At 37.3% G+C, this 144,179-nt stretch overlaps 1 pseudogene; it reads left to right on the forward strand.

Annotated features, from left to right (window-relative positions):
* Positions 1-90,963: 90,963 nt before the first annotated feature.
* On the forward strand, positions 90,964-91,670 carry LOC131596971 (thaumatin-like protein 1b; annotated as a pseudogene).
* Positions 91,671-144,179: the final 52,509 nt, after the last annotated feature.

A 144,179-nucleotide genomic window follows, 5' to 3' on the forward strand; every position in this document is an offset into this window, starting at 1 on the left:
TTTTGTAATTTTGGATATTTGAATCCTTTTGTATGCTTTCCCATTATTAATGAAGAATATTGTTATGTTTTATGTTGTTTTTTCTAATGTTTACAATCAATGTCTTAAAGTTCCTTGAAAACCAATAATAATAAAAATCATTTGCATTGCATTTCATGCATCATTTTGCATTTTGGTCTTGCTTCCGAGAGTATTCCCGAGGTCTTATTCAGTGTTCTTCATACAGAATTGAATCAAGCTGTCTCACCGGTATAATACTCGAGCTAACTGCAAGAGGAAGATGGAAGGTCTTGAACAAGAGAATCGTGAGCTACGCGAAGAGGTTGTTACTTTGAGATCTGGTGTGGATCGTCTCACTGCTCTAGTTGAGACGTTGATGGCTGCTCAAAATCAGAATCAGAATCAAGTCCCTCCTCCCAATGCCCAAGCTCAGGGTCAGACCACTGTGATTTCCGAAATTGCTGCTACAATCATTCCTGCTGTTCCTATTGGTGCTACTCAGCAACATATGCCTAATGGATATCCCTGGGGCATGCCTGAAGGTTATTTGTCTGTTCCTGAGATGACTCGTCCGTTGACTCCTGTTATGGTCAACACGTCCCCTGTTGTTCATACTGGTCCTTTTGTTCCAGAGCCCATTTATGATGCTGCTCCAAGTGAAATTCATGACAGAATGGATGGTTTCCAAGATCAGTTTGAAGAACTGCAGAAAGAGATGAAAGCTCTCCGTGGGAAAGAACTGTTTGGAAAGAATGTGCATGATCTCTGCCTTGTTCCCAATGTGAAAGTACCTACTAAGTTCAAATTGCCTGAATTTGAGAAGTATAAAGGAAACTCCTGCCCTCAGGCACATCTGGTGATGTATGTAAGGAAGATGTCCACTCACACTGATGATCAACGTCTGTTGATTCACTATTTCCAAGACAGTTTGACTGGAGCTGCTTCTAAGTGGTATATGGGCCTTGATAGCACCCATATTCGCACTTTCAATGACTTAGCCGAAGCGTTTGTGAAACAATACAAGTATAATATGGACATGGCTCCTGATAGAGATCAATTGCGAGCTATGATGCAGAAAGAAAAGGAATCCTTCAAGGAATATGCTCAGAGATGGCGTGAGGTTGCCGCCCAAGTGATTCCTCCGATGGAAGAGAAAGAGATGACTAAGATTTTTCTGAAGACTCTTGGTCCATTTTACTATGAAAAGATGATTGCAAGTGCTCCTGTAGACTTCACTGAAATGGTGGGTATGGGTGTCAGATTGGAAGAAGCTGTGCGAGAAGGACGTCTGGTTCGGAATGACAATTCGTCTGGTGGTGCGAAGAAGTATGGTTCTTCATTCCAGAAGAAGAAAGAATCAGATGCTAATACTGTTTCTCATGGGAGGAATAATCGATTCAGAAATCAATCTCAGCAAGTGGCGTCAGTTACTCCTGTTGTGAATTCAGTGCCTGTAGCTCCTGCTAGTCAACAACCAGCAAGGCGGAATCTGTATCCTCATGTTAATATTGATCCTATCCCTATGACGTACACAGAGCTGTATCCTGCTTTAATTCATAAGAAGCTGGTTCAACCAAGGTCACCGCCTCCCGTTCCAGAGAAACTCCCTTGGTGGTACAAAGCTGATGCCACTTGTGCTTTTCATCATAATGCTCCTGGGCATGATTTGGAAAACTGTTGGTCCTTAAAGAATGAAGTTCAGAGATTGGTCCATTCTGGAATGCTTTCTTTCCGTGATATTGGCCCAAATGTGCAAAACAATCCGTTGCCAACTCATGAAGCGTCTGCTGTGAACATGGTGTATAAATGTCCTGGGAAGACTCCTCCAGAGGTGAACGCCATTGTTGAAGATGAATCAGAGCCAGAAGTGCCAAACTTTGTGACCCATGGAAAGATGATTAAGAATTGGATCACCATTGACATTCCTGAGTGTACTCATGCTTCAAAGTAATTTGCTTTTATGTTTTTCAAAATCCTTTCATTCTGCCCAAGATGAAAGTGAAGTTGTTGGGGCTTTTTTCTGCTTGTTTTAAACATTAAAATCATCAATAAAAGTCATTTTGATTCTGCATATACATGCTTTTTATCTTTTTGCTTTTTCTGGAAAGTGGTAATACAAAAAACCCTAAAAAATGTTTTCATAATCTGCACGATTACATGTTTGCATATATCTTTACTTTCCCTGAAATAATAATTACTTGTGCAGATTAATCAATAAAACCGTTGAAAGTAATGACCCTGCACCCTCTCCTAACTTCGAGTGTCCTGTGTATGAGGCGGAAGAAGAGATGATGAATGTATTCCTGATGAGATTTCCCGACTGCTTGAGCACGAGGAAGACACCATTCAGCCATATAAAGAGCCGTTAGAAGTCATCAACTTGGGTTCTGAAGAAGATAAAAAGGAAGTCAAGATTGGGGCACTGCTTGGTCAAGATGTTAAGAAGAGGATGGTAGAGCTTCTTAAAGAGTATGTTGACATTTTTGCGTGGTCCTACCAAGATATGCCTGGGTTGGACACAGATATTGTGGAGCATCGTTTACCGTTGAAACCTGAATGTCCTCCTGTCAAGCAAAAGGCTGAGAAGAAGTCATCCTGATATGGCGGAAAAGATTAAGAATGAGGTCTTGAAGCAGATAGATGCAGGTTTCCTTGTCACTTCTGTATATCCTCAATGGATTGCCAATATAGTGCCTGTTCCGAAGAAAGACGGAAAAGTTCGCATGTGTGTTGATTATAGAGATTTGAATAAAGCCAGTCCGAAAGATGATTTTCCTCTACCTCACATTGATATGTTGGTAGAGAGCACGGCAAAGTTTGAGGTTTTCTCCTTCATGGATGGTTTTTCAGGATACAACCAGATTAAGATGGCACCTGAAGACATGGAAAAGACAACATTTATTACACCATGGGGGACATTCTGTTACAAAGTGATGCCTTTTGGGTTGAAGAATGCTGGTGCGACGTATCAGAGGGCCATGACCACTCTTTTCCATGATATGATGCACAAAGAAATTGAGGTCTATGTGGATGACATGATTGCCAAATCCCAGTCAGAGGAGGGGCACATGGAGGATCTGTTAAAGTTGTTTCAGCGTTTAAGAAAGTATCGTCTCCGCTTAAATCCAAACAAATGCACTTTTGGTGTCCGTTCCGGAAAATTATTAAGTTTCATTGTCAGTCAGAGAGGAATTGAAGTAGATCCTGATAAAGTCAAAGCAATTCAGGAAATGCCAGCACCAAAGACTGAGAAACAAGTGAGAGGTTTCCTCGGACGTTTGAATTATATCTCCAGGTTCATTTCCAATATGACTGCTACCTGTGAGCCAATCTTCAAGTTGTTAAAGAAAAATCAGGGATGTGTGTGGAATGAGGATTGTCAGAAAGCTTTTGACAACATCAAAGAATATATGCTTGAACCTCCCATTTTGCTCCCTCCAGTCGAGGGAAGGCCTTTGATTATGTACCTCACAATACTTGAAAGTTCAATGGGATGCGTGTTGGGTCAGCATGACGAGTCTGGTCGAAAAGAGTATGCAATATACTACCTTAGCAAAAAGTTTACCGAGTGCGAAACAAGATACTCGTTGCTTGAGAAAACTTGTTGTGCTTTGGTGTGGGCTGCTCGCCGACTAAGACAGTATATGTTGAACCACACCACCCTATTAATTTCCAAAATGGATCCAATCAAGTATGTATTTGAAAAACCTGCATTAACTGGAAGGATTGCTCGCTGGCAAATGTTGTTATCAGAATATGATATTGAATACCGAGCTCAGAAAGCTGTGAAAGGAAGTGTGTTGGCAGAGTATCTCGCTCACCAACCAATTGATGATCATCAATCTATTAGAATGGACTTCCCAAATGAAGATATAATGTATTTGAGATCTCAAGATTGGGATGGACCATTGCCAGAAGAAGGACCAGATCCTGAATCCAAGTGGGGTTTAATTTTTGATGGAGCTTCTAATGTTCATGGCCATGGAATCGGCGCCATTATTGTCACTCCGCATGGGTCACATGTACCTTTCACTACAAGGATATGTTTTGATTGTACGAATAATATTGCTGAGTATGAAGCTTGCATCATGGGACTTGAAGAGGCCATTAATCTGAGAATTAAGATTCTTGATGTTTATGGAGATTCTGCGCTTTTGATTAATCAGATTAAAGGAGAATGGGAAACTCGTCATCCTGGCTTGATCCCTTACAAAGATTACGCCAGAAGGCTGTTGACGTTCTTTAACAAAGTTGAATTCCACCACATCCCTCGAGATGAGAATCAGATGGCTGATGCATTAGCCACATTGTCCTCCATGTACAAAGTGAACTTCCATAATGAGGAACCTCAAATTACAATCAGGCGTCTTGATAGACCTGCTCATGTATTTGCAGTTGAGGAATCAACAAATGAAAAGCCTTGGTATTTCGATATTAAGCACTTCCTTCAGACTCAAGAGTACCCACTTGGGGCATCGAATAAGGATAAGAAAACTTTGAGGAGATTGGCTGACAGTTTCTTCATCAATGCTGATGTTTTGTATAAAAGGAATTATGACATGGTTTTGCTCAGATGCGTGGATAGACACGAAGTAGACATATTGATGCATGAAATCCATGAAGGTTCTTTTGGTACTCATGCCAATGGACATTCGATGGCTAAAAAGATGCTTAGAGCAGGTTACTATTGGCTGACAATGGAATCTGATTGCTATAAGTTTGTAAAGAAGTGTCACAAGTGTCAGGTGTATGCTGACAAGATTCACGTGCCTCCGACACTTCTCAATGTTATTTCTTCTCCATGGCCTTTCTCTATGTGAGGCATTGATATGATTGGCATGATTGAACCCAAGGCTTCGAACGGACATCGATTCATCCTGGTAGCAATCAATTACTTTACCAAGTGGGTAGAAGCTGCTTCATATGCTAATGTGACAAAGCAAGTCGTGGTTAGATTTATCAAGAACAACATCATCTGCAGATATGGTGTACCGAGCAAGATCATTACTGATAATGGCTCGAATCTGAACAACAGCATGATGAGAGAACTGTGTGAAAGTTTCAAGATTGAATATCATAACTCTTCGCCTTATAGGCCAAAGATGAATGGAGCTGTTGAAGCAGCAAATAAGAATATTAAGAAGATTGTGCAAAAGATGGTTGTTACGTACAAGGACTGGCATGAGATGCTCCCATTTGCTTTGCATGGATACCGTACATCTGTTCGTACTTCAACCGGGGCAACCCCCTTTTCATTGGTTTACGGTATGGAAGCAGTGCTCCCCATTGAGGTTGAGATTCCATCACTGAGAGTTTTAATGGAAACCAAGTTATCTGAGGCTGAGTGGTGTCAGAGCAGGTTTGATCAATTGAATTTGATAGAAGAAAAAAGAATGACGGCTTTATGCCATGGTCAGTTGTACCAGAAAAGAATGAAGAAAGCTTTTGATAAGAAGGTTCGACCTCGTGTATTCAGAGAAGGCGACCTCGTGCTCAAAAGGATCTTGTGTTTCACCTCCGATTCAAGGGGCAAGTGGACTCCTAATTTTGAAGGACCATATGTTGTTAAGAAAGCCTTCTCTGGCGGTGCATTAATTCTTGCAACTATGGATGGAGAAGAGCTCCCACGTCCCGTGAATGCTGATGTAGTCAAGAAATACTTCGCCTAAAAACAATAAAAGAACAGCTCGCTAAGTTGAAAACCCGAAAGGGCGGCTTAGGCAAAAAAGAGCGTCTCGGTGGATTGAAAACCCGAAAGGGCGGTCCAGGAAAAAATTAGAGACATAAACAGAATAAAATACCCGGTGGACTGAAAACCCGAAGGGGCGGTCCAGGCAAAAGTTAGGGATTCATGGCAAGTAACTACATCAGACAAGACTTGATCATCAGCAACCATCTGTTTATCATAAGGAAGTTCAACACATTTCAACGGAAGCCTTTGCTTAGGAATTCCAAGTTGAGAGAAAGGACGGGGTCATTATATTTCAATGTACCTTTTCCACAAAATTACCACTTTCCAAACTTTGTAATAATCCATGGAGTCTTGCCTTTTGCAGGCTACCATTCTATTAAAAAAGTTTGAGCCTTTACCCTTTATTGGCAATCTTATTTCTTTCATATCTCTCAAAATGTCATTTATTGTTGATAGTAATTTTTGAAACAAAAAGAAAATTGATCTCAACAAAATCTTTTTTGAAATATATAAAAGGAAGTTTTACTTTGATTCATGAGTGCATTACAAGGAATGGATATGCTGATGTATTCATAATACAAAAAAAGAAGAATGTGTTCCACTCAGTGCACCTTTGGCCTGGTTCAAACATGGTGTAGAACTCAACTACTGTGTTCTCTTAGCTCTGATATTCCCTAATGTTGGGCAGCCTTTATTCTAAAGCCATCAAAAGATTGTTATAGCAGTTTCTGCTCTGGTGTTTAGCTCGAGACATGCTTGATTATGTTATTTTCATACTCCAGCTCTTGAGTTAATTCTTGTGTTAAGTTTTGGCAGCATATGCATCATTAACATGCATCAAAAACAGTCATACATTCACATTTGCTATCATGAAGTTTACTGTCAAACAGATTGCTCTTTCATTTAGAGTGTCTTAAGCAGAAAAAGCTCACTTTCCTTGAAAATCCCCACTGAATTTGTTTCTCTGTGGATAATATGTTTCAGTTATTCTGTTTAGATGTCTACGAACAGAAGACCAGTGAGTTCCTCCCTCACTTAGTCCAGTCTTTTTGACAGCTTCTTTCCATTTGGTCATGGATTGAATTTTGGTTGCTGGACGATGAATATTGAGATTATGCATTTGTGTTTGCATCCTCAAATCATTGAAAAAGTATTATTGATTGCTCTTCACCATCATTGATACAATAGGGCATCTCTTCACCTTCAGTGGAACGTTGGTGTATTTTGTTATCTCCATCGTCAGTGGTACGGCGATATATCTTTTTCTACCTCCAGTGGGATGTTGGTAGTTCACCTTCAGTGGAACGTTGGTGTATTTTGTTATCCTCATCGTCAGTGGTACGTCGATGTATTTCTCTTCAAATACCTTCAGTGGAACGTTGGTATGTGTTATCGTTATTGGTACAGCGATATTTCTTTTTCTACCTCCAGTGGGACGTTGGTAGTTCACCTTCAGTGGAACGTTGGTGTATTTTGTTATCCTCATCGTCAGTGGTACGTCGATGTATTTCTCTTCAAAACCTTCAGTGGAACGTTGGTGTATTTTGTTATCCTCATCGTCAGTGGTACGTCGATGTATTTCTCTTCAAATACCTTCAGTGGAACATTGGTGTATTTTGTTATCTCCATCGTCAGTGGTACGGCGATATATCTTTTTCTACCTCCAGTGGGACGTTGGTAGTTCACCTTCAGTGGAATGTTGGTGTATTTTGTTAGCTCCATCGTCAGTGGTACGGCGATATATCTTTTTCTACCTCCAGTGGGACGTTGGTAGTTCACCTTTATTGGAACGTAGGTGTATTTTGTTATCTTCATCATCAGTGGTACGATGATGTGTTTTCTGTTAATGGAAGATTGGCATTCGGATTCAGGATGCATATTTTTCTCATCCCCAGTGAAAGAGGATGCACCTTTTCTCATCTCCAGCGAAAGGTGATGCTTTAACCTCTCTGGTGCGAAATGTTTTCCCCAGAGAAGTCTCTTTTCCCACCAAAGTTTTGTCTCTCCAACCAAAGCCTGGCCTTCCCCAGCGGAGTTATGCCAGCAAGACATTTTGTTTTCCCCAGCGGAATTCCTTGTGCTCCCCGGTGTTGTCGTGTTTTATCCTCATCATATGCATTCATTAAACATTGCATAGCATCTTAGGTTCAAAAATTGTGTTTTATATATTTAAGTCTCTTCGATTTCGTCAAAACGAAGATTTCCAATCATCGTATCTCCGAATCGAAGAAACTTAAATAGGGGCATCTGTCATACCCCAATTTTTGACCCTAAAATCACACATCATTTGCATACCAATCATCAATCAAGAAGTTTTAACTTAGAGTTCTACTGGTGATGTTGTGCACAATTCATCTGCAAGGGAATCATCGAGCACCCATGTTTTAGTCTTGTATATATTGTTCTACTAACCAAAATACCAAAAATATTGCCTTGTGCTTTTGTGTGATTGTGTTTTGTAGGTATCAAGTCAAAACATCCATCAAAAGGAGCATTTTTCAACATTTTCACTATGCAAATCGATTTGCATAAGGTGTAAATCGATTTACACAACTGTTTCTGCACCAGATTTGCTTCTGCCATCAGTGCAAATCGATTTGCATAAGACAGCAATCGATTTGCATAACTGTTTTTGCCCCAGATTTTTCCTTTTTCAGCTATGTAAATAGATTTGCATAAAGTGCAAATCGATTGCACCAGTGCGAATCTGAAAAAATGAAGGCAAATTTCAGCTTTTGAAAAGTGTTGACATCATTTGCAAGCATGGGAAGCATGACTTAGTTCTCACATTTGATTCTCTACATCATTTTATCATGAACCCTCATGTGATTGCATCAAGACCATTGGATCTCTTTTTTGGCTCCAAATCCTTTTCCCAAGCCTAATTCTATTTTCCAATCCTAACTCCAAGCCACAAAATTTCCCAAGCCTAAGTGCTATAAATTGAGGCACTCCCCTCTTCATTTTTCAAGCTTTGATAGCCAAGAAAACTCTTGCTCTTTCTCTCCTCACCTCTTCCAAACCCCTCACTCAAAGCTCTTTTTCTTCCACACAAATTAGTGAGTCACATCTTGAACCTCACTAATTTAGAGCTAAACCTCAACATAAACACTACTTTTCTTCATCAATTGTGAGAGATCAAGGCTTGTGGTTGTGTGTTCTTGAAGAAGATTCAAAGTTTGTGAAAGATTTGGTAAAATTCTAGATCCATTCCATAATTCAAGATGTGATCCATTGTTGTTTATGCTTGATGCACCTTTGGTGCTATATTGATGAGATTTGCTTGCTTACTTGATACATTTTCGTGCACAAATTGATCCAAGATCACAAGGTGTTTGGTTTTATGTTTAAACAAGTTTTCTTCTCTTTATTTGCTGTTTTTTTGAAAACTGTGTTGTGCAAATCGATTTACATCTGGTGCAAATCGATTTACACAACTAAAAACTGCGCAAATTTTGAAAACAGAGTTGTGCAAATCGATTTACACTCTGTGCAAATCGATTTACATTGGGCAGAATGCTGATTATTGTGGTTTTTGACTTGTTTTTGGTTCTAACTCATCTTCTACTCCTTTCTTTTGATATTTTCTTTGAATCACAAGTTAGAGGCCTAATTTCTCTCTAATTTCAATGGACTTAGGGCGTCGATAGGATGAGAATCCAAATCCGCAAAATTATGTGATTGAAATTATGGATGAAAGGAGCTTTTAATGTGGTTCCATCTTTTATTTCTTTTTATTTTGATCGATGAAAGTCTTAATGCCTTGAGAATTCTTATGGATTCTTGGTAGAGACTAGATCACTCACCATTTTTCTTTTTGTGCGGTATTGCTTTCGGAAAACGATCTACATATCGTTCTTCTCGCATGCATTAGCACATAAAGTTTTGACCGGCCTCGTTGTAGGGTGATTTCTACATAAATCACTTGGCGATCTGCTTAACATAGCGCAATATTTCGTGTCCCGAATCAAAAAGATCAAATATGGAAGAGAATTGTATGCGGTTGATTTAAGACTTGTGGAGGTTTTTATCGTGTAGTCGCTATGATTTTATCAAGCTTCTGATAAACCCCATTGACTTTAAATCCAAGAACATCCTTCACTCACCATCGATCTTCATTACTAAGTTTGATAACATACTTGACAAGTTTCAAGATGGTTATCTTTAACATCTAACAATTGACTTTAATTCCCGCACTTTTATTATATTGCTCTTTATATTTCTCGCTTTATCGCTTTATTTTATCATTACATCATATTTACATTCCGCCATTTTCTCTTTGTCCATTTAGACACTATGTTTATGTTTCCGCCATTTTCTTTTCTCCACTTGGACCATACTTTACTTTTATGCTAAAACACTAATAAACAACAAAAAATCTAAAAAAAACACCTAAGGCTCTCTTTTGGACTATTGGTTACTATCCCGAGCATTATGGAGATTTGGACTTATGGACCTAGTGTCTCTGGACCCCTATGATATTGTTTCTCTGCTGTTATTCTGTCTGTCTGGCATTGGATTGTTGTCTGTTTGTATGTGCAGGTGTTTCCTTGAAAGCCCTTGATTGTTAATTCCAAGGCATTGATATGAGGATTTTACCCGAAAACAGCCGTTACTCTGCCCAATTTTCGTCAGAATTTTAATGTGCTTAATGCGAAATGGTGCTAAGATAATAAGTTCATCTGGATCCCCAAGTGATAATGTTGGTTTAGTATTGATATTCCAAAGGAAGGGAAATCTACCTTGACTCACAATGTCAAGTGTTGGCTTCTTACTTCGGTTAGACCGTTCTTTTCCTTAGCTTTTATTTTACACAATAGGATAGCCTCTTCATCTCCTCCCATTCTTAAATTTTCAAAATCTTCTCCCTTTTTCCAAAATATTCTTATGTCGAAACGAGTGGTTATACCCCACGATTTTGAAATTGATTGATATAATGAGATCTTTTCCGCGTGAGAGAGCTAGTGGCATACTCTTCGATTTTATCCGAGTTGGAGCCCTTCTTTCATTAGCGATGCAAAGAACTCGTTTGTTCTCATGCTCAAGATCAATGGCTGAGTATTTCTCTCCAACGACGATAAAGTGTTTATTCGTTTTAAAAATGTTTTCCCTTTAAGCAGAACTACATTAGCTCTGACTTCTCCATTGCACCGAGGAGGTATGTAGGCACAAAGCTTAACGCTTTGCCGAGCTTATTTTAAAAATAAAACAAACCATTTTTTAGCACACACGACACAGATTTTCAAAAAGGTTCCTGTGGAGTACCACAGATATGAGGGGTGCTTAAAACCTTCCCCTCATATAATCAACACCCGAACCTGAGTTCTCTTTCTTGTTTTAAAAACAAAACTTTGGGTTTTACGTTCTTTTCCCTTTTCCTTTGAAAAAATAAAGTGCGGTGGCGATTTCAAACGAAATATTGATTCGAGTCAATCCTATGGCTTCGATATCAGATTTTCCCCGCTACACGGGGGATGAACACTAGTTATTTAGTTGCTTAGTTTTATTGTTGAATAATTATGTTGATACATGTAGAGAAATTGTTGATGTTATTATGGTTTGAGTTGAAAAGATGTTATGTCGTCAAAGTTGATTAATGTAGTTCCGCTGCTTAATGTTAATAAAGTGAATTCATGTGGTTTTAGTTCATCCAATTGTTTTTCAAAAAAGAACTTTATAACTCTGATTTTCTTAATAATTACCGGGGTAGAATTAGGGTGTTACAATGATATCTACATCCATCAATGCAACACAAACATACATGCCACATGGTGTCCATATATGCAACATGCAATTCATACAACTCTACCACATCATACAACACCATTACGCATAATACCATGCACATATCTCAACATATCACACAAAATTTTATACATAAGGGCATAAGTCCCCAATAAATAATCACGCACTGTGTTTGAAAATATTTTGATATGCTAGAAAATATTTTTAGCTTTCCGTAGGTTCAAACGACGCGTCAAACATACACCCGAGTAAAAAGTTCTGGATTTTTTATGTTTTACGAAAATTTTTCCAGAACTGATGGAAATTGATTACCCCTTTCAGAAATCGATTTCCCCCACTTCAAAAGCCAGTTTTTTCAATTTTTGAACTGAAAATCGATTTCCTAAAGGTGGAAATCGATTTCCACTACCAGAACCCAATTTTTCACAAAAATGAACTGCGAAATCAATTTCCTCATCTATGGAAATTGATTTCCACTGTGAAAAAAGCAATTTTCTATTGTTTTAGAATGCGAAAGTAACTTTTAAGTCCTTACCAAAACCCCACTTTTCACCCCAAAATCATTTGTCCTATTTTCCAGGTTCAAAACCAAATACGTACAACATATTTTCCCAATTCATCAACACCAAATCATCAAATCTTTGCAACCTCAGAGCATTAGCATCGACAATTCATTCAAACACCAATGGCATAAACACAACACACAAACATTCCAAACTCGGCAACAATGGTATTCCAATCATTAGACAAACATACCAATCAATCGATCATCCAATTGAATGGTATTTTCCACACATATCATCACATACATCAATTCAATCAAAACTTATGGAAGAACAAACAATTGCAAAAAGAGATGAGATACCCACCCACATATTAGCATTCAATCCCTATACAATTGTAAACCCCACCCTTACCTTAGAATTCTTAGCTTGAGCTTTCTTACCCTCTACAATGGCAATCTTCCTTAAGCCCTAACTTTTGTCTTCTCTCTTTTTTTCTCTATTCACGGTCAAATCAGAATGAGACTTTCTAACCTCTAATTCTTTATTATATTATTATTATTATTATTATTATTATTATTATTATTATTATTATTATTATTCCCTAATAACAAAATAAAGTCTCTAAATAATAAAAAAAAAATTAGTTAACTATTACTCATATTATTTAACTCCTCTAATTTTAATTAAATAGTGCTAGTAACTAATTACTTCCACCATCCCCAAACTCTACACAATTACTCACACACCTCCAACACCACTAATTCTCTTATTCCAAGGGTTATCACCTCGCATCAAGGGTATCACAACACCTCAAAACACTCATCAACGCATATATATGCATAATATCACTTAATTAAATTATAAAAATAATTTAAATTAAATCGGAGCATTACAACTCTTCCCCATTTAGAATATTTTCATCTTCAAAAGTTAACTTATGCGAACAACTCTGGATACAATTCTTGCATCCTACTCTCCAACATCCGCGTCATATTCTCCCGACAGCTCCTCCCCAAACTACCTTCACGAGAGCAATCTTCTTGTCCCTCAACTGTTTCAGTTCACGACCTTCAATTCTTATAGGTAGAGCCTTCGTCGTAAGGTTATCCCTCAACTCTACGTCTTCCATCGAAATCACATGCGACTGATCCGGAACATACTTCTGAAGTTGTGAAATATGGAACACATCATGCAAATTCGAAAAATTTGGTGGCAACGCCACTCTATAACTGTCATACCCCAAATTTGTTCTACCCTATTTATATGGCTTATAATTCATGTACATACATCATTTAGGTCATGGCTCAATTCATGCATTCATATCATGGTTACTATTCCAAAAGGAGCTCCTGACACAAAGATTTTCTGATGAAGTATAAGGGATCTGAGGCCTGGTCTTGAGGTATCATTCATCTGAGGGTAGTCTTGAAACAGAGTCTTCCCATCAATTCACAGCATTGGCAAGAGTATACAAGCTTAGAAGTTATCTGATCCTCTTAATCAGGGTTCCTTTGACCAAATTCAACCAGTTGACTTTCTGGTCAACATTTAATCAGGAATGGATTTTGTGAATGAGAAACTTTCATATTGACCATGTGGATATATTCATTTGACTGGACTTGACTGGAGAAGCTTTAATCGGGAACTTCATTGAAATCGGGAAAAAATCAGAACGGTTGACTTTTGGTTCAAAATCAGAAGAATTATTCAAATATTGACTTTTGGTGGAAAATCGGTCAAAGAAAGTCAAAGAAATGAGAAAAATCAAGAAATAATCAAAACTGCCAAATTTGGAAATTTAGTTGAAATGGAAACTGGCCAAAAGAGGAAAGTTCTACACTTAAAGGATTTTTGAGTGAATTTCTAATTGGCTGGGAAGCTGACTTCAGGTTCAATTATCATGTTGAAAACGACAGAATTTTAAGACAAGCTCAACATAAAAAGTGTTCAAATCATAGCCCTCTACAAATTTGTAGTTGGAAATTTTTCCGTTTGAAGCTTGGATCAAGAGATATTGAGGTTTGAAGTTTTCAGAATCACATTTATTCAAGTCATGTTGCTGGGCACAAATGTAGGGCACACGCAAGCAATTAATCAAGCACGTGGCGTGCCAACTTTGAAGGTGATTATAGAGAAGCACAAGGGCCCATGAAATGCAATATTGATATGCTTCTATTCTACTCCATGTACTCTATCCATTGATCAAAGAATTATGGAAATTTATGATGTATTGCATGAGATACGAGGTCTTAAAGTCATGTCCTGGCCAAGCCATGTCACAGCAACTCGTCAGGCCATAAATCAAGTCACGCACGCCCAGGCTAAGTAAGTGTAACATAGTGAATTCGATGCCATTTTGAGTAAGCTTATGGCCCTTATTTCAAGAGATCATCAACACAAAACTTCTTGTCCTCCACGTCTTCTTTACAATGAGCCCAAAATTGAAACAAATAGTGAGCCATTGCTAGAGTTATAGGCATGTAAAGTTGGCACCATGGGTGATGTTTGGGCATGAGGTAAAAGGCTCATTCTTTGCAAATTTCTGCAGCATGCATGCAAGTAGTATCTCAGCCATCTCCTTATTAAACCATGCACGATATGAACACGTGAAAGGCATGCCAAAGCTTACCAAGTATAGAGAACCCCTGTGCACTAAGTTTAAGGCAATGAGTCACATTATACTACATCACACCATACCATAACACCCATGCAAGCTCATACACCATATATAAACCAAAGCTCTTCACAAACAACAACACACACGCTCATTTTCTCACTTTCTCAAAAACTCTCTCCTCTCAATCTTTTCTTATCTCTCTCGGTTCACTCTTCCCACCCTCCTTCAAAGTTTGTTACAAAGTGTAACAAACTTCAACCACCACCATAACCGAATCCTCCACCCTTCTCCTCCACCATAACCAACCTGCATCTTCAACCACCACCATAACCACCGCCTTACCACCACCGTAATCACTCTCCTTCCACCTTCATCTCTTTCATCGCACCAGCCTCCAACAACCACCACAATAAGCTACTCATCCGATCCTCTACTCTCCACCAAGAACTGTAGAAACATCAGCATTGCACTCAAAGCTTAAAGCAAGGTTTACACGGTCATTTGAAGTAGATTGCATCGTCACCATCATCAACATCATCAATAGCTCTCAACTGTTGAAGTTCTCAGAAGACTGCCATTCAAGAAACTGTTCAGGTGAGTGCTCTGATCTTTCTTATCACTCTAACAGCATGTACCTGAGGCATTTATGAGATTCTCGAATGTGACTTGTTCTTACATGAAATGTTTATTATTTAGATGTTTGAATCATGCGTTTAGGCTCAGTGAATGATCATGAACACGTTTCCGTGCTTAAAATGGATTTCAATGGGATTCTTGTTAGTTAGGGTTTTGGAGATGTTCACAATTTGAATTTTAGAGAACGAATTAGATGACACGGAACTCGAATTTGCAATCCACACGAAATTCTGAGTTGAAAGGTGTTTGCTTTTTCTCTTTTCGGGGCATTTTGTTCGCTACTCCGGCGAGAGGCATCGGGGAAGACGATCGGAGCTCCTCTCCGGCGTCTGCTCTTCATTTCATATTTTCCCCCTCCGTTCATGACGTGGCACTACGTGAATGGTCCTCATTCCCATTTGTTTGGGCGTTTTGTCTTTTTGTTATAACAGATTGGATGTGTTGTTGCCATGTGATTGGTTCACCATTATATTTTGTCTTATATAGCTTAAAGCTTTACTTTGACCAACTGATATTATGTGTATGCATGTCACATTACCTTTTGGTAAAAAAAACCATATAATAAATCATGTAACACATATGCTGAAAATGAACAAAATAAAATGAGAATAAATAACAAATGGAAGTGCAGCATTGGGCCTCACCCGCTTTGGGCCTTGCGTTATTTTGAATCATACCTCTGTTCTACTAATACACCACCATCCAATGACCATGGGCCTGAGCACCCTGCTCTTCCCACCCCCTGAGTCAGGCCCAGTTTTGCTTGTAAATAATTTTAGTTCATTTGAAAACTGCTGTTGCACCCCCCCCTGCAGTGTAGATTTAGTTTTCACTTTAATCTTTGTTTTGCTTCTATTTTTAATTCATAATCATGTTTTAAATCAAATAAAAAAATGCATAAAATCAATGTTAGATCTTAATTCACTTCACAATAGTTTTTTTTATCATTTTTAGTGGATAAAAACATGATAAAACCTTTAATATTTTGTTAGATTTTTAGGTAATCATTGACATTAGAAAACTCATAAAAATAGTAGTATTTTTTGTGAAATTTTGCACTAATGCTCGAATTGTGTTGTGCTAGTTCCATGTTATTTTTGTATGATGCTTGTGTGATTTTATTGCTTGTATTTTAGGCCTATTTTAGGCCTATGTTGTTATACCACTTGTGTGCTTCTTTTAGAATCTATCCCATGTTAACATTAGGACTTAGACTTGTATAGACAACTTAGATTAGAATTTAGATATAGTTCCCTTTCTCATCTCTTTTTCTTTTCAATCTTAAAAAACTTAATAAATACTGATAAGGATCATACCGTTTCTTGTTTTTTTATTTAGAGAATCGATTGTGGCGTAGGCCTCGATGTGCATTCTCTAAATATTCAAAAAAGTGTTTTATTTAGACAATCGATTGTGGCGTAGGCCTCGATGTGCATTCTCTAAATATTCAAAAAAGTGTTTAGAGAATCGATTGTGGCGTAGGCCTCGATGTGCATTCTCTAAATATTCAAAAAAGTGTTTTTATTTAGAGAATCGATTGTGGCGTAGGCCTCGATGTGCATTCTCTAAATATCCAAAAAGCTTTGTTTACCTCAACCGCTATTTAGAGAATCGATTATGGCGTAGGCCTCGATGTGCATTCTCTAAATGTTCAAAAAAGCTCCTTTTTGGTATGATCTAAGTCACAAACAAAATTCCCTTAAAAAAACACCAACCAAACACACTCAAAATACTTAATAAATGTTCAGACTTAAAACAAAGTAAGGAAGTGGTGCGAAGCCTTGTAGTGGGTTTTCGTCATCATGGAATTACCCTAAAAGACACAAACCAATCTCTCTTTTTCTTCTTTCTAAGTGTAGCGGGGAAAATCTGATATCGAAGCCATAAGATTGACTCGAATCAATATTCCGTTTTGAAATCGCCACCGCGCTTTATTTTTTCAAAGGAAAAGCGAAAAGAACGTAAAACCCAAAGTTTTGTTTTTAAAACAAGAAGGAGAACTCAGGTTCGGGTGTTGATTATATGAGGGGAAGGTTTAAAGCACCCCTCATATCCGTGGTACTCCACGGGAACCTTTTTGAAAATCTGTGTCGTGTGTGCTAAAAAAGGGTTTGTTTTATTTTTAAAATAAGCTCGGCAAGACGTTAAGCCTTGTGCCTACATACCTTGTTGTCGTTAGAGAGAAATACTCAGCCATTGATCTTGAGCATGAGAACAAACAAGTTCTTTGCATCGCAAATGAAAGAAGGGCGCCAACTCGGATAAAATCAACGAGTATGCCACTAGCTCTCTCACGCGGAAAAGATCTCGTTATTATCAATCAATTTCAAAATCGTGGGGTATAACCACTCGTTTCGACAATTAATGGTGTCTAAACTTTTGAAGAAAAGCCACTAAGGGCGAAAGATATTTTTAAGAAAAAAGTTTTGAAAAGGTTTGCAAACATAAGAATGTTTTGGAAAAAGAGAGAAGATTTTGAAAATTTAAGAATGGGAGGAGATGAAGAGGCTATCCTATTGCGTAAAATAAAAGCTAAGGAAAGAAATGGTCTGACCGAAATAAGAAGCCAACACTTGACATTAAGAGTCAATGTAGTTTTCCCATCCTTTGGATTTATCAATACCAATACATTAACACTTGGGGATCCAGATGAACTTATTGTCTTAGCACCACTTTTTATTAAGCACATTAAGATTCTGACGAAAATCGGGCAGAGTAACGGCTGTTTTCGGGTAAAATCCTTATATCAATGCCTTGGAATTAACCATCAAGGGCTTTCAAGGAAGTACCTGCACACATAAACATACAACAAAACAATGCCAGACAGACAGAACAATCACAGGGTAGTAATAGAATGAGTCCAGAGGTACTAGGTCCATAAGTCTGAATCTCCAAAATGCTAGGGATAGTAACCGATAGTCCAAAGAGAGCCTTATGTATTTTTTAGATTTTCGATTGTTTATTAGTGTTTTAGCCAAAAAAGGTAAAGTATGGCCCAAGTGGACAAAAGAAAAATAACGGAAGCATAAACATATGTCCAAGTGGACAAAGAAAAAACGGCGGAAAGTAAATATGATGAAATGATAAAATAAAGCGATAAAGCTAGAAATATAAAGAGCGGTATAGTAAAGGTGCGGAAATTAAAGTTAGTTGTTAAATGTTAAAGATAACCATCTTGAAACTTGTCAAGTATGTTATCAAAGATAGTAGGAGATCGATGGTGAGTGAATGATGTACTCGGATTTAAATTCAATGGGGTTTATCAGAAGCTTGATAAAATCATAGCGACTACACGATAAAAACCTCCACAAGTCTTAAATCAACCGCATACAATTCTCTTCCATATTTGATCTTTTTTATTCGGGACACGAAATATTGCGCTATGTTAAGCAGATCGCCAAGTGATTTATGTAGAAATCACCCTACAACAAGGCCGGTCAAAACTTTATGTGCTAATGCATGCGAGAAGAACGATATGTAGATCATTTTCCGAAAGCAATACCGCACGAAAAGAAAAAATGGTGAGTGATCTAGTCTTCACCAAGAATCCATAAGAATTCTCAAGGCATTAAGACTTTCATCGACCAAAATAAAAAGAAGTAAAAGATGGAACCACATTAAAGGCTCCTTTCATCCATAATTTCAATCACTTAATATTGTGGATTTGGATTCTCATCCTATCGACGCCCTAAGTACATTGAAATTAGAGAGAAATTAGGCCTCTAACTTGTGATTCAAAGAAAATATTAAAAGAATGGAGTAGAAGATGAGTTAGAACCAAAAACAAGCCAAAAACTACAAAAATCAACATTCTGCCCAGTGTAAATCGATTTGCACAGAGTGTAAATCGATTTGCACAACTCTGTTTTCAAAATCTGCGCAGTTTTTCAACTGTGTAAATCGATTTGCACAAGATGTAAATCGATTTGCACAACACAGTTTTCAAAAAAACAGCAAATAAAGAGAAGAAAACTTGTTTAAACATAAAACCAAACACCTTGTGATCTTGGATCAATTTGTGCACGAAAATGTATCAAGTAAGCAAGCAAAACTCATCAATATAGCACCAAAGGTGCATCAAGCATAAACAACAATGGATCACATCTTGAATTATGGAATGGATCTAGAATTTTACCAAATCTTTCACAAACTTTGAATCTTCTTCAAGAACACACAACCACAAGCCTTGATTTCTCACAATTGATGAAGAAAAGTAGTGTTTATGTTGAGGTTTAGCTCCAAATTAGTGAGGTTCAAGATGTGACTCACTAATTTGTGTGGAAGAAAAAGAGCTTTGAGTGATGGGTTTGGAAGATGTGAGGAGAGAATTTGCAATAAGTTTCTTGGCTATCAAAAGCTTGAAAAATGAAGAGGGGAGTGCTTTAATTTTAGTACTTAGGCTTGGGAAATTTTGTGGCTTGGAGTTAGGATTGGAAAATAGAATTAGGCTTGGAAAAGTGATTTGGAGCCAAAAATGAAATCCAATGGTCTTGATGCAATCACATGAGGGTACATGATTAGATGATGTAGGAAATCAAATGTAAGAACCAAGTCATGCTTCCCATGCTTGAAAATGATGTCAACACTTCAAAAAGCTGAAATTTGCCTTCATTTTTCCAAATTCGTGCTGGTGCAATCGATTTGCACATTATGCAAATCTATTTACATGGCTGAAAAAGGCAAAATCTGGGGCAAAAACAGTTATGCAAATCGATTGCTGTCTTATGCAAATCGATTTGCACTGATGGCAGAAGCAAATCTGGTGCAGAAACAGTTGTGTAAATCGATTTACACCTTATGCAAATCGATTTGCACAGTGAAAATGTTGAAAAATGCTCCTTTGATGGGTATTTTGACTTGGTACCTACAAAACACAAACATACAAGAGCACAAGGCAATATTTTTTTGGTATTTTGGTTAGTAAAGGAATATATACAAACTAAAACATGGGTGCTCGATGATTCCTTTGCAGATGAATTGAGCACAGCATTGCAAGTAGGGATCTAGGTTAAAACTTCTTGATTGATGATTGGTATGCAAATGATGTGTGATCTTAGGGTCAAAAATTGGGGTATGACAGATGCCCCTATTTAAGTTTCTTCGATTTGGAGTTACGATGATTGGAAATCTTCGTTTTGACAAAAATCGAAGAGACTTAAATATATAAAACACAATTTTAGATCCTAAGATGCAATGCAATGTTAATGAATACATGTGATGATAATAAAGCATGACAACACTGGGGAGTAACAAGTTATCCACTGGGGAAAACAAATGTCTTGCTATAACTCCACTGGGGAAGGCCTGACTTTGTTGGAGAGACGGAACTTTGGTGGAGAAAGAAACTTCTCTGGGGAAAACACTTCGCGTCAGAGAGGTTATAGCATCCTCTTACACTAGGGATGAGAAAAGGGGATCATCCTCTTTCACTGGGGATGAGAAAGTATGCATCAGAATTCCAATCTTCTGTTAACAGAAATCACACCATCGTACCACTGATAATATGAAGAGATGCACCGCCGTACTACTGACGATAACACATACCAACGTTCCACTGAAGGCATGAAGAGATATATACCACCGTACCACTGATGATATAGAAAGAGATGATTCATCGACGTACCACTGACGATGAGAGAGATGTACCGCCGTACCACTGACGATAACACGTACCAACGTTCCACTGAAGGTATGAAGAAATATACCACCGTACCACTGATGATATGAAGAGATCTACCACCGTACCACTGATGATATGAAAAGAGATAATTCATCGACGTACCACTGACGATGACGCATACCAACGTCCCACTGAAGGTATTAAAGAGATATACATCGACGTACCACTGGCGATGAAGATAACAAAATACACCAACGTCCCACTGAAGGTGAACTACCAACGTCCCACTGGAGGTAGAAAGAGATGTATCGCCGTACCACTAACGATAACACATACCAACGTTCCACTGAAGGTATTGAAGAGAAATACATCGACGTACCACTGGCGATGAAGATAACAAAATACACCAACGTCCCACTGAAGGTGAACTACCAACGTCCCACTGGAGGTAGAAAGAAATGTATCGCCGTACCACTAACGATAACACATACCGACGTTCCACTGAAGGTATTGGAGAGAAATACATCGACGTACCACTGACGATGAAGATAACAAAATACACCAACGTCCCACTGAAGGTGAACTACCAACGTCCCACTGGAGGTAGAAAGAAATGTATCGCCGTACCACTAACGATAACACATACCGACGTTCCACTGAAGGTATTGGAGAGAAATACATCGACGTACCACTGACGATGAAGATAAAAAAATACACCAACGTCCCACTGAAGGTGAACTACCAACGTCCCACTGGAGGTAGAAAGAGATATATACCACCGTACCACTGATGATATAGAAGAAATGATTCATCGACGTACCACTGACGATGAATGAGATGGTGTACGAAGATGACATAATCAAGCATGTCCCAAGCTGAACACCAGAGCAGAAACTACTATAACAATCTTTTGATGGCTTCAGAATATATGCTGCCCAACACTAGGGAACATTGAAGCTAGGAGAACACAATGGTTGATTTCTACACCATATTTGTGCCAAGCCAAAGGTGCATTGAGCGGAATACATTCTTCTGCATATGAATACATCAACATATCCATTCCTTGTAATGCACTCATGAATCAAAGTAAAAATTCTTTTATAATTTTCAAAAGGATTTTGTTGAAATCAATTTTCTCTTTGTTTCAAAAATTACTATCAACAATAAATGACATTTTGAGAGATATGAAAGAAATAAGATTGCCAAATAAAAGGTAAAGGCTCAAACTTTTTTAATAGAATGGTAGCCTGCAAAAGGCAAGACTCCATGGATTATTACAAAGTTTGGAAAGTGGTAATTTTATGGAAAAGGTACATTGAAATGTAATGACCCCATCCTCTCTCTCAACTGGGAATTTCTGAGCAAAGGCTTCCGTTGAAAAGTGTTGAACTTCTTCATGATAAACAGATGACTACTGATGATCAAGTCTTGTCTGATGTAGTTACTTGCCATGAATCCCTAACTTTTGCCTGGACCGCCCTTTCGGGTTTTCAGTCCACCGGGTATTTTATTCTATTTATGTCTCTAATTTTTGCCTGGACCACCCTTTCGGGTTTTCAATCCACCGAGATGCTCTTTTTTGCCTAAGCCGCCCTTTCGGGTTTTCAACTTAGCGAACTGTTCTTTTATTATTTTAGGCGAAGTATTTCTTGACTACATCAGCATTCACGGGACGTGGGAGCTCTTCTCCATCCATAGTTGCAAGAATTAATGCACCGCCAGAGAAGGCTTTCTTAACAACATATGGTCCTTCAAAATTAGGAGTCCACTTTCCCCTTGAATCGGATGTAAAAGACAAGATCCTTTTGAGCACGAGGTCGCCTTCTCTGAATACACGAGGTCGAACCTTCTTATCAAAAGCTTTCTTCATTCTTTTCTGGTACAACTGACCATGGCATAAAGCCGTCATTCTCTTTTCTTCTATCAAATTCAATTGATCAAACCTGCTCTGACACCATTCAGCCTCAGACAACTTGGTTTCCATTAAAATTCTCAATGATGGAATCTCAACCTCAACGGGGAGCACTGCTTCCATACCATAAACCAAAGAAAAGGGAGTTGCCCCTGTTGAAGTACGAACAGATGTACGGTACCCATGCAAAGCAAATAGGAGCATCTCATGCCAGTCCTTGTACGTAACAACCATCTTTTGTACAATCTTCTTAATATTCTTATTTGCTGCTTCAACAGCTCCATTCATCTTTGGCCTATAAGGCGAAGAGTTGTGATGTTCAATTTTGAAACTTTCACACAGTTCTCTCATCATGCTGTTGTTCAGATTCGAGCCATTATCAGTAATGATCTTGCTCGGTACACCATATCTGCAGATGATGTTGTTCTTGATAAATCTGACCACAACTTGCTTTGTCACATTAGCATATGAAGCAGCTTCTACCCACTTGGTGAAGTAATCGATTGCTACCAAGATGAATCGATGTCCATTCGAAGCCTTGGGTTCAATCATGCCAATCATATCAATACCCCACATAGAGAAAGGCCATGGAGAAGAAATAACATTGAGAAGTGTCGGAGGCACATGAATCTTGTCAGCATACACGTGACATTTGTGACACTTCTTTACAAATTTGTAGCAATCTGATTCCATTGTCAACCAATAGTAACCTGCTCTAAGCATCTTTTTAGCCATCAAATGTCCATTGGCATGGGTACCAAAAGAACCTTCATGAATTTCATGCATCAACATGTCTGCTTCGTGTCTATCCACGCATCTGAGCAAAACCGTGTCATAATTCCTTTTATACAAAACATCAGCATTGATGAAGAAACTGCCAGCCAATCTCCTCAAAGTTTTCTTATCTTTATTTGATGCCCCAAGTGGGTACTCTTGAGTCTGAAGGAAGTGCTTAATATCGAAATACCAAGGCTTCTCATCTGTTGCTTCCTCTACTGCAAATACATGAGCAGGTCTGTCAAGACGCCTGATTGTAATTTGAGGTTCCTCATTATGGAAATTCACCTTGTACATGGAAGACAATGTGGCTAATGCATCAGCCATCTGATTCTCATCTCGAGGGATATGGTGGAATTCAACTTTGTTGAAGAATGTCAATAACCTTCTGGCGTAATCTTTGTAAGGAATTAAACCAGGATGACGAGTTTCCCATTCTCCTTTAATCTGATTAATCACAAGCGCAGAATCTCCATAAACATCAAGAATCTTAATTCTCAGATTAATGGCCTCTTCAAGTCCCATGATGCAAGCTTCATACTCAGCAATATTATTTGTACAGTCAAAACATATCCTTGCAGTGAAAGGAACATGTGATCCATGTGGAGTGATGATAATGGCGCCAATTCCATGGCTATGAACATTAGAAGCTCCATCAAAAATTAAACCCCACTTGGATTCAGGATCTGGCCCTTCTTCTGGCAATGGTTCATCCCAATCTTGATATCTCAAATACATTATATCTTCATCTGGGAAGTCCATTCTGATAGATTGATGATCATCAATTGGTTGGTGAGCGAGATACTCTGCCAACACACTTCCTTTCACAGCTTTCTGAGCTCGATATTCAATATCATATTCTGATAACAACATTTGCCAGCGAGCGATCCTTCCAGTTAATGCAGGTTTCTCAAATACATACTTGATTGGATCCATTTTGGAAATCAATAGAGTGGTGTGGTTCAACATATACTGTCTCAGTCGGCGAGTAGCCCACACCAAAGCACAGCAAGTTTTCTCAAGCAGCGAGTATCTTGTTTCGCACTCGGTAAACTTTTTGCTAAGGTAGTATATTGCATACTCTTTTCGACCAGACTCGTCATGCTGACCCAACACACATCCCATTGAGTTTTCAAACACTGTGAGGTACATAATCAGAGGTCTTCCCTCAACTGGAGGGAGCAAAATGGGAGGTTCAAGCAAATATTCTTTGATGTTGTCAAAAGCTTTATGACACTTTTCATTCCACACACATCCCTGATTTTTCTTTAACAGCTTGAAGATTGGCTCACAGGTAGCAGTCATATTGGAAATGAACCTGGAGATATAATTCAAACGTCCGAGGAAACCTCTCACTTGTTTCTCAGTCTTTGGTGCTGGCATTTCCTGAATTGCTTTAACTTTATCAGGATCCACTTCAATTCCTTTCTGACTGACAACGAAACCCAATAACTTTCCAGAACGGACACCAAAAGTGCATTTGTTTGGATTTAAGCGGAGACGATACTTTCTCAAACGCTGAAACGACTTTAAAAGATCTTCCATGTGCCCCTCCTCTGACTGGGATTTGGCAATCATATCATCCACATAAACCTCAATTTCTTTGTGCATCATATCATGGAAAAGAGTAGTCATGGCCCTCTGATATGTCGCACCAGCATTCTTCAACCCAAAAGGCATCACTTTGTAACAGAATGTCCCCCATGGTGTAATAAAGGTTGTCTTTTCCATGTCTTCAGGTGCCATCTTAATCTGGTTGTATCCTGAAAAACCATCCATAAAGGAGAAAACTTCAAACTTTGCAGTGCTATCTACCAACATATCAATGTGAGGTAGAGGAAAATCATCTTTCGGACTGGCTTTATTCAAATCTCTATAATCAACACACATGCGAACTTTTCCGTCTTTCTTCGGAACGGGCACGATATTGGCAATCCATTGAGGATATACAGAAGTGACAAGGAAACCTGCATCTATCTGTTTCAAGACCTCATTCTTAATCTTTTCTGCCATATCAGGATGACTCCTTCTTAACTTTTGCTTGACAGGAGGACATTCTGGTTTCAATGGCAAACGATGCTCCACAATATCCGTGTCCAACCCAGGCATATCTTGGTAGGACCACGCAAAAATGTCAACATACTCTTTAAGAAGCTCTACCATCCTCTTCTTAACATCTTGACCAAGCAGTGCCCCAATCTTGACTTCCTTTTTATTCTTTTCAGAACCCAAGTTGATGACTTCTAATGGCTCTTTATACGGCTGAATGGTGTCTTCCTCGTGCTCAAGCAGTCGGGAAATCTCATCAGGAATACATTCATCACTCTCTTATTCCGCCTCATACACAGGACACTCGAAGTTGGGAGAGGGCGCAGGGTCATTACTTTCAACGGTTTTATTGATTAATCTGCACAAGTGATTATTATTTCAGAAAAAAGGAAAGATATATGCAAACATGTAATCGTGCAGATTATGGAAAAAAAAATGAAACATTTTTAAGGTTTTTTTTTGTGTTACCACTTTCCAGAAAAAGCAAAAAGATAAAAAGCATTTATATGCAGAAACAAAATGACTTTTATTGATGATTTTAATGTTTAAAACAAACAGAAAACAGCCCCAACAACTTCACTTTCATCTTGGGCAGAATGAAAGGATTTTGAAAAACATAAAAGCAAATTACTTTGAGACATGAGTACACTCAGGAATGTCAATGGTGATCCAGTTCTTAATCATCTTTCCATGGGTAACAAAGTTTGACACTTCTGGCTCTGGTTCGTCTTCAAAAATAGCGTTCACTTCTGGAGGAGTCGGATGTAGAAACCCAGCACTATGGAACATTTCCTGATAAGGACGAAAAGCAGATTCAGGCTTCAACACAGACTTGTCTGAGGCAGAAAATCCCAGACCAGCTCTATTCTTGTTCTCTTGTAGACTCACCACTTGTCCCCAGACTCCTGAATGTCCATTCTGAACCACCAGTTGAGCATCTTTGAAGGAGGCAATGGAAGCTTCATCCTTTTTGAATTCATCATTAACAGACAGGGCTTGGAATGTAGTTCCAATGACTACTTCATCAGCCACTATGGTACGGAACGAAGAGAGATGACTAATCAACAAAGCTTGTTCTCCATTCACAACGACCATCTTTCCATCTTTCACAAATTTCAACTTTTGGTGAAGAGTTGAAGTAACTGCTCCAGCTTCATGGATCCATGGGCGTCCCAGTAAGCAACTGTACGCAGGGAAAATGTCCATCACTTGAAAAGTAATCTTGAAGACAAACGGTCCAATACCAATAGGCAAATCAACCTCTCCAACCACTGATTTCTTCGATCCATCAAAAGCCTTGACAATCACATTACTAAATCTCATTGGTGTACCACCATAAGACAGCTTGGCAAGAGTGGATTTTGGCATGACATTCAGAGATGATCCAGTATCAATCAACACATTAGACATTGAGTCCTCTTTACAACTGACGGAGATATGCAAAGCCAAATTATGATTTCTTCCTTCCTCAGGCAAATCTTCATCACTGAAGCTCAAATTGTTACATGCAGTGATATTGCTCACAACCCCATTAAACTGATCCAGCGTCACATCATGATCCACAAAGGCTTGATCAAGTATTTTCATCAAAGAATCCCTATGAGCAGGAGAACTCGTCAGCAGTTCCATTATAGAGATCTTGTACGGAGTACGATGCAACTGATCCACAACCTTATAATCACTCATCTTGATAAGCTTCAAAATCTCATCCATCTCCTTTCCTGAAGATGACCCAGCATTCCCTTTTGTCGCATCATTATTGTTCACAGGCACTTGAGTAGGATTCCTCTGGACATCCACAACTGTTTGGGGCTGAGTAAAAACTCGTCCACTTCTAGTCACTCTACTAACATTTGCTATATTCTCAACAGAAGGCAGAGGCTTAATCTCAACTTCTTTTCCAGCTTCCAACATGGTGGCATTGTATCTGTAGGGTACAGCTTTATCAGAACTATAAGGTACAGATCCAGGCAAACATATCACAAGAGGTTCTACAGCAGCTTTGCCATAGTAACCAATCTCTACACATTCCGGAATTTCAAAGCATGGTTCAATCACATTGACATCATCTTCATCTCTATCCCTCAGAATCTCAATGAGCCTTTGATCTATCATCTCTTGTAAATCTCTTTTCACAATGTAACACCCTCGAGGATTAACTGAACAAATCCTACAAGCAGCATGATTATGCTCATAATGACTATACTCACATAGAGTGGCATGCATCTCTACCAACGATCCTCTGATGTGTTCCACCCGATAAATCTTATACTTCCCAGGGCATCCATGCACCATATTCACAGCAGACGCTTCATGAGTTGGCAACGGATTGTTCTTCACATTTGGGCCAATATCACGGAAAGAAAGCATTCCAGAACGGACCAATCTCTGAACTTCATTTTTCAAAGGCCAACAATTCTCGAGGTCATGCCCAGGAGCGTTCTGATGAAAAGCACATGTGGCATCAGCTTTATACCACCAAGGGAGTTTCTCTGGCACAGGAGGTGGTGACCTTGGTTGAACCAACTTCTTATGAATTAGAGCAGGATACAATTCAGTGTACGTCATGGGGATAGGATCAACATTAACTCGAGGATACGGATTCCTCCTTGCTGGTTGTTGATTGACAGGAGCTACAGGCACTGAATTCACAACAGGAGTTACTGACGCCACTTGTTGAGATTGATTTCTGAATCGACTATTCCTCCCATGAGAAACAGCATTAGCATCTGATTCTTTCTTCTTCTGGAATGAAGAACCATACTTCTTTGCACCACCAGATGAATTGTCATTTCGAACCAGACGACCTTCTCGCACAGCTTCTTCCAATCTGACACCCATACCCACCATTTCAGTGAAGTCTACAGGAGCACTTGCAATCATCTTTTCATAATAAAACAGACCAAGAGTCTTCAGAAAAATCTTAGTCATCTCTTTTTCTTCCATCGGAGGAATCACTTGGGCGGCAACCTCACGCCATCTCTGAGCATATTCCTTGAAGGATTCTTTCTCTTTCTGCATCATAGCTCGCAATTGATCCCTATCAGGAGCCATGTCCACATTATACTTGTATTGCTTCACAAACGCTTCAGCTAAGTCATTGAAAGTGCGAATATGGGTGCTATCAAGGCCCATATACCACTTAGAAGCAGCTCCAGTCAAACTGTCTTGGAAATAGTGGATCAACAGACGTTGATCATCAGTGTGAGTGGACATCTTTCTCACATACATCACCAAATGTGCCTGAGGGCAGGAATTTCCTTTGTACTTCTCAAATTCAGGCAGTTTGAACTTAGCAGGTACTTTCACATTGGGAACAAGGCAAAGATCATGCACATTCTTTCCAAACAGTTCTTTCCCACGCAAGGCTTTCATCTCTTTCTGCAGTTCTTCAAACTGATCTTGGAAACCATCCATTCTGTCATGAATTTCACTTGGAGCAGCATCATAAATGGGCTCTGGGACAAAAGGACCAGTATGAACAATAGGAGATGTGTTGACCATAACAGGAGTCAACGGACGAGTCATCTCAGGAACAGACAAATAACCTTCAGGCATGCCCCAGGGGTATCCATTAGGCATTCGTTGCTGAGTAGCACCAACAGGAATAGCAGGAATGGTTGTAGCAGCAATTTCAGAAATCACAGTGGTTTGACCCTTAGCTTGGGCATTGGGAGGAGGAACCTGATTCTGATTCTGAGTCTGATTCTGAGCAGCCATCAATGTCTCAACCAGAGCAGTGAGACGATCCACACCAGATCTCAAAGTAACAACCTCTTCACGTAGCTCACGATTCTCTTGTTCAAGACCTTCCATCTTCTTCTTGCAGTTAGCTCGAGTATTATACCGGTGAGACAGCTTGATTCTGTATGAAGAATACTGAATAAGACCTCGGGAATACTTTCGGAAGCAGGACCAAAATGCAGAATGATGCATGAAATGCAATGCAAATGTTTTTTTATTAGTTTTCAAGGAACTTTTAAGACATTAATTGTAAACATTAGCAAAAACATCATAAAACATAACAATATTCTTTCATTAGTAATGGAAAAGCATACAAAAGGATTCAAAGATCCAAAATTACAAAACAAAGGAAAGGCTAAAAACTAGAAGGGAACACTTCTGATGAAGATCCAACTCCTCTTTGCAGCTTCCTACGGAGCTTCTCCAATTCATCTTCATAAAAGGCCTTCAAATGAGCATTCTCGACCATCAGCTTATCAGCAACTTCTTCCCATGCAACTGAATCTTCTTGTGGTCTCTTTCGCTTTTCACCATGTTGTTGAAGCAACTCTTCTTGATGACGAATCTGATCCTCCTTTTCCATCAACCAACCATCTTGGATATCAAGCATTTCATCTTTTTCTTTCAAATGTATCTTCAACTCTTTATTCTCCACTTCCAAAGCATCTTTTTCCGCTCTCAACTTAGCCATGAGCTCTAGATGTTCTTCGCTACTTTCAACAGGAGTAGTGAGAGACAATGGTGGAGTAACGAGTAGAGAAGGCTCCTCGAGTAAATAAGGCATCTGAAAAGTGTGAGCTCTAGCTTGAACCCAATCAGTATAGTCTTTGAGAGCAACACATTGTTTTGTTCCCAAATGTCTCTTCCTATCAACATGGTGCCAAGCACGCACAAACCGATTTCTCATATCCGAATTTCCATCTTGATTAAGATAAAAGATTCCTGACACAAGAATACTAGCGGGTCGCTCCTTCATGGGGTAGCAAAATTGACGCCTTGCAAGAAGGGGGTTGTAGGTAATTCCTCCTTGTATACCAAGAAGAGGTACATTAGGGAATTCTCCACAACTATCAATAATCTCACCAATGTCATAAGCAGGATTGTACCAATGGATATTCCCATTAGTAAGAGGCATGATCTTCTGAGACCATGAGAGACCATCAGGATTGTTCAAGAAACTCTTAGCTTGAGGTAAGTGCGAAATAAACCACTTATAGAGCAAAGGAGTGCAACAATTGATAAGTCCACCTTTCTTATCATTCCTATGGTGAATGGAATGATAAGTATCCCCAAGCAAAGTAGGCACGGGATTCCCAATCATGAAGATCCGAATAGCATTAACATCGACAAAGTTGTCAATGTTGGGAAAGAGTATCAAACCATAGATGAGCAAGGCCATAAATGTCTCAAAAGCAATCATACTTCCTTTACTAGCCAACATAGAAGCCTTTCCAATCAAGAACTTAGAAGTCAACCCCCAAATTCCTCCTTTTTTGGTCATGTTTGCTTTTACATCTGATATCTTCAAATGAAGGAGCTCTGCTATCTCATCAACCTGAGGCTCTTTCTCCAGACCACTAAACGGTATGTCGTTCGTAACGGGCAAACCAATCCAATAAGAATACTTCTCCAAAGTGGGCATAAGCTGATAATCCGGAAAGGTGAAACAATGATAAACCGGGTCATAAAACTGCACAAGAGTCTCAAGAATCCCTTTTTCCACTTTAGTCTTCAAGATAGAGATCAATTTCCCATAACGGCTTTTGAAGTTGTCAAGATTAGGAACCAAAGTTGCTAGCTCTTTCAATTCCTTTGCACTTGAATTTCTGAAAGTGTACTTCTTGATGCTTCTCTTTTGATCCATAGTACCTGTGATGTTTACAAAAAATGTCTCTAAGTTCCTTGAAAACCATTTGTAAAGGACACATTTTTTTTATGAATGCATGAATGCATGGTTTATGCACCAATCACAATCAAGAGCACACAAGATCACATCAAATCACACAAAATCACACAGTCCAGGTTCAAAGGTTCGACGTCACGAGCATGGAGCCATGGGTCTACCCATCCCACAAGGTGTGTTCTAAGGAATTTTGTACCTGCCAATCGGGTTCTACAAAGGTTCCCAGAGTTTTCAATCTTCTATCGGATATTACTAGCACGCACAATTGCTCATGGGCGCCAACAATATGCCTAAAAAGACCTCGTCTGAGCGTAGTATCGCATGACAACAAGCTCAAATTGGTACTTGATCTTGTTTCTGCACTACATCCTAAAAAGGCTTAGATTGGTTAACAGGGTTCTAGGCCATTCAGCTTCTACGGACACTCACTATTGAAAGTAATAGCGTTATCACGATGGTTCGTAACAACCTCTACTACCTTCCATGAGGCCTCCACTGATTGGGGTTCCACCATATGACGCTCATGGTAAGGATTGCTCCTGACATGCGACTATTGGTCTTACCACCTCCTATCTCAAGTTACTCGCCAAAGTTCGGGTTAGAACTTTATCTCATCACAGAGGAACCATCGAGCACCAAAAAGAAAAAAGAAAAAAAAAAGGAAGATAAACAAACAAAGCACACAACAATATATACAGATAAAACACACAGATAAACAAAAATAGGCTTAACACACTTAAAACTGAATCCCCAGTGAAGTCGCCATTTTTCTGTAGCGGGGAAAATCTGATATCGAAGCCATAAGATTGACTCGAATCAATATTCCGTTTTGAAATCGCCACCGCGCTTTATTTTTTCAAAGGAAAAGGGAAAAGAACGTAAAACCCAAAGTTTTGTTTTTAAAACAAGAAAGAGAACTCAGGTTCGGGTGTTGATTATATGAGGGGAAGGTTTAAAGCACCCCTCATATCCGTGGTACTCCACGGGAACCTTTTTGAAAATCTGTGTCGTGTGTGCTAAAAAAGGGTTTGTTTTATTTTTAAAATCAGCTCGGCAGGACATTATGCCTTGTGCCTACATACCTCCTCGGTGCAATGGAGAAGTCAGAGCTAATGTAGTTCCGCTTAAAGGGAAAAGCGTTTTAAAACGAATAAACACTTTGTTGTCGTTAGAGAGAAATACTCAGCCATTGATCTTGAGCATGAGAACAAACAAGTTCTTTGCATCGCAAATGAAAGAAGGGCGCCAACTCGGATAAAATCAACGAGTATGCCACTAGCTCTCTCACGCGGAAAAGATCTTGTTATTATCAATCAATTTCAAAATCGTGGGGTATAACCACTCGTTTCGACAATTAACGGTGTCTAAACTTTTGAAGAAAAGCCACTAAGGGCGAAAGATATTTTTAAGAAAAAAGTTTTGAAAAGGTTTGCAAACATAAGAATGTTTTGGAAAAAGAGAGAAGATTTTGAAAATTTAAGAATGGGAGGAGATGAAGAGGCTATCCTATTGCGTAAAATAAAAGCTAAGGAAAGAAACGGTCTGGCCGAAATAAGAAGCCAACACTTGACATTAAGAGTCAATGTAGTTTTCCCATCCTTTGGATTTATCAATAACAATACATTAACACTTGGGGATCCAGATGAACTTATTGTCTTAGCACCACTTTTTATTAAGCACATTAAGATTCTGACGAAAATCGGGCAGAGTAACGGCTGTTTTCGGGTAAAATCCTTATATCAATGCCTTGGAATTAACCATCAAGGGCTTTCAAGGAAGTACCTGCACACATAAACATACAACAAAACAATGCCAGACAGACAGAACAATCACAGGGTAGTAATAGAATGAGTCCAGAGGTACTAGGTCCATAAGTCTGAATCTCCAAAATGCTAGGGATAGTAACCGATAGTCCAAAGAGAGCCTTATGTATTTTTTAGATTTTCGATTGTTTATTAGTGTTTTAGCCAAAAAAGGTAAAGTATGGTCCAAGTGGACAAAAGAAAAATAACGGAAGCATAAACATATGTCCAAGTGGACAAAGAAAAAACGGCGGAAAGTAAATATGATGAAATGATAAAATAAAGCGATAAAGCTAGAAATATAAAGAGCGGTATAGTAAAGGTGCGGAAATTAAAGTTAGTTGTTAAATGTTAAAGATAACCATCTTGAAACTTGCCAAGTATGTTATCAAAGTTAGTAGGAGATCGATGGTGAGTGAATGATGTACTCGGATTTAAATTCCATGGGGTTTATCAGAAGCTTGATAAAATCATAGCGACTACACGATAAAAACCTCCACAAGTCTTAAATCAACCGCATACAATTCTCTTCCATATTTGATCTTTTTTATTCGGGACACGAAATATTGCGCTATGTTAAGCAGATCGCCAAGTGATTTATGTAGAAATCACCCTACAACAAGGCCGGTCAAAACTTTATGTGCTAATGCATGCGAGAAGAACGATATGTAGATCGTTTTCCGAAAGCAATACCGCACGAAAAGAAAAAATGGGAGTGATCTAGTCTTCACCAAGAATCTATAAGAATTCTCAAGGCATTAAGACTTTCATCGACCAAAATAAAAAGAAGTAAAAGATGGAACCACATTAAAGGCTCCTTTCATCCATAATTTCAATCACTTAATATTGCGGATTTGGATTCTCATCCTATCGACGCCCTAAGTCCATTGAAATTAGAGAGAAATTAGGCCTCTAACTTGTGATTCAAAGAAAATATTAAAAGAATGGAGTAGAAGATGAGTTAGAACCAAAAAGAAGCCAAAAACTACAAAAATCAACATTCTGCCCAGTGTAAATCAATTTGCACAGAATGTAAATCGATTTGCACAACTCTGTTTTCAAAATCTGCGCAGTTTTTCAGTTGTGTAAATCGATTTGCACAAGATGTAAATCGATTTGCACAACACAGTTTTCAAAAAAACAGCAAATAAAGAGAAGAAAACTTGTTTAAACATAAAACCAAACACCTTGTGATCTTGGATCAATTTGTGCACGAAAATGTATCAAGTAAGCAAGCAAAACTCATCAATATAGCACCAAAGGTGCATCAAGCATAAACAACAATGGATCACATCTTGAATTATGGAATGGATCTAGAATTTTTCCAAATCTTTCACAAACTTTGGATCTTCTTCAAGAACACACAACCACAAGCCTTGATTTCTCACAATTGATGAAGAAAAGTAGTGTTTATGTTGAGGTTTAGCTCCAAATTAGTGAGGTTCAAGATGTGACTCACTAATTTGTGTGGAAGAAAAAGAGCTTTGAGTGATGGGTTTGGAAGAGGTGAGGAGAGAATTTGCAATAAGTTTCTTGGCTATCAAAAGCTTGAAAAATGAAAAGGGGAGTGCCTCAATTTATAGCACTTAGGCTTGGGAAATTTTGTGGCTTGGAGTTAGGATTGGAAAATAGAATTAGGCTTGGAAAAGTGATTTGGAGCCAAAAATGAAATCCAATGGTCTTGATGCAATCACATGAGGGTACATGATTAGATGATGTAGGAAATCAAATGTAAGAACCAAGTCATGCTTCCCATGCTTGCAAATGATGTCAACACTTCAAAAAGCTGAAATTTGCCTTCATTTTTCCAAATTCGTGCTGGTGCAATCGATTTGCACATTATGCAAATCTATTTACATGGCTGAAAAAGGCAAAATCTGGGGCAAAAACAGTTATGCAAATCGATTGCTGTCTTATGCAAATCGATTTGCACTGATGGCAGAAGCAAATCTGGTGCAGAAACAGTTGTGTAAATCGATTTACACCTTATGCAAATCGATTTGCATAGTGAAAATGTTGAAAAATGCTCCTTTGATGGGTATTTTGACTTGGTACCTACAAAACACAAACATACAAGAGCACAAGGCAATATTTTTTTGGTATTTTGGTTAGTAAAGGAATATATACAAACTAAAACATGGGTGCTCGATGATTCCTTTGCAGATGAATTGAGCACAGCATTGCAAGTAGGGATCTAGGTTAAAACTTCTTGATTGATGATTGGTATGCAAATGATGTGTGATCTTAGGGTCAAAAATTGGGGTATGACACTAAGGGCAATGTTATTTCCGCTCGAACGCATCGTAGGTCGATCCCTTATGCAAGAGCGTGAACGTTAACTCCGCCCAATTAAAAAACACAAAAACAAACAGAAAAACGTGAGCCGAGCTACGGTAACTCTGATTCCTGAAAAGGATACGTAGGCAGCGGGGTAGGGCCCGTGCGAGTACAATTCTTCTTTTCCCTACATTTTGCATTCATTCGCATTTAGACATAGACATAGATACACACCCTTAAGATAAAAGCAAACATAGGTGGATACCATCGAGTACGATGGGCGCGAGGGGTGCTAATACCTTCCCCTCGCGTAATTGGCTCCCGTACCTAGATTCTCTGGTCGCAAGACCTTGTTCCTTCCTTTGTGAGGTTTTCTGATATTCCTTTCCCTTTTGGGATAAATATATTGGTGGCGACTCTGTTCATTTTTCGCGAGCGTGCAACAGCTGGCGACTCTGCTGGGGAAGTTGCTAGACCTATTGCGGGTCCATCCTTAGCGAGTCGATCCTAGCCTATCCGTATGTTTGCTTATTTATTGGGTGTGCTATATTTTGTCTGTATGTCGCATTTATTTATTTCATGTTTTGCATATCATGTTTATTTTCCTGCTTGCACATTTACTTTCCCGCATTCTGGATTATATTATAGGTCTCCGTGGAGGCCACATATTTTCACTGTTTGCAGGTTGGGTGGGATTGTTTCTATGAGGTAAAAGGCCCAATACCCAGGCCAGAGTTGACACATAGGACACCTAGGATAGAGTGGATAGTCATGACGCCGATGAGATGTCAGGTCTTGTCTAGTGCGAGCATGAGACCCACGCCCAGTCGAGGTTCAAATGGGGTATCATCGTTGGCATGTAGATGCAACAATGGTGGTATCTCAGGAGAACTGATAACGCTGGTTGCCATTTTGACCTACCCTGACCTAGATTCACCTGTGAGTGGGGAGCGATATACATGACAGGTACCGTTGGTGACTCAGGTTCTGTTGGTGACTATTCAGTTCTGTCGGTGACTATTGTTCCTATGGCTCTGAGATACCTATGTCGGACCTTTGATCTCGTGACATCCGACCTATATCTGTTATTCAGAGGATTGTATAGTGGTTACTAAGATTATATGGACCTTGATCCCATGTTGTTGCATCGCATACCATCATTGCTTTATCCACTTCATTTATTGGGGATCCTAAAGTCTATTTCCAAAAAAAGAGAAAAGCGAAAAAGAAAAGAAAAGATATTCTATACAAAAAAAAGAAGCTTTGATTCCAAAAAAAGAAAGAAAAAATGAAAGTGTATGAAAAGACTTTAGGATCTCTCATAAATGAAACATGCATTCATAATATCATGCATTTCATGGTTCTTTCAAAGACTTATGGGACCCTACCCTTCCAGATTTCAAGATCAACAACAGATTTGACTTCTCACTGCCACAACTCCAAGATCAACTATGGAACAACTCCGTGAGGAAATGGATGAGATGAGGGAACAAATGGGTCATCTTATGTTGGAGATGCAAGACTTGATCCATAATCAGGGTGCACTAAAAGAGGAAAACAATCAGTTGAAGACTCAGTTGAGCCTGGTCATGGAAGTTTTGAAGACGGTACTAAGAAAAGAAGGCGATGTTGTCCCTGCTGCTGCAACAGAAATTGTTGACTCCTTCTCTTCAATAGGATCTCTTTCCATTCATGGGATGCCTCAGGGAGCTCTCCCTCAACTTCAAGTGCCATTACTTCCACGCCAACTGGTTCATGTTCCTAGAATGAATCGAGGGGGCCAAATGTGTGGACAAAGACCTAAGATGCCTCAGAGGGTTCTCGATCTGATCCCGATGCCTTATGCTCAGTTACTTCCCCGCTTGCTGGAACTTCGGTTGGTTGAGCTACGTGATTTGTCCATGCCTGAAAAGATTCCCCCTAATTTTGATGTAAATACTCGCTGTGAGTACCATTCTGGGGCACCTGGTCATGATACTGAGAATTGTAGGGCGCTGAAACATCAAATTCAAGATCTCATTGACTCAGAAGTGATTTTGTTCACCCCCGTGTCATACCCTAATTTTTGACCCCCCTGAGATGACATATCTTCAGGATTTTTCATCAGGTCAAGACAAGTACCCAGAGCAGTCATTTCTCCATCTGGTACCTAATCGAGGATGCTCAAAGACAAGAAAGCTCAGGCAAAGGATCAATCAATACAAAGACTAGTCTCTAATACAATCATGGGGCTCAAAAACTTCACTTTTCTCATCTATGATTGATTAGACATCCAGTCATATGAGTACAGGTTTACTCAGGTCACCAGACTAGGGTTTTGAGCCTATCAAGGACTAAAATCAGAGATCACTTTTGGGAAACCCTAAAAAAGCCCCAGGGAACCATTCAAAGACATCAATCATCTTCAAATAACTCATATGACAAGATCTACTGGACATCACACTTCAATTCAAAGTCTACAGTCATTATTTTCACATGGTCGACAAATTAGGGTTTTGACCTAATTCACCAAGATAGTTGACTTCTGATTAGGGCATGAATCCAAAACTCAAGACATGATTCAAGAGTCTCTACTACCTCCATATAATCCATTTATATCATCCATTTGGGGAGAAGATCTTATTTCTACACAAAAGCCCAAAAATTCACTTTGTCAGGAAAAAGTCAACTGTGAAGGATCATCATTGACTTTTAAGGTTTTTGGTCAAAAAATGACTTTCAAAGATCAATATCATCAATATATGGATGTCAAAGTCATTTGGCCAAAGAAATTCAAAGAAATTCATCAAAGAGCGAAAAGTCGGGAATTAGGGTTTTTGAGGGCATGGTGAGATCTCAAAATTTCACCTACACAACTCAAAAAACTTCCAACATGAAAGTTGTAGATCTTGCCAAATAAAACAACATCTTACAAGGGAACTTTTTTCAAAAGATCAACCATTTATGAAGTTTTGGAAATTTTGAAGTTTAGGTCATAAACACTTAGAAATTTTTCTAAGTGTTTTAACCTAGTTTTCTTCCAACTTTGGCCTCATTTTTCACAAATTTCCCAAAGGATTCTGAAGAAGACATAAACTAATGATTTAAAGTAGATGTTTAGGGCTTTCCAAATTGTGTTCAACCTTCTCAAAATTCAATTTGAGCTAAGAGTTATGCTTGTTCAAAGTTGGCCTCATGAAGTGAAATTATAGGTCATGCATCATTTTGGAACTTTGAAGTTTTGTGCACATGACCTCAAATACAGATGCTACATGACCCATAATACATCTGCAAACATGCCATGCATTCATTTTCACCATGCCATGATAATTGAAGAAGATTCCTAAAACAAGAACATGTGATTATGTAATGATTACATTTGAGAATTTATGGCAAATTGATGAATCACCCAAGGAATCTTCTCATCAACCAATTAGAGCTCACTTTGCATCTGAATTGTCCCCTAAGATCAGATAGAATCAATGGATAGGGGAGGTGGCTCGAAAATGCAATGATCACACTTGGATATTCTTTGAAATTTCTTCATGGCTAAGAAACCAAACTTGCTTCACTAAGCAAGCTCACTCTCTCACTCAGTACTGAGACATTTGCCTATAAATAGGAGAGCACAATTCAGTAGAAAAACACACCAAAGCAACCATATTACTTGCTTTCTCTTTCTCTTCTCTTGTTCATTGTTTTTCAAAGTTCTTTGGCAAGAAGAATCGATTTCTTCAAACCAGAGCTTATCTTTGGGAAGTGAGCATTCTAACATCTCAAGGGAGGTCATTTGAGGTGATCCAAGCACCTGGATCACTTCTGTAGGTGGAGGAACACCATTGTTGCTCTCACTTTGGAGCATCTGCAGTTGGAGGTCCATGGAGTGATTCAGAAGGTTTCAAGGCAAGCCAATCATCCAGACACACTCCTCAGGTCATAGTGAAGCTAACCAGATGGCTGCAGCTCATCTGTAACTCGAGAATCAACACCCTCCATGTTCACTTGAAGCTGAAATCGAGGGAGGTCCATAGAACAATTCAGGAGGTTTGAGGTCATTACAAGCATTCAGTTAGCATCACTGAGCCACAAGGAAGCTTTTGGGATCATTCATACAAGCCCAGTTGCTCTCTATCATCCTCACGATCTCCATTTTCAGAGGTAAGTTTCTGAACTCCCTCTCTTTAATTTAAGTACTCTTTGTGAAATAGCTCGATTCTATCTTGTTCAGCATCATCAGAGGATTAAAAACCCTCTATCATCATCCATTTATCTTTCAGTATAGTCATTTAATTTAATTTTGAAATTTTAGGGTTCTTCACGATTTCTGGTAAATTAGTTAGATGTAGTCAATGATAGTTCATGTTAGTTACATATTTAGAATCGTGAGTGAATTTAGAGCAAGTTTCATGTTTACATCGTTGCAAATGGTTGAGAAACGAGTAAGTTCAGAAATTCAAAAATGGAGAGCTTGAGGTTGAAGATGAAGATGGTGGTGGCGCGCAAATTTGAATTCTCAGGGGAGAGTTTATTTTATTTTGAATGGTGTGCGTTTTATTAACGACTGAATAACTTGCCCTAGTGGCCACACATGCGCTCTTAGTCTCCTCATGCCCAAAGTCTGGGGTTCGAATCCCCCTCGCCCCAGACTTTTTGATTCTTTTATTTTTCAAAGATTTACAACTTGTTTTGAAACATAACCAAATGAAGGCAAGTCACTAACACTGAGCGCGCGTTGGCTCAGTGGTGTTGTTTTGGACTGGTGACCTCAAGGGCGTGGGTTCAAACCCTCCAAGGGCCAAAACTTATTTTTTAACACTAATTTCTTTCATTTTTCTTCACAACTTCACATATTTATTTAACCTATCAAAATAAATCATTTTCACTTCATTTTTCATACACCTATTATTTAATATACTTATTTTGTGAATAGTCAAAAAAATCATAAAAATATTATGTATTTCTTGAATTTTAATTAGGTTTAAAATAGTATGTTTTTAAGTGTTTTCTTAAATACTTTAAATATATATATTCACTTTGATTTAACCTAATCATTTTATAAATAATTTTATGATAAAACCCTAATTGTTTAGGTCTTAATTAAGTAAAAATCTTTATTTTTACTTTAATTAAGTTGACTTTTGTCAAATCTCAAAACTGTTTTCAATCTCTGATAAAATCAAATGATTAAGGTTTTCAAACAACAAAACCTTGTATCATCCCAAATCATTTTTTTCAAATTGTTTTTACACCAGTACTGTAAAGTACTGGGCCTCTAATAGAGTGTAAGTCCCAAAAACCTTCTCTTCTTAGCTTGTTTTCAAAACTGTATTTTCAAAATCTTCTTTCTGTTTTCAAAACATTCTTCTGGTATTTGAAGGGCATTATTCCCGGTGAAACTCTTCAGATACCTATGTGACCTTTGTCCATCTTCACTTCTTCTGCTTTCAAAACCATTAACTGTTTATCATATATATATTCAACTGTTATCCATCAATTACTGGTAAGGCTCTGTACATACTTCTTCAATGGCCTCCACTCCATCCAGGTTAGGCTTTACAAGCTTTCAATTTACAGTCTTTATTTAAATTACTGTCAAATATAAACTGTGCATATATTAGTTTAGAACTGCGTTTGAGTATAAACCTTAGGACAGTTAAACTATATATATATATTAGGAATATGACCTAGGATTGAGAATGTCTTCCCGGTGAAGGCTCTTTCCTAATTAGAGATCTGTAGTTCAAACCCCCAAGATGAATTATTCCCGGTGAAACATCTTGGTAAAAACCTTAGAATCCAAATAATAGGACACATCCACCCAAAGAGGAATTATTCCCGGTGAAACCTCTTACCCATTTGCTTAGAGCCAAAATAAGTTCAAAACTACATAAGCTTTCTCTTGTGCTATAACAAGGACCCTCGATTAGCCTCCTCTTGGGCTTTGTACAAGGACCCACAGGCTTCTTAAAAGCATTTCCAGCTTCCTCTTGAGCTTGTATACAAGGACCCATCAGGTTTCTTATAAACATAGGAACAGGTCTTTAGTCACCTTTTAGCCTACCCTGGTGAGTTTCTTCCAATTTAAACCAGACTTTAAACAAGCTAAGTTTGTCTCAATTTCACATTGAGTACATTTTTGGAATGAGAGACATGGACAGTCTCTGTCACCCTTATCTTCATCAATCTTCCTTAGCAGAGTCTAGGATCCATGTTTGGTCATCCTCAGCATTGAGTCAGCCTTCATCTTGGGCTTTAAACAAGAAGTCTCCATTAGATAATCTTTCTGCCATTCATTTCAATAAAAACCCCTGGAAAGGGTTAGCCTCCAACATCTGTCTAAAATGTCAAAAACCCCTGGAAAGGGTTAGCCTCCAACATCTGTCTAAAATGTCAAAAACCCCTGGAAAGGGTTAGCCTCCAACATCTGTCTAAAATGTTAAAATCCCTGGAAAGGGTTAGCTTCCACACATTCCTTCATTTTAAAAACCCCTGGAAAGGGTTAGCCTCCAAAGTCAATTAATACCCCTGGAAAGGGTTAGCCTCCAACATCTGTCTAAAATGTCAAAATCCCTGGAAAGGGTTAGCTTCCACACATTCCTTCATTTTAAAAACCCCTGGAAAGGGTTAGCCTCCAAAGTCAATTAATAAAAAGTCAAAGACTCATTTCTCTTAGGAGATAATTTCCCCAAAAGAGTCAAAACCCCTGGAAAGGGTCAGCCTCCAAAAAACATGATAAAGTCAGTCTTTTTTAACAGACAAATTCACCAGCTGAGTCAAAATCCCTGGAAAGGGTTAGCTTCCAAAGAAAAACAGTCTTTTAATAAATAAAACCTCCTCAGTAGAGTCAAAACCAACAAAAACAGTTAGCCTCAACCTTGGGCTTCATACAAGGCACCCAAACAATAAAACTCCCCTGTCAAGAGTCAGCCTCAACCTTGGGCATTGTACAAGGCAGATAATAGAGTCTCCCCAGTAAGTCCTTCATCACTTAGTAGCCACAACCTTGGGCTTTGTACAAGGCAGATAAACCATATCTTTCATGTGTCAAAGATTCCTAACACTTAGGATCTTTCCCCATATAGTCATCCATACTTAATTCATTTAAGAGTCCGCCGCATCCTTGGGCTTTGTACAAGGCAGAAAATAATGTTTTCCCTAGCTAGAGTCAGCCACAACCTTGGGCTTTGTACAAGGCACATAAAATAGAGTCATTCATTCAATTATACTCAACAGTTAGCCACAACCTTGGGCTTTGTACAAGGCACACAAATAGAGTCTCCCTAAGTAGAGTCAGCCTCAATTCTGGGCTTTGTACAGAACACTAAAATACTCTGTAATTAATCCTCAATAATATTAATTAATCAATCAAAAAGCCTCAAGCTTGGGCCTCATACAAGCCAGCTAAAGTCAAATCTTTTATACAGTAGATAGACATAGCTTATCTCTATAGAGAGATATTTTTACTACTCTACCACATTCAAACAAACAAACATTTCAATTTCAAATTTCAATCAAAGTCTCCCATTTAGGACTCTGAAAGACATGCTCTGGCACATCCCCAGACTTGTACACTTTCCCTAATTTGGACGAGCAACTTTCTTTCATTTAAGAGGCATCTGACTGGCATACTTGCACACACAAGTAAGGTCCCCCTCTTGAATGAAATGAATTCAGTTATTCTGTCACTCCTTTAAATGTTTGTGGTAGAATAGTACAAATACCTCTCTGTAGAGATGATTTCATGTCTCTTTACTGTAAACAGAGATTTAATTCCAAGCTTCAACCTTGAGCTTCAAGCAAGGCACAAAAAACAATTAATTTCCCTAGTTAGTTCCCCGAACTACATTAAGCTCTGACTTCCACTAGGGATATGTAGGCATGAGGTTCACAAGGAATCTCAGCGAGCTAATAAAATACCAAAAATAGTCAGTCTGTCTATCTGTCTGTCTTTTAAAATCAATTCAATTCTCTCTCCTAACACAAAGGAGAAACTTTCCCAATCATTAGCAGCAAACACAAACACAAATGACACAGAGAAGGTTCCTGTAGAATACTACAGATATGTAGGGTGTTTAAACACTTCCCTATGTATAACCGACCTCCCGGACTCCAGAATTTCTAGTCTAGGTGAAATCCCCACACTTAGCAAACTCCTAGGGTTTAGTTGAGATCTTTTTTTCCCTTTCCTACTCGTAGGAAAAATAAGAAAGTTCGTGTGATATCGTAGGAAGAACTGAAATAAAATTCATCCCACCACGGGCGCATTCTCCTTCCAAATTTCGCGTGAAGGGTTTAGCGTGCCGTCCTCCCAAGTGAAACGGGGAGGTAAAAGAAAACGACACCACACCCCGAGGGTATGAAGGAAATAGAGTTCCATCTGTGGTGGAAGAAAAGGTTGATTCATACTTCTATGTCGGATCTACTTCAAGTCAGAAGCACAACACACTATCTTGGATTCCGAATTCTCCACTTTATCAGTCTTTGATTGTTTCACAACCAAATCAAAAAAGGAAGACATCTGAACAGATTGGGTATTTGAAACATCACCAGCAACAGGGTCCACAAAGGCCAAGGAGACCACCAAGAAGAATTGACCCGATTCCTATGACCTATAGTCAACTGCTCTCTCACTTACTCAAGGATTCTTTGGTCCAACTAAGGGAATCTAAGCCCCCTCCAACACCAATTCCTCAAGGATATGACTTAAACGCCAAGTGTGAGTACCATTTTGGGGCATCTGGACATGCAACTGAGGATTGTAATATTCTGAAAAGCAAAGTCCAAGATCTCATTGACTCCAAAGCAATATCATTCACCCCAAACGGCCTGCACATAAAACGAAGAGTTCATGCACAAGCGAATGTCCGTATTCCATAAAGTATCACCAAAGAACAATAAGCCCAGATGGAGTCAAGCCTCCTCAATGGCAATCATCATTTCATTTCTGTAGTCTCATTTGCAATACTCCTCGTTTTGTTGGAAGTTACTTCCATGATCGAACTCGTTGGTATGATAATAATAAAGGCACCACAAATTCTCGAGCAAATTTGTCAGAATCTTCTTTCCAAGAAGTAATCAAGATGTTCTGTAGAGGCATCTCTCATTCTCAAGGTTCTTGTGCTCAGTTGTATCCGCGGAGGTTGGTGTTTCAGTTGGTGTTTTGGTCTTTCCTTACAACAGATAGCTTCTCTAAGTTTGATGACCACGCAAGGTTCCTCCACGTTTGATGGCGAATACTTCTCCGACGACTATGCTTGGGGCTCCCGCACGAGGGATAAGCAAGACGTACTCTTATCTTGAGCATTGCATCACTCGCATTGCTCGAATCCCTAAAAGTAAGGCAAAAGTATACAACTCTTGGGTGACTTCGTTGGAGTTTTCTTTGGAAGTAATCTGAAGTGTTTGGAAGGGACTGCAGAAAGTATTCAAGCTCAATAAGTCCAGACGGAGTCAAGTCTCCTCAACAACGACATTCATTTAGTTTCTTACTGCATTCTCATAGTAATTTTTCCTTTGTGTGTTTAAGCATTGATAGCATGTAAAAGCTTGTTAATCATTGAATGAAAATAAAAATACATTGCTTATGTTTGTCTTGAAGTAATCCATTCGTTATCACTCATAAAATGTTTTTGGCATTACGATACCAACTTTACTAATCACTTGCTTAGGCAAGAAGCTGAGGGAGATTGATGAAAAATAAAAATGCAAAATCACTAATCGTGTGTTTTTGAATAAAACCCTACTGAGGATGTACAGGCATTGTTTCAAATCCCCAAACCGGAGATATAAGGGAGATAGACCCTCGTCAACCCCTTTGAGCCTTGAAGTAGGAGTTTCTTTTCTAATCATAAAAAACCCTTATTTTAACCTTGGGGCAGGGTAGTGTTTATTTAACTTGATCGAGTGTTCAAAACTCACCAAAAGGGTATGCATATAAGGATACAACAATGGTTATCCTTCAAAAGGTTGAGGAATGTCAAAATCGCAATGATTATCCTTATTTCATCAAGAGATCAAGAGATGACGATACCACAATGGTAATCCTTCATCAAATCAAAGGAGTGAGGCAGTCGCAATCACCTCCAACGAACCAAAGACTATGCGAGGTCACACGACTTGTTCAAAAAAAAAAGAGCAAAAAAAAATGGCGAAAAAAATAATGAAAACAAAAAAAGATGAAAGAAAAATGGCAAAAGAAGCATGGAAAAAAAAGATGATGAAATTGCCAAGCGAGAACAAAGTCGTGTGATAATGAACCAGAAGAGAAAAGGTGAGCGACCGTCATGTCCAAAAACTCCATTGATTCCTCAACCATTCCAAATTCCTTGTGAGGAATGAACACTCATGTCGAGTTAATTGAACCTAGGAATGGAGAACATCATGAAGGGGGTGGGTACCAAATAATTTTGAGCCTAAAAATCCTTTGTTTTCTAAAAACCGTGAACCTGGCCAAATTACAAACCTTAAAAGTCCTAATTGAAGTAGGGTTTATTTTGAAAGCGCACTCCTAAGAGATAGCGTTTAACTGACTCCCAATGAAGTGAGACTCATACTTATGTTGATATCGTATGTTTGCTTCATCTTTCATATGCAAAAATCGAGGTTGTGTCAACTAGTGATTCAGTCACAAGAGGTCGCAACCTCATTTCATAAAGAGTTTTAAAACTTCAAGACTAACATAGGCTTTGCATCAGAATTATCATTCTTAGAATTAACATTCTTTTGCATACAAAACATCTGCTTAAACATCAAAAAAATTTCAGGATGAGAATCGGTGAGTAACTTGATCATGTCAAAGTACAAGAGACTTGAGAACTCTGAGGAGGAAAATCTAATCATCTCAAATGTTGACCATCAAGGGGCAAGTTATCCAAATAACTCCGTTGGGCATGAACAGTTAATGCTTTCCTTGATTACCTTGAGGGGAAGAGTTTGAAGACTCCGTTGAGCGTGGTAAAGTTGTTTCCATATTTGTTTGACTTCAAAACAATGGAAGCTTGAGGATTCTAGTAAGATGTACCTAATCAGGGGCAATTGAATCGAGGTTTGACCTCTCAAATTCAACATATTTGGGGCAATCACGTCGATAAATCTCTTCAAGCTTCCATCAATCTGAGGTAATCACGTCGATAAATCTCTTCAAGCTTTGATTAATCTAGGGGCAATCATGTCGAGGAATATCTCTTGAGTATGACCAATCTGGGGTAGTTACGTCGAGATTCGACAAATCTCTCCAAGGTTTCTTTAGTGTAAATTCCTTCATGGGTCGTGAAGCTTGGGGCAAGATCTTGAGTCATACTGTCTCTCCCCGACCATTGGAGTTTATTTCCCCTAGAAATTTGGTCTCTCCCTAAGCATAAGAGTTTATTTCTCCTGAGAGTTTGTTCCGTCCCTCAAGCATAGGAGTTTATTTCTCCTAGGAGTTGTTCTACTTCCCCCATCTGGGCTTCTTATCTGGATCTCTCATCCCTAACATGGTGAATCGAGGGAATCTCCTCAAGCTGAAAATCCTCCAAGCAGTGGCACATGGTGAGAAGTTAGAAATTATTCTTCAAGTCAAAGAAGGAGCATCTTACAAATCAAAGTCCAATATCTATGGGCACCTCCACATGGTCCTTAACACTAAGGGGATTCTCCCTGGTGTTTACCTCACTAATGCCTTTATTTGGCACTCTGCATATAGTATCCATTGCATATAACATTGCATCCTCAAAAGCGTAGCATATCCATTAAAATGGAGCATTACGCCATACAAAAATTCCAAACATGCATCAATGCATAAGCCAGTTTGTATGTGCCCAGAAGGTACGAAATAATATATATCCCCGGAAGAAGCCTCATCTTCTCTCTACAATATGGATCGGATACAATGTCTTTCTTCGTCAGAATCATTGTCTCCGAGGTTATTTCCCGTATGTTGCGTGCAAATTAGAGTGCGAATGAGGGTGGACATTCAACCCATCTCATTTTTCAATCGTTTGAATAACCATACTTGGTGTGTGGCAATTCGAACGATTGCCGCTCTTGAAGAATTACACCCCGCCTTTGGCCTGAGGGATTAATGTAATTCTTATGCTTCGTAAGCATCGATATCTCCGTAATCTCCAATGGTTACTATCATCTTCTAGTCGTTACTAGTCTTATCGTGGTTATTTCCCGTGTGCTGCGTGCAAATTAGAGTGCGAATGAGGGTGGGCAGTCAACCCATCTCATTTTTCAATCGTTTGAATAACCATACTTGATGTGTGGCAATTCAAACGATTGCCGCTCTTGAAGAATTACACCCCGCCTTTGGCCTGAGGGATTAATGTAATTCTTATGCTTCGCAAGCATCAACATCTTCGTGATTCTTCAATGTCTACCGATGTCTTTTGATCGAGTCTAGTCGTCACTAGTCTCTGTGGTCCCCTTCCCTCATGCGGACAAAATTTCAGGTCCAACCCCCGTGTTGTGAATCCTTGGCCTTCCGACCTTCGAACCATTTCAAAGCCCAGTTCCCAACCTGGCAAACCCTTTCAAAGCCCAGTTCCCAACCTGGAAAACCCTTTTAAAGCCCAGTTCCCAACCAGGCAAACCCTTTCAAAGCCCAAGTCCCGTCCTGGAAAACCATTTCAAAACCAATTTCTTTCTCCAACCTCATTGTTGATGTTTATCCCTCTTCAATTCTTGTGAGTCGTGAGTTCGTTATTCTCACCCCGATGTTGAGTCATAGATCGCACGAGATCTTCTTCCTTTTAGTCCTGAAGATCGTACGAGATCTTCTCCCGATATTGAGTCATAGATCGCACGAGATCTCTTTCCTTTCAGTCTTGAAGATCGTACAAGATCTTCTCCTAGTGTCGAGTCGATGTTGAGTCATAGATCGTACGAGATCTTTTTCCTTTCAGTTCTGAAGATCGTACGAGATCTTCTCCCGATGTTGAGTCATAGATCGCACGAGATCTTTTTCCTTTCAGTCCTGAAGATCTTACGAGATCTTCTCCCGATGTCGAGTCATAGATCGCACGAGATCTTTTTCCTTTCAGTCCTGAAGATCGTACGAGATCTTCTCCCGATGTTGAGTCATAGATCGCACGAGATCTTTTTCCTTCCAGTCCTGAAGATCGTACGAGATCTTCTCCCGATGTTGAGTCATAGATCGCACAAGATCTTTTTCCTTTCAGTCCTGAAGATCGTACGAGATCTTCTCCCGATGTTGAGTCATAGATCGCACGAGATCTTTTTCCTTTCAGTCTTGAAGATCGTACGAGATCTTCTCCCAATGTTGAGTCATAGATCGCACGAGATCTTTTTCCTTTCAGTCCTGAAGATCGTACGAGATCTTCTCCCGATGTTGAGTCATAGATCGCATGAGATCTTTTTCCTTTCAATCCTGAAGATCGTACGAGATCTTCTCCCGATGTAGAGTCATAGATCGCACGAGATCTTTTTCCTTTCAGTCCTGAAGATCGTACGAGATCTTCTCCCGATGTTGAGTCATAGATCGCACGAGATCTTTTTCCTTTCAGTCTTGAAGATCGTACGAGATCTTCTCCCGATGTTGAGTCGTAGATCGCACGAGATCTTTTTCCTTTCAGTCTTGAAGATCGTACGAGATCTCTGCCCGATGTTGAGTCGTGGATCGCATGAGATCTATTTCCTTTCTGTCCTGAAGATCGTACGAGATTTTCTCCCGATGTTGAGTTGTGGATCGCAGGAGATCTATTTCCCTTTCTGTCCTGAAGATCGTACGAGATTTTCTCCCGATGTTGAGTCGTAGATCGCACGGGATCTATTTCCCTTTTGGTCCTGAAGATCGTACGAGATCTTCTCCCGATTTTGAGTCGTAGATCGCACGAGATCTATGTCCTTTCAGTCATTGTCTCATTTAACCATTCTCTTTTGGAACCCGTATTGGCCCTTGGCTATGTTATATACTACCACCATTCAAATCCATCATCACTCACTATAAATTCTTCCACCAAAAAAAATAAAATTCTCTTCCCCCAGCAGATACAAAATGAAAAAAATAAAGATAACACTCACATCATCTTTTCAGGACAAATTTCAGGTTTTGATATTTAATCCTCTTCTACCTTGAACGTTCGAAAGGCTAGCGCCCATCTCACCTTCAGGTTTAAGACGATTAAATAGGGGCAACTGTCATACCCCAAACTTGTCCTACCCTATTTATATGGCTTATAATTCATGTACATACATCATTTAGGTCATGGCTCAATTCATGCATTCATATCATGGTTACTATTCCAAAAGGAGCTCCTGACACAAAGATTTTCTGATGAAGTATAAGGGATCTGAGGCCTGGTCTTGAGGTATCATTCATCTGAGGGTAGTCTTGAAACATAGTCTTCCCATCAGTTCACAGCATTGGCAAGAGTATACAAGCTTAGAAGTTATCTGATCCTCTTAATCAGGGTTCCTTTGACCAAAGTCAACCAGTTGACTTTCTGGTCAACATTTAATCAGGAATGGATTTTGTGAATGAGAAACTTTCATATTGACCATGTGGATATATTCATTTGACTGGACTTGACTGGAGAAGCTTTAATCGGGAACTTCATTGAAATCGGGAAAAAATCAGAACGGTTGACCTTTGGGTCAAAATCAGAAGAATTATTCAAATATTGACTTTTGGTGGAAAATCGGTCAAAGAAAGTCAAAGAAATGAGAAAAATCAAGAAATAATCAAAACTGCCAAATTTGGAAATTTAGTTGAAATGGGAACTGGCCAAAAGAGGAAAGTTCTACACTTAAAGGATTTTTGAGTGAATTTCCAATTGGCTGGGAAGCTGACTTCAGGTTCAATTATCATGTTAAAAACGACAGAATTTTAAGACAAGCTCAACATCAAAAGTGTTCAAATCATAGCCCTCTACAAATTTGTAGTTGGAAATTTTTCCGTTTGAAGCTTGGATCAAGAGATATTGAGGTTTGAAGTTTTCAGAATCACATTTGTTCAAGTCATGTTGCTGGGCACAAATGTAGGGCACACGCAAGCAATTAATCAAGCACGTGGCATGCCAACTTTGAAGGTGATTATAGAGAAGCACAAGGGCCCATGAAATGCAATATTGATATGCTTCTATTCTACTCCATGTACTCTATCCATTGATCAAAGAATTATGGAAATTTATGATGTATTGCATGAGATACGAGGTCTTAAAGTCATGTCCTGGCCAAGCCATGTCACAGCAACTCGTCAGGCCATAAATCAAGTCACGCACGCCCAGGCTAAGTAAGTGTAACATTGTGAATTCGATGCCATTTTGAGTAAGCTTATGGCCCTTATTTCAAGAGATCATCAACACAAAACTTCTTGTCCTCCACGTCTTCTTTACAATGAGCCCAAAATTGAAACAAATAGTGAGCCATTGCTAGAGTTATAGGCATGTAAAGTTGGCACCATGGGTGATGTTTGGGCATGAGGTAAAAGGCTCATTCTTTGCAAATTTCTGCAGCATGCATGCAAGTAGTATCTCAGCCATCTCCTTATTAAACCATGCACGATATGAACACGTGAAAGGCATGCCAAAGCTTACCAAGTATAGAGAACCCTTGTGCACTAAGTTTAAGGCAATGAGTCACACTATACTACATCACACCATACCATAACACCCATGCAACCTCATACACCATATATAAACCAAAGCTCTTCACAAACAACAACACACACGCTCATTTTCTCACTTTCTCAAAAACTCTCTCCTCTCAATCTTTTCTTCTCTCTCTCGGTTCACTCTTCCCACCCTCCTTCAAAGTTTGTTACAAAGTGTAACAAACTTCAACCACCACCATAACCGAATCCTCCACCCTTCTCCTCCACCATAACCAACCTGCATCTTCAACCACCACCATAACCACCGCCTTACCACCACCGTAATCACTCTCCTTCCACCTTCATCTCTTTCATCGCACCAGCCTCCAGCAACCACCACAATAAGCTACTCATCCGATCCTCTACTCTCCACCAAGAACTGTAGAAACATCAGCATTGCACTCAAAGCTTAAAGCAAGGTTTACACGGTCATTTGAAGTAGATTGCATCGTCACCATCATCAGCATCATCAAGAGCTCTCAACTGTTGAAGTTCTCAGAAGACTGCCATTCAAGAAACTGTTCAGGTGAGTGCTCTGATCTTTCTTATCACTCTAACAGCATGTACCTGAGGCATTTATGAGATTCTCGAATGTGACTTGTTCTTACATGAAATGCTTATTATTTAGATGTTTGAATCATGCGTTTAGGCTCAGTGAATGATCATGAACACGTTTCCGTGCTTAAAATGGATTTCAATGGGATTCTTGTTAGTTAGGGTTTTGGAGATGTTCACAATTTGAATTTTAGAGAACGAATTAGATGACACGGAACTCGAATTTGCAATCCACACGAAATTCTGAGTTGAAAGGTGTTTGCTTTTTCTCTTTTCGGGGCATTTTGTTCGCTACTCCGGCGAGAGGCATCGGGGAAGACGACCGGAGCTCCTCTCCGGCGTCTGCTCTTCGTTTCATATTTTCCCCCTCCGTTCATGACGTGGCACTACGTGAATGGTCCTCATTCCCATTTGTTTGGGCGTTTTGTCTTTTTGTTATAACAGATTGGATGTGTTGTTGCCATGTGATTGGTTCACCATTATATTTTGTCTTATATAGCTTAAAGCTTTACTTTGACCAACTGATATTATGTGTATGCATGTCACGTTACCTTTTGGTAAAAAAAAACCATATAATAAATCATGTAACACATATGCTGAAAATGAACAAAATAAAATGAGAATAAATAACAAATGGAAGTGCAGCACTGGGCCTCACCCGCTTTGGGCCTTGCCTTATTTTGAATCATACCTCTGTTCTACTAATACACCACCATCCAATGACCATGGGCCTGAGCGCCCTGCTCTTCCCACCCCCTGAGTCAGACCCAGTTTTGCTTGTAAATAATTTTAGTTCATTTGAAAACTGCTGTTGCACCCCCCCTGCAGTGTAGATTCAGTTTTCACTTTAATCTTTGTTTTGCTTCTATTTTTAATTCATAATCATGTTTTAAATCAAATAAAAAAATCCATAAAATCAATGTTAGATCTTAAATCACATCACAATAGTTTTTTTTTATCATTTTTAGTGGATAAAAACATGATAAAACCTTTAATATTTTGTTAGATTTTTAGGTAATCATTGACATTAGAAAACTCATAAAAATAGTAGTATTTTTTGTGAAATTTTGCACTAATGCTCGAATTGTGTTGTGCTAGTTCCATGTTATTTTTGTATGATGCTTGTGTGATTTTATTGCTTGTATTTTTGGCCTATTTTAGGCCTATGTTGTTATACCACTTGTGTGCTTCTTTTAGAATCTATCCCATGTTAACATTAGGACTTAGACTTGTATAGACAACTTAGATTAGAATTTAGATATAGTTCCCTTTCTCATCTCTTTTTCTTTTCAATCTTAAAAAAACTTAATAAATACTGATAAGGATCATACCGTTTCTTGTTTTTTTATTTAGAGAATCGATTGTGGCGTAGGCCTCGATGTGCATTCTCTAAATATTCAAAAAAGTGTTTTATTTAGAGAATCGATTGTGGCGTAGGCCTCGATGTGCATTCTCTAAATATTCAAAAAAGTGTTTAGAGAATCGATTGTGGCGTAGGCCTCCATGTGCATTCTCTAAATATTCAAAAAAGTGTTTTTATTTAGAGAATCGATTGTGGCGTAGGCCTCGATGTGCATTCTCTAAATATCCAAAAAGCTTTGTTTACCTCAACCGCTATTTAGAGAATCGATTGTGGCGTAGGCCTCGATGTGCATTCTCTAAATGTTCAAAAAAGCTCCTTTTTGGTATGATCTAAGTCACAAACAAAATTCCCTTAAAAAAACACCAACAAAACACACTCAAAATACTTAATAAATGTTCAAACTTAAAACAAAGTAAGGAAGTGGTGCGAAGCCTTGTAGTGGGTTTTTGTCATCATGGAATTACCCTAAAAGACACAAACCAATCTCTCTTTTTCTTCTTTCTAAGGGCAATGTTATTTCCGCTCGAACGCATCGTAGGTCGATCCCTTATGCAAGAGCGTGGACGTTAACTCCGCCCAATTAAAAAACACAAAAACAAACAGAAAAACGTGAGCCGAGCTACGGTAACTCTGATTCCTGAAAAGGATACGTAGGCAGCGGGGTAGGGCCCGTGCGAGTACAATTCTTCTTTTCCCTACATTTTGCATTCATTCGCATTTAGACATAGACATAGATACACACCCTTTAGATAGAAGCAAACATAGGTGGATACCATCGAGTACGATGGGCGCGAGGGGTGCTAATACCTTCCCCTCGCGTAATTGGCTCCCGTACCTAGATTCTCTGGTCGCAAGACCTTGTTCCTTCCTTTGTGAGGTTTTCTGATATTCCTTTCCCTTTTGGGATAAATATATTGGTGGCGAATCTGTTCATTTTTCGCGAGCGTGCGACAATAACTACTAAAAATTTGCTTTTAGTGACCGAATTAGAGATCGAAAAAGCTTAAAAATCTGTCACTAAAACGTTTATCGACCGATTAAGAGACCATTACTTTTCGATTGAAAAAATACTAGTCGCTAAGTTTTTGCGGCGAATTTAGTGATTGAAATTAGAGTCTGAATTTGTGACCGAATTTAGTGATGGATTTTAGAGACCAATTTCATGATCTCTTATAATTGGCTCATGAATATTAAATTTTGGTGGCTAATTCGGTCACTACAGTGTCGAAAATTTTTCGACCACTAAATCAGTCAATGAACGCGAATTTTTCAGTCACTAAATCGGTAACTAAGCAACAACCCCAATCTTCTCTGATATCTGATCAGACCAATATATGAAGGAGTAAGCTTCCTCGACTTCAAAGCACGCCCAACGCCGGTCACCAGAGTGACTCTCAACAATACTTGGTCTCCCCCTGAAACTCAAGATCCTTCATTCTCTTATCATGGTAACTTTTCTGTATACTCTGTGAAACCTTCATCTTTTCCTGAATCAGCTTCACCTTCTCAGGGGTATATTGACTAGTCTCTGGTCCAAGCACCACACTCTCACCAGATTCATGCCAGCACAAAGGTGTTCTACTAGAAAATTCGCTTTTAATGACCGAATTAAAGACCAAAAAAGCTTTAAAATTGAAAAGAATTTAGTGACCGAATTTCTGACTGAATCTAGTGACTGGTTTTAGAGACCATTTTAGTGCTTTTTTTTTTGTAAAATAAAATTAAAAGTTGTGATACCTAGGAATCGAACTTGTGGCCTCCACATATTTTACTAAAAACTTTCCACTACACCACTTAATATCTATAGTTTTGTACAATTATATTATATTTTAAAATAATAAAAAAAATGAAAATGTTAGTAAAAATTAAAAATTGAGAGAGAATTAAAATCTTTAAAAAAATAGAAAGGAAATAGTCACATAATAAAGATGATTAAAATGGAAAAAGAAAACAAAAAATATTAGTGACCGAAATTTCGGTCTCTAATTTTTAGATATAAATTAAATTATATATAAAAACATTTTTTTGTGACCAAATAGGCGGTCACAAAATTTTGGTCTCTAAATCGGTGGCTGATTTATTTAAGTGACAGCTTTAGCGGCCTCTTAAAATTGGCTCATGAATATCAAATTTTGGTGGCCAATTCAGTCACTACAGTGACTAAGTTTTTTCGATCTCTAAATCAGTTATTAAAAGCGAGTTTTCTAGTAGTACCTCTGACCTTACAATACTTCAAAAGGTGCCATTCTAATATTAAAGTGAAAACTGTTATTGTTAGTGAACTCTATCAATGACATTTGCCTATCCCAAGCACCTCCTTGCTCAAGAACACAGTTCATCAGCAAATCCTCCAACGACTGAATAGTTATCTCTGTCTGACCCTCTGTCTGTGGATGATACGCAGAACTAATCTCAGCTCAGAGCCCAATGCATCCTGCAAACTCTTCCAAAATCCAGAAGTAAACCTCAGATCTCTATCAGAAACAATACTCGACGGAACCCCATGAAGGTTCAGAATCACACGGATGTAAATCTCTGCCTACTTTAATACAGGAAAACTAATATTAATCGGAATGAAATGAGCTAATTTCGTCAGCCAATCAAGAATCACCCAAATCATATCATGTCCTCTTGTAGTACTCAGAAATCCTGTCACAAAATCCATTGATAAGCTATCCCATTTCAATTCTGGACATCCAATGGTTGCATTAACCCTGCAGGTTTCTGATGCTCAACCTTCGACTTCTAACAAGTCAAACAAGCATGCACAAACTATGCCACATCCCGCTTCATTTCAAACCATCAAAATATTTTCTTTAAATCTTGATACATCTTAGTAGTTCTTGGATGGATACTCATTCTACTTCGATTACTTTCCTCTAAAATCATTTTCCTCATTTCCGAATCATTAGGAATACAAATTCTCTCGCGAAATCTCAGCACACCTTGCTCATGTACTTTAAAATAACTATTCTCAGCTTGATTATTCCCCACCATCAAGTCTACTAGTTTCACATCTAAATTCTGACTCTCTTTAATATTACTAAGGAAATCATTGTTAATCTTCAACATTCCCAACGTCACACTCTATAGTGTCAGCTCACAAACCAAACTCAAGTCTCTGCACTGTTCAATTAATTACAAATCTCTAACCATCAATGAAACATATGCAGAGACTTCTGACTTAACGTCTCGGTCATGACATTAGCTTTACCGAGATGATAATTCAAGCCAAAGTCATAATTCTTCAAGAACTCCAACCATCTACGTTGCCTCACATTTAATCCCTTTTGATCAAACAGATACTTCAAACTATTATGATCACTAAACGCCTAAAATATGAGACCATAAAGAAAATGCCTCCAAATTTTCAATACAAACACAATTGTAGCCAGCTCTAAATCATGAGTAAGATAGTTTTTCTCATTTACTCTCAGTTGTCGTGAAGGACAAGCCACAACTTTACCATCTTACATCAACACACCTCTTAAAGCCATCAAGGACACATCACAATACACAACAAATGGTTCATTCAGCTTAGACAACATTAAAACTGGAGCTAGAGTCAATCTCTTCTTCAGCTTAACAAAACTCTACTCACAATGAATGTTCCACACAAAGGCTTTACCTTTACCAATCAACTAAGTTAACGAAAATGCTAACTTGGAAAAGCCTTCAATAAACGTGCAGTAGTAACCAGCCAAGCCCAAAGAGCTTCTAATCTTTGTAACTGACTTAAGAGCCTCCCATTGTAGAACTACATCTACTTTGGACATATCTAAAGTAATACCATCACATGAAATCACATGGTTGAGGAAAATAACCTCTTACAATCATAACTCACCAAGAAACACTAACATTGTACAATGGCATTCACCTTAACCAATATACCACATTAAACAGCCACCAACAACATACATATACTATAACATCCCATAACCATGGTATAGCAACATATCACCAAGCAATATATTATCATTGTGCATTAGGCACACCATAACATTCACACTATGCTCCAAACAACACCGAAGCTCCCCAAGATGACACACTTAGTATCACAAATTTCTTTTCCAACAAATCTTCTAACTGCTTTTTTAACCCTGCTAACTCTGATGCTGACATCATGTACGGTGCCATAGGAATAGGTCTGGTACAAGGGACAAGATCAATAGAAAGCTCCATCTCTCTCTCTGACGGTACATCTAAAATATCATCTGGAAAATCTCGCACTTCCAATAATTCATCAATCACTACTCGACTCTTCACCGATAATGACACAAACAACGCAAACACACGAGCTTCCTCTTCCAAAAGCTTTTTTAACTATCTAGTAAACAAGAAACCAGCTTATTCCTTATCATCATGAGCAAGAAACTGCATTGACTTACTAAAACAATTGATATGAACATGATTTAACTCCAACCAGTTCATTCCCAAAATAACATCCAGACCCCTCACGACAAATAGGAAAGTTCGACACCAAAATCCCTATCAAAGATAAAGAGAGGTTAATGTTAGAACAAGATTTGGTTCTGCAAAATATTTATGAGTTTTGATGATAACAATGGAGTATTTGTGAAAAAACTATTTTATGTTCTGATGTTTGTTTCTGTGCAAGGTAATGTTTATTGGACTTATCTATTCAAACAAAAATTATTAAGATGTGCGATGAAGATCTTATGCGAGTTACTATGTGTAACACAGTTCACAAGCATATTGGAGAAGCGAATATGCTTTAGTATTTGATCACAATCAGATAGATCCAAGGATGTCTGATATTGCTATTGCAACGATCTTATGATTTATGTTATGAGTGTGGTTCTGATTCTGAAGCAAGCACAGATTTTGAAGATATAACTTTCAGAATAATCAAGTTCAGAAAGACATTGAAGACTGAAGGCTCTGAAGACCAAGTTCTAAAAGATTCCAAAGACAAGATTCTGAGCGAACAAGTTCTGAAATCCTGAAGACTTAATCATCTGAAGATCAAATTATCATGACTCTACTCATACTTCAAACATCTATCATCAGAAGCCTCTGAAGTTTAGAAGACAAATGTTATTGTTAGCAATGATAAGTACATAGTACGAAAAAGGTTTATCCAACTGCTTCCCCGCTAGCTTGAATTATGGAAAAAGGAATACGTGGAAGTACAACTCTCAATCATTGTGTAACGACTCCTTTTCAATAGCCAAATATCCTTCAACGACTCTATTTTTCTCGGCTATATAAAGGAGAGGATCTTATGCTTAAGGTTGTTGTTGGTGTTCCATGTTCAAATGAAAATTATGAACATAACATTACCATTAATCAGTATAACAACAACAAGAACAACTTATGATCAAATGGCTATTTAACCATGTTGTTGATAATATAGATGATCATGGAAGCTTCAATTACAAAATTCACAACATGAATGTTATGCTTTGAAGTGATCATTGAATTAAATAGAGTAAGGGTTGCTGTCCAGAATACTCTAATGTAAATCAAGATGAGGAAGTTCTTCTCTTTGTTGTGTCAAGATCAATCAAGCTTTCAGAAGCTAATGAAGAAGACATGAGAAATTCAAGTGCTTTGGGTTGTTGTCTGTGAAGAAGCTACTTGAAGAAAAGAAGACCACACATTGAAACACATTGTAATATTCTTAGTGTGTACTAGGATCTTCTGATGTAATTAATTGAGTTTAAACATGCTTGTGTAGAAGCATTATATTGTAGACACAAATTGTAAAAACAAACAGTTGTTTGTTCTTTCTAAAGGACCGGTTTGGTCAGAAGTTTTAGGAAGGTTCTCAACAATTCTTTCTAAAGGACCAGTTAGATCAGAAGCTTTAGGAAGTTATTGTGTTCCTCAAAGGACCGGCTAGGTCAGAAGCTTTGGGAAGACTAAGATGGTAGTCTTAGTAATGGTTAGTCACTTGCAGGTAGCTTATGCATTGTTAGTCATCGGCAGTTGGCCCATGCAATTGTAATCAGTTTGGTTATAGTGGATAAAGACCTTGAGTTCAAGGAGAAATCATCTTGGTAGGGTGGACTGGATCAGCTAGAGGATTTTTAAATGAACTAGGATATATCGTGCGTTCTTTACTCTTGTTTATACTTTACTTTACTATTTATGGTTCTTCAACACATCTAAAAGCATCACATAACACAACTTCGCTTAAGAAAGGAGAAGTTATCAAAGAGTGGAAAACCTAATTCAAACCCCCTATTTATTGTGTTTTCTTCACACCTTCAATGGACAAGGTATATCAATATGTTGGAGAAACCCATCTACGTGAATCTTGTCAAAGAATTTTGGAAGCATGCATATCTTGACTATGAAAATAAATTTATCTCCTCTTATATCTTTGAAATCCCCATTACCATTAACCCTTTTTCATTCACTCTTGCAACTGGATGTGAAAATGTTGGTGTCACTGTTGAATCTGTCAAAGCTAAGTTCATCATGTTTGAGAAATTTCCCTCTCTTCATAACCTGTCATAAGGATATGAAGCTATCAATCCTGAAAATCTCCTACCCACTCCAAAGGCCTGGTTCAAACTCATGTAGTCTAAATTCCTGCCTAGAGGGGAAAATCATGATCTTCTAAGATATGACGATCAAGTACTCTTCTACCTTCTAGTGAATGATATTATAGTAAACTTGCCACAATCAATCTTCAAATTTCTTTGGAAATCTATCTCTGAATCTCAAATCTGCATTAAATCTTACATTCCCTATGGAAGAGTCTTGTCTGAAATATTCTTCCAGGAAGGAATAGTGGACATGATTAAGGAAATCATAGCAGAATATGGTCAAGAAAACTGTCCTGATAACTGTTTGTTTAAAGCCAAGTGTGATATTTTTAGCGGTTAGGAGAACAATATTAGTTTTGCTCATTTGTGTATGTCCTTGTTATTGTACTTTTGTTTGAATGTGTGTGTGTGTGTTGTATTTTCCTTATTTAATATTAAAGCTTTCTCTTTTTCATTATATAATGTCTTATTCTGATATGATCATCGTTACACATTATCTTGAAATGACAAGTATTTAGGCTTCATAAATTTATTAAATTAATTATATATTATCTCTCAAATACACACATCACTAAAGCATACGTAAGGTCTTAGATTCTTAACGTGTGTAAGTTACCTTAGTCTTTCTTTAGGGTGATTGATATTCCCTCATCAATGTGTTTAATAAATCTTTCCTTTCCTATACCTTTATACCCATAGTCTTCTCGAAATACTCACAATCTCCTAGGAAACAACAATAGTTACTTAAGCATTGTTATTTAATTCCCCCCTCATGTCTCTATAAAAAGCAATAAAATATCCTCCAATCTTCATCATCCTTTGCCCAACCATTTCCTCTTAACTCTTATTTCGTGTCTTAGCCATGTTTGCTAAAACCTTTCACGGAAATGAGGAAACCCTAGAAGTCATTCCAGAAAAACAACCCAATCTGCTAGACTCAAAAACTCCGGACTGGTTATAACAAGGAGTATGCAAATCTAGTTTGGTTACTGCGCCTTGTTAAACGGCCCCATCATCACTATTCTAGTAAATGAATTTTGGAAGTCTACCAGAATCAGTGATGATGGCAACACTATCTTATATGAGATCTATAGACATCCCATTGATATCACTATCTCCTCAACCGTGAATGTCACAAGACGTGTCTCCTCTGGCTTGACTATTGATGACTATCAATTCGAACTAAGTATAGTGGAGAAGTTTAAAATTATTCATGATAGTTCAGCACCATATGAACCAACTAACCCTGAAACCCTTCTTTCTTCTTCCCGAACTTGGTTTAGATTCTTTCTTACTAATCTACGTCCTCAAGCAATTGCAAGGAGCACTCTGTCTCATGACGACTGAATCTTCATCTAACTTCGGACATATCACTTCGGGATAAATCTTCCTAAAACCATCTTCAATCACCTGAAACACTCCAATGAAGTCTTAAGAACACAGTTGCAATCCTACTGTAATACGGTGCACTGACTTTTTTAGAAATGTCGCGGTAAGCAAGAGTCGCCACCGACTTTTATTTTATCCAATTTAAAGAAAGGCTAAAAGAACAGAAAAAACCTTTTTGAAAGATTTTGAGTTCAGGGGGTAAGTTATACAAAGGGAAGGTTTAAGGCACCCTTTGCATCCATGGTTATCCATGGGCTCTTAATTGCTTAGCTCACTTTTGAATTGTTTGGAATGTTTGAAGTGTCGTGTGTGAATAGTAAAAACTTTGAAGAATATCTTTAGCTTGTAAATAAGCATAGTCTTTTTGAATTTGATTTTGGAAAAGAGAGGGAAAAAGATTTTTGAATTTAGAGCAAGCAATTAGTAGCAACTACCCTAAGTTAGAAAAATTGTTCTTTTAGTCTTTCGGGCGAAAGGGTCTATCCATACCATGAGAGGGCAGGAAGTCTTTCAATTGGTTGTTGAAGGGTCATCGAAGTAATATCGTTCACCACAAGACTGTCCCTACCATATAGAGGGTAGGTAGTCTTAAGGGAAGGATAGAATAATCATTAATCTTTTTAGGCATCATGCGAGGATACCTTAGCAATGGGACAATCATCTTATTTTTCCGAGGCATCATCGAGGGACCAGATGATTTTCAATCTCTTTAGGCACCTTGCTTCAGGTATCCTCGGAATCGAGGGACTTGACTATTATTTAAGGCAACAGAATCATAAGGTAACAGGCAACAAAGGAAACAGAGAGATTACCCTAAAGGTGTGTGGGTGCATAATCAGGTGGTTCAATTTAGTTATATTATCTTGTAATTAATGATGCTAATTCAGTTCAAGGCTTGCACTCCCTAAGAGTACTAACTACACAGTTTTAAAATGCAGAAATTAAAAGCAAAAAAATAAAAGTCATACGCTATTACAATAAACACTTGTGGGCAGGAAATTAAAGGCGGAAAGTAAAAACCTAAGCTATTACAATAAAACCCTGAGGGTAACAGAAATTAAAGGCAGAAAGGTAGAAAACTTTTTACAAGGTCCTTTTCAAAAGTCATTTGAGAGATATGGACCAAAACATTATAGGTCCTTTTCAAAAGTCAACCTAAAGTCATTTTTTTCAAAAGAACACACAAGGAGCATGGAAAAATATTTTGATATGAGACCAAAAACACTGGTTAGAGGGCTCTTCAAGGTTTCTAAAAAGTCGTAGAACTCCTCCATACCTCCAAAATTGAGGGAGATAGGCCTTGTCAAAGTAGGACAAATTTGAGAGGGAAAATGTGAAACAAAAAGCCTCAAATTGATTTCTTTTGCAAAGGAGCCCAAATTTTTATGGCCCAATCTTGTTTCCCAAGTCATCAGGGACCTCCACTCTTAAAGCCACGAAAATATGATTAAAATTTGATTTTTATTGAATTTTATTTCATTAAAAAATCATATATTTAATCAATATTTGAAAAAGAGTGAAAAGATTTGATTTTGTCTCAATTCCAATCACATTTAATCATCAATTAACATATATATATTTGATTCAATTTCGTGGAATAAGGATTGGCAAGAGATTGGATCAATTTGGCCATGTTTAGAAACTTTAAAAATCATATTTCAATCAAATTTCCATTAATTGATTGAAAGAGATTTTTTCTGTTTTGATCAACCCTAATCACACACCTATAAGTACTAAACTAATACAAAGCATTAGGGGACGAAAAATTCTGCAGAGAAAGACCCTAACCCGAGCTTCAAGATATCAAAAAATCTCAAGTTTGAATTCAGAGTTATAGGCGAATTCAAGGTGTTTGGTTGATTCTAACAGGTTCCCAAAGCATCAAGGAAACTTTTCCAATCGAATTCAAGGCCTTAAGTAGTCCGAGTCACCTACAATTGCCCACGGTTTGCCTACTTTTAAACTTCATCGATTTCAATCATTCATGCATCCTAATTGAATTTCGTTTGCATATTTATGTTTATATTGTTGTTTTGATGGTTTCTGGAAAATTAATTGAGTATCCTTGCGTGTTTTAACCGGACACCATAATTAGGGTTTAGAGCTTTGATTTGGGGCTTTTTGTTTAAGCCAAAATTAGGCAAAATCAGTGCCATATTCAGATTCAGGGACATTGGAAGATCACTTTGACATGGTCGCGCCAAATTTTTGTATTGGATTGAGGTTCTTTCAATTTTCGCAGGTGTAGAAAGTGTTGCTCTTTTACAGCGTTCCTGCAAAAGCGGTGTAAAAGAGCCTGTTGCAGGTTTTGGTGGAGAAGACAATGAGGTGTTGTCGCGTGATTGGTTGGTTCGAATTCCCTTGCGCGCGCTTTTCTTTGTTTGGCCCAGGTGGATCCAGTGTGCCTTGGTCTACACGCGTATGGTGCGCTCCCCTTCCACCAACCATTAGATCGTTGCCCACGTGGATCCAACGCATCCAAATATTGCTGGCGTACCATAGTCGTCACGTATGCATTACACTGGATCAAAAGTTAAGAATTTTACAATTTTTTTTTTATTTTTAATTACATGATCCTATAAGTATTTTATTTATTATATATATATATATATATATATATATATATATATATATATATATATATATATATATATATATATATATATATATATATATATATATATATATATATATATATATATATATATATATATGTTTATCTATTTTTTTTTATGATAGTTTTTTCACAAACTAATTTTTTACTAAAATTCTTTTTTTTTTCTTTTACAAATAGTATAATCGAATAATAATTTAATTATTTTATTTTGTTTTATTTTCTTTTATTCAAATGACTTTATAAAATCATAATTAATCTGTTAGTAAGATCATATATTTAATCGAAAGTTATTTTTCCCTCGATTTAATTAATTAGGTTGAAAAGCCAATAATTAATTAAATCGATCATTTATTCTATTAATTTTTATTTAATTCGTACCCTAATCAGGGTTCACGAAAATCATTTCCTACACTGAAAAAATATTTCTTTGAGCGTTTTTCAGGGTTGGCAACAGGGTTTCTCCCGACTGTGCGCCATGCCTATTACGAAGCTAAGTCCCGATTTAACCCTTATTTAAATATTTGTTATTTTATTTAAAATTAAGGTTTGCCTTCAAATATAATGGACTCCGCCTACACTCACTTCTTTTTCTGTCCGTCTTTCCCAATTTTTCAGGATTAACCTCGAGGCTATCTCCGACTACGAACCATATCAGATCAAATCAAAAAGCTAAGTCCTATTTCATATTTATTTTTATTCATTCTATTTTATTTATCTTTTTTTTCATCAAATTAGGGTTAGCCTTATTTGTTATTGAATTAGCCATACACTCATTACTTTCTGTTTATTTCTCCCTTTTCCAATTTTCAGGGTTATTCAACCGTCAAAGCTCAATAGTCGGTAACCCTAAAACCCATCTGATTTAATTTCTTTAATTATTATTTATGTCAAACCTCTTGCACTCCTGGTCCACTGGTTTCTTTTTCCCCTTCCCCATAATATTGTAACTGCTTCGAGGTTGTATTGCTTGGCCTTGAAGGCACTTAATATTGTTCATATTATTGTGTGGTTAGTAATCCTAGGGAGTGCAAGCCTGAATTTAATATAGAATCACTAAACTCTACAAGATAATATATTTGAATACAATCACATGATTGATGCACCCACACACCTTTTGGGGTAACCTCTTTTGTTGCCTTGTTGCCTGTTGCCTTGTGTTTTTTGCAGAATAGCCTTGTCCCTCGAATACGAGGATACCTCAGCAATGTTGCCCTCGATTCATTCAAAGGTCATAGGTCCCTAATGATGCTGCCTTCGATTCGCCAAATATGACCTCGTCCCTCGAAGTTGCCTACGAAGTGCTAAGGTATCCTCTGGTTTCCTAAACGAAAAAGGCTATTCTGATCTTTCCTTTATACTCCTTGCCTTCTCTATGGCTAGGGACAGTCATATGGCGAACGATAACTCGACGACCCTTCAACCTCCAAATCAAAGGACTTCCTTGCCCTCCTATGGCAGGGATAGCCCTGAAAGGCTAAAAAGAACATTTTTCATCCAACTAGGTAATTGCTCCTAATTGCCTTGCTCTAAAAATATTTTTCTACTCTATTTTCTAAACATTCTCAAGGCTACGCTCATTTACGAGCTAAAGTCCTTGTTTCCTTCTTCTTCTTCTACTTTTCTTTCAAAAGAGCAAAGCAATTAAGAGCCCATGGATAACCATGGATGCAAAGGGTGCCTTACACCTTCCCTTTGCATAATTACCCCCCGAACTCAGTTTTTTATTTAAAAGGTTTTTCCTGTTCTTTTAGCCTTTCTGATATTTGGATAAAATAAAAGTCGGTGGCGACTCTTGCTTAACCGCGACATTTCAATAAAGTCAGTTCACCGTGTTACAGATGTTCTTCTACGGGAATCAAGCTCACCATATCCAGTGGGTCATAGCCTCTGATTCGAGATACTTCTGAATTGGAAGATTCATGGCTAGAGGAAAATAAATCCTCTTGCCCCTTGATAGGTACCGAGTCTCTGAATTGGAAGGTATATGGCCAGAGGAAAATAAATCCTCTTGCCCCTTGAATAGGAATTCAGTCCTTGATAAGAGTACCTGAAATTGTGCACCCTAAATCCCTTAGATCCTTGAAAGGGTTAGTTAACATGCTATGTTATGATGTTATGATGTCATGATGTTATGCGAATGCGGTACATTAGGTAAAGCGTAAGATAGTAAGGACGAACAAGTCCTACGACAAAACCTGCAAGGGAATCAAAAGGTTAGTAGCACACACAAGCAAGTCACACAAGTGTCCTTAGGTTTAAAGGCTTGCATGAAGCCCGTAGGTAAGTACCCTTCTCAAAGATTGGGTTCTAGGGAGCTCATATCATAGACCTTTCTCGAAGGCACTTATTTCAGTTCAGCAATCGAATCACCGACCGAAAATGTCCTGCAAGTCCAGTCCATATGAGTGTAGCTTTGAGTATCAACCAACTTCATTCGGAACCAAAGCCAGCCATCTCGCTACTTTCTAATAGGCCAAAGTCAAGTTCAACTAGGGTTTTAGGGGAAAATTAGTGCTTAATGACACCACACAGCAGCCAAGTGTTTCCTCAAGTCGGATCCTAAGGAACACCAGGACAAACCAATGTGTCACACTAACGATGACCACCATATCAACCACATCAGTATATGTTGTGCAGTCTCCTTGGTCTCATACCATTTACCTAAGGTACTCAGATCCGGGTTAGGATCTTTCACACAAGTAAACCCAAACAAGCCCACAAATATAAAGCAAACAATAAAAACAATTTAAAGTGATCCTAAACTTTAAGGTAACCCCTCTTTTATTCGAAAGCATCCCCAGCAGAGTCGCCAGTTCTGTAATACGGTGAACTGACTTTTTTAGAAATGTCGCGGTAAGCAAGAGTCGCCACCGACTTTTATTTTATCCAATTTAAAGAAAGGCTAAAAGAACAGAAAAAACCTTTTTGAAAGATTTTGAGTTCGGGGGGTAATTTATACAAAGGGAAGGTTTAAGGCACACTTTGCATCCATGGTTATCCATGGGCTCTTAATTGCTTAGCTCACTTTTGAATTGTTTGGAATGTTTGAAGTGTCGTGTGTGAATAGTAAAAACTTTGAAGAAGATCTTTAGCTTGTAAATAAGCGTAGTCTTTTTGAATTTGATTTTGGAAAAGAGTGGGAAAAAGATTTTTGAATTTAGAGCAAGCAATTAGTAGCAACTACCCTAAGTTAGAAAAATTGTTCTTTTAGTCTTTCGGACGAAAGGGTCTATCCATACCATGAGAGGGCAGGAAGTCTTTCAATTGGATGTTGAAGGGTCATCGAAGTAATATCGTTCGCCACAAGACTGTCCCTACCATATAGAGGGTAGGTAGTCTTAAGGGAAGGATAGAATAATCATTAATCTTTTTAGGCATCATGCGAGGATACCTTAGCAATGGGACAATCATCTTATTTTTCCGAGGCATCATCGAGGGACCAGATGATTTTCAATATCATTAGGCAACCTTGCTTCAGGTATCCTCGGAATCGAGGGACTTGACTATTATTTAAGGCAACAGAATCATAAGGTAACAGGCAACAAAGGAAACAAAGAGATTACCCTAAAGGTGTGTGGGTGCATAATCAGGTGGTTCAATTTAGTTATATTATATTGTAATTAGTGATGCTAATTCAGTTCAAGGCTTGCACTCCCTAAGAGTACTAACTACGCAGTTTGAAAATGCAGAAATTAAAAGCAAAAAAATAAAAGTCCTACGCTATTACAATAAACACCTGTGGGCAGGAAATTAAAGGCGGAAAGTAAAAACCTAAGCTATTACAATAAAACCCTGAGGGTAACAGAAATTAAAGGCAGAAAGGTAGAAAATTTTTTACAAGGTCCTTTTCAAAATTCATTTGAGAGATATGGACCAAAATATTATAGGTCCTTTTCAAAAGTCAACCAAAAGTCATTTTTTTCAAAAGAACACACAAGGAGCATGGAAAAATAGTTTGATATGAGACCAAAAAAACTGGTTAGAGGACTCTTCAAGGTTTCTAAAAAGTCATAGAACTCCTCCATACCTCCAAAATTGAGGGAGATAGGCCTTGTCAAAGTAGGACAAATTTGAGAGGGAAAATGTGAAACAAAAAGCCTCAAATTGATTTCTTTTGCAAAGGAGCCCAAATTTTTATGGCCCAATCTTGTTTCCCAAGTCATCAAGGACCTCCACTCTTAAAGCCACGAAAATATGATTAAAATTTGATTTTTATTGAATTTTATTTCAGTAAAAAATCATATATTTAATCAATATTTGAAAAAGAGTGAAAAGATTTGATTTTGTCTCAATTCCAATCACATTTAATCATCAATTAACATATATATTTGAATCAATTTCGTGGAATAAGGATTGGCAAGAGATTGGATCAATTTGGCCATGTTTAGAAACTTTAAAAATCATATTTCAATCAAATTTCCATTAACTGATTGAAATAGATTTTTTCTGTTTTGATCAACCCTAATCACACACCTATAAGTACTAAACTAATACAAAGCATTAGGGGACGAAAAATTCTGCAGAGAAAGACCCTAACCCGAGCTTCAAGATATCAAAAAATCTCAAGTTTGAATTCAGAGTTATAGGCGAATTCAAGGTGTTTGGTTGATTCTAACAGGTTCCTAAAGCATCAAGGAAACTTTTCCAATCGAATTCAAGGCCTTAAGCCGTCCGAGTCACCTACAATTGCCCACGGTTTGCCTACTTTTAAACTTCATTGATTTCAATCATTCATGCATCCTAATTGAATTTCGTTTGCATATTTATGTTTATATTGTTGTTTTGATGGTTTCTGGAAAATTAATTGAGTATCCTTGCGTGTTTTAACCGGACACCATAATTAGGGTTTAGAGCTTTGATTTGGGGCTTTTCGTTTAAGCCAAAATTAGGCAACATCAGTGCCATATTCAGATTCAGGGACCTTGGAAGATCACTTTGACATGGTCGCGCCAAATTTTTGTATTGGATTGGGGTTCTTTCAATTTTCGCAGGTGTAGAAAGTGTTGCTCTTTTACAGCGTTCCTACAAAAGCGGTGTAAAAGAGCCTGTTGCAGGTTTTGGTGGAGAAGACAATGAGGTGTCGTCGCGTGATTGGTTGGTTCGAATTCCCTTGCGCGCGCTTTTCTTTGTTTGGCCCAGGTGGATCCAGTGTGCCTTGGTCTACGCGCGTATGGTGCGCTCCCCTTCCACCAACCATCAGATCGTTGCCCACGTGGATCCAACGCATCCAAATATTGTTGGCGTACCATAGTCCTCACGTATGCATCACACAGGATCAAAAGTTAAGAATTTTACAATTTTTTATTATTTTTAATTACATGATCCTATATGTATTTTATTTAATATATATATATATATATATATATATATATATATATATATATATATATATATATATATATATATATATGTTTATCTATTTTTTTTTATGATAGTTTTTTCACAAACTAATTTTTTACTAAAATTCTTTTTTTTTTCTTTTACAAATAGTATAATCGAATATTAATTTAATTATTTTATTTTGTTTTATTTTCTTTTATTCAAATGACTTTATAAAATCATAATGAATCTGTTAGTAAGATCATATATTTAATCGACAGTTATTTTTCCCTCGATTTAATTAATTAGGTTGAAAAACCAATAATTAATTAAATCGATCATTTATTCTATTAATTTTTATTTAATTCGTACCCTAATCAGGGTTCACGAAAATCATTCCCTACACTGAAAAAATATTTCTTTGTGCGTTTTTCAGGGTTGGCAACATGGTTTCTCCCGACTGTGCGCCATGCCTATTACGAAGCTAAGTCCCGATTTAACCCTTATTTAAATATTTGTTATTTTATTTAAAATTAAGGTTTGCCTTCAAATATAATGGACTCCGCCTACACTCACGTCTTTTTCTGTCCGTCTTTGCCAATTTTTCAGGATTAACCTCGAGGCTATCTCCGACTACGAACCATATCAGATCAAATCAAAAAGCTAAGTCCTATTTCATATTTATTTTTATTCATTCTATTTTATTTATCTTTTTTTTCATCAAATTTGGGTTAGCCTTATTTGTTATTGAATTAGCCATACACTCACTACTTTCTGTTTATTTCTCCCTTTTCCAATTTTCAAGGTTATCCAACCGTCAAAGCTCAATAGTCGGTAACCCTAAAACCCATCTGATTTAATTTGTTTAATTATTATTTATGTCAAACCTCTTGCACTCCTGGTCCACTGGTTTCTTTTTCCCCTTCCCCATAATATTGTAACTGCTTCGAGGTTGTATTGCTTGGCCTTGAAGGCACTTAATATTGTTCATATTATTGTGTGGTTAGTAATCCTAGGGAGTGCAAGCCTGAATTTAATATAGAATCACTAAACTCTACAAGATAATATATTTGAATACAATCACATGATTGATGCACCCACACACCTTTTGGGGTAACCTCTTTTGTTGCCTTGTTGCCTGTTGCCTTGTGTTTTTTGCAGAATAGCCTTGTCCCTCGAATACGAGGATACCTCAGCAATGTTGCCCTCGATTCATTCAAAGGTCATAGGTCCCTAATGATGCTGCCTTCGATTCGCCAAATATGACCTCGTCCCTCGAAGTTGCCTACGAAGTGCTAAGGTATCCTCTGGTTTCCTAAACGAAAAAGGCTATTCTGATCTTTCCTTTAGACTACCTGCATTCTCTATGGCTAGGGACAGTCTTATGGCGAACGATAACTCGACGACCCTTCAACCTCCAAATCAAAGGACTTCCTTGCCCTCCTATGGCAGGGATAGCCCTGAAAGGCTAAAAAGAACATTTTTCATCTAACCAGGTAATTTCTCCTAATATCCTTGCTCTAAAAATCTTTTTCTACTCTATTTTCTAAACATTCTCAAGGCTACGCTCATTTACGAGCTAAAGTCCTTGTTTCCTTCTTCTTCTTCTTCTACTTTTCTTTCCAAAGAGCAAAGCAATTAAGAGCCCATGGATAACCATGGATGCAAAGGGTGCCTTACACCTTCCCTTTGCATAATTACCCCCCGAACTCAGTTTTTTATTTAAAAGGTTTTTCCTGTTCTTTTAGCCTTTCTGATATTTGGATAAAATAAAAGTCGGTGGCGACTCTTGCTTAACCGCGACATTTCAATAAAGTCAGTTCACCGTGTTACAGATGTTCTTCTACGAGAATCAAGCTCACCATATCCAGTGGGTCATAGACTCTGATTCGGGATACTTCTGAATTGGAAGGTTCATGGCTAGAGGAAAATAAATCCTCTTGCCCCTTGATAGGTACCGAGTCTCTGAATTGGAAGGTATATGGCCAGAGGAAAATAAATCCTCTTGCCCCTTGAATAGGAATTCAGTCCTTGATAAGAGTACCTGAAATTGTGCACCCTAAATCCCTTAGATCCTTGAAAGGGTTAGTTAACATGCTATGTTATGATGTTATGATGTCATGATGTTATGCGAATGCGGTACATTAGGTAAAGCGTAAGATAGTAAGGACGAACACGTCCTACGACAAAACCTGCAAGGGAATCAAAAGGTTAGTAGCACACACAAGCAAGTCACACAAGTGTCCTTAGGTTTAAAGGCTTGCATGAAGCCCGTAGGTAAGTACCCTTCTCAAAGATTGGGTTCTAGGGAGCTCATATCATTGACCTTTCTCGAAGGCACTTATTTCAGTTCAGCAATCGAATCACTGACCGAAAATGTCCGGCAATTCCAGTCCATATGAGTGTAGCTTCGAGTATCAACCTACTTCAGTCGGAACCAAAGCCAGCCATCTCGCTACTTTCTAATAGGCCAAAGTCAAGTTCAACTAGGGTTTTAGGGGAAAATTAGTGCTTAATGACACCACACAGCAGCCAAGTGTTTCCTCAAGTCGGATCCTAAGGAACAACAGGACAAACCAATGTGTCACACTAACGATGACCACCATATCAACCACATCAGTATACGTTGTGCAGTCTCCTTGGTCTCATGCCATTTACCTAAGGTACTCAGATCCGGGTTAGGATCTTTCACACAAGTAAACCCAAACAGGCCCACAAATATAAAGCAAACAATACAAACAATTTAAAGTGATCCTAAACTTTAAGGTAACCCCTCTTTTATTCGAAAGCATCCCCAGCAGTGTCGCCAGTTCTGTAATACGGTGAACTGACTTTTTTAGAAATGTCGCGGTAAGCAAGAGTCGCCACCGACTTTTATTTTATCCAATTTAAAGAAAGGCTAAAAGAACAGAAAAAACCTTTTTGAAAGATTTTGAGTTCGGGGGGTAAGTTATACAAAGGGAAGGTTTAAGGCACCCTTTGCATCCATGGTTATCCATGGGCTCTTAATTGCTTAGCTCACTTTTGAATTGTTTGGAATGTTTGAAGTGTCGTGTGTGAATAGTAAAAACTTTGAAGAAGATCTTTAGCTTGTAAATAAGCGTAGTCTTTTTGAATTTGATTTTGGAAAAGAGTGGGAAAAAGATTTTTGAATTTAGAGCAAGCAATTAGTAGCAACTACCCTAAGTTAGAAAAATTGTTCTTTTAGTCTTTAGGGCGAAACGGTCTATCCATACCATGAGAGGGCAGGAAGTCTTTCAATTGGATGTTGAAGGGTCATCGAAGTAATATCGTTCGCCACAAGACTGTCCCTACCATATAGAGGGTAGGTAGTCTTAAGGAAAGGATAGAATAATCATTAATCTTTTTAGGCATCATGCGAGGATACCTTAGCAATGGGACAATCATCTTATTTTTCCGAGGCATCATCGAGGGACCAGATGATTTTCAATCTCATTAGGCAACCTTGCTTCAGGTATCCTCGGAATCGAGGGACTTGACTATTATTTAAGGCAACAGAATCATAAGGTAACAGGATACAAAGGAAACAGAGAGATTACCCTAAAGGTGTGTGGGTGCATAATCAGGTGGTTCAATTTAGTTATATTATCTTGTAATTAGTGATGCTAATTCAGTTCAAGGCTTGCACTCCCTAAGAGTACTAACTACGCAGTTTTAAAATGCAGAAATTAAAAGCAAAAAAATAATAGTCCTACGCTATTACAATAAACACCTGTGGGCAGGAAATTAAAGGCGGAAAGTAAAAACCTAAGCTATTACAATAAAACCCTGAGGGTAACAGAAATTAAAGGCAGAGAGGTAGAAAACTTTTTACAAGGTCCTTTTCAAAATTCATTTGAGAGATATGGACCAAAATATTATAGGTCCTTTTCAAAAGTCAACCAAAAGTCATTTTTTTTCAAAAGAACACACAAGGAGCATGGAAAATATTTTCATATGAGACCAAAAACACTGGTTAGAGGACTCTTCAAGGTTTCTAAAAAGTCATAGAACTCCTCCATACCTCAAAAATTGAGGGAGATAGGCCTTGTCAAAGTAGGACAAATTTGAGAGGGAAAATGTGAAACAAAAAGCCTCAAATTGATTTCTTTTGCTAAGGAGCCCAAATTTTTATGGCCCAATCTTGTTTCCCAAGTCATCAAGGACCTCCACTCTTAAAGCCACGAAAATATGATTAAAATTTGATTTTTATTGAATTTAATTTCATTAAAAAATCATATATTTAATCAATATTTGAAAAAGAGTGAAAAGATTTTATTTTGTCTCAATTCCAATCACATTTAATCATCAATTAACATATATATTTGATTCAATTTCGTGGAATAAGGATTGGCAAGAGATTGGATCAATTTGGCCATGTTTAGAAACTTTAAAAATCATATTTCAATCAAATTTCCATTAATTGATTGAAAGAGATTTTTCCTGTTTTGATCAACCCTAATCACACACCTATAAGTACTAAACTAATAAAAAGCATTAGGGGACGAAAAATTCTGCAGAGAAAGACCCTAACCCGAGCTTCAAGATATCAAAAAATCTCAAGTTTGAATTCAGAGTTATAGGCGAATTCAAGGTGTTTGGTTGATTCTAACAGGTTCCCAAAGCATCAAGGAAACTTTTCCAATCGAATTCAAGGCCTTAAGCAGTCCGAGTCACCTACAATTGCCCACAGTTTGCCTACTTTTAAACTTCATCGATTTCAATCATTCATGCATCCTAATTGAATTTCGTTTGCATATTTATGTTTATATTGTTGTTTTGATGGTTTTTGGAAAATTAATTGAGTATCCTTGCGTGTTTTAACCGCACACCATAATTAGGGTTTCGAGCTTTGATTTGGGGCTTTTTTGTTTAAGCCAAAATTAGGCAAAATCAGTGCCATATTCAGATTCAGGGACCTTGGAAGATCACTTTGACATGGTCGCACCAAATTTTTGTATTGGATTGGGGTTCTTTCAATTTTCGCAGGTGTAGAAAGTGTTGCTCTTTTACAGCGTTCCTACAAAAGCGGTGTAAAAGAGCTTGTTGCAGGTTTTGGTGGAGAAGACAATGAGGTGTCGTCGCGTGATTGGTTGGTTCGAATTCCCTTGCGCGCGCTTTTCTTTGTTTGGCCCAGGTGGATCCAGTGTGCCTTGGTCTACGCGCGTATGGTGCGCTCCCCTTCCACCAACCATCAGATCGTTGCCCACGTGGATCCAACGCATCCAAATATTGCTGGCGTACCATAGTCCTCACGTATGCATCACACAGGATCAAAAGTTAAGAATTTTACAATTTTTTTAATTTTTAATTACATGATCCTATATGTATTTTATTTAATATATATATATATATATATATATATATATATATATATATATATATATATATATATATATATATATATATATATATATATATATATATATATATATATATATATATATATATATATATGTTTATCTATTTTTTTTTTATGATAGTTTTTTCACAAACTAATTTTTTACTAAAATTCTTTTTTTTTTCTTTTACAAATAGTATAATCGAATATTAATTTAATTATTTTATTTTGTTTTATTTTCTTTTATTCAAATGACTTTATAAAATCATAATTATTCTGTTAGTAAGATCATATATTTAATCGAAAGTTATTTTTCCCTCGATTTAATTAATTAGGTTGAAAAACCAATAATTAATTAAATCGATCATTTATTCTATTAATTTTTATTTAATTCGTACCCTAATCAGGGTTCACGAAAATCATTCCCTACACTGAAAAAATATTTCTTTGTGCGTTTTTCAGGGTTGGCAACAGGGTTTCTCCCGACTGTGTGCCATGCCTATTACGAAGCTAAGTCCCGATTTAACCCTTATTTAAATATTTGTTATTTTATTTAAAATTAAGTTTTGCCTTCAAATATAATGGACTCCGCCTACACTCACTTCTTTTTCTATCCGTCTTTGCCAATTTTTCAGGATTAACCTCGAGGCTATCTCCCACTACGAACCATATCAGATCAAATCAAAAAGCTAAGTCCTATTTCATATTTATTTTTATTCATTCTATTTTATTTATCTTTTTTTTCATCAAATTAGGGTTAGCCTTATTTGTTATTGAATTAGCCATACACTCACTACTTTCTGTTTATTTCCCCCTTTTCCAATTTTCAGGGTTATCCAACCGTCAAAGCTCAATAGTCGGTAACCCTAAAACCCATCTGATTTACTTTCTTTAATTATTATTTATGTCAAACCTCTTGCACTCCTGGTCCACTGGTTTCTTTTTCCCCTTCTCCATAATATTGTAACTGCTTCGAGGTTGTATTGCTTGGCCTTGAAGGCACTTAATATTGTTCATATTATTGTGTGGTTAGTAATCCTAGGGAGTGCAAGCCTGAATTTGATATAGAATCACTAAACTCTACAAGATAATGTATTTGAATACAATCACATGATTGATGCACCCACACACCTTTTGGGGTAACCTCTTTTGTTGCCTTGTTGCGTGTTGCCTTGTGTTTTTTGCAGAATAGCCTTGTCCCTTGAATACGAGGATACCTCAGCAATGTTGCCCTCGATTCATTCAAAGGTCATAGGTCCCTAATGATGCTGCCTTCGATTCGCCAAATATGACCTTGTCCCTCGAAGTTGCCTACGAAGTGCTAAGGTATCCTCTGGTTTCCTAAACGAAAAAGGCTATTCTAATCTTTCCTTTAGACTACCTGCCTTCTCTATGGCTAGGGACAGTCTTATGGCGAACGATAACTTGACGACCCTTCAACCTTCAAATCAAAGGACTTCCTTGCCCTCCTATGGCAGGGATAGCCCTGAAAGGCTAAAAAGAACATTTTTCATCTAACCAGGTAATTGCTCCTAATTGCCTTGCTCTAAAAATCTTTTTCTACTCTATTTTCTAAACATTCTCAAGGCTACGCTCATTTACGAGCTAAAGTCCTTGTTTCCTTCTTCTTCTACTTTTCTTTCAAAAGAGCAAAGCAATTAAGAGCCCATGGATAACCATGGATGCAAAGGGTGTCTTACACCTTCCCTTTGCATAATTACCCCCCGAACTCAGTTTTTTATTTAAAAGGTTTTTCTTGTTCTTTTAGCCTTTCTGATATTTGGATAAAATAAAAGTCGGTGGCGACTCTGGCTTAACCGCGACATTTCAATAAAGTCAGTTCACCGTGTTACAGATGTTCTTCTACGGGAATCAAGCTCACCATATCCAGTGGGTCATAGCCTCTGATTCGGGATACTTCTGAATTGGAAGGTTCATGGCTAGAGGAAAATAAATCCTCTTGCCCCTTGATAGGTACCGAGTCTCTGAATTGGAAGGTATATGGCCAGAGGAAAATAAATCCTCTACCCCTTGAATAGGAATTCAGTCCTTGATAAGAGTACCTGAAATTGTGCACCCTAAATCCCTTAGATCCTTGAAAGGGTTAGTTAACATGCTATGTTATGATGTTATGATGTCATGATGTTATGCGAATGTGGTACATTAGGTAAAGCGTAAGATAGTAAGGACGAACAAGTCCTACGACAAAACCTTTAAGGGAATCAAAAGGTTAGTAGCACACACAAGCAAGTCACACAAGTGTCCTTAGGTTTAAAGGCTTGCATTAAGCCCGTAGGTAAGTACCCTTCTCGAAGATCGGGTTCTAGGGAGCTCATATCATTGACCTTTCTCGAAGGCACTTATTTCAGTTCAGCAATCGAATCACCGACCGAAAATGTCCTGCAAGTCCAGTCCATATGAGTGTAGCTTAGAGTATCAACCAACTTCAGTCGGAACCAAAGCCAGCCATCTCGCTACTTTCTAATAGGCCAAAGTCAAGTTCAACTAGGGTTCTTGGGGAAAATTAGTGCTTAATGACACCACACAGCAGCCAAGTGTTTCCTCAAGTCGGATCCTAAGGAACACCAGGACAAACCAATGTGTCACACTAACGATGACCACCATATCAACCACATCAGTATACGTTGTGCAGTCTCCTTGGTCTCATGCCATTTACCTAAGGTACTCAGATCCGGGTTAGGATCTTTCACACAAGTAAACCCAAACAGGCCCACAAATATAAAGCAAACAATACAAACAATTTAAAGTGATCCTAAACTTTGAGGTAACCCCTCTTTTATTCGAAAGCATCCCCAGCAGTGTCGCCAGTTCTGTAATACGGTGAACTGACTTTTTTAGAAATGTCGCGGTAAGCAAGAGTCGCCACCGACTTTTATTTTATCCAATTTAAAGAAAGGCTAAAAGAACAGAAAAAACCTTTTTGAAAGATTTTGAGTTCGGGGGGTAAGTTATACAAAGGGAAGGTTTAAGGCACCCTTTGCGTCCATGGTTATCCATGGGCTCTTAATTGCTTAGCTCACTTTTGAATTGTTTGGAATGTTTGAAGTGTCGTGTGTGAATAGTAAAAACTTTGAAGAAGATCTTTAGCTTGGAAATAAGCGTAGTCTTTTTGAATTTGATTTTGGAAAAGAGTGGGAAAAAGATTTTTGAATTTAGAGCAAGCAATTAGTAGCAACTACCCTAAGTTAGAAAAATTGTTCTTTTAGTCTTTAGGGCGAAAGGGTCTATCCATACCATGAGAGGGCAGGAAGTCATTCAATTGGATGTTGAAGGGTCATCGAAGTAATATCGTTCGCCACAAGATTGTCCCTACCATATAGAGGGTAGGTAGTCTTAAGGGAAGGATAGAATAATCATTAATCTTTTTAGGCATCATGCGAGGATACCTTAGCAATGGGACAATCATCTTATTTTTCCGAGGCATCATCGAGGGACCAGATGATTTTCAATCTCATTAGGCAACCTTGCTTCAGGTATCCTCGGAATCGAGGGACTTGACTATTATTTAAGGCAACAGAATCATAAGGTAACAGGCAACAAAGGAAACAGAGAGATTACCCTAAAGGTGTGTGGGTGCATAATCAGGTGGTTCAATTTAGTTATATTATCTTGTAATTAGTGATGCTATTTCAGTTCAAGGCTTGCACTCCCTAAGAGTACTAACTACGCAGTTTTAAAATGCAGAAATTAAAAGCAAAAAAATAAAAGTCCTACGCTATTACAATAAACACCTGTGGGCAGGAAATTAAAGGCGGAAAGTAAAAACCTAAGCTATTACAATAAAATCCTGAGGGTAACAGAAATTAAAGGAAGAAAGGTAGAAAACTTTTTACAAGGTCCTTTTCAAAATTCATTTGAGAGATATGGACCAAAACATTATAGGTCCTTTTCAAAAGTCAACCAATAGTCATTTTTTTCAAAAGAACACACAAGGAGCATGGAAAAATATTTTGATATGAGACCAAAAACACTGGTTAGAGGACTCTTCAAGGTTTCTAAAAAGTCATAGAACTCCTCCATACCTCAAAAATTGAGGGAGATAGGCCTTGTCAAAGTAGGACAAATTTGAGAGGGAAAATGTGAAACAAAAAGCCTCAAATTGATTTCTTTTGCAAAGGAGCCCAAATTTTTATGGCCCAATCTTGTTTCCCAAGTCATCAGGGACCTCCACTCTTAAAGCCACGAAAATATGATTAAAATTTGATTTTTATTGAATTTTATTTCATTAAAAAATCATATATTTAATCAATATTTGAAAAAGAGTGAAAAGATTTGATTTTGTCTCAATTCCAATCACATTTAATCATCAATTAACATATATATTTGATTCAATTTCGTGGAATAAGGATTGGCAAGAGATTGGATCAATTTGGCCATGTTTAGAAACTTTAAAAATCATATTTCAATCAAATTTCCATTAATTGATTGAAAGAGATTTTTTCTGTTTTGATCAACCCTAATCACACACCTATAAGTACTAAACTAATACAAAGCATTAGGGGACGAAAAATTCTGCAGAGAAAGACCCTAACCCGAGCTTCAAGATATCAAAAAATCTCAAGTTTGAATTCAGAGTTATAGGCGAATTCAAGGTGTTTGGTTGATTCTAACAGGTTCCCAAAGCATCAAGGAAACTTTTCCAACCGAATTCAAGGCCTTAAGCAGTCCGAGTCACCTACAATTGCCCACGGTTTGCCTACTTTTAAACTTCATCGATTTCAATCATTCATGCATCCTAATTGAATTTCGTTTGCATATTTATGTTTATATTGTTGTTTTGATGGTTTCTGGAAAATTAATTGAGTATCCTTGCGTGTTTTAACCGGACACCATAATTAGGGTTTAGAGCTTTGATTTGGGGATTTTTGTTTAAGCCAAAATTAGGCAAAATCAGTGCCATATTCAGATTCAGGGACCTTGGAAGATCACTTTGACATGGTCGCGCCAAATTTTTGTATTGGATTGGGGTTCTTTCAATTTTTGCAGGTGTAGAAAGTGTTGCTCTTTTACAGCGTTCCTGCAAAAGCGGTGTAAAAGAGCCGGTTGCAGGTTTTGGTGGAGAAGACAATGAGGTGTCGTCGCGTGATTGGTTGGTTCGAATTCCCTTGCGCGCGCTTTTCTTTGTTTGGCCCAGGTGGATCCAGTGTGCCTTGGTCTACGCGCGTATGGTGCGCCCCCCCTTCCACCAACCATTAGATCGTTGCACACGTGGATCCAACGCATCCAAATATTGCTGGCGTACCATAGTCCTCACGTATGCATCACACAGGATCAAAAGTTAAGAATTTTACAATTTTTTTTATTTTTAATTACATGATCCTATATGTATTTTATTTAATATATATATATATATATATATATATATATATATATATATATATATATATATATATATATATATATATATATATATATATATATATATATATATATGTTTATCTTTTTTTTTTTATGATAGTTTTTTCACAAACTAATTTTTTACTAAAATTCTTTTTTTTTTCTTTTACAAATAGTATAATCGAATATTAATTTAATTATTTTATTTTGTTTTATTTTCTTTTATTCAAATGACTTTATAAAATCATAATTATTCTGTTAGTAAGATCATATATTTAATCGAAAGTTATTTTTCCCTCGATTTAATTAATAAGGTTGAAAAACCAATAATTAATTAAATAGATCATTTATTCTATTAATTTTTATTTAATTCGTACCCAAATCAGGGTTCACGAAAATCATTCCCTACACTGAAAAAATATTTCTTTGTGCGTTTTTCAGGGTTGGCAACAAGGTTTCTCCCGACTGTGCGCCATGCCTATTACGAAGCTAAGTCCCGATTTAACCCTTATTTAAATATTTGTTATTTTATTTAAAATTAAGGTTTGCCTTCAAATATAATGGACTCCGCTTACACTCACTTCTTTTTCTGTCCGTGTTTGCCAATTTTTCAGGATTAACCTCGAGGCTATCTCCGACTACGAACCATATCAGATCAAATCAAAAAGCTAAGTCCTTCTTCATATTTATTTTTATTCATTCTATTTTATTTTTCTTTTTTTCATCAAATTAGGGTTAGCCTTATTGGTTATTGAATTAGCCATACACTCACTACTTTCTGTTTATTTCTCCCTTTTCCAATTTTCAGGGTTATCCAACCGTCAAAGCTCAATAGTCGGTAACCCTAAAACCCATCTGATTTACTTTCTTTAATTATTATTTATGTCAAACCTCTTGCACTCCTGGTCCATTGGTTTCTTTTTCCCCTTCCCCATAATATTGTAACTACTTCGAGGTTGTATTGCTTGGCCTTGAAGGCACTTAATATTGTTCATATTATTGTGTGGTTAGTAATCCTAGGGAGTGCAAGCCTGAATTTAATATAGAATCACTAAACTCTACAAGATCATATATTTGAATACAATCACATGATTGATGCACCCACACACCTTTGGGGGTAACCTCTTTTGTTGCCTTGTTACCTGTTGCCTTGTGTTTTTTGCAGAATAGCCTTGTCCCTCGAATACGAGGATACCTCAGCAATGTTGCCCTCGATTCATTCAAAGGTCATAGGTCCCTAATGATGCTGCCTTCGATTCGCCAAATATGACCTCGTCCCTCCAAGTTGCCTACGAAGTGCTAAGGTATCCTCTGGTTCCCTAAACGAAAAAGGCTATTATGATCTTTCCTTTAGACTACCTGCCTTCTCTATGGCTAGGGACAGTCTTATGGCGAACGATAACTTGACGACCCTTCAACCTCCAAATCAAAGGACTTCCTTGCCCTCCTATGGCAGGGATAGCCCTGAAAGGCTAAAAAGAACATTTTTCATCTAACCAGGTAATTGCTCCTAATTGCCTTGCTCTAAAAATCTTTTTCTACTCTATTTTCTAAACATTCTCAAGGCTACGCTCATTTACGAGCTAAAGTCCTTGTTTCCTTCTTCTTCTACTTTTCTTTCAAAAGAGCAAAGCAATTAAGAGCCCATGGATAACCATGGATGCAAAGGGTGCCTTACACCTTCCCTTTGCATAATTACCCCCCGAACTCAGTTTTTTATTTAAAAGGTTTTTCCTGTTCTTTTAGCCTTTCTGATATTTGGATAAAATAAAAGTCGGTGGTGTCTCTTGCTTAACCGCGACATTTCAAATAAAGTCAGTTCACCGTATTACAGATGTTCTTCTACGGGAATCAAGCTCACCATATCCAGTGGGTCATAGCTTCTGATTCGGGATACTTCTGAATTGGAAGGTTCATGGCTAGAGGAAAATAAATCCTCTTGCCCCTTGATAGGTACCGAGTCTCTGAATTGGAAGGTATATGGCCAGAGGAAAATAAATCCTCTTGCCCCTTGAATAGGAATTCAGTCCTTGATAAGAGTACCTGAAATTGTGCACCCTAAATCCCTTAGATCCTTGAAAGGGTTAGTTAACATGCTATGTTATGATGTTATGATGTCATGATGTTATGCGAATGCGGTACATTAGGTAAAGCGTAAGATAGTAAGGACGAATAAGTCCTACGACAAAACCTTTAAGGGAATCAAAAGGTTAGTAGCACACACAAGCAAGTCACACAAGTGTCCTTAGGTTTAAAGGCTTGCATTAAGCCCGTAGGTAAGTACCCTTCTCGAAGATCGGGTTCTAGGGAGCTCATATCATTGACCTTTCTCGAAGGCACTTATTTCAGTTCAGCAATCGAATCACCGACCGAAAATGTCCTGCAAGTCCAGTCCACATGAGTGTAGCTTAGAGTATCAACCAACTTCAGTCGGAACCAAAGCCAGCCATCTCGCTACTTTCTAATAGGCCAAAGTCAAGTTCAACTAGGGTTCTTGGGGAAAATTAGTGCTTAATGACACCACACAGCAGCCAAGTGTTTCCTCAAGTCGGATCCTAAGGAACACCAGGACAAACCAATGTGTCACACTAACGATGACCACCATATCAACCACATCAGTATACGTTGTGCAGTCTCCTTGGTCTCATGCCATTTACCTAAGGTACTCAGATCCGGGTTAGGATCTTTCACACAAGTAAACCCAAACAGGCCCACAAATATAAAGCAAACAATACAAACAATTTAAAGTGATCCTAAACTTTAAGGTAACCCCTCTTTTATTCGAAAGCATCCCCAGCAGAGTCGCCAGTTCTGTAATACGGTGAACTGACTTTTTTAGAAATGTCGCGGTAAGCAAGAGTCGCCACCGACTTTTATTTTATCCAATTTAAAGAAAGGCTAAAAGAACAGAAAAAACCTTTTTGAAAGATTTTGAGTTCGGGGGGTAAGTTATACAAAGGGAAGGTTTAAGGCACCCTTTGCATCCATGGTTATCCATGGGCTCTTAATTGCTTAGCTCACTTTTGAATTGTTTGGAATGTTTGAAGTGTCGTGTGTGAATAGTAAAAACTTTGAAGAAGATCTTTAGCTTGTAAATAAGCGTAGTCTTTTTGAATTTGATTTTGGAAAAGAGTGGGAAAAAGATTTTTGAATTTAGAGCAAGCAATTAGTAGCAACTACCCTAAGTTAGAAAAATTGTTCTTTTAGTCTTTCGGGCGAAAGGGTCTATCCATACCATGAGAGGGCAGGAAGTCTTTCAATTGGATGTTGAAGGGTCATCGAAGTAATATCGTTCGCCACAAGACTGTCCCTACCATATAGAGGGTAGGTAGTCTTTAGGGAAGGATAGAATAGTCATTAATCTCTTTAGGCATCATGCGAGGATACCTTAGCAATGGGACAATCATCTTATTTTTCCGAGGCAACATCGAGGGACCAGATGATTTTCAATCTCTTTAGGAAACCTTGCTTCAGGTATCCTCGGAATCGAGGGACTTGACTATTATTTAAGGCAACAAAATCATAAGGCAACAGGCAACAAAGGCAATAGAGAGATTACCCTAAAGGTGTATGGGTGCATAATCAGGTGGTTCAATTCAGTTATATTATCTTGTAATTAGTGATGCTAATTCATTTCAAGGCTTGCACTCCCTAAGATTACTAACCACACAGTTTAAAAATGCAGAAAAATAAAAGTCCTACGCTATTACAATAAACACCTGTGGGACGAAAATTAAAGGCGGAAAGTAAATACCTAAGCTATTACAATAAAACCCTGAGGGTAACAGAAATTAAAGGCAGAAAGGTAGAAAAATTTTTACAAGCCTTTGGGGAAGATACATAATAATAACAAGCAATAGTAACGCGAATAATAAAATAAACCCAAAATAATAATAAGGCAAAATTAAAATTAAAAGCACATGCGACAATCAAGGGAATATGAGGTGAGAAGAGAAATTTGTGGTAATGAAGAAATTCAATGTTTGATTACAAAGGGTAAACCTATACCTACAGTTAATGGGCAACACCTACCTAATGTTTTTAGGGTTAGGGAAAACAATGATTAATAGTCATGATGAAAATGGTTAGCCAAAAATGAAATCAGGGTTTGAAAACCTAAAAAAATAATTAATTAGCCTAAGATTAAATTATTAGCCTAAAATAAAAATTAATTAACTAAACCTAAAAAAACCTATCTTAAAAACCAAAATTAAATATAACCCTAATTTAAATTAAATCCTAAAGTTAAATCTACATAAACTATTTTTATTTTTAGTTATTGTTTTTTGTATTAAAAAGAAATTTAAACAAATTTAAAAAAAGGAATAGAATGATTTAAATAAACCTGGGGGGTGCATGCTGAGAAGCTGGGTGTCGGGCCCAAAACAGAAAGCCCAGCAGCTGCGCTTGTTTCAGTGTGGAAGGCTCCTTAGGGTGTACTGTGGGGACGCTCTTGTGGTCCCTCTGATCTAGCTCTATGTAAATCCAATGGTAGTGATAGGAGGGTGCATCGTGGCCTTTCATGGGGGTAGCACGCTGGATCTGCTGGCAAACTACAACATTCAAGTTATTAAAAAATAAAGCGTTGAGGGTAGGGTTCGAACCCAAGCCCTCACGCTACATGCCAACGCTTCTTACCAACAATGCCAATTGCTTTATCTGTTTATATAATTATCCAAAAATAATATAAACAATAATTGACGTTAGTGGTGAGAATTCAACGCGGACCCACAAACCATGCGACTGCCCAATCAGAATGAGTGAGAGAAAATTGAAATATTGACCGACCAATTAGAACAGGAGAGAGTGCGTTGAAACGCTGACCCACCAACCACGATGCTCCACGCGTGCCAAAGCCAGGACTCCTGTTCATCGTCTTCAACGTTCCAGCCTGGGGGATTTAGCTACGATCTTGCCATGCTTTTACTACGAACTGGCTGCAAACTCCCATCGTAGCAAACCTGCAAACGAATCCAAATAACAAAACACGAAGAAATCAACAGAAAAAGGAACCCAGACACTCTAATTGGACCGAGGCAAATTCAATGGTGTAATTATTTTGAGCTATAGAGGTCTGTATCATGAAACCCGAAGCATGTTTTTTTCTTTGCCCTAACAATGGCAAGATGCTATCCCGATCCTAAAATTCACATGCAAAACGTTAAAACAGTTTTAATTGAATTCAGGAATGCATAAGTAACTTCAAATTACATTGAGATGTCATAATATATAGCATACAAAAAACTAAGATGTGAACCAATTTTGTGAATGTGAGATGCTCATTCTGAGCGATTCCAGACCTCTCCTTCGATCAAGATCCACCTTTTAACATCTCAAGAGGGTGATGGGATGGTCGGTTTGGTTTGAGAATATTTGGAGAGGGCCATACGAATTTTGAATTTTCTCTTGATATTTTGATCTTTGAAACCCTAGTTCTTCCTCTCGTTTTTTTTCCTTTGGCTCAGTGTTGTTAAGAGTATATAAGGGGTGAGTTTAGGTCAAAAATTACGGGCTTGGATCCTTTAGTTTTGGTCACTTGAAAAATTGGAAAACATAGGATGTAATCTTTCTATTTTTGCCTCAATATCATATCCCTCTCTTTCCAATCTTCTTAATCACGAAATTTGGCCAATATTATGATCTTTGGATGATTGGATTTGATTGGTAATTGAATCTTTGATTGAAAACTTATTATTTCATGTTTTATGTGATTTATTTGCATTTAAATGAATTAAAATTCAAATAAATAAAATAAATATTATAAAAACAAAATAATTAGTTTAGGAGTGAATATGAAGCCCGTGTATGTGTTTGGAATCCATATCTTAGGCCCATTGATTCAAAAACTCAAAATTCTTCATTCTGCTCTATGTGCATTTCTCAAAAATCGCCCAACTTGCGCAAGCCATAACTCATTCAAAATTTGTCATATGAAGATATTCTATGACTTTTTGGAAAGCCCAAGATGTCCTCTACAAGCCACTTTCAAACATATTTTGCTTTTGGAGATTTTATCTTGATGATATTGCTCCTGACAAAAAACAGCTTTTTGCGATCTTCTAGAAGGACTTGTAATGTTTTGGCCTATATCTCTTATGCAGAAGCATTTATGGATCTTGGACCCAACATCAAAGTTGTAGAGAATTGAATTTCCTTCAAATTGAGCTTTGGTTGAGGAATTTTTGATAACGTATGAGAGAGATATGATCAGTCAAAGTTGGGTTGACTTTCTCCTAGAAACCCTAAATTAGCAACTTGGACTTTTGATGATTTCTGAGATCTCCTTGAGGAATCATGATCAAAACTTGATCAAATGATGAATGTGACATCAAAATATTTATGTTGACCAAAAAATCAGGAGTTTTAACTGTGGTTTGACCATAGTTTGACCTTTAGGTCAACTAGTCGATTATTGATTGCTTGGGCCATTGAGTGAGCAATCTTTTGAATCAGGGCTTGAAACTTGGCATGAGGATACTTTGAATCATATGAGAGACCATGGAATCCACTTGTGGTATCAAAAGTTCAAATTCCTTGATTAAATCAGAAACCCTAGTTTTGGATCTTGTGCTTATGAGAAGAGTGAGCTTGCACTGTCTTGAGCAATTGCAAGTCAGGTGAGTAAAAACATCTTGGAATATGACGGTCAAATTTTTGGGTATGACACCTACATTCCGTATGAAAGGATACTGCCTGAGATAATATTTCGAGATGGGATCTAGAAAGTGAAAAAAGGATTGGACTGGAATATGCACTGGTTGAGATAAGATGTGCTAGAGTGGACGCGATTGAAGATTTTGATGATTAAAATCTTAGCTATTGTATTCATGGAAAACCTTTGTTTTGGCTAGTTTTTGTCTTATTCTGTTAATTCTAAGTCTTTTCTTTTCATCTGGTGTACTCCTTCATTGGTTTAATAAAATAACTTTGGCTCTATTCTTTATTACATTGCTTTGAATGAATTCATTTTAGAGGTTCACTATCATAATTTAACATGTTTTCTAACTTTTTGATGATGTTAAAAATGGGGAGAAATATAATGACTTTGATAGATCTTGAAAAGAATGGAAAACTCAAATAATCTTATACGCATTTACCACTAACGTTTGTTTGTTTGATGTTTAACCGAGGAACTCTGAACAAGTTCACTAGATATTCTAAGACAGGTTAGAATGAAAGAACTTTGTGAACTTTGCTTCCTCAGTCAGAAATCTGACTAAACCACTCTCTACAAATATATCAGGCAGGGGCCTTCCAAAAGGAATATAGGAAGGAATTTTCTTGTTCTCATTATCAGTGGTTCTAGTTTGATGATAGTATACCTCAGATAGTATAACAAGATTGAGGGAATATTCATCTTCTGATGAGTCATCAGGTAGTACAACATGTACTTCTGATCTGCATTAAAGTAATCTAAAGAGTGTGAGGAAAATTCTTAAGAACTCATTGTTCATATAATTGAAGTTTTACACTTTGTGAATATATGTTCAGAGTCAGATAAACCCAATACCGTTCAGAAGTTAAAAACTTTCTGTAGAGTACTCATGAATATATCTACCAATTCTTTCTCGAGGAGTGGTGGTTGCACTCTTGCTGCCATTTCCCTCCACCATTGTGCATATTCTTTGAAGGATTCTTCAATCTTCTGAGATAGAATTTGGAGTTGTATGCGGTTAGGAGCCATATCCAAGTAGTACTTGTATTGTTTTAAGAAGGCATGGGCAAGATTATCCCATGTCCGGATATATGTTTGCTCCAGTTGCATATACCAATCTAAGGACTCTCCACTCAGATTGTCTTGAAAAGTATGAATCATCAGCTTTTAATCATGAGTGTAAGCAGCCATTTTTCTACAGTATATGCGTAGATGGCTTCTTGGGCATGTGATTCTCTCATATTTCTCAAATTTCGGCACCTTGAATTTAGGAGGAATCAAAACATCAGGTACCAAACACATTTCTAAAGCACCAACATCGAAGGCATCATAACCTTCCACAACTTTTAATCTTTCTTCTATGCCCTTGAATTGATTGGTCGCCATTGGATCTTCAACAATATTGATGTGGAGCCCTTTGTGTTGAGGCCTTTGAGATATAACTTTCAAATCATGTTCTCCATATTGTAAATTGATATAGTTATCCACGTTACTTAGGATTTGTAGAGTATGGGATGCCCATGCCTTTAGAGGCAAAGGGACAAAACTTTCAGTGTGAGTCAAGATGGTCTCTGGTTGAGTAGGGGTTGCATTGGTAGGGCTGATTCTGGCTCTTTTCTTTGTGGGCAATTTCTAGATATACTCATGGTTCATGCTACTTCGTCAAAGGCTACCTTGGGAATCTCGTCTTTCCTTGCTATGATGGTTTTCAGAGCAAGCAGGACTTGGCTTATTTCCCCTTTCATTGCGTCAATATTTCCTTTCACTTGTTCCAAATCTTCTTGGTAGGAAGCTTGATTTTGCTCGATTTGTTCCATTGCTTTTTTTTATGAGCCCTTGTTCAGTAGGGAGGTCGGGAAGTCAGTTTGTTTTACTTGATGATTTAACTGGAGATGATGTAAAAAAACACGAGTTTTTTGTATGAAATGTAATGTAATGTTTGGATGAATGAATGCATATGATTATGCTAAGATTTTATTTTCATGTCTTATTCAACAGGAGCTTCTTTTAATCATTCATCTTTTTTTCCATATATTTTTTTTGGTTCTTACTTTTTATTGATGAGCATCTTGAGAGTATAAAATACTGAAACAAAGTACTTTTTATTAAATAATAGGAAACATAACAATCCTCAAAATAGGAATACAATCCAAACGCAAACAAATACTAGAATGGGAAACACACGAAAACAAATTACTGAATTATGAAATAATAAAAAGGAAACTAAAAATCCTAACAACACTTATGAATTTCCTCCATAAAACCATCCACCATTCCCCTACAAAGCTTAAGGAAGTCTTCAACTTCTTTTGGAAAAAGGACCATTGTAGCTTCAGCTTCTTTCAAACTTCTAGGGATATCAATAATGAGGTTGTTTGCTAGGAAGGAGAGCTTTTCATGCTTGTCATTATACATCCTATAATCCTTGTAGAGTGTCGGGATTATGCATCTATTGTCTTGTCCTGCTCGGGTTATGATAACATATTATGCTTCCCAGTATTCCTTTTTAGCTTTTACCATCTCATAGAGTTCTGCAGGTATATGGAATTCCTTTCAGAAGTCATCTAATTCTTGAATGACTTCTTTATAATCTTGCATTTTTTAGGAGAAATGTACTTCAGTTTCACTCTCTAGATACGTTCCATTACTTCCCTCTCTTGGCTTTCTCGAAGACTCGTGAGGAGGCTTTGAATCTTTTCTTCTTGAACTTGGGCGTTGCTTACTAGCTATTTCTTGAAATTGTGCTTCTAAGTCTATCTATGTCGTCCTTTTATCTCGTAATGCCTGATTATACCACCCCTTTAGATTCTCAATCTCTAGTGTAGCCTCCTTTAATTGTTGATTGTGAGAATCAATATTATAAGTTGCGCTTAGTAGCCCGTCAGTTAAACGCTTTTCGCTTAAGCCTTTCTTTATTATTATTGGAGAGGTCAATAAAGAGTGGTATGGAGAGGATAAGTAAGGGTGTTCGCGGGTTGGGTTAGGTCTAATTTGATTAAATCTCTTAGTTAATATAATATTTGGAAGAATTATTGCCGAAAATTAGGTAAGCTTCAACCGCCAAGTAAGTCGTGCATCAATGAAAGGTTTTGGGTTCGAACCCCCTTTCCATCTACTTTTTTTCCCTTTCTATCTACTTTTTTTTTTTAAATATAATTAGTGAAAATTTTAATAATTTTTTGAAATATAATTATAATGTCTAAATGCGATTTTTTATAATAAGCGATGTTAAAGGTGCGTTATAATTTTGATGATTATAGACAACTCTTTTTAAAATAAGGGATGTAGAGCCACGTTATAATGTTTTTGACTTTAGAAAACGCCTATAAAATGTGTTGTTAAAGCTGCATTATAATTTTTCTTACCATTGACTGTGCTTTTTAAAATAAGTGCAGGTAGAGTCATGTTTTACTTTTTGACTTTAGACAGCACTTTTTATAAAAATTGCTGCTAAAGGTGCGGTATAACTTTTCTAACCATAAACAGAACTTTTTAAGCGTTGGTAGAGCAATGTTTTAGATTTTAAACTTTAATCAGCACTTTTTATAAATAGCGTTGCGAAAGGTGCATTATAATTTCTAACCATAAACAGAGCTTTTTAAAATAAGCGCTGCTAGAGCTACGTTTTAATTTTTCAATTTTAGGCAGCGTTTCTTATTTATTTTTGGGCGTTATCTTATGTATATTTGAGGAAGCACTTGGTAATTTTGAGCAAGAAAAACATTGTCTAATATATAAATTAAATTTTTGTTTTATTTTTGGTTAAACTTACAATAGCCTTATACAATAAAACACGGTCTAATATGGATACCTTAGAATACACTTATTTTGAAAAGCGATACCTAATATCCTCTTGTATGTTTTATCAGTGTTTTTTTAATAAACGCTGGTAAAAAAGGTGTTGCGTAAACTCTCTTTTGACATAGTATTTGAGAGCTTTGGCTAATATGCATAAGGATTTTATTTATGCACCATGCATAAGCTTACATAAGTCATTGGATCATGTTTTTAATCCAGTATTGAGTATTGAGTATTGAGTGGTGAGTATTGAGTATTGAGTAATAACAACTGATGTTTAGAATTTGATCCAATGATCCAAGGATCCATAATAATCTATGCATGGTGTATAGATTTTTATCTATGCACGGTAACTGCACCCGTATTTAGGTGTGACTGAGGAAAGAAAACATTTTGAAAATGTTTTTTATTCTTTTTAATTGGTTTTTAATATTTTAATTTACTAATAAAGTACTTTAATGAGAACGGACGGCTGGCTTGTTTTACTACAGTGTCATACAAAGCACCCCTTGGAAAAATATTGCAATGATAACATAGTTAAAATTCTGATTTTTCTGACACAAATTTATTAAACTTTGTGAAGCATCCACCGATGTGTTCTTAGTGTCATTTGATCCTGATATATATATATATATATATATATATATATATATATATATATATATATATATATATATATATATATATATATATATATATATATATATATATATATATATATATATATATATATATATATATATATATATATATATAGGGCATATCATATGTGAATGTAATATTTATATGAGAATGTGAGAATGGATCTTAACCATTGAATTTTAAAATAAATGGTGGAGATTATATGTGATTCTTTTTTTTCTTTCTCATAGATTTTGAAATAAATGATATAGGAGAGAGAAAAAAAGATTCACCCATAATCTCCACCATTTATTTAAAAATTCAATGGTTCAGATTCATTCTCACATTCTCATATAAATATGTCATTCTCATATGATATGCCCTCATATATATATATATATATATATATATATATATATATATATATATATATATATATATATATATATATATGCCTTTTATTTATGTTTTTCATGTAAGAATTTTTTTCCAAAGCTGCTTGAGAAACCTTAATATAAATACTAGTTGATTAGAAAATAACATCGTCAATTTCTTGAATGACGAGTCTAGTGTTTATGACGTGTTTCATAATATTTCTCAGCATTTTGTTTGCGTATGCTAGTGGAACTAGTGTGACGATTATAAATGGTGGCGATGAAACAATTTGGCCAGCTGTTTATACAGAAAAAGGAGATATAGTGAATCCCACTGGGATCAAATTGGATTCTCACCAACAATATGACCTTAAAGTTCCTGATTCAAGGTCAGGTACAATATGGGCTAGAACTGGTTGTAGTGAAGACCCTAATAGCGGTTTTCGTTGTGACGTTGGAGACTGTCGAACTAAAAAGATGTTGTGTTTGGAAATCAAACCACACCCTCCCGTGACTCAAGTGAAGTTAAATTTGGCTCCAAAAGGTGGTAGAAGTTCCTATGAAGTTAACCTGAAAGAAGGCTTCAGTGTGCCTGTTACATAAACCCCAATTGAATCCAAATGCGAGAAAATTATGTGTATTAGAAATATAAACGGTGAATGTCCCAATTGGTTGGTTGTGTATAGTAATGAAGGGAGAAAGATTGCTTGGCTTGCAAGAGTCCCTGTTATTTCACTAAGGAGCCAAAGTATTGTTGCACTGGTGAATATGCTTCACCTCAAAAATGTGCGCAGAATCCATACACACAACTTTTAGATAATCAATGTCCAAATGTTGTTTCTAATGCTTTTGATGGATCTCATTTTACATGTTTAGGAGGAACTAGCTTTTACATATTATTTAACTAGTGAGTCATTGAACTAGATGTATAATGATTATCTTGAGTTTGATGTTTACATATAATAAAAAAGTATTTAATGTGTACCGAGGTTGAGATTTCATTAGTTTGAAATAGAAAATTAATTAAGATATTATGTCTATTTTTTTTCAATTTAATTTTTTGTTATAAATAAAGTTGGTTATTTGTTGTGTGAAGCATGGCTGTCAAATTCACGCGTAGACTCGTAAGCTTGTACGAGTTTATGAGTCTAGGTAGCCAAAATTAGTAGAGCCACACACATAATTATTTTTTGATAGACTCGAGTAGATTCACATAAACTCGTATAGATCGCGAGTCTATGGCGAATTTACCTGTCTAAATATTTTTCTAAATTATTATTTTTTTGAAAAAAACCAAAAAAATGGTCAAATTCTCCAAAAGTCTGTTATGAGTTTCTTATAAGAAACTCATAACAGACTTTTGGAGAATTTGACCATTTTTTTAGTTTTTTTCAAAAAAAAAAATTTAGACAGGTAAACTCGCCATAGACTCGCGATCTATACGAGTTTATGTGAATCTACTCGAATCTATCAAAAAATAATTATGTGTGTGGTTCTACTAATTTTGGCTACCACTATGCCATAAAAGACCTACGACAGCGCTTTTTTGGGCTTTAAAAGCGCTGCCGTAGGTGGCGCTGCTATAGGTTTTAGCAACGCTTTTTGTTTAGGCAAAAGCGCTGTCGTAGGTAGACCTAAGGCTGCGCTTTCGTAGCCTACTCCTATAGCAGCGCTTTCATATCTTACCTTATAGCAGCGCTTTTATAAAGCTCTTTCTTAAGGTAGCCTTAGAAAGCGCTTTTTAAAAGTGCTTTCGTAGAATTCCCTATAGTAGCGTTTTTTTCCTTTGTTTTTTAGTTTTGTTTTTAGCGAAACCTATAGCAGCGATTTCGTAGATGTGCTGCTAAAAGCTAAATTTGGCGTAGTGTTATATGTAGAGATGGATTCAACTAAAAAAAAGACAAAAATTTCAACAATGTTAGAAAAGATAAACATTCTTAATTTTAATTTCTTCAATGTTTGAAGTAAGTTTTTTTTTTCTTTCTAATATACGATTCTTTGTATTTGTAGATATACATACACCTATTTTGAAAATCATTGAAAAACATCGAGAAAACCAACCCTAAAGACCCTTACATTGCCACATCATATTATCTTAAATAGGATTATATCAAAAAACATGAATAATTTAGTTTATGTTGTGTATAATTTGAAGTTGAAAATTAGAAAAGAAAAAACAAAAAGTGTTGTAATTTCATTTTAAGATATTCATTTAGATTATTGAGCGGATATAAAAATACCCTAATAAAGAAAATGTGTAAACTAAAGTTAATGTGGAGCAAGACAATGTTATTGTTAATAATGTTGTAAAAGTTGATGTTGTTGTTACTAGTGTTGTGCAAAGTGGTGGTGGTGACAATGTTGAATTAGGTGGAAGTGAAATTTCAAGCAATAAAAATTTGGTTAATGATGAAAAAGGTATTTGATTTGGGGTAGAGTTTGTAATAATAGTCAAGGTACCAATGAAGATGATGATGATGATGATGGTGATATTGGTGGTGATGATTTCACTAGAGCTTGGATGTTTGAAGTCATTAGCATATTTATTTTATGATTTTATTTTTTTCTTTATGTAGTAGCTAATTAAGAGGAGATTAATAATTTAAGTCATTAAATACATATTTTTCTATTTTTTTTGTTATATTATCAATTTTTTGTTTAAAAACTTTGTTATGGAACATGAAATTTAAATTCTAATGTTATAGAACACCGATTAGTTATCATATTGGGGTTATTTAGTTATTACAATAGGAAAAAAATCTCGTGTGGCGCAAGAGTTTGATTTTGAAGATAAATCTTATATTCAAATTGAATTGCACTGAATAAAAAGAACTCCAACCATTTAAATGATTAATAAGTTGAACTACATATTATAACAATTGAGTTAACTAAATTTAAATTAAAAATTTGTATAACCAATTAAACTAAATGTTTTGAAAAATATTTTGTTAAATAATATATATATATATATATATATATATATATACTAAAATTAATTTTTTTATAACAATATGTTTTTTGAAAAACAAAAATTGTTTTTTCCCGTAATTTAAAAAAATTGAGACTCCTAACTAGCACACAACCTTCTTAAGGAACCAACCACAATAAGCTTCCGATCAACCTTGCTGACAATCCTAACAAGTTCAGCTGATCCTTATCGTAAAACCACTATGACCGCAACCACAATCTTCTCAGGGCCTCTGACTAGCACCTAGTCCCCTAAGGAAACAATCAATCAAGTTGATTACAAGTGTGTATCACAAGATGCTTCTAATAAGCAGATTACACAATGTTTAAGTACAACAACACAAAAGTGTTGACAAGTAAGATACGAACAAAAACTCCTTGTTTAAAATACAAAATTATACAAAGATTTATCTAACAGAGTTTGTGCATGAATTTTGGTGTAGTTTTCTAGAACTTAATCTTTGATTTCAAATTCTTCTAATAATTTCCTTTATAGAGAAGGATAGATCCGTTGGAGGGTAGAATAGAAAATGCAAAGCACAATTGGAAAGTCACCAACGGTCATGGTGGGAATGATAGATAGCAAGTTCAGGTTGAACTGTCCTTACGCCACCCTATAAGAGTATAGGTCACACTTTATGTTAGTACTTTTATGCTCACCATCACATGAAAGCCGTACTTGAACTAGAGCTTGTTCCGCAGAATCTTTGTCTTCAGCACTTGGTCTTCATAAGTGATGTCTTCAGATCTTTATGAAGGTGGAGAAAAACACAAGAAAGGGGGCGATTGAATTGTGTTCTTTATCTAATTAAAATTCCCTTTCTCTAAATTCTTTTCTTTCTCTTAGAATCTCATCTTCTGGATATGCTCTAATGTTGTGGAAGCATGCTTGGAATGGAGTTGCATAACCAATGAGATATTCATTTTAACTTCTTTATATCATCAAAACTTCTGACTTGTCTCTGTACAGTCTTGAAGATTTTCTTGTAAGTATAAGAGTGCGCCTAAGAGGGGGGGTGAATTAGGTTTTCAAAAATTTAATCGGTTTTATGAGAATACTTCTAATAATTTTTGGTTAAGTGTTTGAAGGTTTTTTGTAAGGTTCTTTTCTTTTCTTTGGTAATGGTGATGAATGCAATAAAGTGCGGAAAAGTAAAGAACGCAACGATATATACTGGTTCCCCTCACAATCCGAGAGTACTCCAGTCCCCTTTCAAACACGAAAGAGATTTCACTATAGTTAGAATTATTGTACAAGCCTATGCTTACTATCTAACCTATAGGGTGATCAAAGGTTCTTAACACCTTTAAGATCAAATCAATACTAATGTGAGTGAAGAACAATCCTCTTCAAACACAACACTTACTTCCAACAATCCTGGATAGTAAGGAGATAATACTTTTGAATTTATACAAGAGATTTAGATGAAATTTGTATAGCACTATCAATCTTGGATTGATCTTCTTCTTCAAATAAACAATTCTAACAATGAATATAAATGTTCACAATGTATGCATGAAACTTTGAATAGATTTCTCAATGAAAATGTGTATGGAAAGTTTCACTTGAAAATGAGAATTTATGAACACTTGAGAATATTGAAAGATGAAGAATATGGTTTATGAATTGTTAATGAAGAAGGTGATTTTTGAATATGAAAGATGTGTAATATATAGTGTGTAAAACACCTCTTCAAAAGGTTATTATTCCATGAAGCAATGCAATGTTTAAAAGATATAAAGACAATTTCGTTTGAGTGTAAAATGCAATGGAAAAACACACTGGTTCAGTAGGAACCGGTTCCTGCCTGGGACAACCCGGTTCCTGCTGAACGTTACAGCAGAAAATTTGAATTTTGAACGTGGGAACCGGTTCCTGCATAGGGACAACCCGGTTCCCCATAGTAAACCACAGATTGCTGAAATTTGAGAATGCTGGGAACCGGTTCCCCCATAGGGACAACCCGGTTCCTAAAACCTTTATTTTGAATTTTAACTATGAAAAAGGTTTTAAATGAACTCTTTGATATATGAGACTTGTTCATGATTATGATATGCATGAGAGTATATTTTGTGAACAATTATATGTCAAAGTGAGTATTGTTTATACCTTTGCCATTTATTGCTTGATTCTTGAATCTTTATTATTTCTTCAAGACTTTGAAATTGTGTGTTCTTTGCTTAAGACTTGAGATTCTTTTTGCACATCCTTTATGAAAGCTTGATGTCCATATTGTCTTCATCAAAACAAACTATGCTTGAGATGCTTTGCAATTACATTCTCCCCCTTTTTGATGATGACAACCAAGTCTTGAAAACATTTTTGAAGAGAGTTGTTTTGTGCTTTTGAAAAAGTGTTTGAACAATGCAAGGCTCCCCCTATGTTAGAGACTCCCCCTAAATCCATGATTCCTTGATTTATGGTGATGAGTTTTACTTGATAATTTTAACAATGGCCTGCATTTGCTTTGAACAAAACAACAACAATACATGCATATTCTTCTCCCCCTTTGTTATTATCAAAAAGGATGGGAAAAAAGATAAAAAGATATGAATTATAACACAAATGTAAAATACCACAAAGTTAGCACACAAATGAAATACTACAAACGATACGAAACGTAGTTTGTTACGGTTACAACATAAAACAATAATAATCCTAAACATCACGAACATGAATGGAACATTGTCTAGAAAGCATAAGTAAAATACGAATAATAGAAAGAAAACATTACAAAGAAATTAAAGGAAATAAATTAATCACTTTCATCCATGTGTTCTTCATCATCATCATCATCATCATCATCATCATGTTCATCTTCTTCTTCGCTTCCATCCTCTCCCTCATAATGAGCCAAGATACGCTTTTGAGTCCGTTGAATTTCCCGCATTTGTCTTCTCATAAGGTTATGCTCATAGTCGTTCTCCCTCTTGTTGTTATCAATAGATGTTTGAATAGAACAAAGCTTGGCAAACATCATATCCATTGTGTATCCACCTTCGGGACGTTGAGGATCTTGTGGCACGGCTGGCTCAAAATCAACTTTGTAAACAAATCTACCTTCACGATCCGTAACTATTCCTGTATTTTTAAGAGCAGTAGCGGTGGTGATGGCACACTCTTGTTCATCCATATTTTTCTTTGGTTCTCGTTGGAGGAGAACACCAGCATTCCGAACAATATGAGAGATGGCCCTTGCATAAGGTAAGCCTCCTTTAAGGGAAGCCATAAGCTGCATGTGGCGCATAATTGAAAGTGCCCAATTGACTTCAATGCCACGTCTCAGAGCAAGCAGAACCATCAACTCGAACTCATTGACCCTGGAATGGTTAGAATTCTTTGGAAATAAAACATAAGCAATGATAAGATGGAGCATCCTATCACTCACCGATAAGCTAGAACCGAACATGTTAAATTTGGTAGCAAGTTGTTGGCGAACTGTGTCGCGTTGAGTTGGTCGGCACATATCCACAAAAACATCCATCTTACTATATGGTTGCCAATCCTCCAGTATGTTACCTTGAAGGAGCACTAAGCCTTGAGAGGGAATGCCTAACACTCTACCAAATTCCTCAACATCTAAGCATATGTCCTTATTTGAAACTTTTGACAGTAATGTGAAATCATCAAATTCATCGGTTACTATCCTAAGATTGTGGTAAAACTCTCTAACCAAATCCGGATAATAATCACCATGGTCAAGCACAAAATTAGCTACCCCTGCATTAGCTAGTCTACCCGGAAAATTGAAGCTGTGGTTAGGGAAATCGGGTAGTTTACCGTATTTTGCCGCAAGGAGTTTTCGACTCCGGATGTTGAATGTGAGTCTCCGACTCTTGACCGTTGGTTGAATCTCTTGAGGATCTTCACTTGTCTCTCCCATTTTGTTCTTTCCCTTTGCACTTCTTGAAACTTTGGGTGCCATTGTTGAAAGGAGGTGAAAGTTAGGGTTTGGGATTTTAGGATTTGGTGAGTGGAGAAGGATTTGAGTGAATTTTGTGAAAGAGTGGAGGATTATATAGTGTTTAGAGGTAGTGGGTAATTTAATTTGGAGAGTTATGGGGAGATAATGGAGCTTTGATTGGGGTTTGACTATGGAGGTGGAAGGTTGAAGAAGATGAAGATGAATGTTGAATGAAGATAAATGTGAGTGAATGTGTGGTGTAAATGATATAATGTGAATTAAATGAGAATAAGAAGTAAAATAAAATAAGAAAATATATATAAAACAATTATTCACGTACAGCCACAAAGAGAAAAAAAATCTGGAACAAGTACGTGGGAACCGGTTCGTCCCTACATGGGAACCGGTTCCTGAAGAACACAAAAACATTGCCTCTGGAAATTAGTATGGGGAACCGGTTCGTCCCTACATGGGAACCGGTTCCTGGAGTGAAAATTTCCAAAAACTTTTATTTTATGAAATATAAAGCACATATACCATATAAGATTATCAAGTCATAATAAATGAACATTTATAAAGCATTTTTTATCACATAAAATGTTAGAAACATGTACCTTTGATGTATGAACATATTTTAAACATCACCTTCGTCTAAAATTCCAAGCTCTCGTCGAATTTTGTAAAAAGATTCTTTTGGGAGAGGCTTTGTGAAGATATCCGCAAGTTGATTATGAGTATCTACAAAAGTGACTTCAACATCTCCTTTAAGCACATGATCGCGAAGAAAATGATGTCGAATGTCTATGTGTTTGGTTCTTGAATGCATGACTGGATTCTTTGTAATATTTATAGCACTTGTATTGTCGCATCGAAGAGGAATGCATCCGAGATCAAGTCCGTAGTCACGAAGTTGTTGCTTAAGCCAAAGAATTTGTGCACAACAACTACCCGCTGCTATGTATTCCGCTTCGGCCGTACTAAGAGCAACACATGCTTGCTTTTTACAAGCCCATGATACTAATGCATTTCCAAGAATATGACAAGTACCACTTGTGCTTTTACGATCAGTTTTACATCCTGCATAATCCGCGTCAGAATAACCAATTAAATTGCAAACACTACCTTTAGGATACCATAAGCCAACGTTGGTTGTTCCTTTGAGATACTTCATGATCCTTTTAACCGCCATAAGATGTGATTCCTTTGGATTTGCTTGAAAGCGAGCACAAAGACAAACACTAAACATTATGTCAGGACGGCTTGCCGTCAAATACAATAAAGAACCAATCATACCTCGATACTTGGTAATATCAATTGGAGTACCGGATTCATCTTGATCAACATATGTACCGGAGCCCATTGGAGTATTCATTGCTTTGCAATTATCCATATCAAACTTCTTCAATAATTCTTTACAATATTTGGATTGATTGATAAAGATTCCATCTTTGAGTTGCTTAATTTGTAGTCCAAGAAAGTAATTCATCTTTCCCATCATAGACATCTCGAATTCTCCTTGCATCATCAATGAGAATTCCTCACACATTTCCTTTTCGAAACCCTTTTCACACAAAAAATTGCTAAGTCTATCATACCATGCTCTAGGTGCTTGCTTTAATCCATAAAGAGCCTTTCTCAACTTAAAGACATGTGAAGGATTCTTGAAGTCTTCAAATCCCGGGGGTTGTTTGACATAGACTTCTTCATTGATGTAGCCATTTAAGAATGCGCTCTTGACGTCCATTTGATAAAGCTGAAAATTTAATGAACATGCATAAGCAAGTAAAAGACGGATAGCTTCTAACCTTGCAACCGGAGCAAATGTTTCTTCAAAGTCGATTCCTTCTTCTTGATTGTAACCTTGAGCCACCAATCTTGCTTTGTTTCGAACAATTATACCATTCTCATCAAGTTTGTTTTTAAACACCCATCGAGTACCTATGATATGTTTATTACTTGGTCTAGGAACAAGTTCCCAAACTTGATTTCTTTCGAATTGATTTAATTCTTCTTGCATTGCATTTATCCATTGATCGTCTCCTAAGGCTTCATCAACTTTTGAAGGTTCAATTTGAGAAACAAAAGCCATGTGTAAGCAAGCATCCTTGAGATTTAATCTTGTTGCAACTCCTTGACTAATATCACCAATAACTTTATCAATAGGATGATCTCTATGAGTTCTCCATTCTTTTGGTAGATCATTGGTGTTCGATTCTTGTTGTACACTTTCTTGTTGAACACTTTCTTGTTGTACTTCCGGTGCCTTCTCAATTATATCATTTGAAAGTTCTTCCGGTGCCTTTACAATTGTATTATTTGAAGGTTCTTCCGGGGGTAAATCTAAAGGATCATCATCATCACAAACAACTTCTTCCTCTTTGGAAGTGTTAGTCTCATCAAAAGATACATGCATGGATTCTTCAATAGTTAAAGTTCTTTTATTATAAATTCTATATGCTTTACTAGAAAGAGAATAACCAAGAAATATACCTTCGTCGGATTTCTCATCAAACTTACCAAGATTGTCTTTGTCATTGTTAAGAACAAAGCACTTGCATCCAAAAATGTGAAAGTGAGCAATGTTTGGCTTTCTTCCTTTGAAGAGTTCATATGGAGTCTTCTTTAAGATAGGTCTAATGATTACTCGATTTCCAACATAACATGCCGTACTAACCGCATCCGCCCAAAAATATTTAGGAAGATTTGCATCACTAAGCATTGTTCTTGCAAGTTCCACTAGAAACCTATTTTTCCTTTCAACTACTCCATTTTGTTGTGGAGTTCTTGGTGCTGAAAAATTATGAGAGATACCATGTTCTTCACAAAATTCTTCAAATGATGCATTTTGAAACTCTCCACCATGATCACTTCTTATGGATACAATCTTTAATGATTTCTCATTTTGGATTTGTTTTGCATACTTCTTAAAGGCTCTAAAAGCATCACTTTTCTGCACAAGAAACAAAGTCCAAGAATATCTAGAATAATCATCAACAATAACTAAAGCGTATACATTACCTCCGAAGCTTCTTGTCCTTGATGGACCAAATAGATCCATATGCAATAATTGAAGTGGTCTTGTTGTAGTCACCACATTCTTTGGTTTGAAAGATGATTTGGTTTGCTTTCCCTTTTGACAAGCATCACATAGTTTATCTTTGACAAACTTTATCTTAGGTAAGCCAATGACAAGATCATGTTTGGTTAACTTATTTAAATGATCCATATGAATATGGGCTGCTCTCTTATGCCATAACTATGATTCATTATTGTTTACCAATAGACATTTTACTTTCAAAGATAAATCATTTAAAGAAATCATAAAAATGTTATTAATTCTTGTACCTTTGAGTTTTACCTCATTGGTGACTTCATCGATGATCAAACATTCTTCCTTAGTGAATTTGATCTTGAAGCCTTTGTCACAAAGTTGGCTAATGCTTAGAAGATTATGCTTTAGTCCTTCAACATAAAGAACATCTTCAATGGATGTGAAAGGTGGTGCACCAACTTTGCCTTTGCCAAGAATTCTTCCCTTATTGTTGTCTCCATAAGTGACAAAACCCTTGGCCTTTAACTTTAGATCTGAAAATTGGTTTAAGTCACCCGTCATATGCTTTGAACAACCACTATCTAGATACCATAGGTTTGAAGTGGTCTTCAAGCATACCTACAAAACAAATTAAGTTTTGTTAGGTACCCAAATGGCTTTGGGTCCATCATAGTTAGTTCCTTTCTTCACCCATACATAATGTCCACTAGGAACACTAAAGTTCCTTACATAACAAGCATTGGGTGTGTGACCAATAATACCACAATAAAAACAAGTAGGTTCGAAGTTACTTCTATATCTAGGAGGATAAGATTTCTTCTTAATAAAGTTCTTCCTTTTAGGATAATGTTGCATTACTTTAGGCTTGATCACTTTCTCTTGAATTGATTGGTTACTAGCTTTGACAAAGATAGTCTTGTTGGATGTTGGTTTATCAAATTTAGAAAAACCAAGTCCGCTCTTATCATTGGAGTATCTTTGTGTGCTAAGAACATTTTCCAATCCAATTTGCCCTTTTTCATATCTTTCTAAAACACGTTTTAATTGGACAATTTGGAAAGAAAGTGATTCACAATTCTTGCATGCAACATTATCTTCTTGAACACTAATCATTTTTTCTTTATCATCTTTATGTTCTACTTCAATCATCTTAACCTTCTCTTCTAATGATGATATTATTTTCTTTTGAGATGAGATAGTTTTATAGAGAATTTTGCATTCTTTTAATAATTCTTCTATTGCACCTTGTGCACCATTATCAAAAAGAGAATCATCATAACTAACCTCGCCTTCTTCATCGTCGGAGTGGTGTGATGCCATTAGTGCTAGGTTTGCACTTTCGTCACTATCGGAGTCCGATGAGGAACTTACTTCATTATCTTCCCATGCTATGTAGGCCTTTTTATTTTTGAACTCCCTTTTGCCTTTGAATACATTCTTCTTCGAAAGCTTTGGACATTCCGGCTTTATGTGTCCTTGTTTCCCACATTCATAGCATGTAACTTCTTGTGATGAAGTGGATGCTTCTTTATCTTTATGCTTTGAGAATTTCTTTCTTTTGACATAGTTAGTATTATCAATATTATTTTTATTACCGAAAAATTTGCCTAACCTTTTTACAAGAAGCAAGAAGTTTTCATCTTCATCCGATGCATCTTTCATTTTGCCTTCTATTGAATCCACTTTTAATGCAATGCCTTTGGATTTCTTCTCTAAGTTCTCATGCTTTTCCAATCTTCCAAGTTCTGTCTCATATTCTTGAAGTTTTCCAAATAGTGTTGCGGAAGTAAGTTTTGATAAATTTTTCTTTTCGGATATCGCCGTCACTTTTGGTTGCCACTCCCTTGTCAAAGATCTGAGCACTTTAAGATTAAGTTCTTCGGTAGTAAGAGTCTTACCAAGTGCCTTCAAGTGATTTGTCAAATGTACGAATCGTTTTTGCAAATCGAGAATAGTTTCTCCGGGCTTCATTCTAAACAGTTCGTACTCTTGACTTAAAGTATTCAACCTTGATCTTTTAACTTCAGCGGTACCTTCATGAGTTTCTACAAGAGTATCCCAAATTTCCTTTGATGTTGTACATGTTGATATTCGGAAGAATTCATCCATACTAAGAGCACCATGAAGGAGACTGATCGCCTTTTTGTCAGCAAGAACCCTTTTTCTATCATTATCATCCCATGACGCTTTAGGTTTCTCCGATCCAACACCATTAACGACCGTTGTAGGAACATGAGGACCTTGTAGGACAGCCTCCCAAACTTCTTCTCCTTGTGCTTCTAGATGAGCCTTCATTTGGATTTTCCAAAAGTCAAAATATTCACCACAAAACAATGGAGGCTTGTTGTTAGAACCACCATCTTTGAAAACCGGTCTTTGATTTGCGGAAGCCATTCTGGATCTTTAGGAACAAGTTACCTATAACTTGCTCTGATGCCAAATGTAAGTATAAGAGTGCGCCTAAGAGGGGGGGTGAATTAGGTTTTCAAAAATTTAATCGGTTTTATGAGAATACTTCTAATAATTTTTGGTTAAGTGTTTGAAGGTTTTTTGTAAGGTTCTTTTCTTTTCTTTGGTAATGGTGATGAATGCAATAAAGTGCGGAAAAGTAAAGAACGCAACGATATATACTGGTTCCCCTCACAATCCGAGAGTACTCCAGTCCCCTTTCAAACACGAAAGAGATTTCACTATAGTTAGAATTATTGTACAAGCCTATGCTTACTATCTAACCTATAGGGTGATCAAAGGTTCTTAACACCTTTAAGATCAAATCAATACTAATGTGAGTGAAGAACAATCCTCTTCAAACACAACACTTACTTCCAACAATCCTGGATAGTAAGGAGATAATACTTTTGAATTTATACAAGAGATTTAGATGAAATTTGTATAGCACTATCAATCTTGGATTGATCTTCTTCTTCAAATAAACAATTCTAACAATGAATATAAATGTTCACAATGTATGCATGAAACTTTGAATAGATTTCTCAATGAAAATGTGTATGGAAAGTTTCACTTGAAAATGAGAATTTATGAACACTTGAGAATATTGAAAGATGAAGAATATGGTTTATGAATTGTTAATGAAGAAGGTGATTTTTGAATATGAAAGATGTGTAATATATAGTGTGTAAAACACCTCTTCAAAAGGTTATTATTCCATGAAGCAATGCAATGTTTAAAAGATATAAAGACAATTTCGTTTGAGTGTAAAATGCAATGGAAAAACACACTGGTTCAGTAGGAACCGGTTCCTGCCTGGGACAACCCGGTTCCTGCTGAACGTTACAGCAGAAAATTTGAATTTTGAACGTGGGAACCGGTTCCTGCATAGGGACAACCCGGTTCCCCATAGTAAACCACAGATTGCTGAAATTTGAGAATGCTGGGAACCGGTTCCCCCATAGGGACAACCCGGTTCCTAAAACCTTTATTTTGAATTTTAACTATGAAAAAGGTTTTAAATGAACTCTTTGATATATGAGACTTGTTCATGATTATGATATGCATGAGAGTATATTTTGTGAACAATTATATGTCAAAGTGAGTATTGTTTATACCTTTGCCATTTATTGCTTGATTCTTGAATCTTTATTATTTCTTCAAGACTTTGAAATTGTGTGTTCTTTGCTTAAGACTTGAGATTCTTTTTGCACATCCTTTATGAAAGCTTGATGTCCATATTGTCTTCATCAAAACAAACTATGCTTGAGATGCTTTGCAATTACATTTCTGCATGAATGTTCTGAGTTAAATGAATTGTACATAAAGTAAAAGACACGTTCATTTTTATCCTGGTTCACCTTCTGAATAAGGCTACCTCCAGTCCACCCTCCTCAGGTGATTTGCCTCTCAACAGAGGACTTAATCCACTATAACCAAACTTGATTACACCTGCACAATCATCTGTTATGACTAACAACCTGCATAGCTGACTACTGTGACTAACCCTGCACAAGCTACCCGCGGGTGACAAACCCCTAGATGACTGAACCGTTCAGTGATCTCATCGAGATATAACGTTCATCAATCTAGTAACCCTGCACAAGCCAATCTGCTCGTGACTAAATGCAATGGACTGTTCAGTGATCTGATCCACAGATATAACATCCATTGACTCCTGGACATCTAACCTTCACTTGGTCTCCAAGAGAATTTCCATAATGACCACCATCATTGTCTTCTTAAGCTTCTGACCTTTACTTGGTCGCTCAAGGGATTTAAAATCTATATGGTGGAGGGAATTAATGAAATTAGTAGATAATGAGGAGGAAGTTGGTTTTGTGGAAACGGTTACAACCAAGTTAGGCGAGGGAACTAAAATACCGTTTTGGACTGGAAGGTGGATTGGCCATAGACCCCTGTGCAGTTTTTTTCCTTCTTTATTTCAGGTGATTGAGAATAAAAATGTCAGTGTTTTAGACATGGGGAGGTGGGAGGAAAACAGTTGGTTGTGGGGGCTACAGCATTACAATTTTCAACATGATCATGAGGTAGTTGAGGAGCTGCAGGAGCTGTGTTGCATCTTAACAGAAGTTACACCAATTAGGAAAGGCGAGGATAGGTTTGTTTGGCCTCTCGGGGCTACAGGTGGGTATGTGGTGGGAGAGTTCTACAATAAATTGCTGACGGAGAATAGGGTGGAGGAGGAGCAGCTTGACGTTAAGGAAGCCTTGATAGTGTTGTGGCAGTCGTGGATGCCGTCAAAAGTCAAAATTTTCAGGTGGAGATTATTGAATGACAGATTAGCAACGAAAGAACAGCTGATCAGAAGAGGCATAATAGAGCCTAATGATGAAAGTTTTTGCGTCTTCGGATGTGGCCAAATAGAAGACTCTAAACACTTGTTCCTAAATTGTCCAATTATAAGAGGGGTGTGGGTGAAAATCCATGATTGGCTTGGTTTGTATGCTGTAACAGGTACTGATTGTACTGGCCATTTTATGCAGATGATGGAAATTATGAGGAGCTACTGTTCACTTCGAAGAGCGGCGGTCTTTTGGATGGCATCATGCTGGAGTATTTGGAAACAGAGAAATGATATTCTGTTCAATAATGTTGTTGGAGATATTGGGGAAATTGTTCATAGTGTCAAGATGAACTCTTAGTGGTGGCTAGCTTTGGGAACAAAATATAGAGTATATTGTAATTTTTATTAATGGAATCATAGTCCTCTAGATTTCATTTAGGTTGATTTTCTGTTAAATAGGGATGGTGTTTATGGAGGAAATCTCCTCTTCTTTTGTATTTCCCAGAGTACTGTTGGTACTCTGTTTCTGATTTATAAATACATCATTGATTATAAAAATAAAAAAAACTGGTACTTCACAAGAATTTTCTAGATCATCAAACAAGAAATCGAAAAACTATTCAAGGTTTACCAAAAGAAAAGGTTGTGCTTTTGAGAGGATTGACAATGTTCATTGCTCGTTTTGAATAGAGAGTACGTTTCGATTAAACAATTTAATGAAGAAAAATAATTTTTTGAAGGAATTTAAAATGATTTGACCAAAATTTATTATTAGATAAAAATTATGAAAAATTGTTATGATGTAAATTTATGAAGTACTTTTTTAAAGTTAATTTTAAGGTATGTTTGGTTCGAGGTAAAGGGAGAGGAGGAAATATTTATAATAAAATGTGTTTGCTTCAATTTTTATGAGAGAAGGGGAGGGAAGCAAAATCCCTCCAAATGACACATTTCGCATCCCCTAAATCGGGGGATTCGGAAGGGGGGGAGAGAATCTGAGTTTTAATACTAATTAAATTAATATATTTACTAAAATATCATCAGTTTTATCTTATTATTTTAAAATTTTTATTTTCTTTCATATTTTTGTTTTTCTTTTTATGATTTTTCTCAATTATTATTATCAACTTATTATAATTATTCTTCACCTTCAAATAATTTTTTATTTTTTTATTTAATAAAAATTATAATTACTGTAATTTTTGGTTTTTTATTATAATTTATTTATGTATTCAAAAGTTGTTATCAACGCATAATTTATTTTGTGTCGAGAGTTATAATACGAAAGTGTACTCATTTTTTTTTTAATGTTATGTGATAAGTTATGAATTTTTAATTACTCAATTATACAAATATTATTTCCATAAAAATATTTATGAAATTTTCTCACTTATATAAAATTACAAGAATAAAATTGTAAATTATTATTAAAATCTCTCCCCTCCCCTCGTGAACCAAACATATTTTTAAACGAAATTCCTCCACTCCCCTTGTTTAAACCAAACATATATATAGTTATAAAAAATCTCTCTCCACTCCTCCCTTCCTTCCCCTCCATTAAAACTTCCCCTTCCCCTCCATCTCATTTGAACCAAATAGGCCCTTAGAAAATTTCAAATGACACCAAAAAATAAATTTGAAATTGCTTGTTCCCTCTGAATAATGCAAATATTAAACTGTTTATAATTAATTTTTTTTTTAAATTTGCAACATAGCCCTCACAGTTTGTGAAAATTTCAAATTTATCCCACAAATTTTAAAAGATTTTAAATAAGTCTTTAATAATTTTCAAATTTCATAAATTGGTCCCTTCATAGTTTCAAAAATTGTGAATCGGTCCTTTTGAATTTAAAAAAATTGTAAATTAGTACCAATTTTAAATTTGACCCAAAAGTTTAAAATTTATAAAAATGGACCAAAAAATTTAATAATAAATCATTTTAATACTCCATCCAAACTAAAGAAAAAAAATCACTTGTAAGAAAAATGATCCTCATCTCTTATACATTCATCTAGAAAATATCATACCACAAAAATGATCACTAAGGTTGTTAATATATCATATGGTGAAGCCTTGTGTGTGCAACTAAGAAAATGTTTTAAAAAACAATGTTCATTAATCATATTAGTGGAATGGGATCTTTCTATTAGGCTCAAACATAGATGATGCATCTGACACGTTTGTAAATGGTGTGTGTAGGAATGAGGGAAAGGTATACTTGCTTCCTTCTAGGATAACTCGTGAAAATGTCCAACCCCTTTAAGAACACTTTTTCATAAGCACTTCCATCTACTAATTAGGATCTGAATATCGGACCTTGGATCATTGGGAGGATGAGTTTTGGATTTGATATATTAGGTGGAGAAGAAGGTTGTTTGTCTAGCTAGGAACAAGAGTGGTTGAACTAAATTTACATTATAGTTCAATTTAGTTTTTTGAACTATATTTTCTATTAGTTAATTTTTTTATATTCTAAATAAAAATGAAAACAATAATAATATAATTAAGATTTAATTATATATGTGATGTCTCTATTTTACCTCATTCATAAAACTAGTGCCGTACTATTTCAAATTTAACAAACTTTGGTCCAATTTGACATTTTTATACAAAAAAAAAAATTGATGATGTTTTCATTTTTTTTAACAATAGATAACTTATATTTTTTATTTTTAAAGTATATAAATATTTTTGTATGATAACTTGTTGGTTTTGTCATGAATTGAATTAGGATACCATTGACCTCTTAGTCTTTGGATTGCATCATTTACCTTTTGTGTTTATCAAATGAGAGAAAGCAAGAGAGAAAAGCTCTAAGGGTTGAAATAATCTAAGGTTTTTTTTTATGGCAGTTCCAAGGAACCAAGGCGGAGGGGGCTGGATCAAGGTTGGTAGAAAGGGCGGGGGCAGATGAAACAGTGCGGTGGGACATCATGAAGAACGATAACGGAGGTGTCACCGGCTCTATGTCAATTTTTTTCTTCACTGATTTTGGAGTAGAGTGGAAGGCTAAAGACTTGTTTTTCGAATTCAAAGAATTTGGAGTGGTAGAGGAGATAGTTATTCCACCAAAGAAAGATTGGAGAGGCTCAAAATATGGCTTTGTCAGGTATCTGAATATTGAAGATGTGAGGATGTTAGAGATCAAATTAAATAATTTATAGTTAGATGGCAGTAAGTTAAAAGCAAACATCTCCAAGTTCAAGAGGAAAATTTTTGGTCCAAAAGTTATCACAAACCATGGCCAGAAGATAAATGGTGGGGATATCAGGTTCACAAAACTATGAGGAGGGGAGGGTGCTAGTCCGTCAAGGAACTGTGGTGGATAGCAAAACGATCAGCCTAAGAATTATAAGGAGGTGGTGAGTGGCATCAATAACAGCAAGAATCTCGAAGAAAAGGAAGTGTGTAAATCCTTCTTTTTTAACTCGAGGAGGCGGAAAAGAGGAATCTTGTGAAGGCGATGGTGGGTGTCGCGATTGCTCCAGGTTTGGCATACGGTGTAGGTCAGAGTTTGATAGAGGAGGGGATATTCACGGTGCTTGCAACTCCTTTAGGACCCAACTTATGCTTGCTAGAGGAATCGATGGAGGGTGATTTGAAGATGCTTCTAGAAGAAGGAGGAGAATGGAAAAAGAAGTGGTTTAAGGAAGTTAGGAAATGGAAACCATCAGACTCTGAGTGTTTTAGAGCAACTTGGGTCTCTGTGTATGGAATTCCATGTCATGGTAGGAATAAAAGATTTCTTGAAGCTCTATTTTAAGATATCAGATTCATAGTTAACTATGATTTTCTAGACAGCAAAACCAATAGATATGATGTGGTTTCATTCCTGTTGTTTACTCAATCCTTGGAACCTATCAGAAATAAAGTTAAAGTTTGCATGGATGGAGGGTGTATTAGTTTAATGATCATTGAAGAGACTTCGGCGAGGAGGGATAGAAGTGAGAGTACAGACGCGGGGGGACTCTTTTCCAGTGAGTTTTGTAACACCCCGTAATTTCATAAATTAATTTAATTTAAGTTAAATTAATTATTTGGAAATTATTTAATTATTTAATAATTAAAATTGGATTTTTGGAAGAATTATGGGAAATATTGTTATTGGGCCGTGATGTAGTTAGTAAAAGGGGAGGTGCCAATGGAGAGACCTTACTAACTAATTATCCTACTTTTCATAAAATAGAGAAATTGTGAAAATAAGGAAAAAGGAGAAGCAAAAGAGGAAAAGAGAAGGAACGTAAAAGGGGAGAAGAAGAGGAAGAGAAGAATTCAAGATTTTGGCTAAGATAAGGGGGGACTCTTTCGATTAACCTCTATTATTGGGTTTTAGACGTTAGGACTGAGATTTGTATGCACATTCCTCTACATTTGTACTTATACATTTCCATGATTTGCTTGTCTTATTTTTGTATTTTATAATGTTTTTATATTTTAATTTATTTTTATTGTTATTTAATTTTCGTATTTAATTTTCAGCTTTAGCAGTCTGCACGGAAACAACCATATCTGGAGTTCCAAGAGTCCGATTGAGGCGTTCTAGTAATCTCCGGAAAGCTAAGAGAAAGAGCTACAATTCTTATGTTGGAGTCAAAGTCATAATCGGACTGTAGCAGGGCCAGAAAATTAGTTGAAGTTGCAGCACTAGTTTATTTAAGTTTCGGGTCATTAGTTTTGGGCCTGGGTCGTATGTTTGACCCAGTTGGTTTGTAAAACGGGTTGTACTATTTCCCCTTAGGGTAGAAGCCGCGGTACTGTTCATCTTCATCACTATTCACGAAAATATTGAGAGCTTTTATACGATCGTGTAATGGAGAACTAATCCGAAGGTGAAATCTGTCGGAGTCGAGTTCCAAATACTTTGAGGTTTTTTTATCAATTCCAATTAAATTGCTCATTCCTTTCAATATCATGCTCTGTGTCTTGTTTGCTTAATTCAAGTTCCATAGAATATATATTGATTTGATTCGATGATTGTTCTTCCTATAATTTAATCGCGTTTGCTTTATCCGCGCAATTGTGTTTGCTTAATTCACAGTACTTTAATCCGTTTGCTTAACCCGGAAATTAGGAATTTACAATCTTGTAGTATGAATTGCGCTTGTTAATTCAGCATTACAATCGAATAGGAATTGAAATCATTTAGGGACTGGAATTATATTGACCGATGATAAGTTGGATATCGAACCGGCAGTTAACCTGTTTTAATCACTTATTTTAAAACAGCTTATTTCCAGAATCACTTATTTTAAGCGCCTTTTCTAAATCGAACCCAAACCAATCCCCCCCAATTTCGACTTTGCTTTTAGTTAATAAAATCAAGAATCCTTGCGATACGACTCAAGCCATTGTCGTTGTACTACGTTTTACAAAATACTCGTTTTTGATCCGCGCGCGACAGCGGATCAAATTGGCGCTGTTGCCTGGGATTCTTGTGAATATTAACTGATATTAGAGTCTTAGGTTTAGTGTTTGTGCGTTTTGGCCATAGGTTCCTCGCGGTTTCGGCCATAACGCATTTTGAGTCGAAAAATCGGTTTTTGGGAAAATTGCACCGTTTTGAAAATCTGTCCCGACAGTTAGGTGTGAACAAATCCCCTGATCAAAAATCACTTACTACAAAGTAGTTTTGGGACAAATTTTTCGAATCGCGAAAAAAGCCTTTTTACTATTTTTAATGATTTATTTTCTGTTTTCATAGAGTCGAAAAAATCCAAAAAAATTATCAAAATTCTATTTTTACGTCATTTGATTATTTTTGGTGTCAGTTTATTTTTTTGAATTGTTTTTAATCGATTTGCTTCATTGTGTTTGTTTTAGGGACATAGTTGGCATTTTCACGATTGTTGCTGCATTGTTGTGCACTAGTCCTGGCTACTAGGTCTTCATGTCCTGAACTTGTTGCTTTTGATCCTAAGGTAGAGAGAACCTTACACACACTTCGTAGAGCAGGCCAGGCTAGCAATAGTTCACCTTCACCGACCATAGCTGAGTCTGATTCTGAGTCTGATTATTTGCATAATTTGTTTGATTCTGATTTTGAATTTGCTTTTGAAATGACTGATAATAGAACTCTAAGGCAACTTGCAGCCCCTGGTGTGAATTATAATGGCTTGTGTATTAAATATGATGTTGTTGCTGTTCCTTTTGAATTAAAATCAGGTTTAATACACTTGTTGCCAAAGTTTAATGGTCTTGCAGGTGAGGATCCACACAAACATTTGAAGGAATTCCAGGTGGTGTGTTCTACACCATTGAAGCCTAAAGGGATCACTGAAGATCATATCAAACTTCGTGCTTTTACTTTTTCTTTGCAGGGTGCAGCAAAGGACTGGATATACGATCTCGAACCGAATTCAATCACAAGCTGGAATGCTCTGAAAAGAGTGTTCTTGGAGAGATATTTTCCTGCCTCTAGAGCTGCTTCAATCCGAAAAGAAATATGTGGTATTAGACAAGAAAATGAGTCATTGGCTGAGTACTGGGATAGGTTCAAGAAGTTGGTTTCAAGCTATCCTCAACATCAGATCACCGAGCAACTTCTCATTTAGTACTTTTATGAGGGGTTGTTACCTATGGATAGAAACATTCTTGATGCTCCTAGTGGTGGAGCACTTGTTGACAAAACTCAGCTGCTGTCAGGGCTCTTATTGAAAATATGTCCTTAAATTCACAGCAGTTCACCACTCGAACCAATTCTGTCCAGACCAAGGGTGTGCATCAAATTCAGGGTTCTTCGAACAAAGCTTTAGAAACCATAATTGATGAGCTGACCGTATTAGTCAAACAACTTGCAGTGGCAAAACCTCAAATAGCAACTGTATGTGGCATTTGTACAACTCATGATCATCCGACTGATACTTGTCCTCTTCTGAAAGATGATACTGTTACCGAGCTGCCTCAAGCTTATGCAGCCAACCTTTACAATCAGAACAGGTAGAATAACACCCCTGACCTGTCCACCAACAAATATCATCCCAATTGGAGGAATCATCCCAACCTTCGATATGGAAATCAGTAGCCCTCCCAACAACAGCTCACCGTTCCACTACCCCAGCCACATCACACCCCTCCAGCTACTACTTCCGACCATCCTTGGAAGATCTTGTTAAACAAATGGCCGTGAACAACCTTCATTTCCAACAAAGGATCGATGCTAGCATTCAGACCTTGAACACACAGATGGGACAGCTTGCTACTCAAATAAATAACATGCAAGCTTAAGGTTCGAACCAACTTCCAACCCAGACAGTTGTCAATCCGAATGGTCCTAATGCTAATGTGAGTGCTATTTCTTTGCGATCTGGGAAAGTTACAGAAACAGCCCCTGAAAAGAATAAAAAAAATCATTGAGGTAACTTCTGAACTTTCTTCTTCTGAACCTTCTCCAGCTGAACTTTCTTCTCCTTCTTCTGTTGTGGTCGGAACTGAAAAAAATAAAGAAAAGGAGTATGTGCCACCAGTTTCTTTCCCACATAGAGTTCTGAAAAATAAAAGAATTGAGGAGGGAGACAAAGAAAAAGAAATTTTGGATATGTTCAGGAAAGTAGCGGTAACCATTCTGCTTCTTGATGTGATTAAGCAAGTTCCAAGGTATGCAAAGTTTCTGAAGGATCTGTGTACAAACAAGAGAAAGGAGAAAGGAAGTGACAGAGTCAACTTGGGAAGAAGCATCTCTGCTTTCATTCAACCCGAACAAAGTGTTTCGGCCATCTCTCAGGTCTTGCCACAAAAGTGCAAGGACCCGGGAACTTTTTCTATTCCTTGTACCATCGGGGATAAGAAATTTGATAATTGTTTGCTTGATTTAGGAGCGAGCATTAATGTTATGCCTACTTCTATTTATAATAACCTTTGCCTTGGTCCCATGCAGCATACAGGTTTAATCGTTCAACTGGCGAACAGGAGCAATGCACGTCCCACCGGCATAGTGGAAGACGTCCTCGTTCAAGTTAACGATTTAATTTTTCCTGCAGATTTTTACATTCTGGACATGGAAGGAGAAACTAAGTCAAGCAGGGCTCCCATCATCTTAGGCAGACCGTTCATGAAAACGACGAAGACAAAAGTTGACATTGATGATGGAACCATGTCCATGGAATTTGGTGGCATCGTCGCAAAATTCAACATCTTCGATGCCATGAAACATCCTGTGGAGGAGCACTCTGTTTTTCATATTGAACTGATTTCTGAATTAGTTGATGACACCTGTTCTAAATTATTTTCTATGGATTTTCCGTCTTTATCGAGATTTGACGACATTTACTCGTGTTTTGATTGCACTGACACTAACGTGTGTGTTGTTTGTGCTGAGATTAATGATGCTTTGCAGTCTGATGTGTTTCTCACATGTGAGGCTGTTACCGATGAAGATGTTTTTACAGTTGATGCTCTTGATATCCCGGCTGCCCCGAGCCTTCCATCCATCGAGCAGCCCCCGTCCTTAGAGCTAAAAGAGCTCCCTGAGAACCTAAAATATGCTTACTTGGAGCGTAATGAAAAACTTCCTGTTATTATCTCTTCTAACCTTGATTTCAATCAAGAAGACAAACTTTTGCAGGTATTGAAGAGGCACAAGAAAGCAATCGGGTGGACATTAGCCGACCTCCCAAGTATTAGTCCTTCGATGTGCATGCACAGGATTTTACTTGAGGATGGAGCGAAAACAGTAAGGCAGCCCCAAAGGAGGCTTAATCCTTTGATTCTTGATGTTGTAAAGAAAGAGGTAACCAAACTGTTGCAAGCAGGTATCATTTATCCTATCTCTGACAGTAAGTGGGTAAGTCCAGTGCAGGTTGTACCTAAGAAATTTGGACTCACAGTGGTAAAAAATTAAAAGAATGAACTTGTTCCCACTAAAGTCCAGAACAGCTAGAGAGTTTGTATTGATTACAGGAGATTGAACCAGGCTACTAGAAAGGATCACTTTCCCTTTCCGTTCATTGACCAGATGCTTGATGTAACACCCCATATTTTCTAATTTTAATTTAATCAGAAATTAAATTATTATTTGGAATTATTCGGTATTTTGTGGAATTATTTAGAAAGAATTATGAGATGGGCTATTGGGCCAAGTGTGGTGTTAGTAAAGAGGGGGTGCTATGTTAGTAAAGCCCTTTAATAATTAAAACGTTATTTTTCATAAATAATAAGGAAAATTGGGAGAAAGGAAAAAGGAACATGAAAAGCAGAGCGGGGGAGATGAGAGATTGGAAAGCTGGTACGTGAAGAGGAACAAAGAGGAAAAGAACCAATCAAGAATCTTTGGCTAAGGTAAGGGGAGACTCTCTGGTTATCATTTATTATCGTGTTCTTAGATAATAATATTGATTAGGGATGTTGTTGAGTCAATTGGATTATATGATTAGGTTTGGGGAGGTTATGAATTGATGAAAATTGCATGGATTATTGATTGATTTATGTGTTGTTTTGATGTGTGATGATGAATAATGATGCAATTGATGATTAACTGCCTGTATATGATGTTTGGAGTTAGTTTTGGACTCAAATTTGGCGAGATCGCAGGATCTGACGCAGACCCGAAAGTCTGTGAAATCGCCAGTTCGCGCCGCATCCCAGTGTTGGCGCCGCGAAGGCGTACTTATTTTCTCGTTTCGCGCCACGAAGGCGTACTTATTTTCTCGTTTCGCGCCGCGTGCATATGTTGAGCCGCGAACTCGTTTGTGTGGTTCAGGTCGCGCCGCGAACCTTGGTTGCGCCGCGTGCTGTAGCGATGGTTGTTTTCTTGGAAAAGTTAAATGATGTGTAACTTTCGAACCATAGGTCTGTTTTTAGTGTCGTTTCGAGCACGATGAATCTTACGAGATGGTCTACGTGTTTAAATGATGGAATGAGGTGTGAATCCAAATATTTTTAAATATGATTTTTATTTCTTGGTGAATGATGTATTGTACATATATGTGATGAGATGTGTTAAATACATGCTATGTTGAAATATTAATCATGTGACGATTTGTTTAATTGGATGATGTATTGTTGACATATATGATGAAATGTGACAATATAAGATGTTGTTTCGAAAAACATTATGATGTGATGATTTGTTGAGAATTATATGATGATGATTGATTGTTGTGGAATGATGTGGATACATGTGTGTTCTTCTTATTGATGATGATGGTTGATGTGGACACATGTATGTTCTTTAATGACGATGATGATGATTGATTGTATTTGAATGATGCTAATGTATATAAACATACTTTGATGATGATGATGATGTTGATGATGATGATGATGAAATGAGTATTTGACGATGTTACTCATTAGACTTGTCGATGGTATAAGTATGTTCATGTATGTTTGCATTCATTCATGTTCATTGATGATACTATATCCATAAGGGTGTGTTGGATCAGTGAAGGGCATGATTCCCATTGTGTGGAATCTGTGCTGGCAGGGCCGTATCTATATGATGTTGGATCGGTCATGGGTTATTCCCATTTGATGAGGTTGGTACCACATGCATAGTGTCAGTTCATACATATGCATACTTTTATAACATGATTGGAAGTATTCTAGTGTTATAAATATTGATGATGTGTTGGTTGCGTGTTTTGTTGAATTAATGTTGAGTATGATTGTCTGTTTGAAAGATGTGTTCTATTGGCATTTGTGTAAATGATAGACGTTCCTGATAATCCGAATATGATGAAATTGGGTGAATGATATAACTATGATGTGTTGTTATTTAAGATGCAATAACATTTGTTAACTGTGATGAGACTCACCCTTACTGTTGACATTTTCAGATTGAGGATAGTTGTTTTCGACTTGGTGAGGATTAGCTCATAAGTCAGTGTATTAGTGTAGCGTTAGGTGTCATGCTCTGATATTGTAACACTGGGGGAACGCTAGTTTAGAGTTTATGATGATACTCTATCGTGTTGTTATTGTATTAATTCTGTGGGATATTGCATAGATGATGTTATGCTTATCCGTATGATGAATTTTCCGCTGTGTTAACATGAGAAGTTTATGTATTATGATGAATTGTTCCTTAGTGAAAGCATGACAATGATGTTATGATAAATTTGTTTTAATTGGAATTGTGGCACCCTTGTTTTCATGTTTTACTCTGAATTATTTTATTAATTTCCGCGGGGTTTAGAAGGGTGTTACACTTGAACGGCTAGCTGGTAAATCACATTATTGTTTTCTTGATGGTTTTTCAGGTTACTTTCAGATTCATATTGCACGTGAAGATCAAGAAAAGACCACTTTCACGTGCCCATTCGGTACATTTGCTTACAGGAGGATGCCTTTTGGCCTTTGCAATGCTCCTGGCATTTTCCAACAATGCATGATGAGTATTTTCTCTGATTTTATTAAAAATTGCATGGAAGTGTTTATGGATGACTTTACTGTCTATGGTTCCTCTTTTGATGCATGCTTGAACAGTTTAAGCTTGATTTTAGAAAGGTGCATCGAGACTAACCTTGTTTTGAATTATGAAAAATGTCATTTTATGGTTGAGCAGGGAACTGTTCTTGGTCACATTATTTCTGAAAAAGGAATTTCTGTTGACCCTGCTAAGATTGATGTGATTTCTACACTGCCTTACCCTTCTTGCATTCGCGAGATTCGTTCTTTTCTTGGTCATGCAGGTTTTTACAGGCGTTTCATCAAGGATTTCAGCAAGATAGCTCTTCCGCTGTCAAACTTGTTGAAGAATGACATCACTTTCGATTTTGATGACAAATGCAAACAAGCGTTTGACTTCTTGAAGAAAGCATTGACCTCCGCTCCCATCATTCAGCCCCCTGATTGGACACTTCCTTTTGAGCTTATGTGTGATGCTTCCAATTATGTTGTTGGGGCTGTTCTTGCGCAAAGAGTTGACAAGGCTGCCCATGTTATTTACTATGCTTCTAGGACTTTAGATTCTACACAGTCAAATTACACTACCACTGAAAAACAACTGCTAGCTATTGTTTTTGCTCTTGACAAATTCAGATGTTATTTGCTAGGTTCCAAGGTTGTTGTTTTTACTGACCATGCAGCTTTAAAGTACTTGCTGAAGAAGCCGGATGCAAAACTGAGATTGATTCGGTGGATGTTGTTGCTCCAAGAGTTTAATGTCGAGATTAAAGACAAAAGTGGAGCTGAGAACTTGGTGGCTGACCACTTGAGCAGGATAGAGAGAGATGAAGACCCTTTTCCTATTCAGGATGACTTTCCTGATGAGCAGTTGTTTCTTTTGCACGGGATTACACCTTGGTTTGCTGACATTGTTAATTTTCTTGTTGCTAGTGTTTTTCCTACGGGTGCATCGAGAGCACAGGTTCACAAACTCAAGAGTGATGCCAAATATTATGTTTGGGATGATCCATATCTATGGAAGTTTGGTAGTGATCAGGTAACCAGGATATGTGTCCCCGACAATGAGATTGAATCTATTTTGAAATTTTCTCATGCATCTCAAGTCGGCGGACACTTCGGTCCTCAAAAGACTGCGAGAAAAGTCCTTGATTCAGGTTTCTATTGGCCAACTATTTTTAAGGATGCTTTTGAGACTTACCGCACTTGTAAAGAGTGCTAGATAGCAGGTACTAACATCACTCGCAAGAGTGAAATGCCTCAGCAGCCTATGCTTTTCTGTGAGGTATTTGATGTATGGGGAATTGATTTTATGGGTCCTTTTCCTGTATCATTTGGTTTCCTTTACATTTTACTTGCTGTTGATTATGTTTCAAAGTGGGTGGAAGCTATCCCCACTAGGACTAATGATTCTCGAGTTGTTGCAGATTTTGTCAGGTCTAATATCTTTTGCAGGTTTGGAATACCGCGAGCTATCATAAGTGACCAAGGCACTCATTTCTGTAACCGCACCATGGAAGCTTTGCTCCGAAAGTATGGAGTTGTGCACAGAGTCTCTACTGCATATCACCCACAGACTAATGGGCAAGCTGAGATCTCAAACAGGGAGATCAAACAGGTTTTAGAGAAAATGGTGCAACCAAACAGGAAAGACTGGAGCCGTCGTCTAGAAGACGCACTTTGGGCTCAAAGGACAGCTTTCAAGACACCCATTGGGATGTCTGCTTATCGACTTTTTTTTGGTAAGGCATGTCATCTTCCTGTTGAGATAGAACACCGTGCTTTTTGGGCGATGAAAAGTTATAATTTGAAGATGCAACAAGCAGGTATTGAAAGAAAACTCCAATTACAACAGTTGGAAGAGCTTAGATTAGAGGCTTATGAGAGCTCTAGGATTTATAAAGAGAAAACTAAGCACTTCCATTATAAAATAATTTCTAGGAAGGAATTTTATGTGGGCCAACAGGTTTTACTGTTTAACTCCCGCCTTAAGCTTATGGCTGGGAAACTTCGATCCAAATGGATTGGCCCCTTTGTTGTTACTAATGTTTTCCCTCATGGTGCAGTAGAAATAAAAAGTGCAGGTACTGACAAAGTCTTCAAGGTTAACGGGCAGCGGCTGAAGTTATTCCATGAAAGTTCGGTGCCTGAAAATGTCAGCATAGAAGAGCTTTCTTTGGAAGCACCTGACTACACTGCAACTTGATCAGGGAGTCCTTCTTTCCTTCTCTCTACTTTATTAGTAATGTCCTTTCATTGAGGGCAATGCTTAGTTTAAGTGTGGGGGAGGAAATCGTGTGTTTTATTTGTTTTTGTTTGTTAGTATTTTATTTAATTTCAACCAATAAAAAATGCATCTTCTTGAAAGTTTTAGGCTATAGACTGATTTGAGTCGAGTCTGCGGAGACGTGGGAAAAATTCACAAGATCGGTATCGTTCTAACACCATAAGTCTCCTGCATATGGAAATCGATTCAAAGGATCGACATAATTGGTTTATGGTTTATCGCTTTGTTATCTTCTTTGTATATACTACTTTCAACATTAATGAAAGATTACCCAATTTCAGTTTGGAATTGGGGGCAGACGTTGTCGTAGCGAGGACGATCGACGAACTGCCTAAACAAATATCGTGTTCTTGTCGCTTTTACTTTTTCATTTACGTTCTGTTCATATCTGGTTATAATAGCAAGTTGATCAACGATTCGAGTGTTAAGATTGTGAATTAAGAACTTATATAAACATCACAATCCATCACATATTGAATCACCGTCAATTTGATCATTATCACCAAGTGTTTGTATATTTGTTTCTATCACTCTTACTGCATTGCAAACATTGTCCATCATACAAGAAGTTAATCTGATTTTCAATAAGAGCAACGCTTTGATTCTGCAACGTATACTCTTATCACTTACCTCAAGTTTTTGACTGGTTTTAAACACATATACAATCGTTTCGATAGTGGTTCGGAATAGACGCGAGTCGATTCAGAATCACTTCCGCTGAAAAGTCGTTTAACTTCGTAAAACTGTGAACGATCTATTCACCCCCCCTCTAGATCCTAAGGCCAGCGTCTAACAAGTGGCATCAAGAGCTCTGGTTTATTCCGTGCTACGTGAAACACTTATTGGAAAGATGGCTTCCGGACCTAAAGGGGCTCACATTAGAGCTCCAGTTTTCAACGGTGAAAACTATGGCTATTGGAAGGATTGTATGTGTGTCCACATCAATGCAATTGATAGGAACATCTGGACAGCTATTGTCAATGGTCCCTTTCAGATCACCATGACAAATGCAGCTGGTGCAGTTGTTCCAAAACAAGAAAATACTTGGGATGCTGAAGATGAAAAGAGATATGCATACGATTGGAAAGCGAGAAACATTCTAATCTCATCTCTAGGAGTTGATGAATACTATCGCGTTTCCCATTGTAGATCAGCTAAAGCTATGTGGGACACATTGCAAGTTACCCACGAGGGAACGGATGATGTCAAACTAGCTAGGATCAATACGTTAACTCAAGAGTTCGAACTCTTCCACATGGAAGATGGTGGATCCATCGAAAACATGCAGAAGAGATTCGTTCACCTGAAAAATCGGTTAAATTCTCTTGATAGACCTGTTTCCAATGCAGTTGCTACTAACAAAATCTTAAGATGCTTGAACAGGGAATGGCAACCCAAGGTTACAACAATAAAGGAAGCAAATGATCTAAACACCTTAGACATTACCACTCTCTTTGGTAAACTAGAGGAACATGAACAACACCTTAAATGCCTTGACATGCATGAGAAAAGGGCAAAGAAAGAAAAGAACATGGAGAAAGAGGTAGAGAAGAAGTCAATGGCTCTAAAAGCTTCAAGCTCCAAGACCTCAAGACAAGAGCCAAAGGATAGTGATACAAGTGATGACGAAGACTCCGATGATGAGGAAATGGGACTGTTTGTGCGAAGATACAACAAATATCTAAAGAAAAATGGAGCAAAACATTCTGACAAAGGCTTGATCAACTATAGAAAGCAATCAAACAAGTTCAAACAAGATGACGACAACAAAGGAAAAATCAAAGGTCTTTGCTTCAATTGTGGGAAAGCCGGTCACTACAAACCGGATTGTCCATACCTTAAGAAAGAAAAGGAGAAGAACCAAAGCAAAGGTCATAACAAATCTAAAAGAGCCTACATAGCATGGGAAAGTGATTCATCTAGTGAAAGCTCATCAAGCGATGAAGAAGAATCAGCAAACCTATGTTTCATGGCTCATCAACACAAGAAAAAGAAAGCTATAAGTCATCTTAAACCTGAACTCGTAGATAAGGTATCTCATTCTCAACTAAAACTTGCTTTTGAAGAATTACATAGAGATGCAATTAAAGCTTTCAAACTTTTGGCCTCAAATAAGAAAATCTTTTCATATCTTGAATCAAAAGTTGAGAAAACCGAAAAGGATATGGAAGCTTTAAAACAATCTATGCTAGACATTCAAAAGGATAAAGTTGAAATAGATCCTACATCTTGGTTTGGTTGTGAGACATGTCACATTTGGCAAAAAGAAGTAAGAGATCTAAAAGCCAAGTTAGACAAGGCTCTGCAACCAAAAGTGACTTTTGCCGTTGATCCAAATAAGTTCAAAAGATCGTATACTCCTTTATATAGTAAATACACTTTTGTACCAAAAGTATCAACTAGCAAAACACCATATTCTCATCATATTACCTGTCATTATTGTTGCAAAAAGGGACATACCATTGAAAAATGCAAATTTAGGAGAATTTTAGTTCCTAAAGGAGTATTTCAATGGTTGCCTAAGTGCAACAATGTCTGTACTCACCATCTAGGACCCAATGAAGATTGGGGACCTTCCACTCTAAATTAATCTTTGCAGGAAAAGTGTCTTGACATCGCCAAAAGGTGGTGGTCTCTTGATAGCTGATGCTCAAGACACATAAAAGGAAGACATATCACTTTTGGTATGTCATCTATGAAGAACTATTCTTGGCAAAGGAAATGCAGGTGACCTGGCCACCACAAATGTATAAGATACATCACAAATACAGTTAACCCGAAAAACACAAAGGACGCATTACTTGATGTGCAATTGGGAAGTTGCTTTGCAAAGAAATTTTAAACCTATTCTAAGCAGAATATTGTTTGGGACCATGTCCCGCATCCGGGAGAACATCAAGTAATCGATACTAGATGAGTTTTTCGCAAAAATCAAGCAATCAAGCTATGAAACATTCTATCAAGACAATTCATCATCAAATCTAGGAGTATGGCACACTAACAAGAGGACTTCACACAATGATGACAAAACACCTACACATTGAGAAAGCGGTAACATGTTTATTGTTCACTTCCAAAAATTTTATTGATACTATAATATGCTATCAATTAACATGCTTATAGTGACTTCATATATGTTTATCTATATATCTCAATTACATATGTGTTTATCATCTCCACTCATAACATATCATAATTTGGGCACACAAGCAAGCAACTAAGCATAAATCCATCATATAGCAACATCTCTAAGTCATTTCAAACATTTTGAAGCAATTTAGGTCGACCTACCTTGTATCTGAGTCGACCTACAGAAGAAAAATTTCAGCAGAAACTAAAATTGTCCAGTTACGTCGACCTACCCACTCTTTAGGTCGACCTAAATTGGTTATTTTTCTCACTACTTCTGTTAGGTCGACCAGGCCTTCATTTAGGTCGACCTACTGGTTCAAAAATTTCCAATTTTGGGTCTGTTGGTCGACCCGACCCATCCCCATTCATTCATAATCATTCCTTTTTTTCCCACTCATTATCATATCATTGTGTACGGCCAACCCTAATTCCTCAAAGTTCAAAGAGTGTCAAAAATCATCCCTCTCACACAAATCATCCTCAACCATGCCTCCAAAATGAAGAAAAGGAAAGGAAATTGCTTCTAGTTCATCATCTCAACCGTGCAATGTGATACTCCGTACTGTGAAAATACCGTTAGGGCTTTCTATGCAGGATTTAAAAAAGGGGATGGTTGTAATTTCCGTTTCAAAATGGGCTCTAGGTCGCATGTTGTTGAAAAACGGGCTTGGATTAGTATCTTTGGTCTGAAAATTGTAGGTGATGAATTCTGTATGGTAGACGGGGATGTACCGGGAAACTATGACCATGAGGCCTACATGAAGACTATCCTCAAAGACCCTTCTGTATTTGCCAGACCTAATGAAACAATAACAGCCGGTCATCTGAAGCGAGATCCTAGGCTCTTAAATTGGGTAATCTCAAGAATCATTCGACCAAGGGCAGGAGGGTATTCAAGAATTGAAAGGAATGAAGTGGTGCTCATGTATCTGCTGCAAAATAGAACGCGTATACATTGGCCTCACTTCCTAGCTGCTAAGTTTCATGAGGTCCAACAGAAAACTACAGCCCTGTGTTATGGATCAATCATTCAAACAATTGTCAATCACTTCGGCATGCGACTTGATCACTTACACTACACTCGCATACATCAATCTCAAGAATTCTCACAAACCACCTTGACTCTTATGGGATACCATTGGAATCCAGTTAGGAAAACCTACTATCTCATTCAAAAGGGAACAGGGAAGGTTATCTACAACAATGATGATCTCACGGAGTTTGGAAACAATGCAGGAAATGAAGAAGAAGGACTTGATCAAGACAATGCAAATGATGATGATCATCACATGGAAGATGTTGCACAAGATACAGATGCAAATTGGAGATATGTTCCTTCACAACAAGAGGATATCCCTTGGGGATACACGGCTCCGCCTCCGCCAGATCAAACCAACATCATTTCCATGTTAGAAAATATGCAGCTCCTACAACAACAACACTTCAACACACAACAACTTCAAATTCCAACAAATGCAACAGCTCCAACAAGATCGCTATGAAGAACAACAACAACAATATCAATCGTTGTACAACTTGGTTCAAGACCACAAAAGCGATTTTGAGACGTTTGCCTCCAACTCGACTCTAAGATAGAATCAGTTTGAGGAAACGGCATTGCATCGTCATGCCAACATAAGTCAAAGCTTCAATACTCTAAACCACTCCGTACTTGATCTGTTGGAACAAGTTGAAGAAGTCCGTCCTCAAACATTTCAAAGAGGAAGAGGAAGACGGGGAAGGCGTTAGGATGCATATCTTTTCATTTCATCATATCATTACATCTCATTCCATCACTGTCATGAATATTCTAAGTACTTAGTTTAGTTTTCTTTAAAATGTGTCTGAATATTATGTGTGCTTGATTGTAACATTCAAAGTTTTCTTTGGATATTATGTCACCTCTACTTGCTTCTGTTAATAATTATGTATGTTGTAGTGCTATTTTAAACATTTTTTGATCTTATGGTTTCACTGCATACATTTTATCTACTATACTATGAATGCTAGCATTTTATCTATGTTTCTCTCGTTACTCTTCTCTTCTACTCTCTTGGTCTCTCTTTTTGATGTTGTCAAAGGGGGAGATAGATGCTGAGTGTACGGGGGAGCCATGTTGAGAAATAGATGCTGAGTGTACGGGGGAGCTTTGTTGAGAGATAGATGCTGAGTTTGTTGAGTATTTGTCACTTACTACCAAAGCCTCGACTACTGGTTTGCCATCATCAAAAAGGGGGAGAATGTGAATACAAGATTACACTCAAAGATGTTTTTGATTCATGGCAAACTCAATAAGCATTCAAACAACAAAGCAGGAGCAGAAAACTCAAAGAAAAGCAAGCATTGATCACTCATGACAGAACAGGTTGATCTATTATGCATATAGGTCAACTCAACACAAGCAAAACAAGAAGAATGCAGAAAAGCAGCAGTTAGGTCGACCTACCATCAACCCAGGTCGACCTAAAATGGAGAAAAATCCATATACTTCTGCTAGGTCGACTCACACATCATCTAGGTCGACCTAAATTGATGAAATTTACATATCAGTCTGCTAGGTCGACCTACACATCAACTAGGTCGACCTAATCTGAGAAAATGTCCCCAGAATGCATCTGAAGAGGATTCTGGTCGACCTACTCCTTTAACAGGTCGACCTAACTGGGAGCAAAATTCTGCAAGCTCTGCTAGGTCGACCTAAGCACTACAAGAGGTCGACCTAACTGATCAAGAATGCCAAAAATTCTGTTTCTCTCATCTCCAACTGTTAAGCTATCATATATATTATCAAAGGTTCAATTATTCAATGGAACACCAACGACTGAAAGATACACAAAGGCTTCTCATCTTCGTTCTTCGTCATCTCCAACACAATTACACATAATCATTCTTGCGTTGAGGGTTAGTGATCGAGTTCGATAACGTCCATGGAACGGAATTGAAGATTCCTAGTGGGTGAAGATTTGTGGGGTTTTTGGTGAATAAAATCTGCGGGTTTTGTCCTCCAAAATAGGTGTTTCTTGGGGGTTTTTATCAAGAGGTTTCATCGAGGATCCGGCTGAGTGTGAAGATTGAAGAACAAGGGTTCGAGGGAATTGAAGACACTGCAGAAAGCGATCAAAGTGAAGCTCTTGGATAACCTTGATCTGACTCAAGATTAAGGGGGAAGAAGATTCAAAGGATCGACATAATTGGTTTATGGTTTATCGCTTTGTTATCTTCTTTGTATATACTACTTTCAACATTAATGAAAGATTACCCAATTTCAGTTTGGAATTGGGGGCAGACGTAGTCGTAGCGAGGATGATCGACGAACTGCCTAAACAAATATCGTGTTCTTGTCGCTTTTACTTTTTCATTTACGTTCTGTTCATATCTGGTTATAATAGCAAATTGATCAACGATTCGAGTGTTAAGATTGTGAATTAAGAACTTATATAAACATCACAATCCATCACATATTGAATCACCGTCAATTTGATCATTATCACCAAGTGTTTGTATATTTGTTTCTATCACTCTTACTGCATTGCAAACATTGTCCATCATACAAGAAGTTAATCTGATTTTCAATAAGAGCAACGCTTTGATTCTGCAACGTATACTCTTATCACTTACCTCAAGTTTTTGACTGGTTTTAAACACATATACAATCGTTTCGATAGTGGTTCGGAATAGACGCGAGTCGATTCAGAATCACATCCGCTGAAAAGTCGTTTAACTTCGTAAAACTGTGAACGATCTATTCACCCCCCTCTAGATCCTAAGGCCAGCGTCTAACAATTTGTGCTTTCTTTGTTTTGTTTTTCATTTTGCTCTGAGTGCAAAAGTTCAAGTGTGGGGGAATTTGATCAGTGCATTTTGATGCACATTCCTCTACGTTTGTACTTATATATTTCCATGGTTTGCTTGTCTTATTTTTGTATTTTATTATGTTTTTATATTTTAATTTATTTTTATTGTTATTTGATTTTCGTATTTAATTTTCCGATTGAGACGTTCTAGTAATCGCCGGAAAGCAAAGAGAAAGAGCTACAATTCTTATGTTGGAGTCAAAGTCAGAATCGGACTGTAGCAGGGCCAGAAAATTAGTTGAAGTTGCAGCACTAGTTTATTTAAGTTTCGGGTCATTAGTTTTGGGCCTAGGTCGTATGTTTGACCCAGTTGGTTTGTAAAACGGGTTGTACTATTTCCCCTTAGGGTAGCAGCCGCGGTACTGTTCATCTTCATCACTATTCATGAAAATATTGAGAGCTTTTGTACGATCGTGTAATGGAGAACTAATCCGAAGGTGAAATCTGCCGGAGTCGAGTTCCAAATACTTTAAGGTTTTTTTATCAATTCCAATTAAATTGTTCATTCCTTTCAATATCGTGCTCTGTGTCTTGTTTGCTTAATTCAAGTTCCATAGAATATATATTGATTTGATTCGATGATTGTTCTTCCTATAATTTAATCGCGTTTGCTTTATCCGCGCAATTGTGTTTGCTTAATTCACAATACTTTAATCCGTTTGCTTAATCCGAAAATTAGGAATTTACAATCTTGTAGTAAGAATTGCGCTTGTTAATTCGGAATTACAATCGAATAGGAATTGAAATCATTTAGGGACTGTAATTATATTGACCGATGATAAGTTGGATATCGAACCGGCAGATTAACCTGTTTTAATCACTTATTTCAAAACAGCTTATTTCCAGAATCACTTATTTTAAGCGTTTTTTCTAAATCAAACCCAAACCAATCCTCCCCAATTTCGACTTTGCTTTTAGTTAATAAAATCAAGAATCCTTGCGATACGACTCGAGCCATTGTCGCTGTACTACGTCTTACAAAATACTCGTTTTTGAACCGCGCGCGACAGCGGATCATTGGGGTTTTGACCTTTATGTTCAATTTTGTAGATTATGTGTAATCACATGTGTGTGATGATTGATAATGTTGGATGTGTTGTTTAATTGATGATATAACATGTATTACCTGTAAATTGGTTATGTTTTTCGTGTAGAGTCGTAATGATTCGATTAGGTTGTGTTTGGAGAAAATACGTTGTTGTCAAAAGTGCTTTTTTTCTGTTGGAGACTGATGTAACCGGTTACGGTCGGGCTTGTAACCGGTTACGGTTGTGAAAATTGGGGTTTTTGGGCTGGTTACGAGTTCGTAACCGGTTATGTGTCGTTTGTAACCGGTTAGAGTCACGTAAAAATAATAACGAATAGAGTTACGTCAAGCGTAACCGGTTACGGTTTCCTTGTAACCGGTTACACTGAAGTTGCTTTTGAAAATTTGTTTTTCGTAACCCGTTACGCTATTTTCGTAACCCGTTACACTGAAGTCTTTTTGAAAAATAAATGATTTTGATCAGGCGTAACCCGTTACGAAATTTTCGTAACCCATTACGCTGTAGCTTTTGTGAAAAATAATTATTTTCGAAAATTCATATCTTTTGAACCGTAAGTCCGTTTTGAGCGTCGTTTTGTGCGTTGGAAAGATAATTTAATTTTCTATCTAATAAAATAGCTTAAATAGAAATATCTTGATTTTATTTTTAAAACCCGGTATTTGTGGTGGTGAATTATACTTGTATGCATAAGTGATAAATGTATTTATACGGTGGCGTTACGGCATGTATTTGCTATGTTGATGTTGTGTTTGGTGTGATGTAAGTATTACATGATTGTTGAATGGTGTTAAAATATGAATGCACTATTTAGTGTTATGTTGGTGAGTTGGTTTTGATGATGTTGTTTATCCTAATCGGTATTGCTTTTGGTGAGTTTATGCATTGTACACATATATTGATTAATGTGACAATGTGGATGTGTTATGACAACATGTTTATAATTAAATGTGGTGTTCAGTGTGAATAATATAATGTAATTGGTTGGATTATGTTGAGGTGTGAATACATTATTCATGATTGTTGTTCGGTGTTGAAATATGATAAAGATTGTTCATATTGTTTGGTGTTGATGATTAGCATGTTAAGGTGGGGCATGCATACATAATCATATGGTGGTTGTATCCCGATGGAGATGGATCAGTGGTCGTTAATTTCCATTGAGATGGGTGAATCCCATGATTGGTACCACATGCATATAGTTGCATTGCATTAGGTGTATGAATTATTATAACATGAATGGAAGGTTGTCAAATGTTATAATGTTGTGTGTTTGATCAACTGTTATATTTGGTGGATATGTATATAGTCTGAAATGTATTTGCTATTGGGTGAATATTATACTGTTGATGTTTTATCGTTTATGAACTGATAACATTGTTTAATTGCGAATGAGAATCACCCTTACTGTTGAACATTTCCAGATTGAAGTGTAGCGGTGCTTGCCTTGGTGAGGATAGCTTGTAGGCCGTCTCGATAGTTTTAGAGTCGTGTCATGCTCTGGTCTTGTAACACTGGGGGACATTTGCGTTTAGAGTTGGATAATAACTCTTGTTTTGTTTTTGTTGTTGAATAATCTTGTTTTTGCCTTGAACGTGGTAGACGATGGTTTTGTAACACTGCTGTGTTTTAAACATGCTTGAAATTGTTTATGTTCCTCAGAACGACATGACAAATGTTTTATTTTATATGAAGAAATTGTAACGCTCTTAATTGCATGTTGTAATACGGTGAACTGACTTTATTGAAATGTCGCGGTAAGCAAGAGTCGCCACCGACTTTTATTTTATCCAATTTAAAGAAAGGCTAAAAGAACAGAAAAAAACCTTTTAAAAGAAATTTTGAGTTCGGGGGGTAATTTATACAAAGGGAAGGTGTAAGGCACCCTTTGCATCCATGGTTTTCCATGGGCTCTTAATTGCTTAGCTCACTTTGAAATGTTTGAAAATGTTTAGAAATGAAATAAGACTTTAGCTTGTAAGTAAGCGTAGCCTTTTTGAAGGTTGTTTAGAAGAGAGTAGAAAAGAATTTAAACTAGAGCTAGCAATTAGGAGGTAATTACCTTAACATTGTAAAAGAGTTCTTTTAGCCTTTTAGGGCTATCCATACCATAAGAGGGTAGGAAGTCCTTTTATTTGGAGGTTGAAGGGTCGTCGAAATTATCATTCGCCAGAAGACTGTCCATGCCATAGAGAGGGCAGGTAGTCTAAGGGAAGGATAAGAATAGTCATTTTTAGGCAACCAAATAGGACACCTTAACAATCGAAAGGGACTATCACATCATATTTGTAGGCAACCTCGAGGGACGAGATCATATAATCGAAGGCAGCATTGTAGGGACGTATGATCTTTAGTGATGAGAATGAACTGAGGGCAACATTTGCGGAGGCATCCTCGTATCCGAGGGACTTGACTATTCTGCACTGAAAAGGCAACAAGGCAACAGGCAACAAGCAACAAAAGGGGTTACCAAAAAAGGTGTGTGGGTGCACAATCACGTGATTCAATTCAGATAATTATCTTGTAATTAATTATTCTAAATTTAATTCGAGGTTTTCACGACCTAAATTACTAACCACGCAGTTATAATATAATGCATAACAGTTTATGTGCCTTCAAGGCCAAACAATACAAACCAGGAGCAGTTACAAATTATATAGCCATGGGGAAGGGGGAAAAAGCAATAAAATAACCCAAAATAATAGGTTAAACACAAGTAATAATATAGGAGAAATTAAAAAAAGAACGAGTTTAGGGTTACCGAAGGTTTGAGCTTTAATTGGTTGGTTAACCCTGAAAATCAATGAAGGAAAAATAAAAGGGGGGGGGGGGGGGGGGGTGAGTGTATTACAGATTCATTTGGCAACGGATGCAAACCCTATTTTAAAAAGGAAAAATAAAATGATTTGAAATTAAATAAATAAATAAAAAGAAAAGAAACTTAGCTTTTCGATTTGGTATGGCGCGTGTCTGAAGGATCCTGGGGTAACCCTGAAAATTTGCACAAAGAAAATAAATTTTTAGTGTATGAATGATCTAACGACAAACCTCGCAACCCTGATTAGGGCACAAGTTAACCATGGTTAATAAAATAATAAAAAACTAAATTAATTAATTATTGGTTTTCAACCTAATTAATTAAATCGACAAAAATAAATTTTCGATTAAATTATCTAACCCTAATGATTAATTTAATCAATTAAAAATATTAACCTAATTGAATATTTAAATAACTAAATTAATTTAATCATTTAATCAAATAATAAATATATAAAAGAAACGAGCATTGGTTAAAAAAACGCGCGAGAGATTTAAATCCTCCAATGATGTGTTGACACGCCATCGTCCCTTACCTCAGGACCTGCAAATTATGAACAAAATTAGCTACGACTTAGCTGCGATTTCGTCCATAGCTAATTCACCTGCATTTACGAAAACCTCATATACACGAAATAAATTTGGCGCGAGTATGCCAAGGTGTTCGTCCAACACTCACGGATACAATGGACCTCATGATTTTGTCTGATTTTACTCAGAATAGAAAGCCCTAAATCGAGAGCTCTAACCCTAACAATGGCGTCCTCTTCATACCAGCACAAAAACGAAATTAAACTTCCAGATTCATTCAATACATCATAACAAATAGATATATGCAATCAAAACATGTGAATGATGCGTTAATCATTCAAATCGAAGATAAGAAAAAAATGCAAACCGTAGGGGTCTGTGAGCGTGTTTCTTGAGGCTTTGAGGCTTGGCAAGGATCGATGCACGTTTAGTGATGCTCCATGAATATGCTTGCACCTTTAAAACTCCTTGAATCAATCTCGATTGCCAAGAACGAATTCAATTTTTTCTTGAATTTTTGTACTCGGGCTAGGGTTCTTAGATGCTGTTTTAGGTCAACAATTGTGGAGAAAATCTTATTGAATCAATCTTTGCAAATTTGATTGGAACTTGATTTTGAAAGCTTCTAATAATGGCCAAATCTCAATCTTTTTCTTCCAATCCTCTTGAATACGAATTTGAATCAAATATGTGACTTAAATGATGATTTAATTTGATTAGAACCAAAATAAAATCAATCTTTTTTCTATTTTCTTTCAAAATATTTGATTAATATTGACTTTTTAATGAATAAAAATTCATATAAAATCAATTAATCATCAATAATTCGTGACATGGAGATTGGAGCTTCTAGATGACTTGTATAGCAAGATTGGATCATAAAATATTGGGCCTCTTTGCAAAGAAATCCATTTTGAAGCCTTTTCCTTCACATTTTTCCCCTTGAAATTGCCCCACTTTGACAAGGCATATCTCCCTCAATTTTTAAGATATGGAGGAGTTCTACGACTTTTTGGAAACCTCAAGATGTCCTATACACGCCACTTTGGAAGCTTTTTTCCATTTGAGGATTCTATCTTGATGATATTGGCTTTGACAAAAATCTGCTTTTGGTTGACTTTCAAAAAGGACCTATAATCTCTTGATCCATATCTCTCAAATGAAGCTTTTTTAGAGTTGGTTTGTTAGAGACAAAATTGTAGAGAATTCAATTTCCTTCAAAATGAGCTTTGGATGGGAAATTTCTGATGTTCCATGTAGGAGTTATGGCTGGTCAAAGTTCAGTTGACTTCCTCCTATGAAACCCTAATTTAGAAACTTTTGAACTTGTTGATTTCTGAACTTTCCTTGATGAATCGTGATCAATACTTGATCAAATGATGAATGATACTTCAAAATAAGGTTTTTGACAAAAAATCAGGAGTTTTGACCATACTTTGACCACAGTTGACTTTTAGGTCAAACTAGTCGACTATTTATTTTCTGAGCAATTGACAGGTCAATCCTTGGAATTAAAGCCTGAATTTTGTCATGGAGATAGTTTGAAACATCATAGGCCATAGGAAATGCATTGGAGCCTTTGATTCACTGGTTTTCTTTAGAGAAATCAAAACCCTAATTCCTTGAGCCATTGTTTAGGAGAGGGTGTCTTTGAGGCTTGAACTTTGGTATGAGCTTGAAAGGAGAAATGAGATGGGCAAATTTTGGGGTATGACACATGTTTACTCTGAAAATATTATTTAAATTATCGGGGGTTTAGAAGGGTGTTACAATAGTGGTATCAGAGCCTAGTCGGTCGTTGGGGCCATTGTTTTATTGTTAATTATTCCTTTGGTATGTGACATGTGTGTGAAACACTGTCGATACTTAGTGTGTTCCTAGTTGTTGGCTGCAGAAGTGGGATCGAAGATAAGTGGGGGAGAAGCTTTGCTTCTCGTATATGTTTCAGTTGCAAGTTTGCAAGTAGAATCGTTGTCTTGGTGTTTCGGAAACTGAGATTCGGTGAAAGAATGTGTCTCTCGAGTTATAAGGACTTCGGGAATGAAGAGATATGTTAAGAATTGTTTGGAATATGGTTAAGTTGAAGAAAAATTAGTTTCGGAATGGAATTCCCGTAAGCAAAACGCAGGAAAAATTCTGAATCATTGTGAAACTTAAAAAATTCATAACTGGTGTTCTAGGCATCCGATTGGAGTCCCGTTTGAAGCGCTGGAAAGCTAACGAGATGAAATTTATTATCAAAATGGTTTCAGAAGCTGTAAGGAATTTACTTGTGACAGGGTGATGTTGGAAAGATTCAAAGTTCATGGTTACGCTTATCCTTGGAACCGAGCTTGTGCGCTGGTGTCACGCGAGACGTCAGTGTCAGAGTCAAGTGAATTAAAGAAGTAAATAAAAGGCTTGTTGAGAAGAAATTTTAAGAGACTAAGTGTACAATTTGAGGAGTTTTGGGGACGTCTTAAAGGATGTCGTTGCATGACATCGATGTGTACAGTTTCGGATAACGTTGGAAAATTCATATCTTGAGTTCCGAGTATCATATTGATGTGCCGTTTGAACCTACGGAGGGGTGAAATTATATTCTACCTTATGGAGGTGTTATAAATTCAGTAGAGTAGATACTATAAGGAGAGGTTTCGAAGTCGGTTATAAAAGTGTGAGGCTTGTTGATTAGGAACTGTTACTATCTGCAATCGTTGGAGACGGAGTTGAGTAGAATATGTCGTTGACAATTAAGTTGAGAGAACAAGATGTTTGGTATCAATGAGGATTTGAGTGCTGATGGATTTTAAGTAAAAGCGAAGTAGTAGTAAATGAGAAATAAACTGTAAGACGATTTAAGTCGTATTTTTGATACCAAAGTAGCGGTATGCTTGAAAGAAGGATTGTAGAGGATTTCTATCACCAATTCGAAGTAAGGAAAACTTTGTTGAGATTCTGAGTGGAATGATATTTGGATGCGAAATATGTTATGGGATTTAGAGTAAAACTGCGAGCTATGAAATCCATTTTGAAGCATTTTCCTTCACATTTTTCCCCTTGAAATTGCCCAACTTTGACAAGGCATATCTCCCTCAATTTTTAAGATATGGAGGAGTTCTAGGACTTTTTGGAAACCTCAAGATGTCCTCTACAAGCCACTTTGTAAGCTTTCTTCCATTTGAGGATTTTATCTTGATGATATTGGCTTTGATAAAAAAACTGCTTTTGGTTGACTTTCAAAAAGGACCTATAATCTCTTAATCCATATCTCTCAAATGAAGCTTTTTTAGACTTGACTTGTGAGAGACAAAATTGTAGAGAATTCAATTTCCTTCAAAATGAGCTTTGGATGGGAAATTTCTAATGTTCCATGTAGGAGTTATGGCTGGTCAAAGTTCAGTTGACTTCCTCCTATGAAACCCTAATTTAGAAACTTTTGAACTTGTTGATTTCTGAACTTTCCTTGATGAATCATAATCAATACTTGATCAAATGATGAATGATACTTCAAAATAAGGTTGTTGGCAAAAAATCAGGAGTTTTGACTATACTTTGACCACTGATGACTTTTAGGTCGAACTAGTCGACTGTTGATTTTCTGAGCAATTGTCTGGTCAATCCTTGGAATTAAAGCCTGAATTTTGTCATGGAGATAGTTTGAAACATCATAGGCCATAGGAAATGCATTGGAGCCTTTGATTCACTGGTTTTCTTTAGAGAAATCAAAACCCTAATTCCTTGAGCCATTGTTTAGGAGAGGGTGTCTTTGAGCCTTGAACTTTGGTATGAGCTTGAAAGGAGAAATGAGATGGGCAAATTTTGGGGTATGACAGCTGCCCCTATTCAATCTTCTTAAACCTGAGGATGTAGAATGGTTTATGTCCCATTTGGTATCTGAAGGTGGAAGAGGATTGAACACTAGAATACCAAGAAATTTGCCCTTGCTGATGTAGGGACTTTTTCGGAGATGGGCTTAGAGATGCCATCCAGGAATAGTATTATCGAAGATGGGCTTAAAGATGCCATCCGGATGTTGAGAGACTTGATTGAGATGGGATTAAAGTTGCCATCCAGTTTGATAGACTTGAGAGTCAGAATACATCAGACGTTAGATCGTATCTGAAGGATATACTTAGGATGAGTCGTACGTTAGGCTGGATCCACCGTATTGATAAGTGTCAAAGTAAGTCGTATGTTTAGGCTATGCTTTTTTAGGACGAGTCGTGCGTTAGAGTGGGTCCAGTTTGCATTGCTTAATGTCTGGAAAAGCCGTACGTTAGGCTGAAGGATGGGTCGTACGTTAGACCGGATCCAATTTGCATTTGATAAATGTCTAGAAAGCCATGCGTTAGGCTGAAAGATGGGTCGTACTTTAGACCGGGTCCCCTGTGTTGATAATTGTCAGAATACACCGTACGTCAGGTTGTATCCTAGGATGAGTCGTGCGTTAGACTGAATCCTTTGTATTGAAAAGTACCAGAGTGGGCCATACGTTAGGCTGCATCTGAGCTTAGTATGTTGAGAAGTGTCTGTTGGAGATTGATCGTGTCACCACCATTCGTAGTAACTGAATTAGATCTTGGAAGGATGATTGTGTCTACACCATTCGTGATGATAGAATTAGATCTTCGAATGTTGATCGTGTTAGCACCGTTCGTAGTAACTGAATTAGATCTTGGAAGGATGATCGTGTCTACACCGTTCGTGATGGTAGAATTAGATCTTCAAATGTTAATCGTGTCAGTACCGTTCGTAGTAAATGAATTAGATCTTGGAAGGATGATCGTGTCTACACCGTTCGTGGTGATAGAATTTGATCTTTGAATGTTGATCGTGTCAGCACCGTTCGTAGTAACTGAATTAGATCTTGGAAGATGATCGTGTCTACACCGTTCGTGATGATAGAATTAGATCCTTGTAGGTTGATCGTGTCAGTACCGTTCGTAGTAACAGAATTAGATCTTGGAAGATGATCATGTCTACACCGTTCGTGATGATAGAATTAGATCTTGGAGAGTTGACCGTGTCAGTACCGTTCGTAGTAACTGAATTAGATCTTTTTTCGTGTCAGCACCGTTCGTAGTAACTGAATTAGACTTTGGAAAGTTGATCGTGTCCACACCGTTCGTGATGATGGAATTAGATCTTGGAGGTCGATCGTGTTAGCACCATTCGTAGTAATTGAATTAGATCAGAGATGTTGTTTATCTGCTTGTACCTGTGTCCTGAAAAACTGATGTTAATTTTTATGCAATGTCATGGTGTATGTGTTATATGACGAGTCTCTCAAAGTAAATGAGAACTCGTATGTTTATCATGAAGTAATGTATGCAATGTATGAATATGCATGTGATGTATATGATGTATGACTGATGCTGTTTAGAGTGTTTTGAGAAAATAAATCTCTGTATTATTGTGATTTTGATGTTTTGATCTTGTCTTGGAGATGCTCCGCTGGGGATTTCTGATTTCTGCTTGGGGATGAGATCGATTTGAATGATTGATCTTGACGTACCCTGATTGGGGATAAGAGAGATGAATAACCCTGTTTGGAGAAGAGAATTGTATCGGGGAACTGGCAGTGTCGAAGATGTAAACTCAGTTGAGGGACTAAGTCTTTGTTGGGACGAGAACATTTAAGGATAACTTCTTAATGATTACTTTGTGGGGATATGATCCTGTGAAACCGGCTTTGAAGGAAGGCGTGGATGTCTTGAACGTTGCCCCCAGTATTATATTAACTATCATTGTTGGATTTGTATCGATTGGGACACACCAATGAGTGTTGGTTGAAGTGTCAAACATGCTTTGCACAGCTTTGCCCCTGCTAGTAGGGACTTTGGAGAGATTCTCCTTGTGAGGACCTTTGGATATATACTATGGGTGATGCCCCTAGTACTCATAAATTTAGGGTGATGCCCCTGACTGATCGGGAAGTAGCTTCAGACCCACTTGGGTGCCTGCCCCTGATTGTTTGGTCATTCTAGAGAGATTCTCGGAATCTTGACTTGGTTACCCCAGATCAATTTCCATTTTTGAGAGATTCTCAAAATCTTGACCTGATTGCCCCGTATTGACTGGATAGACTGCATCATGCCCCTTGTATACGTTGACTTCTAATTGAGTCAAGTGTAAGAGTTATTGTTACTGAAGTGGTTTCGTCTGTCGGGATGACTTTTAGCCATTAGTCGTATCCTGTGCAAATTCTTCCTGATGCTAACATTTGAAATTATGTAGCAAAATATGTTTAATAATGAATTCATGAGATGCAATGTGTAACACCCGTATAATTTTATTATTAATTTAAATTGGAATATTTAATTAATAATTAGAATTATTAAGGATTTTGAGGAAATAATGAATAAATAATGGTTTAAGGCATTTGGGCCATGTGAGGAAATAGTAAAGATGGGGGTGTAATTTAGTAAAGCTTTCACTAATCTCAATATTATTATTTTTCATAAAATAATTGGAAATTGGGAAACAAAGAAAGAACGTGAAAGAACAGAATTGGGAACAAGGAACGTGAAGGAGAACTGTAGAGGGAGAGACCAAGAACCAAGACTTTTATCTGAGGTAAGGGGAGACTCTCCGTTTAATCTCTTTTATCGTATTATGGGTGATAGTATGGATTAGGAGTATGATTGGATCCATTGATTCTATATTCTGAATTTTCATCTGTGTTCATCATTGAATTTGGACTGTTAATCCCTAATAACTGATAGATTTAGGGTATGATGAATGAAATTGATTATGGGATCATATACTATGGTTATGGACGAATTCGTATACTGTTTAGATGTGATTTTTCTGGTTTTTAGACTCAAAATCGTGGACTGGTATGAGTAAAAACGAATGGGTTTTGGACTGTTACGAATTCTGCAGGTTCTGGGCATTTTCTGGTGTTTCGCGTATGAAACAGTGCCATACGCGCATGGGATGAGGTCATACGCGTATGGGGGACACTCCCAATGGGCTATACGCGTATGATACGCAGTTGCCCTGTCCCAAATACCACGTACTGGTGTTTTGCGTATGAGAGCGTATGAGGATGCTCATACGCGTATGGAAATTTTGAAAGAGGAAAATTATTCTGGTGATACGCGTATGGCAAGACTGATACGCGTATGAGGTTGCTTGTAGGCAAAATCTGATTCTGTTGAGATGCGTATGATACGCGTATGAGGCAAGGGGATACGCGTATGGACGCGTATGGGCCCTATGATACGCGTATGGCTTCCTGTATGTGAAATTTCTGTTTTGTGATTTTTCTGGAAAGTTCGATGATGTGTAACTTTCGATTTGTAGGCCTGTTTGTATGCTGTTTGAGATTGTGTAAGCCTTGTGATGTGATTCTGTGGTTTACTGATGATTGATTGTATTGAATGATGTCAATGTATATATGAACATGCTTAGTATTGATGATGATGATGATGAAATGGGTATAGATGATGCTACTCATAGAATGGTAATGATGAAAGTATGTTATATATATGTTGCATGCATTCATAAACATGGGCTGAATCCTATATGATGAGAGGATTCAGCGAGGGGCAGAATTCCCATTGTGCGGAATTTGTGCTGGCAGGGCCGTATCTGGAAGATGATAGATCGGTCGGTGGATGATTTCCACTGGTGACGATTGGTACCACATGCATAGTGTCAGTTTCATACATGTGCATGATTTGTTTATAGCATGATGATATATGTTATATGATGACTTCTCTGTTTATTTGTGGATGTGTGAATGACGTTTTGTCTGGATATAAAACAATTGGGTGAATGATATAACTAAGAAGTGTTATTATTTATGATGCAATAACATTGGTTAACTGTGATGAGACTCACCCTTACTTGTTGTCATTTTTCAGATTGAGGATAGCGGCGTGACTTGGTGAGGATTAGCTCATAAGTCGGTTTTTAGTTATAGTGTCGGTGTCATGCTCTAGTAGATGTAACACTGGGAACACGTTTGTTTTGAGTTGATTATAACTCTAATTGGCTTTGTTGGTTGAGTCGGATACATTAATGATGAATGTTGACTCTGTGCTTTTAATTCCGCTGTGTAAAACATGATTTTATTTAATGAGTTATAATTTCAGTTGTTTCAGTGAATGCATGATATGTACCGACGTGTGTTTTCTTCACTTTATGAATTGTGACACCTCTTGCATGTTTACTCTGATTAATACTTATTTAACTGCCGCGGGTTATTAGAGGGGTGTTACAATAGTGGTATCAGAGCATAGTCGGTCGTTGTGACCAGAGTCTTAGTGTCAGTCTTTCTGTGTATGCGACTAATACGAGTTATTTGTCGATACTTTTGTTCTGACTGGATTGTTTGTGTAAGCAGAACAATGGCTGGAAGAGGAGGAAGAAACGATGATGCTATCGCTGAGGCCCTGGGCATGATTGCTGGTGTGCTAGGAGGGAATGCCAATGGAGCTGCGATTGGTGCTGACAAACAACCGAACAGTTTCCAGAGGAACAATCCTCCATTGTTCAAGGGCACGCATGATCCTGAGGGTGCTCAGAAATGGCTTAAGGAGATCGAGAGGATTTTCAGAGTCATTGACTGTGCTGAGGATCTCAAGGTGAGATATGGCACTCACATGTTATCTGAAGAAGCTGATGACTAGTGGATGTCAACCAGAGCTGAGCTGGATGCTGGTGGTACAGCAATTACCTGGACTGTATTCAGGAGGGAATTTCTGAGGAGGTATTTTCCTGAAGATGTCAGGGGAAGAAAGGAAGTTGAATTTCTGGCACTGGTTCAAGGCAATATGTCAGTACCGGAGTATGCTGCCAAGTTCGTGGAACTGGCAAGGTACTATGTGCACTATAATGATGACGAAGCCAGTGAGTTCTCGAAATGTGTCAAATTTGAGAATGGTCTTCGTGATGAGATCAAGCAGGGTATCAGGTACCAGAGAATCCGGAGGTTTGTTGATCTGGTAGATTGTAGCAGGATTTTTGAGGAGGATAACATCAAGCTGAGGTCATCTCACTCTCACGAGTTGGTTGACAGAAAAGGAAAGAAACATATGGATAGAGGTAAGCCATATGGTAGAGGTAAACCTGTTGATTGGAAGAAACCCAGTGGGGGAGATTCCAGTGCTCGTATCAGGTGTTACACTTGTGGTGAGATGGGACATCGTAGGAATGAATGCAAGGTTGATCAGAAGAAGTGTTACAAGTGTGACCAAGTGGGTCATATTGCTGCTGACTGCAAGAGGAGGGTTGTGACTTGTTACAACTGTGGAGAAGAAGGTCACATCAGTCCTAATTGTCCTAAGCCAAAGAAGAACCAATCAGGAGGAAAGGTTTTTGCTTTGACCGGGTCAGAGACTACTCCAGAGGACAGGTTGATTAAAGGTACGTGTTTCATTCATGGCACACCTTTAGTTGCAATTATTGATACTGAAGCAACTCATTCTTTTATTTCTTTGGATTGTGCTATGAGGTTGAATCTTGAGATATCTGATATAAATGGAAGTATGGTTATTGACACTCCTGCGTTGGGTTCAGTAACTACTTCGTCTGCATGCTTGAATTGTCCGGTTGATATTTTTGGCAGAGAATTTGGGATGGACTTAGTGTGCCTTCCGTTGAAACAACTCGATGTAATCCTGGGAATGAACTGGTTGGAGTTCAACCGTGTTCATATCAACTGTTTTGCGAAGACGGTAATTTTTCCTGAAGAGGTTAGTAATGATGATTTGGAGATGACAGCTAGACAGGTGAATGAGGCTATCGGAGATGGTGCAACAGTGTTTATGTTGTTTGCATTGATGAATGTGAAGGAGAAAGTGGCGAGTAGCGAATTACCAGTAGTGTGTGAATTTCCAGAAGTTTTTCCAGAAGATGTGAATGAATTTCCACCGGAAAGAGAAGTGGAGTTTTCTATTGATTTGATTCCGGGAACTAGTCCAGTGTCGATGGCACCGTATCGTATGTCACCGTCTGAATTGGCTGAACTGAAGAAGCAGTTAGAGGAATTGCTTGAGAAGAAATTTATTCGTCCTAGTGTTTCACCGTGGGGTGCGCCTGTGTTACTGGTAAAGAAGAAAGAGGGTTCAATGAGACTGTGTGTAGATTACAGACAATTGAACAAGGTTACTATCAAGAATCGGTATCCATTGCCGAGGATTGATGATTTGATGGATCAATTGGTTGGAGCACGTGTATTTAGTAAGATTGATCTGAGGTCTGGGTATCATCAGATACGTGTGAAAGATGACGATATTCAGAAGACTGCTTTTAGAACGAGGTATGGACATTATGAGTATTCTGTAATGCCGTTTGGGGTTACTAATGCACCCGATGTTTTTATGGAATATATGAACAGGATCTTCCATCCTTATCTCGATAAGTTCGTGGTGGTGTTTATAGATGATATCCTGATATATTCTAAGAATGAGGAAGAACATGCAGAGCATCTCAGAACTGTGTTAGAATTGTTGAAAGAGGAGCAACTTTTTGCCAAACTGTCGAAGTGTGAATTCTGGTTGGAAGAAGTAAGTTTTCTTGGACATGTGATTTCTAAGGATGGTATTGTTGTTGATCCTACAAAGATAGAAGCTGTGTCTCAGTGGGAAGCTCCGAAGTCAGTATCTGAGATTCGTAGTTTTCTTGGCCTTGCAGGTTACTACAGAAAGTTCGTTGAGGGATTTTCAAAGTTAGCATTGTCGTTAACTAAATTAACAAGGAAGGGACAAGCCTTTATTTGGGATGCAAAGTGTGAAGAAGGGTTCCAAGAGCTTAAGAGGAGATTGACTAGTGCTCCTATCTTGATTTTGCCGAATCCGACAGAATCATTTGTGGTTTATTGTGACGCATCACTGATGGGTCTAGGTGGTGTATTGATGCAGAATCAACAAGTGGTCGCTTATGCGTCGAGACAACTCAAAGTGCATGAGAGGAATTATCCGACTCATGATTTGGAGTTGGCAGCTGTGGTTTTTGTTTTGAAGTTGTGGCGACACTATTTGTATGGTTCGAGATTTGAGGTGTTCAGTGATCATAAGAGCCTGAAGTATCTCTTTGATCAGAAAGAGTTGAACATGAGGCAGAGAAGGTGGTTAGAATTTCTGAAAAATTATGATTTTGGTTTGAATTACCATCCGGGTAAGGCAAACGTGGTTGCTGACGCTTTGAGTAGGAAGACCTTGCATATGTCTATGCTAATGGTGAAGGAATTGGATTTGATTGAACAATTCAGAGACTTGAGTTTAGTGTGTGAAAGTACTCCTACTAGTGTCAAATTGGGTATGCTGAAGCTGACTAGTGGTATTCTTGAAGAGATCAGAGAGGGTCAGAAGGCTGATGTCGAATTGGTCGACAAGATGACTTTGGTTAATCAAGGCAAGAGTGGTGAATTCAGAGTGGATGAGAATGGTATACTGAAGTTGGGTGACAGAGTTTGTATTCCTGATGTTGATGAACTCCGAAAACGTATTTTGGAAGAAGGACACCGTAGTGGGTTGAGTATTCATCCTGGTGCTACTAAGATGTATCATGATTTGAAAAAGTTGTTTTGGTGGCCGGGAATGAAGAGGGAAATTGCTGAGTTTGTGTATTCTTGTTTGACTTGCCAGAAGTCAAAGATCGAGCATCAGAAACCGTCTGGGTTGATGCAACCGATGTTTATTCCTGAGTGGAAGTGGGACAGCATCTCAATGGATTTTGTGTCGGGCTTGCCGAGAACTGTCAGAAATTGTGAAGCTATCTGGGTCGTGGTAGACAGGTTGACGAAGTCTGCTCATTTTATACCGGTGAGAATGGATTATCCAATGGAGAAGCTAGCTCAGTTGTATATTGAGAAGATAGTTAGTCTACATGGTATTCCTTCAAGTATCGTGTCAGACAGAGATCCGAGGTTTACATCTAAGTTCTGGGAAGGTTTGCAGAAAGCTTTGGGTACTAAGCTGAGATTGAGTTCTGCTTATCATCCGCAGACTGATGGACAGACTGAGAGGACGATTCAGTCGTTAGAGGATTTGTTGCGTGCTTGTGTGTTAGAAAAAGGAGGTACTTGGGATAGTTATCTGCCTTTGATTGAGTTTACCTACAACAACAGTTATCATTCGAGTATTGGTATGGCTCCGTTTGAGGCTTTGTATGGTAGGAGATGTAGGACGCCGTTGTGTTGGTACGAATCTGGTGAGAGTGTGGTGATTGGCCCAGAAATTGTACAACAGACTACGGAAAAGATTAAGATGATTCAGGAGAAGATGAAGGCTTCTCAGAGTCGTCAGAAGAGTTATCATGACAAGAGGAGGAAAACACTTGAGTTTCAAGAGGGAGATCATGTGTTTATGAGAGTTACTCCTATGACAGGGATTGGTCGGGCATTGAAGTCGAAGAAGTTGACTCCGCGTTTTATCGGACCATTCCAAATTTCTGAAAGAGTGGGAGAAGTGGCTTATCGTATCGCTTTACCGCCGATGCTTGCAAATTTGCATGATGTATTTCATGTGTCTCAGTTGAGGAAATACATTTCAGATCCGTCCCATGTGATCCAAGTAGATGATATACAGGTGAAAGATAACTTGACGGTTGAGACTTTACCTGTGAGGATTGAGGATCGAAGGCTGAAACAATTGCGGGGCAAGGAAATAGCTTTGGTCAGAGTAGCTTGGGGAGGACCTGCTGAGGGAAATGTTACTTGGGAGCTAGAGAGTCAGATGAAAGACTCTTATCCAAAACTTTTTACCTGAGGTATGTTTTCGAGGACGAAAACTCTTTTAGTGGGGGAGAGTTGTAACACCCGTATAATTTTATTATTAATTTAAATTGGAATATTTAATTAATAATTAGAATTATTAAGGATTTTGAGGAAATAATGAATAAATAATGGTTTAAGGCATTTGGGCCATGTGAGGAAATAGTAAAGATGGGGGTGTAATTTAGTAAAGCTTTCACTAATCTCAATATTATTATTTTTCATAAAATAATTGGAAATTGGGAAACAAAGAAAGAACGTGAAAGAACAGAATTGGGAACAAGGAACGTGAAGGAGAACTGTAGAGGGAGAGACCAAGAACCAAGACTTTTATCTGAGGTAAGGGGAGACTCTCCGTTTAATCTCTTTTATCGTATTATGGGTGATAGTATGGATTAGGAGTATGATTGGATCCATTGATTCTATATTCTGAATTTTCATCTGTGTTCATCATTGAATTTGGACTGTTAATCCCTAATAACTGATAGATTTAGGGTATGATGAATGAAATTGATTATGGGATCATATACTATGGTTATGGACGAATTCGTATACTGTTTAGATGTGATTTTTCTGGTTTTTAGACTCAAAATCGTGGACTGGTATGAGTAAAAACGAATGGGTTTTGGACTGTTACGAATTCTGCAGGTTCTGGGCATTTTCTGGTGTTTTCGCGTATGAAACAGTGCCATACGCATATGGGATGAGGTCATACGCATATGGGGGACACTCCCAATGGGCTATACGCGTATGATACGCAGTTGCCCTATCCCAAATACCACGTACTGGTGTTTTGCGTATGAGAGCGTATGAGGATGCTCATACGCGTATGGAAATTTTGAAAGAGGAAAATTATTCTGGTGATACGCGTATGGCAAGACTGATACGCGTATGAGGTTGCTTGTAGGCAAAATCTGATTCTGTTGAGATGCGTATGATACGCGTATGAGGCAAGGGGATACGCGTATGGACGCGTATGGGCCCTATGATACGCGTATGGCTTCCTGTATGTGAAATTTCTGT

Source organism: Vicia villosa, linkage group LG4 (genome assembly GCF_029867415.1).
Source record: "Vicia villosa cultivar HV-30 ecotype Madison, WI linkage group LG4, Vvil1.0, whole genome shotgun sequence".
Lineage (NCBI taxonomy): Eukaryota > Viridiplantae > Streptophyta > Magnoliopsida > Fabales > Fabaceae > Vicia > Vicia villosa.